This window comes from Schistocerca serialis, chromosome 1, assembly GCF_023864345.2.
Source record: "Schistocerca serialis cubense isolate TAMUIC-IGC-003099 chromosome 1, iqSchSeri2.2, whole genome shotgun sequence".
NCBI classification, from domain to species: domain Eukaryota; kingdom Metazoa; phylum Arthropoda; class Insecta; order Orthoptera; family Acrididae; genus Schistocerca; species Schistocerca serialis.
Window position 1 is genome coordinate 737,058,330 of NC_064638.1, and position 115,638 is coordinate 737,173,967.

Consider the following 115,638-nt stretch of genomic DNA (forward strand, 5'->3'; position numbering starts at 1 on the left):
ATCAAAATGACAGCTGTGTATTGTGTGAAGGTTACAGCAGACCACCTAAATCCCTTCAAGCTGTGTAACTGTCCATGTCACAAGGCCAGAATTGTGCTACAGCCATTTGAGGAGCAAGATAGTGAACTCACATAGACACCTCTGTCATTAAATTTGTTCGAGCTTAATCTAATGTAACACATCTGGGACATTGGTCCATAATTTACAGGAATTTCATGACCTTCGTATAGGCATTTGGTGCAGCATACCTCCAGAAGGCTACCCCACCAAAACCACACCACATACTATCATTGCTATATTGCACAAACACTTAAGTTTTTGGTCCTGATGTTTTGGCCCCTCAGTGCATCAGTATTTCAAATTTTCGAACAATTTAATGAACAGGTATCATTCATGTAACTACGTGCCTGACAAGCCAATTCACTACCTCTTGGCAACTGCATCAGACGTACCTTACAAGAAAGCACAAAATTTAAGTCAACAGATTATTAACCTTCTGCATCCATTGCAAGATTCAAATACTGGAATACTCTGATGGTGCTACTTTAATGCAGTCATCTCTACAACTCTTGTGTTCATCAGTGAAGTTTCTGCTTGGTGAAGTAATTTTTTTTGCTAACATACAGAAACAAAGAAGGGCTGACAAAACAATCATGTCAAATTGGTTTAAGTGCATTATACTATATACACAGGAACAAATACTGATCTGCCAACCCTGTTACCATGACTTAAGTGTCAGCATTTCTACAGCAAAGGCTACCAGGAAAGTGAACTGAATTGTTCCATGTGACAGTGTGGCTCAACAGCCTGAAAATTTAGTGAAGGCTAACAGAATGAACATTCACATGAACTTGAAAAGCTCAATTTTTAAATGACTGATGGGGAGAGGAAAACAAAATCTTACTCTACACTTAACTTGCAATAAAGGTGTTGAAAATGCCGTAAGTGTTAACCTCTGTTCCAATTATTACCACACACAGAAATAATTTCAATCACACTGAAGAATGCTCTTGTCTCAAAACCTCAGTTACTTTAAAACTTAAGAGATATTTTTTAAAGTTTAGTTTTTCACACTGAGCTGGGTAAGATCCACCATACAGTGGATATGAGTAGCCTCTTAAGGTTCATGGAGAGGGGGGGGGGTGGGGGGGGGGGGGGGTGATGACCCTTTTCTGTCAATACAGAAAGAGTTCAAACATTTTCAGTTAACAACCACTACATACTTACGGTACAACTCACTGTTGTAAAGTCAACAGGAACAAGGTTGCAAGCATGTTAAATAGCTTTAACATGCCTTACTATACAATGCTCTGAATGGAAAGCACATTTTCCACACCTTTCTTAGGAATTACCAACCCTAAGTGTCTTAGTTTTCTTAGACAACTTTCTACAAATACACAAGCTATCAATATACCTGTTACTTGTCCGAATTTTCAACATCTCTCACTTTTTTCGTTTTGAACCATGCTAGTGCCGGAGACTACAGATTTTACAAAAGCTATTTAGATTGTAAAACAAATTTCAATATTATAAACAAAAAGTATTTGACAACACTTCAAAACTAATTGCCTTCATTTCCCATAACATGCAATTGTGAACAACAAAATTTTCTTAATGGTTCATCAGCCTGCACTTCAGACTCAAGGAGGAGACCTGGTGGGAATCAAATTAGTTAAACAAACAGGTAATAAATTAATTTTCCATTTTAATTCTGTTGTGTATATTACAATTAAATACTCAAGTCAGCCTGAAAAATTACATAACAAATGCATCTGTTGGAATGTTTCCTTAGTTTCACATCACATTTCTAGCTGTAGTGATTTACTATAGTGTCTCTTCTGGGAATGCCATGAGCAATGGAATGAACAATGGAATGTTCAACTTGAGTGAATACTACCAAACTCTTCACACAATTTAAAGGAGTGCCTTGATTTCATCATAAAGCACAAGGACGAGAGCACCACCAGTGCCTCTGAGAATATTTGAAAAGGCACCCTTGAAGAAAGCACCACCACCCTCAGTTCTGTAGATCTTGCCCCAACAGTCCACAGTGTTCTTGTACATCATGTCAGCCTTTGCACGTCCAGACTGCATCATCATACGTCGACGAACAGTGTCAAATGGATATGACATAATACCCGCAAATGTGGTTACAGCCTGTAAAGTAGAAAGTAAAGAAAGCACATCTTCAGAACAGCTTTACTTAAAACTTTAACATATTTAACACAGTTTATAACATGCTCCAAAGGGTCTTTCAAAACTATTTGCACAAGGATAATCTAGTGACTTCACCTGTCCACTAACTTTAAAACTGTTTCATACCCACTACACATCTGATGGGTGGTTACTTATTGCATTGCCCCTGAAATTGGACTGTTCCTAATACAATTTTATGGAACATCCATTTTTTAAATGAGTAGATTATGCTTCATAGCTAACATATCAATGAAAACATATGTAACAGGGTGGGCTTTTCAGCTACAGGTACCTTTCGAATTTCTCACCACTGGACCTTTGGCTCACTGGTATAAAATAAAAGTTCCACAACAAAGAATAGTTGGCAAGGTTCTTTTTCCCCTTTAGTACTCCTACGAGAACTGCTATTCAATGAAGTGTTGTATCTTGTGTTAAGCTCAAGATGACCAACTACAGCTCCTTCTCATAATTAAGTCAAATGAGATGCATTCAATCCATGCATTCCATATCCATACCACACACAGCCTTTTCTGGAAGTAATTCTGTTTTAACATTTAGGGTTGCAGAAACAGCAGAATCAAATGTTTGAAATGTACTCAGATTAAATACAGCTTCTGCAATAATATATTGCATGGAATGAAGTGTGATATTTCATTTAAGAATTGGGTAATGTGATGAAATTCCAATGAGTGTCCAAAACAAAGTGGACGTGCGTGGAAGGAGTAAAAGATGACATGTCTCAAAATGTTTGTAGATGTTTAGGGGGAAAAGAAAAAAAATTTGGTATCAAGTTACCCCAAAATGCAAAAGTTTTATCACAAAATGAATTTTTGCTCAGTGTCATTTCATGAAACATGAAAAATGTTACCTACAGAACAATTTACAAACACGAGTTTGCATAGAAATATGCAGAACACTCCGGCTTAAGTATGAAAAGTAAGAAACATAAAATAGCTTTAACTGAGAGCTCAATTATTTCACCAGCCAGTAGCAACAGCTCACTTCACAGAAGTAAAATTGAAGCACACCACCTTTAAAGGTAATGTCACATTCTGCTACATAAAAGTTCGTTCAGACCTCACAAGGGCCAAAATAAACAATTTGGAAGTATCCACAGAACTGAGCATGAATCTAATAAACTAGAGACACCTTACCTTGCCTTCCTTCCACCCCCCCCCCCCCACAACTAATAGCATAAGGCAGCAGCAGAGAGTGAAACAAAGAGCAGGGTAGAGATGAAGATACAAAGATGGGAAACCGTATCCTATTAAGACTCGAGGGAAAGAAGTAAGATTCAACTAGATATGTACAGTACTGAAAAGTGGTAATGTGAGTCTTATGAGATAGTATATAACCTACTAAATAAAATGGTTCATGCATTAGTGATAACTTATGTTGAAGTGCAGGAACATAAAATCTGTAGAAGAGGCAAAAAACTATTCTTTGCTCTCTCTCTCTCTCTCCTCCCCCCCCCCCCCCCCACCTTTTCGTTCACATATGGGGCACCAGGGCAGAACTGTCTGAACCACATGTAACTGCTTAACATCTCCACCCTTTACAGGCGATTTTACTGTAAAAATTTCTGCAATAATTACAAACAAGCAAGGAACAGTTGCGAAAAAACCTAACATTTGTAAAAAAAAAAAAAAAAAAAAAAAAAAAAAAAAAAAAAAAAAAAATCCTTTTGTTTTAATGAAGAAGCCTTAACTTACCTACGCCAATGTTATTTACTGCGTCTTTTAACATGTTTGCTACATCTGCAGCTGTACATTTCGTGAAAGTGTTAGGTTCTAATTTGTTAGAGACACACACACACACACACACACACACACACACACACAAATTTACTTACCTGAGCGATTAAGAAGGAAATGATGAAAGGAGTGTTCTTCGGGTCTGGCAACATTCCTTTGGCTGTATCGAAGCAACCGAAGTACGCTGCTCGGTAGATAATGATTCCTTGCACGGAAACACCGAAGCCTCTATACAGACCCACGAGGCCGTCGGACTTAAAGGTTTTCGCTATACAGTTTCCCAATCCAGTAAATTCTCTTTCCGCACCAGCCTTACCAATGTCGGCTGCCAACCTAGAAATTATGCACACCATAATCAATTGTTTCACGTATTGAAACTTCAAGACTAAGGGGAGGACAGTTTTTTTTCCCACTGACGTTGCACAATCTATGCCAAGGCTAATAAAATGAGGTCAGTACGCGAGCTATATTAAAACTTCTAGCAACAACTAATTTGAGTGCTGAAGTTACGGTACCTTGTTCGAGCGAAATCCAGTGGGTAGACAAAGCACAGAGACGTCGCACCGGCTGCTCCACCTGATGCGAGATTCCCGAGAAAGTACCTCCAAAACTGTGTCTTCTTATCAACACCTCCAAGGAAAATTTGCTTATATTTGTCCTTAAATGCAAAGTTCAAGGCTTGAGTGGGAAAATATCTAATAACATTGGCTAGATTTCCTCTCCAGTAGCTGAGGAATCCTTGTTCCTTGGGAATACGGATGAAACAGTCAACCATGCCTAGAAAGAAAAAGAGGGGGGGAAAAAAAATAGAGAATACTTTTAGACATATTGAACGACAACGTACACTAGTCATGTATTAACATAAGTCGTGCAAAATGGCAGTTACATTTGGCAGCACTTACCTTTGTACTGTTTATCCGCTGTAATTTGTTTGGATGCATGTTGCACTTGTAAAAGAAGCTTAACTCTTTCAATAGGAGCTACAGTAGTTTTAGAAATTGCCGCAGCCACACCACCTGCCGCAAAATCTTTCAAAAATGAAATAGGGTCTGCGAGTGACATCTTTCCGTCTTCACTGTGTGGGAGCCAACGAAGGAAGAGAGAGATCAGACACGAGTCAAATCACGAATATGGTCTTTTACGTCAGTGACTACGTTAATCAAGAGAAGTATTGAGACACGAATAAATTCGAAAGGTTATAAATATTCAGTTTCCTAAAAAGCGAGAAATACAGTTAAATTTTATTATTTCATTATTACAAGTACTTTTATTACATGCGAAATCGCGCCTTCGGATTCTGCTAATCAAATCAAGTAATCTCAGAATTATATATGTACGTACTTTTTAACAAATTGCTGTTTGTTTCTTGCGAACACAGCTTACAGTGACGTATATTGTTGCTCATTAATGAATATGTATAAAAATATGTAAAACAAGGTGCATAAAATAAATTTTCTCTTCAGTGTCCTTCGTATATCATATAAATCAATTCTGTTGCGCTGACAGTGTTCAAAGTTTGCTAAGTTTTATGCATTTCTAGTTACCACCTAGCTTGGATGCGCTTTATTATTTTTGATAGTCAATTATCAAAGTGAAGTAATTTCGGAAGCAACAGCTCAGAAGTCCGATGGAATATCTCTGTCAAAGAAGTTAGTGCAAGTGAAGAGCTGGGTAGTGGGTATCATACTCCAGATCGTTTATTACACACTAGTGACACTACACAGAAAGTAGTGGCAATGGCAGCTGTTGGCGAGCAATTAACGCTAGCGAGAGGCAAGTTGCACTTAAGAGCAGTAGATTCTTACTAGACACAAATTCCCCCGAAATCTTGTCCGATAATTGTATATTGAAATCATTTGCCAAAATGCTTTACATCGCTAAACTAGTGCTGAATTTCCTGTCAAGGAAAATAGGCCAACAATACATATTGTTTACAGACGTATACGCTACTAAATGTTAGAACAACCACCGCCAGACCGGATGTTTATGGGATGACAGACTACGAATTGTATTGAAGCATACCGCATACCGTAGTAGAATTCAATTGCATTTGACAAGTGGATGTTTCTGCAGAAAGTTGACAGGTGTCAACGTTGAGAAATAACAACATTGCGTTTCACAGTTTTACAAACACACAACGGAAAACTCACCTGTCTCCCATTTCGGATGGAGTCTGTCACACTGGTTAACCTGCTGAAATTATCACAACTAGAAACTAACAATCAACAGAGACTCGTCGGGATGAAATAATTTCTTTTATTTGGCAAAGATACTTAATGAGTAAACATTTGCCAGAGTTGCGTTTTTCTTTTTTTGTGCAGAGATTACAACTACTGAAACAATAAGTTATTAAAAGTTGTGCCGGTTTCAGTGTAAACACAACATGGATAGAAACTGTTCTGGCACGCAAGTAACTTACCAAAAGTATCGTAAATTACGCGTTGCACGTTAGTGTGATACTTCGGCAAGTGCATTGTTTTGTGATCGAAACTTTTTGGAGTTCCGTGTCATTGTTAGTTGACATCACGTAGTGGTCTATCTTGTAAAGTTCACAGAAACAACAGAGGAAAATAAAAATTACAAGTTCTCATATCTACCGTGTCAAATTTGCACTATTAAAGTTTTCAGGAAATGAGTCTCTGCAAATGTTTGCTTTGTAACATTGCACCCAGACAAGCACCAGGTAAATTCGTAATGAGTTATTTAGACTGCGAGCTAGATTTCGGCTACAGTACAGACAGCCTAAACAAAATGATTCTCGTTATTTTCCATTCATTAACTTATAGACGGATACCAAATTATCTAAATGAGTCTATGTAGCCGCCATCAATATGCAAGCATTTAAAAAAAAAAAAAAAAAATATATATATATATATATATATATATATATATATATGGTCACATTGTGTGTTGCCTTTAAATGAGTTTCCAAACATTTATTTTCCTCACCTTGTACAGTACTCATTACATTCACTGATAGGGCACTGAAGTGTGCATACCCTTGCCCATCTCCAGCCTGAGAACTGACATACTTGTCGTGCATGTACTGCACTGTTAACATAAAATAAGTGCAGAACTGACTAGGTAAAATTCTGGCACTTCAGCTTTGTGTTTGAACACCTCTACTTGGGTTTCATGGTGTCTACTTAAAAATCTAATTGCGTTTTGTGACCTAATAAATATTCTGCTACATTGAAAGGAATTGAATTTTATTCATGGAATCAAAATTGTCTGGAGTTACAAGATGAACATTTATGTTTAGTGTCAGTAGTACAATGAAATCAGTGCCCACTTCCTCCAGTTGTGGAATTTCCATTATCGTAAGAGTCTTAATTGCTTTCAAAGTGTGCTATTGTCAAACCAAAAACATTCGTTACCATGTGTGTTTGGGTGCATACGTATTTCATTTATTTGCTCATAGACCATTTGGTACAATAGTATTGGGCATATCAGAAACATACGGAAATAATACTTACATATAAAACATTTACAGAATAGGGTTTGATAGCATGAGGATATGGCAGGAAATTGGTCATGCCGCAGTCAAAGGAATGATTCCATTATTCACCTTAGAGACAAGGATAAACAGTGGGAAACTCTAGTCAGGATGGCAGGACGGGGAAATAAACTCCAGTCGGTCTGAATGAAAGTCCATTGCATTAAGACTGGGGTATGTAATTGCAAGGAGAATAACAGAATACATTGTCTACATGTGAGTGCAACATGCACAATAAGTAAAAAATGAAAAAGAAATTTTGAAAATAAAAATATTCTTGGAAAAAGTGGAAACGCACAAACAAATTCCAGAACACTGCATAAAAATAAAAAATGCACAGTAAGTCAATCAGTGGTGTAGGTAAAACATAAATCTTTGCTTCAAAACACCCTCAAAAATAAAACAAAACAAAACAGTTACACATCATTCAGTCTGCATGTACGAAATTAATCGCCTAAAACTTGCAGCACAAATATTGTAGAAATGGAAAGTGCTATTAACGTGCAGTTTTCACAGAATGAATTGATAATCAGGGGCTCATATTATTAGCCATTAAACAGATTGTATTAATACTAGAAAGTGTATTTTTTGTGCAAGCATACACTTTTCTAAATGGAACAATGCCTATTCACATTAACAGACTAATAGTAGGGAAAATTAGAATGTCAGGGCAGTGTTTGTAGCAGCTGTGAGTTGTTTACGAGATACCTTAGTTTGAAAAGTTCCCACACTGACACATGTACAATACTTGTGGTAGCACACACTAAAGAACAAGTGTGTGTGCGCCAGGTATGTGGATTGTAACTGGTAACAAGACAATTGATCATTACGGATTGTGTTCAAAATTACCATCGGCAGCAGCAATACATGCTTTGTCTGGTCTGGTATGGAATGACTGCTGCACACATGCTAGCATTTCAGTGGGGATGTTTCAGCATTCTGCAGTAATACATCATTTCATATCATCTGGTGTAGTTAGTATGACCTCATAGCTGTCATCTTTCATATTTCGCCCCAGGAAAAAGTCTACAGGTGTCAAATCAGTGGAACTGGTTGGTAAAGTATAGGTCCTCTGCATCCAATCAAACGATTTAGACACAATTTGTGGAGACATGATGTAGTACTTCATGCACTATAGGCTGACAGCCATCATGTTGGTACCACAGTTCCTGCTAGTCTGCAGAGAAATGTCTTCTAGCAACAGTTTTATGAGCTGATGGTTCACTGCTTCACACCACACATTTACACTCCATGGAGCTGATGTTCCATCTAACGAAGCCGACAGGAATTGTCAACAGACTAATACTGCATATTTCAGCGCTTTACCTTCCCATGATGGGTAAATGTGGTTTCATCACTAAACAAGATACATGATTCATCTGGAATATCCTGTCTCAATACCCGTGTACATAAGTTAAGACGATTCTAATGTGTGGATCAACAACAGCAGCAGCAATAACATTGATTTCTCTCTCTCCTGTTGTCACTTGTTTCCTTGTGTTATGTTGTGCAGGTGTTTACCACTTTCACATAACTAGTTGAAGAGGTTGATAAATAATTGCTGAGATGGTTGAACTCTATTGGAATATCTCGCTGCTTACATGGTACAAGAACAAACTGCATTCTTCCCACACTGTTCATGCACCACGAGCAAAACAAACAAACACACACACACACACACACACACACACACACACACACTAGCAATTTGTCAATTCACAGTGCACTCAAGGAACACACAAGCACACTGTAAGCAAACATAACATCATCATACTTAGCCACCGTGCAGGTTGAATGGCATAAGTATCAGTGTGGTAACTTTTCACAATACAATATCCTGTGAAAGACTTGTGCTAGAATCCTGCTACAAACACTGCTAACATTCCAATTTACCCTAGTTTGTTTGTTAATGTCAACAGGCATTTTTCCATTTAAAAAGTGTGTTTGCACAAAAAATACACTTTCTAAGTATTATTGCAATCTGTCGATTGACTAACAATTCATATCATAGAAATCTGAGACTTGAAAAGATCTCTAACCATATAGTTTCATCTGACATTATATAGCTCCGTTAAAAGATTTAAAGCACAAGCACATGAAAACCTGCTTACATTATAACCATCAAAATTAGGTTAGCGCCAGATCCTTTCTCAGCAGAAGTGTGTCGCAATGCATCTGAAACAGAGGAAACAGAAGACCAACAGCACAAACAATGTTTACAAAGATAAACAGAACACCAATGGTATATCAGTTAAGAGTCATAAGAACCCAACAGTGAATGAGGACTAGTAATCCTATAACATAACATATTCATTTACACTATCGTCTATAATCCACTCTGAACTACCTTTTGACATCAATTGTCTCACAAGGTCGCCACTGAACAGCTTTTGAAACAAGTTTTGTGGACATAGTTTAATGTATTATAGATTGTATTTCTTATCTTTTATCTATATTTTTGTACGTCTTTAGACTGAAATCTGTAGTGAATTAAATTGATTCTGTAAATAAGTAATAAGCATATGTAAATGATTAAGTTACCTTGCAGACAATATTAGTAGTCTTGTCAATACTTTTTGCAAATGATGTAGTTATGTGCAGTGACGAACTATCAGAACAAAACTGTGGAAATGTTCAATTGCATCTTAATAAGATGTCAAAGTTGTATAAAGATTGTCAGCTTACTTTAAATATTCAGAAATGTGCAATTGTGTGTGTCACAGAAAATATACACACACACACACACACACACACACACACACACACACACACACACACACACACACACACCAGATGGTCAGCCGTGGCTTTGACGAAAAGTCCAAACTGTCTCATATTCCATGATTGTGTATAGAACTATTAGTGGAGTACTTAGTAATGCTTTCCTTGATATGCATGACAGATTGGTAGATGAAGTAATTTGGTGCAGTAATTATATCCAATTTTTTAAACAGTTCTTTACAACAAGCCTGTCTCCTGCTTATAGTTATTCTTATGGCCCTTTTCCTTATTTTAAAAATTACATCCATGTTTTATGGCTTCAGTCACCAGAATAGAACCCTGCAGCTAAAGACTAAATGTTATTTATTTATTTACTCATCAAGTCCGTAGGATCAAATTGGGGAGCAAATCTCCGAGCACATGGAACATGTCAGTACATGAAATCACAACATAAACGTAATAACAGATAAAAATAAATGTTCATGAACCTTAAAAAAGTCAGTCCATAAGTTTAAGTAAACGCTATTAGCAATACAATAAAAATCAGCTTCATTTTTCAAGGAACTCCTCGACAGAATAGGAGGAGTGTCCCATGTGGAAACTCTTCAGTTTCGATTTGAAGCGTGTGGATTACTGCTAAGATTTTTGAATTCGAGTGGCAGCTTATTGAAAATGGGTGCAGCAGTATACTGCACACCTTTTTGCACAAGAGTTAAGGAAGTCCGATCCAAATGCAAGTTTGATTTCTGCCGAGTATTAACAGAGTGAAAGCTGCTTATTCGTGGGAATAAACTAATACTGATAACAAGAAACGACAATAAGGAATATACATATTGAGAGGCCAATGTCAAAATACCTCGACTCGTGAACAGAGCTCGACAAGAGGTTCATGAACTTACACCACTTATTGCCCAAACCGCCCGTTTCTGAGCCAAAAATATCCTTTTTAGAATGGGAAGAGTTACCCCAAAATATAATACCATATGATAATAGTGAATGAAAATAAGCAAAGTAGACTAATTTTCGTGTCGAATGATCGCTCACTGTGTAAGAATAGTATTTCGCCACAAGACATTGGCTGTTACAAACAAATTATGTAACCCTAAGAGCAAAACATGTAGCTGACATTCTATTTGCCAGGATCTTTGAGTCTTCATTGTGTGTAAATGGACAATCAATATTCATCCTTAAAAATCTTGTGCTTGTTACACCATCTATAAAGTTATCAGCTGTGCTTAATGTGACAGATTGTGTTCCGTCTTTATGTTGAAGAGCATACTCTTCATTTTCTGTAAGTTCGATGTTGATTTACTACATACTGTCCAGTCAAAAACATCCTTGAGAGTTTCATTTCTGTTAGGAGTTCTGGTGTATTATCAGTGACTATGATATTGCTGTCATCAGCAAAGAGAACTTTTTCTCCCTGACTTATACTGCCTGGAAAGTCATTGATATATGTTAAGAACAGAACTGGACACAACGAACAACTGTGAGGAACACCTGTGTTCTGTGTTTCTTGTCTGACACTTGTTTTACTGAAACTTTATCATCAGCAGGTATGTGACATATATATCGTCTGCACCCTGTTTTCTGGGAAGAGAAACTACTTGTCTGCTGTTCCTCATTCACATTGTACTTCTAACTTGTTTAGCAGCACATATGTACATGTGTTGTTTGTTCTTTTGGACATGTCTAAAAGAACAGGTATCTTTTTTGTAGTTCTGCAGCCATATATTTAGAATCAAGTAGAAATTTACAGATCTCAGCTGCATTGGTGCATTGCATTAAATGCAACAGTGACATGTGAAAATTTGTGCCAGACCAGGAGTCAAACCCATATGCTCCTCTTCTCTAGAAGATTGCCTTAACAGCCTCGGCCATCTGAGCACGCTTCCCATTCACCCCAAATTCCCACAAGCGGCACACTATTTACAGTGTAATGTCCTCCACCCATTATCTCCTATTTCTTTGCACCTACTCAGCTAAGCCCCGTAAGAATCTAAATGATTGAGTGCATTGCTGAAGTCCGGCATTTACAGTTTTTCATGGGATTAGTTCAGTGGTTGACGTTACTAACATAAAAACATTAGCAAAGTAAAATCTAGCAAATTTTCAGGGCTGCCACAGGACTCGTGCATTTTTCGAAGAATGTTCTTGTTATCACCTTCAAACATATTCGTAATTTGAAAATATCAGACCACAGTGGGAAAATAGGGGTTTCAATCTTCAGATGTAAATGTAACTATAGAATGTGCAAGATATCGTGTAAAGAACAGACTGTCACGATATTTATTGGTTTCACCATTTCACAACCAGACTGTCATTCTTCAACCTAACTTAGGTCTTGGGGCTATGCTGAAGTGCAGTCGGGTCAGCTGTACATACTGATAATGGATGGTGGCTTCATCCCATAATGTGGTGGTGGTGATGCATGTGTTACCATATATGCTCAGACAGAGAGGGGGGCCAGTGACAGTTTATTTTGCATATATATTAGCGTTTGGAACATAGGTTGTGGTGACAGACCGATATGTGATGTAGTCCAAAACATACATTAGTTCACAGTTTGCCTGTGAATTGGTCATGCTATAATATTATAAAATAATGGACTAGATGATAATAAAATGCGTGGATTTTTAATATGTATTGAATTAATGAGATTAATTTTTCGGTATGAATGACAAGCACAATAAGCTGAGCTATGCCTGCAAATAAGTTCGTATTAGTTCATATTATTTTGCAGGGCGAAGTAGTTTCTTTCTCTGCTGTAGATTTGTGCTTACCATTCTTTATAATGCTACGTTTGGTCACCGTGTTCACCTTTGAAGTCTTGACCGTGTTCCCATTAAGCTTATCGGATCTTCGTAATTTTCCAAAGTACACAGGTGGGCTTCAGTACTTGTAATTATTGTTCTATTTGAAATAACAACTCACACGACCTTTCTGTTAATAAAACAATACTGTATTTTTCTAAACGGTGCACGTATGAAATACATACTCCTAACTTATTCATAGCGACCCCAAAATGGCGGTCTATAATTACTCGCTAAAAATGGCGTGCTTCTCACTCGTTCACTAGCTGAGCGCGAATCCTTCCTTCCTCCCACTGGTACCAGAAAAAATCTTCTGTTTTTTAACAACTGAAAGTCAAAAAAATACATGACGGTAGGCATAGGCTCTATGATGAGCTACCGCTTCATCTTCTCTCTTTGCCTTTAAAGAAGACGAAAACATAAAGGAAATGCAAAAGGTTTATCACAATGCCAGCAAATGTGAATATGAAAGCCCAAATCTGGTGACATACTGATCTGTAGAACACCCCAAGGTCTGGGTTATGTTGTAAGAATGGTGAAGAGGTATCATATGCTTCAGTTAATCTTTTAAGTCTGCCACAGCAACCTCAGAAACAAAAAAAAATAAAAAAAAAAGAAACAAAAAAAAAAAGGAAAAACTATACAGCACAATCCAGAACATGGTTCCTCTCAATGGATCGCCATCTCCACTAGAGCTGTGTAGGTATAGCAAACAACACAATCAGAGCCTTCACTGGAAGAAATAGATGATGTACTGTTGTTGTTGTGGTCTCCATGCTGCCCTCCAGTACTAAATTGGTGATCCCTTGATGCCTCAAAACATGTCCTACCAACCGGTCCCTTCTTCTAGTCAAGTTGTGCCACGAACTCCTCTTCTCCCCAATTCTATTCAATACCTCCTCATTAGTTATGTGATCTACCCATCTAATCTTCAGCATTCGTCTGTAGCACCACATTTCGAAAGCTTCTATTCTCTTCTTGTCTAAACTATTTATCGTCCATGTTTCACTTCCATACATGGCTACACTCCATACAAATACTTTCAGAAACAACTTCCTGACACTTAAATCAGTACTCGATGTTAACAAATTTCTCTTGTTCAGAAACACTTTCCTTGCCGTAGCCAGTCTACATTTTATATCCTCTCTACTTCGACCATCATCAGTTTGCTCCCCAAATAGCAAAACTCCTTTACTACTTTAAGTGTCTCATTTCCTAATCTTATTCCCGCAGCATCACCCGACTTAATACGACTACATTCCATTATCCTCGTTTTGCTTTTGTTGATGTTCATCTTATTCCCTCCTTTCAAGACTCTGTCCATACCGTTCAATTGCTCTTCCAAGTCCTTTGCTGTCTCTGACAGAATTACAATGTCATCGGCGAACCTCAAAGTTTTTATTTCTTCTCCATGGATTTTAATACCTACTCCGAACTTTTCTTTTGTTTCCTTTACTGCTTGCTCAATATACAGATTGAATAGCATTGGGGAGAGGCTACAACCCTGTCTCACTCCCTTCCCAACCACTGCTTCCCTTTAATGTCCCTTGACTCTTATAACTGCCATCTGCTTTCTGTACAAATTGTAAATAGCCTTTCGCTCCCTGTATTTTACCCCTACCACCTTCAGAATTTGAAAGAGAGTATTCCAGTCAACATTGTCAAAAGCTTTCTCTAAGTCTACAAATGCTAGAAACGTAGGTTTGCCTTTCCTTAATCTTTCTTCTAAGATAAGTCTTAGGGTCAGTATTGCCTCACGTGTTCCAACATTTCTACAGAATCCAAACTGATCTTCCGCAGTTGGCTTCTACCAGTTTTTCCATTCGTCTGTAAAGAATTCGTGTTAGTATTTTGCGGCTGTGACTTATTAAACTGATAGGTCAGTAATTTTCAGATCTGTCAACACCTGCTTTCTTTGGGATTGGAATTGTTGTATTCTTCTTGAAGTCTGATGGTATTTCGCCTGTCTCATACATCTTGCTCACCAGCTGGTAGAGTTTTGTCAGGACTGGCTCTCCCAAGGCTGTCAGTAGTTCTAATGGAACGTTGTCTACTCCCGGGGCCTTGTTTCGACTTAGGTCTTTCAGTGTTCTGTCAAACTCTTCACGCAGTATCATATCTCTCATTTCATCTTCATCTACCTCCTCTTCCATTTCCATAATATAGACCCTCTATATACTCCTTCCACCTTTCTGCTTTCTTTGCTTAGAACTGGGTTTCCATCTGAGCTCTTGATATTCATACAAGTGGTTCTCTTTTCTCCAAGGGTCTCTTTAATTTTCCCGTAGGCAGTATCTATCTTACCCCTCATGAGATAAGCCTCTACATCCTTACATTTGTCCTCTAGCCATCCCTGCTTAGCCATTTTGCACTTCCTGTCGATCTTATTTTTGAGACGTTTGTATTCCTTTTTGCCTGCTTCATTTGCTGCATTTTTGTATTTTCTCCTTTCATCAATTAAATTCATTATCTCTTCTGTTACCCAAGGATTTCTACTAGCCCTCGTCTTTTTACCTACTTGATCCTCTGCTGCCTTCACTATTTCATTCCTCAAAGCTACCCATTCTTCTTCTACTGTATTTCTTTCCCCCGTTCCTGTCAATTGTTCCCTTATGCTCTCCATGAAACTCTCTACAACCTCTGGTTCTTTCAGTTAACCAGGTCCCATCTCCTTAAATTCCCACATTTTTGCATTTTCTTCAGTTTTAATCTACAGTTCATAACCATTAGATTGTGGTCAGAGTCCACATCTGCCCCTGGAAATGTCTTACAATTTAAAATCTGGTTTCTATATCTCTGTCTTACCATTATATAATCTATCTGAAACCTTTTATTATCTCCAGGATTCTTCCATGTATACAACCTTCTTTCATGATTCTTGAACCAAGTGTTAGCTATGATTAAGTTATGCTCTGTGCAAAATTCTACCAGGCGGCTTCCTCTTTCATTTCTTAGCCCCAATCCATATTCACCTATTACGTTTCCTTCTCTTCCTTTTCCTACTGTCGAATTCCAGTCACCCATGACTATTAAATTTTCGTCTCTCTTCACTACCTGAATAATTTCTTTTATCTCGTCATACATTTCATCAATTTCATCATCATCTGCAGAGCTAGTTGGCATATAAACTTGTACTACTATAGTAGGCGTGGGCTTCATGTCAATCTTGGCCACAATAATGCGTTCACTATGCTATTTGTAGTAGCTTACCCGCACTCCTATTTTTTTATTCATTATTAAACCTACTCCTGCATTACCCCTATTTGATTTTGAATTTATAACCCTGTATTCACCTGACCAAAAGTCTTGTTCCTCCTGCCACAGAACTTCACTAATTCCCACTATATCTAACTTTAACCTATCCATTTCCCTTTTTAAATTTTCTAACCTACCTGCCCGATTAAGGGATCTGACATTCCACACTCCGATCCGTAGAACGCCAGTTTTCTTTCTCCTGATAACAATGTCCTCTTGAGTAGTCCCTGCCCGGAGATCCGAATGGGGGACTATTTTACCTCCGGAATATTTTACCCAAGAGGACGCTATCATCATTTAATCATACAGTGAAGCTGCATGCCCTCGGGAAAAATTATGGCTGTAGTTTCCTCTTGCTTTCAGCCGTTCGCAGTACCAAAACAGCAAGGCCTTTTTGGTTAGTGTCACAGGGCCAGATCAGTCAATCATCCAGACTGTTGTCCCTGCAACTATTGAAAAGCCTGCTGCCGTTCTTCAGGAACCACACGTTTGTCTTTACGTATTGTAAGCAAAACATATGACTATACTCTGACTGAAACATGCAAACAAAACATCCCAGACACTAATCTGTGTAAAATAAGATGACAGCATGTCTGTGCACATAAATACAGGCACAGGAATGGGTCACTCTGTTAAATACATCATTACCAGCCATTATACATTTGCACCAGAATAACGGTTGTTTCTGGACTTCTTTAAAAATTGCAGCCTACAGTAGCATATTTATTCTGCATGTTTTTTTAATGTTATTTATCTATCTTTTATTACATTATCTTTGTAAAGTTTTCTTATTTATTGGGATCCAGTAAATAATTTCCTTAGCTCACTTGCCATCAGTTGCCTGTCTACATGTCCCACCCACCTTAACTTCTTAATCATTACACTCATGTTAACATCTACTGCTCTATTCTGTTATAGTGAAGCAATGCCTCACTGCTGTATCCGCAAACTGGTGATATGTGTATAGTAAACTTACTTTTTTTAATATGTTAGAAGCTAGGTTGTGGAAACCGTATTTGGCTTTCCAGATTCATTCTAGGTCATTTTTACTCTTACGTATTTCTTTCTTTTGCTGTCCCTCTCTCACTGTCATAAATACATAAAACTAATTAACTGTTTCTAAGATTGAACAGCCAAGTTGATTTTTTTGGTGATGTGTTAACGCCATTTTAGGTCATATTCTAATTTTCTGGCTTGCTTTAATACTTGCTCCCATAAGTTCTTCCATTAGGTATTTAAGTGTACCTTCACTAGCGACAAGCAATACAATGTCAGTCTCTTGCAGTGTCAGGCACTGAAGTTCGATGAGCATCTTCGTAATGCTCTCTTGCTTATCAAATGAACCTGTGATGTGATGCACAATTATTTGTGGGTTGTCTCCCTATCGCCTGTGTTAATCTCATCTGGTAATATTTCCAGACTTACCAATATGCCATGGGTTTTGTAGGCCATTTCTTTCATGATGATTTACATTTCAATACAATTCTTCCAATAAATTTCCATATGACATCCAATTTTCTTGTAAAGAGTTATGTGTGAACATTTAATACAAAGTCTGTTCAAAAAATTCTGGAACTTTGTCCACAAATCTTTCTTGTGCTTACCTTTTACTTATTGTGCATGGTCTCCTTTGAAATACTCTACTCCACAATTGATACACCACTCCTAATGCCGTTTTCACTTCCAGAAGCAGTCTTGGTATGCTTCTTGCTGGACCATGTGAAATGCCATCTGTGAATTTTCTTTTATCTTGTCTGTTGTTGCAAATCTTCATCCTTTCAACAGGGTTTTCAACTCTGGAAATTAAAGAAGTCCACAGGGGCCAGGTCTGTCTCATTATGCAAGAACCTTGAATTGTCTCGGCACTTGTCAGGATGTTGGTTTCTCACAGGCGTCGCAATACATTCCTGTAATACTATCAATTTAAAGAGTGTCTGTGTGACACAAATTTTCAAAATCAAAGAAAACTATCAGCATGGCTTTCTTTGGTCTTTGAGAACCTTTTCTGACCCACTGTGAAGATTAAACCTTGGTCTCAACATCATAACCATACACCCTTGTCTCATCACTAGTTAAGATTCTCTTAAGGAACATCTCATTATCATTTGCTCTATCCAAATCTCTTCACTGATTGTGAGACTAAGGTCTCTCTGGTGTTGCCTCATGAGCCGTGGGACAAACTCGGTGGCACTACGATGCATTCTAAGATGCTGTGTCAGGATTTTGTGATATCATTCAATTAAAATGTTACATTCTTCTGAAATATCTCGGACAGTCAATCTCCGATTGGCATGCACAATTTCATTAGCGTTCCTGACAATAGTATTGTTGGTAGACGTGGAAGGGCATCCTCAATGAGGGCCATCTTTAACTTCTGTCTGGCCATTTTTAAACTGTATGATCCATTTGTAATACCGAGTACGGCATAAGCACTCATCACTATAGGCTTCCTGTATCATTTGGTGTGTGCCTGTGAGCGTTTTCTTGGGTTTCATGCAAAATTTAATGCAGACACTTTGCTCCTGTAACTCTGCCATCTCTAAATTCGCAAACTGTGTGACAAAACGTTTTACTCAATACAGCACCGACCGGTAACTAACAGGCATACAACAATGAAACTTCCAGCAGTTACACATTAAACAAAGGCACATGCAGGGATGCCAACCACATTTCGCTCTTAACACTCCATTGGCGCGAAGCTGCAAATGTTCTGGAATTTTTTCAACAGACCTCGTATTAAGTTGCTTTGTGTCTCTACCTGTGGATATTTTGCTTTTATTGTCTCCAGTAATTCATAACCAATAGTGTAATCAAACAGTAATTTATCTCTCCATCCATGAATGTGCAGTGTGTTACATTTATTTACATTGAGGGTCAAATGCTAGTGTCTGCTCCGATTGCCAGTCCTGTACCGGTATTTATGACTTTCGTGTATGTAACAACAAAATAGCCTCACAGACCTTCTGACACTGTACCCTAAATAATTTGGAATAGCCTAGAACACTGTCTGAGGGTCCTGAAGTTATTTTATGTCTAATAATTTTGCCTCATTAAGAATGACATGTTACATTTTCTTTGCTTAGGATGTCCTGTTTCCAGTCACTAATATGGTCCATTACTCTGTAAGCTCATATTTTGTCAACTAAACAACAATGCATAACTGTATTGAATGCTTTCCAGAAGTCGATGAACACAGCCTTCACCTAGGCACTCATTCATTGCCCAAGGTTCTCTGGATCTCACAGACAGAGTGAGCCAAGTTTCACATGATATATTTTCTGTGGAATCCATCTTGATACCTATTGTTCTCTGAAAAGTCGTAATTTGTGAGCATAAAATGTTTCATAATCGTACAGTGCAAATGGAGAGTTGCAGTCATTTAAACGAAACAGAATGCAACAGCTCTTTGCACATACTTATATAATGTGACCACTGTGGCCTTCGATACCAGACTACTGCAATACAGACACACTGAAAATTAAAAATGATGTAACATGCCCTCGCCATGTGTTCATATTGTTGCATTCCACTCCGTGTAGTCACTTCTTAAAAACTCCGCTGTTGCAATGTGATGATGAATAAGGGATAACATATAATAAACAGCAACTTCTGTTATAGGAAATATGACTCTGTAAGTACTGTGTGTGTTAACATACATGGTTTCAACAAATGCATAGCTTTTTACCAAGTAACAACTCATTAATGATTCTTATGGATCAGCTGGTCATAATTGCCTGTTACATGGTATTGTTTCTTTGTCGTCTTGCAGTTCTGTAGTCTTTAGATTTGTTAGGTTTCAAACATTGATTGTACACAAATGCAGTGTTTTACAAATAAATTACCCTGATGGTGGTACGACAGACTGTTAAATCTTCAAATTTAACACATATTTCGGACAACACAACAACACATATAAGTCACTGAGTAAGTTGACCTGTGTACAAGTCGGCATTCGATTAAACACTGAGTCTCAGTCTAGCGGCCGCTGCTCGGCTGCCCGCTTAGGTGGCGCAGCTGCTGCATGGCTGGCAGACAGCGCCGCGCGTAGAGGACGTGCGTAATTGCGCGGCGGCACTTTGAATAATCGGCTAGTCACAACACAGACATGTCTCCATATATCAAAATCATTTTCATTTGGTTTTTGCTGTTCAGACTGGGGTGCTCCCCTTGTAAGATGTGACAGTTCTTGGTAGAGCTACCTTTAGTAGCCACATTGTGAAATAAATCGTACATACTCTTGAGATTAATAATGGCTGTGTACTAGTAAAATGACATTTTATTATTATTATTATTATTATTAGTAGTAGTAGTAGTAGTAGTATATTTAATGAGCTCAATACTTAAAATCAGGCTTATAAGTATTACCGTATATTACTTCTAACACTTAGATAAAACTATTCAAGAAAGAGAAGGAAGAGTGGAAGGCAAATATACTTAATTTAGAACAAGGGCTGCAAGATATTAACACAAATTCTTTACAGGGTAATGGAAAAACTGTTAGAAGCTGACCTCGAGGAGGATCAGTTTGGATTCTGTAGAAATGGTGGAACACATGAGGCAATACTGACCCTACGACTTACCTTAGAAGATAGATTAAGGAAAGGCAAAAGTACATTTCTAGCATTTGTAGACTTAGAGAAAGCTTTTGACAATGTTGACTGGAATACTCTCTTTCAAATTCTGAAGGTGGCAGGGGTAAAATACAGGGAGCGAAAGGCTATTTACAATTTGTACAGAAACCAGATGGCAGTTATAAGAGTCGAGGGACATGAAAGGGAAGCAGTGGTTGGGAAGGGAGTGAGACAGGGTTGTAGCCTCTCCCCGATGTTATTCAATCTGTATATTGAGCAAGCAGTGAAGGAAACAAAAGAAATATTTTGTGTTGGAATTAAAATCCATGGAGAAGAAATAAAAACTTGGAGGTTTGTCAGTGACATTGTAATTCTGTCAGAGACAGAAAAGGACCTGGAAGACCAGTTGAACGGAATGGACAGTGTCGTGAAAGGAGGATATAGTACAGATTTAAGTGTCAGAATGTCATTTCTGAAAGTATTTGTATGAGTGAAGCCATGTATGGAAGTGAAACATGGACAATAACTAGTTTAGATAAGAAGAGAATAGAAGCTTTCGAAATATGATGTTACAGAAGAATGCTGAAGATTAGATGGGAGATGACGTAACTAATGTGGAGGTACTTAATAGAATTGGGAAGAAGAGGAAATTGTGGTCCAGCTTGACTAGAAGAAGGGATCGGTTGGTAGGACATGTTCTGAGGCATCAAGGGCTCACCAATTTAGTATTGGAGGGCAGCAGGGAGGGTAAAAATCGTAGAGGGAGACCAAGACATGAATACGCTAAGCAGATTCAGAAGGATGTAGGTTGCAGTAGTTACTTGGAGACGAAGAAGTTTGCGCAGGATGGAGTAGCATGGAGGGCCGCATCAAACCAAGTCTCTGGACTGAAGACCACATCAACAACAACAGAACAAGGGGGAGGGGGGAGGGGAAGTATGTAACAAATTATTTTTTTTTTGTGAAACACCAGTAATAATTATGTCATACATAACTGTTGAACAATCAGTTATGTTATTTTATGTGGTGTCTGCAAAAGATAAGTGGTAAATCATCATGACTCCATACTTCCAGCAATGCAGCATTCCCAGCAATCGGACTCAGTCACTGCTACATGTTCATGTGCACTAGAATAAAAAACATTGTAGATATTGTGGTGTACCTTTGAAATATCATCCCTAATCTCAGCTTTTGCTGATAGCAGACATACCCAATAGAAATTGTGGAGAATGAAGTTTTATATTTAGTCATCATAGTTTTTGGCCTATGTTTCAATACAATAATACCCATAAATTCAGACATCACGGTCTATGGAGAACAGTGACCTGATGCTATATTTAAGTTAGAATGAACAGTCAAGATCACAAAAATATTTGTTTATTTACCAATTTTGGCTTATGTAAAAGCCATCTTCAGAATTTTTGGCCCCCTATGGCTGGTGCTGGCAGCTCCTCGGTTGTCTCGTGATACGACAATCGTGTAGTTATGTGTTTTTGTGATCAGCCGAGAGATACATAAATTTCGTATGTATATAATTGGTTATTTCAAGTCATTGCATTATTTTTGTGTAAGTATCACCACAACCTTCAGGACAACATTAGTTATAATGTCCAATGATGTTTGCCTGCATTTTGAAATCCTATTGACTTGGAAGGAAGTAAATCACAATGCCATTCAGTGGTAAGTTCAGTATAACAAAGACATGACAACAGTCATGAATCACTGCAGGAATTAGGACTGTTGAGATCTTTAAAAATATTGGGAATCCAATATATCAGTATTTTAAAAAATATCTTTGTTGGCCCTCGATATCGTGAAAAAACGTACTGATATATCGACAGAAAAAATATCAATGTACTGTTACAGTATATTTATAATTTTTACTTATGGACCATCTGACAGCAACTGAATACAACACAGTTTTAGTGCCATATGCGTTTCGCCTTTATTTTCTGCAAGGCATCATCAGTGGCCTGGAATATGTACATATGTTTGCTATTTAATTTACAGTTTTTTCACTGTACCTATAGGTTATAAACAGTTCTGGTGGTTGGTATTTCCTATTAATGTAAATTAAATAGCAAACATATGTACATATTCCAGGCCACTGATGATGCCTTGCAGAAAATAAAGGCGAAACACATATGGCACTAAAATTGTGTTTTATTCAGTTGCTGTCAGAGGGTCCATAAGTAAAAATTATCAATATACTGTAATATTACACGCAATTGAGGAAGGCAGGGCTACAAAAGTTGAAGATATCAATGTACTGACCTATGAAAAATCAGCTGCACATTGTAAATACAGGCTGAAGCAAAATTCGCACTCTCGGGCTTTGCGGCATGACTCCTCACGTGTCAGCAATAAAAAAAATGTCGGTCCCAAAATCTTGTCCAGCGAGTACATCCAGCAGAAAAGTACATTAAAGAGTGGCAATCTGGCAACACTGTAACGACATGTATGGTAACTGCCTCTGTAAGCACACCTAAGATGTGCTGCATAGTTGGTGCAGTGGATAGAATTTTGGGTTAGCATGCAGGAGGTCGAAGGTCCAATCCTGCAGGTTGGGTTGCATCTTTTTATTTGCTAATTTCATTCTGACATTTCGTACTGTAATATACACAGTTTATTAGGTCATATGTATCCTAAATATACAACATTTTGTAATGCTGAACACAACAAATACGTGGTTAGATGAATAAGAAACAGACAGTGCAAACAAATGACCTGTCATAGGACAAAATAACTACAAAAACAATATCAGTTTTGAGACAGTACATTAACACATCATCTACTTGTAATTTACACTAAATGTAACATGAGTGCTTAGATGTCACACATTAGTAACCAGTGACAATAATAATGTCCATATTAATGACCACAAGACCTTAACAACAAAATATGTTGTACTCAGAACAACAGATGCTCAAAGCAACCTCCCTGCACGTCCAAACATTCCGCAACCTGCCTGATCATACAGCTCTGGGCCCTTTGCCGAAAAGTTGCATCAACAGTAACAAGAGCTGCATGAATATGCGCTACCAATTCTTCCACATTCATTGGCAGAGTAGAGTACACGTGCCCCTTCAGGTGTCCCCACAGGAAGACATCCAGGGGATTTAGGTCACATGAATGTGATGGCCATCCAAGTGGACCTCCACATCCAAGCCGTTTCCCTGAAAATGTTCTGTCCAAATACGGATGGCGGTCTGCAGAATGCAGGTGTTGCTGGAAAGCATGACGATAGGGGTGCAGCCCATGCTCGTGCAGCATGTTAACGACCGTGCATTGTGAGACACACAGCTGCCTTGCTATGTTCTGTGTACTTCACTGAAGGTTCTTGGTGTATGACCTCCAGAATAGCTTCCTCAGTTGCTGTAGTACGGTGAGTCCGTGGATGACTTCTGTCACGCAATGGTGGAAGGAGAGAACCTGACTCCCGAAGGTGCAGCTCCAGACAACAAAGCACATTTTTATATGGATGGCATCAATGAGGATGTCTAGCAGCGTATTCATGAGCGGCAACACCAGCCCGTTTATCAGATGCACCAAGGACCAAAGCATATCTACATATTCATTGTTTGTGTATGCCATACATGTGCCACACTGGTTTAGAGGTTTGCAATGAGAAAATTCGATACGTGTATGCATGTATATTGGAGTCTGTCACAGCCGCTTTACTCTACTTGCAACTAGTTCCTGTTTGGTGGACAGTGCATAAAGTACTAAAACGCCGTCGGTCCTGCGCCCTGTTCCACCTAACACGCATTACCCCTCTGACAGATATTGTTCTGCATGATTCATCCCGACACCGCTAATTGTGAAATGTTCGGTTTCAAATTACACTGTTTCCCTAATGGTAACATACATGATGTTTCCAAAATCCCATCGATAGAATAATAATAATAATAATAATAATAATAATAATAATAATGCATTGAGATATGTACTGAACAGCATGTTGTTACCAGACTCAGTGTTGAAAGACATAGTTAGTGGGACCATGGTGATATCACATACAAATAGTAACCAAGTTTTGACATTATTCACAAAGCACGTTGCTAGTCCTACTGGTAACATAAGGCCGTAATGAAATGTAATGCACCTGAATGAGGCAAAAATAATAGTTGGTACTAGTCCTTGGGGCCGTTGGAGGAGGATACAGAGAAAACGGGTTCGCATGTAGTAGATGAAGTGGTGCGATAAATTCATGCCCATGGCATGGAAAGGCCTCTTTCAATGGTGACCAATCTTCCATTTCTACGATTGTATTATGTAAGTGCAAAATTTGGAAAATTGAGGTAAGGTCTTATGGGACCAAACTACTGAGGCCATTGAACCCTAAGCTATGGACAAAACACACACACACACACACACACACACACACACACACACACACACACACACACACACACACACACACACACACACCTTGCCTGAGGGAGGACTCGAACCTCCGACGGGGGAGGAGCTGCACGGACCGTGACAAGGTGCCTCAGACCATGTGGCTATGCAAGTGAAAATGGTTTCTAGATGACCCACTGCAATCGCTATTGATGAATAAAATGCCAGATACAGTACCACCTGGACTACATTTACCTAACAAAAAACATATGCTTCAACCCAGGATCGAACGATTGACCTCCTGCTCACTAACCCTTAACTCTACCCCCTGCACCAACTGTACAGCACAACTGTTGTGTACTGACAGAGGTAGTTACCATACATGTAGTTACAGTGGTATCAGATTGCCACTCTGTAACATCCTTTTTGCCGGGTATACTCGCCGGACAAAATTTTTTACCGCTGGAATGTGAGTCGTCGCACTGTGAGGCTCGAGTGCGTGAATTTCGCTTCACCCTGTATACTGCCAGTTTCAGAGGTGTGTATTTAAGTGTTGATTTATTATTAGACATTCTGTACATCAACAAGTTAGCAGCCTGCTTATCCCCCTTAGAGCAAGAATTGAAAGGAAAATGATGCATGTTCACACTTGGTGATAACCACTTTGCTAACTATGGTAACTGTAAGTAAGTGGCACAGTAAAAGGTGTCCAATGGGTCCATCATTCGGTTTTATCACATATTGGATTTGTCCAGAACATCTCCTGTCGGCTTCCCGGTTTTTTCATTTCTGTAAACACTAGCGACCTAGTACTTGTGTCAGAATTGCATGGTGAAGTTAGACGTTGCAGTTTTTGTTAGTAGTACTGATTGCGTCAGCATTTCCACTCTTATGTCTTTGCCCACTGCAAAGACCAGTCTTGTCATTTAGATTTTTGTTCATCGTTTTCAGCAACTGTTTTTGAAGAATCATTTTTTAATGCAACTGGTGTGGTATTTCTTCATGTCAGGAATCTTGTAATCCCACCAACGTCCCCACCCCCACCCCAGTGCAGCCGGACTTCTTCTTCGTGCCATTTCTACTTGCTTCACACTGTTGGAGAAAGACTGGATGTAATGAAAGCTTAGAAAGTAGTAAGACTCCTTCAGACAGTGAAAGTAAAATTCTGTTGTATTGCAGTTTCAAAAGAACAATATTTACTGAACATTGCGAGAAAAATAGAATATAAAATAAAATAACAGCGCTCGCTATTGCTACTTCGGTATTGATATATCAGGAAAAGAAATATTGCAAATATGTATCAATATTTTTTGAGAAAAATATCGAGATGTTAATATTTTTTAAAGAGCTGTAGCAGGAATGCGTGTATGATGATTAAAAACAGACTGTATAATGTGTGGAAACATCAGGGGATATCTGGAGTTTGTGTAGGAATACGATATGCTAATGAAATCAGTTAATACATGTGAAAATATCAATATGACACACTGATTTTTGAAACGTGGATAGGAAATCAAGAAATAGTATTATGAAACTTAGTGCTTGGAAAAATGGAAAGTAGTTTGTAGACATTAGAGAAGCATGATGCACTGAAATTCAGTTATACAGAAAAAATACTTAAAATGACAACATTGATGAAATTGAAGTACAAGGTTGGAGCAGGAAATGCAAGCTACATTCAGAAACTTCTTGTAGTCAAAGGATGTCATGACACATCTAAAACTAGCTTTATAGTTGTAGATATAGAAAGTACATTTTGTGAGATGTTGTGAGTACTGGAATATGCTACACAAATCATTGAAGTCTGTGATTTTTACATTTGTGGACTAGAATGAAAGGAATTTTAGTGGTACCAGTTGCACATTTTAATGAACTCTTGCTGTCTCACTGTCAGAAAATAGAATCTTATTTGTGCAATTCTTTTTTTGTTCCAGATGTGAAGAGAGCTATTGAGCTTCTTGAAAAACTGGAAAAGAGTAAGTATATTCAATATTAACGTCTCCAGCATAGTTATAAATAAGAAAATAATGTGTGCTTGGTTTGATTTGAATATGCAGCGAGACGAAAGCAACTGATCTCTCAACTCACTGGAGCCCACCCACCAAAAACTGGAGTTTATTGTGCTGTTTCACTCTGTGTAATTCTAGTAAAGCCAACCAGAACCCTTAATAAGTAGTACCAGGCCCGTTCCTTGCCCTTATTAGACACGACTTCTTCATGTTCTATTGGCTTGAATAGCCTATGTTTTTTGTACGCTAGAGCTTCACATTGGAAGATTAGGTGTGGTGCAGTTTTATCATCCTAACCACATAGTCTACACTTAAGGATTTCTTCCTGTATACCCATTGTGTGTAAAAATTAAAGTTCCAGTCATGAGTCCTTTGATGAGTTTAATATATTATTCCTTTTCAGCTAAAGGGTTATTGTGAAACACAACTTCAACATCATTAGCTTGCCATGTTTTTGTTTTTGGGCCAAAGTCCCATGTTATGCATGATACCTTCTGATCCAGCTAGCAGTTTTGATTTTACTACTGCCTTAGTGATGCATTGCACCTGTCCTTGCCAGTCTTATCAGCTTGTTCAGTGCCACTAATCCCTGAGTGACCAGGGACCACAGCAGGTTTACCCTGTTGCTTTCCCCCAGTCTCCCAAGGGTTTCACAGCATTCTGCAATGATCTTATCTCATTGCAGAGGAGATTTCAGAGTTGTTTGGCTTTCTGAATAAATGTAGGTGCCATAATCCTTGTAGCACCTACTCAAGTTCTCCTCCACATGCACTCAGTTAATGGATATTTCCAAATGGAATACTGTGGCCAGTTTCCTAAAGAGACTGCTGTGCCCAGTCTAGGCTGTACCCCATATATTTTGGCTGCAGTCCCTTCATCTGTTTTCAACCCCTCAGTAAACGAGACTGTATTTCCTTAATAATGTTGTGGTTCATTCTTTCACTGCTCTCCTCTTCCGGTTGTTACACTGAAGGGTTTATAGAAGCAGCTGTAAGTTATTGCATGGTCAGCCGATATTTCCCTGACCCTTCCTGTATTTACCACACTTGCTATAATGGTATGAGATTCTGGATATCCTAAAAGAATCAACAGTTAGTTCTAATTTTTAACCTGTACACCCCTTCCTCCACTGTAAGCCAAAGGTGTAACAAGGGCATGTCCAAGATGATATCCATCCCAACAGTGGGTGTACTACTTATTCCACCTGTTTATGGCTATACAGGCCAGTCCCTGCACCTTGCCAAGCTCCTTGATTCTACCTTACTGTAGCCCCATAAATTATCATAAGTCTTATTACAGAGGTGTATGTCCAGTACATACTCCTTGTGTCTTTAGACCCCAATATTTACTACATTCCTTTCTAGTGCTCATAAGAGAACCTTCTGCCTTGGAATATATGTTCTTTATATGAGGGGATAATGATAGTTTTGCATCCATAGTTATACCTGGGTACTTCATTACCCCTCTCTGCTGGTACTGTTTCATTAAGGAGCTCAAGATTCCAGTATATGTGCTGGGTTTGCTTCCTCATAAATGGTACAAAAATAGGTTTTTTGGGACTAACTGTAGATCCTTTTTTCTGCACTAGTTTTCTGCAATGTCTAGTTTATATCATTACTAGCAAATTTGCCAAGTATTAGTACAATTAAATCATCTGTGTACTCTTGGCAAAAGTAGCCTCTAGCATTTAGTTCTTCAATGAGTTCATTACCATTCAGTTCCACAATAGTGGGGACAAAACTCCTCCTTGTGGACACCACAAGCTGCTGTTGATAACCATTTTCTCATTCACCACGGTGGCTTCTATCCTTCTTCTACTTAGCATGTTCTTAATCCACCTGCATATGGTGGTCTCAGCACCAAGCTCTTCTGCAGCTCTAACCATGGATTCAAAGGTTGTGTTGGTAAAAGCTCCTTTGATATCCAGGAAGCTGCAGAGAGCTATTTCCTGAAAGAGCAGAGCTTTTTCCACCTTCCCAAGAAGATGGTAAAGTACTCTTTGACATTATTTACCTGTTTGATATGTGTGTTCGTTTACATGTAGAGGAACCTCAATTAATCTCGATAATGTGCACATTAACCACTTTTTCTAATGACTTAGAAGAAAGGTTGACAGACTGATCGGTCTCATATCCCTGGCCTTGGTAGGATCAGTTCTCCCTAGCTTCAGAATGAAAACAACCCTCAGTGTCCTCCAAGCATTAGGAATGATTTGTGCTGTTAGGCTGTCCCCAAAGAGTCCACATAGGAATCTAATAAAATTTTCTTGTGTTTGTTGCAGTAGAGCTGGGAAGATACCTTCTGGTCCTGGTGACTTGAATGGTTGAAACATTCCCACTGCCTACTGGATTTTTTAAAAAATCAGCTTATTCTGTGGCAGATTCCCAGTTTTTCCTATGATTACCTGTAAACCAGTGTCCCTCAGGGACTTATTCCTGCTCTGTGTTATCTGCCAATGTGCCTTGAGGAAGGTGAGTCTTGTGGAGTGCATCCAGCACCTCACTTGCTGTCCTTGTATACTCACTATCTTCCTTCCTTAAAATACCACCTGGATTAGTTGATATTCTAGTAAGGATTTTATAGAGAATACCTTCCAAGAATATAGCTTTACTTGTTTGATACCAAGGTATGAGACGAGGGCCTCCACATATTTTGCCGATTGTTTTTTCTTCCATGCAAGGTTGAACGGTCTTCTTACCTGCTTTCTTTGCATTTCGAGACTGTCGTTCCACCAAGGTACAGTCCTGTTTGAACAGTTCTTTGTGATTGGGCAGTTTTCTAAATATGTAGTCGTAATGGTAGTATTTCAATCTCCACCTCATTAAAGTCATCCCACTGTCCCATCTCCTCACAGACAAAGATAAGGGTGCTTTTGTTCAGATAGACCCTCCTGAATTTGGATCCTGCACTTTTATCTCCCCCCCCCCCCCCCCTTTCCTGTCCCTCTCCCCAGTCTTCTCGAAGAGATCCATCTGAACAAACTCTATTTGATGTAAGATGATATTTACCAGTGGATATCCTGTTGGATAACTGCCATCTTGAAAACTGAGATTGCAATTCAGTAGGTCTGTTTCCCTATTTCCTGCGTCAGCTTAGTCTGGATCCATATATTGTGAGAATTTGGGGTGTTAGACTGCTCCGTTGTTCTCTCGTTTCCTGTCTTAGATTTAGACGGGGGTCTGATTAACTGCGAGGCAGTCTTTGTTTGTAGGTCTTTTGAGGAGTTTCCTTATCTATTTTCCAGACAAGGATTTACTCTTGACCTTCTCAGTAACAGTTTCCATTTCTTGGACTGGTCTATTGCCCAGTCCAATTGCGGAAACCGCTTTCATCAGTTCCAGCGCCAAAGCTTGGATGTTTGAGGTCACGTCAAGTCCCTCAGTTTTTATTTTGTTTTCTGTGTTCTCCATTTTAGTCCAACAAGAATTCAGGATGTATTCAGTTGACACCACAAAACCCCATGCGGCGCAAGGAAATTTACTTGTGGAGGTCTCTTGGTATCCCTAAGGCTCCGTTAATGACACGTCTGCCCATGTACCACGCATCCCTCAGCATGGATCGCATTACGCCTCAGATTGGGTATCTGGGTGACTAGGGGAAGACTGTGGGAATAGGTAGGGGAGAGATAGGGAGTTGTGGGACACTTTTTGTCTCCTTCATCCACTACCAGTAGCAGTGCTACCATTAGCATAGCCCTCAGCTTCTTGCGAACATACAAGCCTCTCCACCTGTATTGACAATGCTTCTACGAGGTGGTGTTGTCCTGAGAGGAATATGTACTTAATTGCATTCAATATTGTTTAGCTGAATGGCTAGTAGTAGCTCCCTTACACATTTTTACTATGTCTGTTAGACATAGTGCATTATATTTCAGATACTGTACACAGAATGTGTAAGGATTTTATTATTTTGTGTTATACCAAGATCAGTAGGACACAATAATTGAAGACTGTGCAAGGAAGCAGTTGTAGTATATGTAGTCAGAACACAATACAGTGGTCAGCCTACAATGCAAGGTGGTTCAGTGTTAAACACTGGATTCTCATTTACTTGTACAGCAGTTCAAAACCACATCCAGCCACCGAGATTTATATTTTTGGTGGTTTCTGTAAATCACTTACACCAACTGCTAGGATGGTTGCTTAGAAATGACATGGCGAACTTCCTCCTGTAACCTTCTATAACCCAAGCTTACATTTCATCTTTAATGACCTTGTCATAAACAGTACATTAAAACCTAATCATTCTTCCTTCCATTACCAGGCTTGAAAGCTGGAAATCTACATTAAGAAGGTTAAAAATTCCATGCTTATAAGAACAGAAATAATAGTGGATAAAAGAAAACAATTAGCTACTGTCATAGTTGTGTGCTCCAGCAGTCTGTTCCCTGATACATATTTGTATTCTTGTTCCTCCCTCCCACCCTCCCTCCCACCGTCCCTCCCTCCCTCCCATTACATGGGTTTCAGTTCTGGGACCACCACTGTGTTTACCATATATAAATGTATGCTAACAAGGCAGAAATAGTACTCGTCGCTGATGATTTGAGCATCATAATAGAGCTCAACTGAGCTGCTGCAACCCAAGATGAAATAGATGAACTATTTAAAAGTAATGTTGATTGCTTCTTATTAAATATTCCCTCACTTAATGTAGCAAAAGCACATTTCATTCATTTCTGTACGAAACAACATATCTCACCATCAGTAACAACACCACATGACATCTCTGTAAATAAACTTCTAAAGAAACAGAGATTACTGTATAATAGGTGTGAAACAAAGCATAGGGCTATAGATAGAAAGGTTCTGAATGAAATGCATTTGGCTGTCAAGAGAACAATGTGTGATGCCTTCAATGACTACTGTAGCAGAATATTTTCAAATGGTATTTCAGAAATAAACAAAGAAATTGTGGTCGTGTGTAAAGGCTGTCAGTGGCACCAAAGTTAGTGTTCAGTCCTTAGCGAATGACAGGAAATGAAACTGAGGGCTAGTTCTTGGAGGGGGGGGGGGGGGGGGGGGGGGGGGGGGAAACACGGGTCACAAATGTTTAAAAGAAGGGTAGTAGAAGTGATCCACAGAACTACTGTCCAATATCCTTGACACCAATTTGTTGCAGAATCTTATGACACATTAGGAGCTGAAATATAATGAGATATCTTAAATAGAATGACCTCAATGCCAGCCAGCTTAGATTCCAAAAACAATGATCATGTAGAACCCAACTTGCACTTTTCTTGCATGACACTACTGAAAGCTTTGGATCAGGGAGTCAGTCAGATGCAGTATTTCTTGATTTCTAAAGAGCATTTTACTCAGTACCACATCTATGCCTTATTGTCAAATGTGTGATCATATGGGGTATAAAGTGAAATTTATGAATGAATTGAGGACTTTTTGATAGGGAGGACACAGCATGTTATCTTGGATGGAGAGTTACCACAGATGTAAAAGTAAGTTCAGGTGTGCCCCAGAGAAGTGCCTTGGGACCCTTGCTGTTCACGTTCTATATCAGTTGCCTTACAGAGAGTGTTAATAGTAACCTCAAACTTTTTGCAGATGATGCTTTTATCTATGATGAAGTACAGTCTGAAAGAAGCTGCATAAATGTTCAGTCAGATCTTAATAAGATTTCAAAGTGGTCCAAAGATCAGCAACTTTGTTTAAATGTTCAAAAATGTAAAATTTTACGCTTCACAAAATGAAAACACGTACTGCCCTTTGACTATATATCAGTGAGTCACTGTTGGGAATCAGTCAACACATACAAATACCTGGGTGTAACAATTTGTAAGGATATGAAAGGGAATGATCACATAAGCTCGGTTGTGGATAAGGCAGGTGGTAGACTTTAGTTTATTGGTAGAATACTGGGGAAGTTCAATCAGTCTACAAAGGAGATTGCTTACAAATCACTTGTGCGACCAGTTCTAGAATATTGCCCGAGAGTGTGGGTTCTGTATCAGATAAGACTAACAGGGGATATTGAATATATACAGAGAAGGGCAGCAGGATTGGCCATAGGCTTGTTTGATCTGTGTGAGAGAGTTGCAGAGATGCTGAACGAACGTAACTGGAAGACTCTTGAAAATAGATGTAAACTATCCCGAGAAAGTCTATTAACTAAGTTTCGAGAACTTGCTTCAAACGACCCTAGCAATATACTACAAACCCCTATGTATTGCTCACATAGATATCTTGGGGGATAAAATTATAATTATTACTGCATGCATTGAAGCATTCAATCAATCAGTCTTCCCTCACTCCATACATGAATGGAAAGGGAAGAAAACCTAATAACTGATACAATGACATGTACCCTCTGCCGTGCACCTCATGGTGGTTTGCAGAGAATACATGCAGATTTAGATGGAGAAATAAAAAAAAAGTGATGGTTCAAAATTCACAGATGTAGGTATTGATAAGAACTTGATTTTGAAATCACAGTCATATGTTACAGATATTTCCTAATGCCTAAGTTCAGCAACATAATCTGTATGTGTAATTGATGATGAAAATATTCGAAAAATTAGCTTCCATTGCATACTTCCATTCATTGATGTCATATGGAATAATTTTCTGTCTTAATTCCACACACAGACACAAAGTGGCAGGTAAACAGAAATGGGTTAAATGTGGTGTAAAGGTGTTATCTGAAGGCCACTCTCAAATGTCATGTAGGAACTGTTAAAAAAATTAGGCATCCTAACAATAATGTTACGATAGATTTACTCTCTTATTAGATTTGTTGTGAAGAATGAGGCACAATTTGAAAATAATAGTAATATTCTTACCTATAACACTAGGAACAAAAATAGACCCCACTACCCACAATTTAACCTTACTCTTTGATTGAAAGGAACAAATTATGCAGCCATAAACATATTTTACTGTCTCAACTGTGAATTAAAAGTGCTGGCAGATAATGAAAGGTAAAAAATTTAAATCATTTATGCGTGGTAATGTCTTCTGCTCCATAAATAAGATTCTTAGTAGATAATATGTATGTGGTTTAGTAACTCTCATCTTTTTTGTGGATTAAGATTTAAAAAGAAAAAAAAAAAACAGTTATGAAAATAGCCAGCTTGTCGTGTTGTCATAGAGAAAACTAGTGTTATTTGTAAACCCATCGATGCATTCTGCATCATTCCATATTTCATGATCCAGGAACATACAAAAAACTAAACTAACTAACCCTTCTCCTTTCTTGTTAAGTAGAACATTTCTACCATTGTGGAGGAATTCGTGTACTAACATTCTGCAATTAATTCACCATTTTCATTCTTGTCAGTTAATACACCATCTACGGGAACTTTTCCATACTTCATACCGTGAATGGCTTCACACATCTTATGTGGCATTGTGCCCTTTCTGATCCACTTGTGAATGCTCCAGGGGAAGGACAATGTCCTGTACATCTCAGTAGGAGTCTGAATGTCTGTGATTTGACTATTGCCATTACTTGATATGTATCTAAGAGATAGTAATGTGTTCTATGAATCCTTTGAGAAGTTGGCTTCTTAAAATTCTTCCCTCAGGAGACTCATCCCACAATAGACGTATATTGATATTTGGGCTATCATTAGAGGGTGATGTCTGCCTACTAACACCATAGACCTTGTGCTAACTTCAAGAACTATTGCATATTTTGACAATGGGACATTTTGTGTATGAAGGATTGGAAATCATGTGAATGTTGGTTTAACTGTACAGAAACAACATCTTAAAACTGTCACAAGCTGTTATATTATTAATTTTTATTATTTCCATCTAGCTTCAATTTTAAATCATCATATCTACGAATATCACAAACATAACAAGAGAGGTCTGTTTGGTAATATAAGTAGTACAGGCAGAACACAGAGGTGCACTGTATGAAGCATCTCTGTTTTACAGTGCAGTTTAGTTTTTTTGCATCAGATGAACATAGTATGGGTGCCCATTGTATAGTGCAAAAATAGCTCTGTACAAATACATGAAAGCTGTTAAACACCATAAATCCATAAATACATTCACATAGCTAAGGAGACTCTGTATACTGTTGTTGTCTTTTGCTGTGATCTTCAGCTTGAAGACTGGTTTGGTGCACATCTCCATACTATTCGATCATGTGCAGGTCTCATCCCAATAACTACTTCCCTTGGCCTTCTTCTCTAATTTTTACCTGGTAAACCTCAAAGTTTTTATTTCATATCACTGAACTTCAGTTCCTTTTCCAAATTTTGTTTTCATTTCCTGTGCTGCTTCCTGAATGCCTTTCTTTAACTTGTCCCCTAAGAAAAGTCATAGGGTCAGGACAGTCTCACATGTTCCTATATTTCTTGTGAACCCAAACCAATTATCCCCGAGGTCAGCTTCTGACCACCGCTTCTGACTTATGACATTTCTCCTGTATTAAAATTTCAGTTGAAAATATTCTTGAAGAAGACAGAGAGATTTGAAAAAATATAAACTGGACTACTTTATGCGTAGCCATAGAAGTGCGACTCAGATACTAAACAGTACAGAATTTCCAGATGTTGCTATGGATTTTGCAATAATAGTAATGAATAGTACACTGCTTTCTTTTTTTTTTTTTTTATAGAAAGGAGGTGTACGGTAAATATTTGAGGCTTATAAGTGAAAGTATTGAAGGTCATTCAATAGAAGAGAAGTGATAGTAATACTAAAAGTAGTAAGTAGTGTAAGCTGCCTTATATGTAGGATGTTGAGTTTACCAAAGGCTGAAGGAAGAAAACTTTGAACAAAAATTACCTGGTCCTCTTTGTAGGGGTTGGGACAATGGACCTGCACCCCATTGCCTGGAAAAACACTAAACCTGCAAAAGAACCTCAAAGTAAGGCTTGTAACTGGACCAGAAACATAAAACAAACCAATTAATGAAAATGGACTTTGAATATAAGACCTTGGAATATACAAGGCTTACATACTAAGACAGAAGAGGTCTTCAAACAATTAGGTAAGGATAAGAGGGACATAATTGCCCTTACTGAGGGTGAGGAGCCAGACATGATGTGAACAAATTGCAGTGGCACTGATAAATGAAGAGCAAAAGCAGTAGTACTGCTTGCTGTAAACAAAAAGTGAAAAAGAGCATAAAAAATTGATTGGAAATAAACAAATGAATTATTAAAATAGAAACTGATTTGTGGTGTCACTCTGGTTTCAATAGCAGTATATGCAACAACACATGATACAGAAATGATGAATATTAGCAAAAAGAAATAATACTGCCTAAATGTAAGGGTTGGCAGTGCCCATGAGGACCAGGTAGTGGGATCTTTTGGAGAGAATATAGCTAGTAAGAATGGTGAAAGACTGATTGATATATGCTGAGAGCATGGACAGAAGGTAATGAATGGATAGTTTCAACATAAATTCATGTGTTTTCAACCGACACGTAAATGTAAGACCATAATAGACTACATTATATTAAGGCAAAGATCCCAACTTCGTACTGTGGATCCAAGGCTATATAGAAGACAGGAATGTAGCATTGATCTTCTGCTGCTAAACGTGAAAATTTTCTTTAAATATAAAAAAAAGAAACAGAGAACACTCAAAATAGCAACAGTGTCCTGAACAAGGTATAACCTAGAATTTCTCCAGACTGAGTCTATACAATTCGTGTACAAGTTAAGTTTGGCAGAAAAAAATATGGAAGATAAAGGAAGGTTCAGCAGAAGTTGTGTATTAATGTGTAAAAAATGTATTACGTGAGCCACCCATGAAGCATTAGTTCAGATTCCTAAATACAGGTACCATAACAACTGGTGGTGTCAGAATATGGAAGAGCAGCTGCAAGATAAACGGAAGGCATGCAGAAAATGTTCAGCTACGAAAGATCAAGATGATTGTTGGAAACTGTATGTTAAGAGTCAGAAGGGAAACGAAAAAAAAGTTAATATAAGCAAAAAACTGAAGTCGTGAGCAATAAATATGAGGAGGTAGAGAGATATGTAGGAGAAACAAATAAAAAAGGGCCTGGGAAATAGTAAAGGACCCAAGAAAAGAGAAGAAGAAAAACTTAAACATACCATTGATGAAGACGAAAGAGTGGATGAAAGAAATACTATGAAAATATGGTAAAAGAAAATCGAGAAGAGTTCCTGCAGCTAGAATCATGTACAATTAAAGAGGAGATAGTGGCTGGTGTTTCCTTAAAAGAACTACAGTAAAAAAAACTGAAAAATAGAATATCTTCAGGTCCAGTGGGAATTCCCATTGAGCTGATAAAAAAAGCAATGGAAGACATCCTGAAACTAATTCAACTTATCTTTAAGAAGTGTTTGATTAAAAAAGAAGACCCCAAAAGGGTGGAAGAAAAGCTTACTTGATACTTGATGAAAGAAATTCCTTACATTTAGCTCCACTCTGGCATTGAGCAAACCCAACAGGAACAAATGATGATTTGTCCACGACCAGGAGTCAAACCCAGATTTCCCGCTTTACATGAGGGGTCGCCTTTATCACCTCGGTTATCTGAACACATCGCCTCTCCGACCAAAATCTCCATATCCCACATGCTAGAGAGTAGTGCCCCCTATCCATTACTCCACTTGGTTGCAGCCTACCTGGATTCCTGCAAGGATTTGGCTACTCTTTTGCGTCCGAACTGAAGTATCATAAATCAACAAAAAGTACACACAACTTATCATAAGGAGTTACTGGTATTTTAGTTCCTGTGTTATTCTTTGGGAATCTGAGATGCCTTTATTTTAGTTAATTGAGCTTAAAACTTTTACAATGTGTAGCAGCTGCTAATTTTTCCTCGACTTACACTAACCACTGTATGTTGTGTCATCTGTGTCATGAAGTGCTATTTGTACAGATATACTCATACAAATTATACATCACCTGCCTATACATATCGGAATGTGTAAGTAAACCCATTATTAATAGACATAAACTCAATTATTAATCTTATTTTAACAAATTAATATTTAACTAAGCTGTCCATAATTCAGTAGCAGATGTAAGTCCTCAAAGATTTACCACGTCATGACCGTAATAATTTTTTCAGGTGGAGAAGTGCCAGCTACAAAACTTGCTGCACTACATAAGGTACTCCAGAGTGATTTTCTCAATGCTGTCAGGGAAGTCTATGAGCATGTTTATGAGACAGTAGATATTCAAGGATCACAGGATATACGGGCCTCTGCAACAGCTAAGGCAACTGTAGCAGCTTTTGCTGCTAGTGAAGGACATGCCCATCCTAGAGTAGTAGAATTACCTAAAACAGAAGAAGGGCTTGGCTTTAATGTTATGGGTGGAAAAGAACAAAACTCTCCTATATACATATCCCGCATAATTCCCGGAGGTGTAGCAGATCGTCATGGAGGCCTGAAGAGAGGAGATCAGCTACTTTCTGTGAATGGTGTTGTAAGTAAAAAGATGCTCACAGTTCAGTCAGACTGTTTCTTTGTCTCTGATTCTTGATTGCATGCTAGTTTGTAAGTGTGTGTGTGTGTGTGTGTGTGTGTGTGTGTGTGTGTGTGTGTGTGTGATGTGAAGGATCATATTTGTAGACAGAGTTTGCCGGCCGCTGTGGCCGAGTGGTTCTAGGCGTTTCAGTCCGGAACCGTGCTGCTGCTACAGTCACAGGTTCGAATCCTGCCTTGGGAATGGCTGTGTGTGATGTCCTTAGGTTAGTTAGGTGTAAGTAGTTCTAAGTCTATGGGACTGATGACGTCAGATGTTAAGTCCCATAGTGCTCAGAGCCATTTGAACCATTTTTGTAGACAGAGTTTGGATAATGGATCGACACATGGTAGAATGAAAGTGCTCATTTTACCAATGTCATTCTCAGTGATAATTTTCTGGACACTGTGTCAAATACATGATGATAACATTTTTTGGATTTCTGTGCATAGTACTTCAAGCAAGATGATGCATAGGTTATGACAGTGATCTTGGATTTGTCAGGAGCAAGGTTAAAATCCTTGTTTAGTCTCAAGATTAAAATTTTCTGTGTTTTTAAGAAAAATCATTTCAGGTGACTAGCAGGGTAATATATTGGGAAGGCCACAAAAGAATCCTTCCCTAAACTCCACCTGATGTAGTGCTCCATCTCTGGTGGCTATAATGTCCCACTCACTGAGACCTTTCCTTTCTTGCTCATATTAAAAGCACCTGTACATAGCACTGTCTTCGTTACTTTACTTCTTGCATGTCATTCACTTCTTCTTTGACTGTTGTTAATTTTCACTACATAATGATCTGTTACGACTCTGTAATGTCCATAACCACAACACCAGTGCTCTCTTCTATTTCCCCTTTCTGCATTTATCCACAAGGATAATACTGACAACATCTGTACAAAGTCTGTTGTGGCAGGCTTCTGAGCATAAACGTTGGATATCCAAGCTGTAGATTAGTCATGCTGCCATTTCTTTGCTATTATAAGAGCTGTACATGCCTCAGCAAAAAGTAAGAATTGGAGCTTACAGATAATGGGGGTCTCATCTTACATGCAGTGTTTGTAACTATACACAATCTTAACTTAAAGGTAAGCAATATGCAGAAGTGGTGAATGAGTATTGAAAGTTTTGTTGCAGTCCGAGCTCTATGGAATCTGCTACAGAACATCAGTATGTAGTCACGCACATTGGACAGTGCTTGTTTTTCAAATGCGTGTATATTGCTTAGATGCAGTTGACTTTTGTATCAGCTTGATGGCAGTGTTGCTGGCAGACCCTCACCTAAATAGGTCATTCACTTTAAACAGAAAAGATGAATTTTCAACTGTTGACAGTTAAATGTCGGTGCTTCAGGCTGTATCTCACCAAATTTTATAATAGTCCCACTCACTCCACCAGTGAGATGAAACGAATGAAGTTAAATGAAACATTTTTTGGGTTTCTATATTTTGAAATATACCACAAACAATGACTCACTTGTATATAATGGGGCTACTGCTTGTAATGTGAGAATATGTAGCTGTTTTTAATGTGTTTAGCCACCTATCTGATAAAAACACATAAATGTAGCTATTGTTAGTAGTTGTCCTGCCTCTCCCAGTGCTGACCAAATCATGAATTTATTGGAATTTCAGGTCAAGCATCTGTGAAATGCAACTTGACTGATTCGTGGAGCTGGTACCATGTACACCCCTAGATATGTTTTTTGTGCATAAATCTGTCCTGTTTGAAGAAGGCAATTTATGCTCATTGTAAAGGAATGTACAGAAAATGGAGTTCACAAACCACATAAGGTATTCTGAGACAACACTCTCTTAAACTGCTGTAGGTTTATAAAGTACATTGTCCACAGTTTGAAGACCTGTGAAGCATTTCCTCTTTGTGGATGGCCTTTTAATTGATTATTCTTCCTCTAGACTTGCAACATTATCTCTTTGTCTGTACATCTACATCTACATCTACATCCATACTCCGCAAGCCACCTGACGGTGTGTCACGGAGGGTACCTTGAGTACCTCTATCGGTTCTCCCTTCTATTCCAGTCTCATATTGTTCGTGGAAAGAAGGACTGTCGGTATGCCTCTGTGTGGGCTCTAATCTCTCTGATTTTATCCTCATGATCTCTTCGCGAGATATACGTGGGAGGGAGCAGTATACTGCTTGACTCCTCGGTGAAGGTATGTTCTCGAAACTTCAACAAAATCCCATACCAAGCTATTGAGCGTCTCTCCTGCAGAGTCTTCCACTGGAGTTTATCTATCATCTCCATAACACTTTCGTGATTACTAAATGATCCTGTAACAAAGCGCGCTGCTCTCCATTGGATCTTCTCTATCTCTTCTATCAACCCTATCTGGTACGGATCCCACACTGCTGAGCAGTATTCAAGCAGTGGGTAAACAAGTCTACTGTAACCTACTTCCTTTGTTTTTTGATTGCATTTCCTTAGGATTCTTCCAATGAATCTCAGTCTGGCATCTGCTTTACCGATGATCAACTTTATATGATCATTCCATTTTAAATCACTCCTAATGCGTACTCCGAGATAATTTATGGAATTAACTGCTTCCAGTTGCTGACCTGCTATATTGTAGCTAAATGACAAGGGATCAAGGGATCTTTCTTTCTATGTATTCGCAGCACATTACACTTGTCTACATTGAGATTCAATTGCCATTCCCTGCGCCATGCGTCAATTCGCTGCAGGTCCTCTTGCATTTCAGTACAATTTTTCGTTGTTACAGCCTCTCAATATACCACAGCATCATCCGCAAAAAGCCTCAGTGAACTTCTGATGTCATCCACAAGGTCATTTATGTATATTGTGAACAGCAATGGTCCTAAGACACTCCCCTGCGGCACACCTGAAATCACTCTTACTTCGGAAGACTTCTCTCCATTGAGAATGACATGCTGTGTTCTGTTATCTAGGAACTCTTCAATCCAATCACACAATTGGTCTGATAGTCCATATGCTCTTACTTTGTTCATTAAACGACTGTGGTGAACTGTATCGAATGCCTTGCGGAAGTCAAGAAACACGGCATCTACCTGGGAAACCGTGTCTATGGCCCTCTGAGTCTCGTGGACGAATAGCGCGAGATGGGTTTCACACGATCGTCTTTTTCGAAACCCATGCTGATTCCTACAGAGTAGACTTCTAGTCTCCAGAAAAGTCATTATACTCGAGCATAATACGTGTTCCAAAATTCTACTACTGATTGATGTTAGAGATATAGGTCTATAGTTCTGCACATCTGTTCAACGTCCCTTCTTGAAAACGGGGATGACCTGTGCCCTTTTCCAATCCTTTGGAATGCTACGCTCTTCTAGAGACCTACGATACACCACTGCAAGAAGGGGGGCAAGTTCCTTCGCGTACTCTGTGTAAAATCGAACTGGTATCCCATCAGGTCCAGTGGCCTTTCCTCTTTTGAGCGATTTTAATTGTTTCTCTATCCCTCTGTCATCTATTTCGATATCTACCATTTTATCATCTGTGTGAAACAACTTTCGGCCTTTAGTCTGTCGTCCTCTGTTTCAGTACCATTTTGGTCACAGAGTGTCTGGACATTTTGTTTTGATCCACCTACCACTTTGACATAAGACCAAAATTTCTTAGGATTTTCTGCGAAGCCAGTACATAGAACTTTACTATTGAATAGTTGTCACTTAAAAGCCAAGAGCAGTATTTGAACAGAACAGGTGTTAGTTTTCTTTCCTTGCAAACCATGTCAGTTTTATTTTAGCCTACCACAGTTACGACTGAGGGACTATGTTTTCGGTTAAAAAACAGTGAAGTTCTTGGAACCTCACATTTGACGCAAAGGGCCATTCCATGCCAAATGGTCTAATTTTGGAAAATGTTTCTGTATGACCATGATGAATTTTGATGAAATTTTATGTGAACATTGTTAAAGTTTTGCATTCATCAATGTAATACTTGTAGGGTTATAGTGATTTGTTTGACCCTATGGTGCAACTTTTAGCAGTGTACACCTGAGTTTTTGGCAACTTTGACACACAATATCTTTGACAGTACTTACCTGAAAGAAACTGATGTAAATCACCTTGTACAACTTTTTGCACTCTCTTATGTGTAACAATAAAAAAGATTTTGTAAGTGATTTTCTTACAGATGACTTGAAGCAAAATCGTTTGAAAAAATAGTCACTTAAAAAATGTAATAAGTTTAGGTTTTATATTTCTAGGAGTAAATGCATGATAAACCTGAAACTTTTCATTTGATAACTTACCATCACAAGGTCTTAGAATATAAAATCTAATGCATGTTTTGGTTTCCAGTAGTCTACAAATTGAGAGCAGACTTGACAATTTTTGTACAGATGCCAAAAATGGGTGTTTTCAGCCCACTTTTACCAAAATATATTTTCTGAAAGTGCTTTTGAACCATTTTCATTAGAAAGACCCTGTTCTGAACCACCTAAAAAACCAGATTTGGTTTTGCAATCCAAGTTTATAAGTCCCTAAAGAATAATAAGTTGAAGGTGCAGTGGAAGCATGCCCACATTTCACTGGTACTTACATTTAATCTGACATTTTTTATTATGTTTTATAATTGTTTAGGCATGCCTGGGGAATATAAACTCTGAAGTCCTAATGGATAAGAAATGAGAAAGGAATCAGAAAAAAACTGTAAAAAAGTAGCTTTTTTGTTTTTTAAGCATCTTTTAAGTGTTCAGCTCTGTAGAATTCTTTTTACAAAAAATGGAAGGGCGTAAAGATTTCAGTAATAAGGACAGAGTTCTATTTTTTCGTGTCTGCAATAGTATGATGTAATCACTTGAATTTCTCTGCATGGCAGTTTGCAGTCTACAGTTTAAAGAATGCACCCTACATTGCTGTGAAAAGTGAAAAGTGTCCTGGAACAGAAGCAATAGCATCTGTTGTTGCTAACTGTTTCATACAGTGTGATCCACAGGAAATTATTGTGTTAACCATTGGATCCTTGCTGATCAAAACACTGAGGACACAAAGCAAATGGCTGCAGATGAACTTATTGAAGAAGTAGGAACAAAAATTTGGAGTCTGTCATTCCATCATTACATTGGCAAGCATCAAAGTTTGCATGTTGAAGCCTTTAAATATGATCTAAAGGAATATGAGCAAATCATCCTAACAGAGTTTGCTGAAAACTATTCATTTATCATTCAGGGTGCAGTGCAAGGTTACCACAAGTAAAATAGTTGAGTGTCAATCCACCAATATGTCATCTCTTTTCCCCAAAATCAGAAGGTATATTCTACGAATTTTTTCATTGTCATTGGCTGACTGCAGCATGATGCAGTTCATGGGAAGTCACCTTGCGATGGAATTTATGGTGGAACAAAGTGATTAGCAGCTAGAGCGAGCTTGCAGCAGCCAGGTAATATGCATGGCCTTACGCCTATAAATCTGTTTCACTTTGGTTCTGAAAGCATGAAATGACACAGTGAAGAAAATTTTAAACAAGATTGTGTTGTAGTAGGAAATGGAGAAAATCTCTTCTTTTTTTTCCAGCTGATGAAATAATCTTTATGCATCTGCATGACCCATCAAATTCATTTTATTGACCATTAAGTGTGAAAAAGCTTCTGCATTTTTCCACCTAAGTGCTATCAACTGTCTTCACACCTTGCTTTTCTGGCTTGCCTCCCATTGTGTGATGGCTGCATTGTATTTCGTAAGGTATGACACACCACCTCTACTCCCTACTTTCCGCATTTCTGACCGAATATAATTGGTGTTCTATATTTGGTTCTGGGTATGTAAATATAAATTACTCATTGTTTTTTCATTATTCCTTGTATTTTTTATTATTTCATGTAATAGTAATTTCATGGCATAGTAGCCATTCCATTGTGTGGGAGGTCATCAAGTACCTGCACAGTGGTAGCCCATTGAACATGCAGAGATCACACTGTTTGTGCCTTCCTATGCAAGCCTAGGAGTATATGCCCATCATGGCTGGTGGAGGACTCTGGACAGAGATTTACTGGCCAGGTAACCGTTGCTGTGGCTGGGTGGCATCTGTGAGGAAAGCCCCCCTTTGGAGTAGCTGATAACATGGCGGAAGATTGTACATGAAGCAAGTTAAACTTTTTTCTGCTGGTGGCTGCACGTCTCCAGCAGTATCTTCAGAAGGGAATCATTATAATAATGCCGCGAGGTACAACCCCACGACATTCCCTTCCCTGTCAACGCTGCAGAAAGAGTGACAAACCAGCCATTTGGGAGCGAAATGCTTCACCCGTTACTTGCAGATACTGTTACTGCAGTGAAATGATTATTTTTTGTCAAAAACATTGCAGAAAATGGGGAAGTTGAATCATTGGGAAAAATGTCAAATGCTCATTATTAATTAAAAGTTACTCTGCTGCCCAATCTACACCTCTTCAGGCAGATGATCATCAAGGTAACATACCTGTGGCTGTTGCCCCACACACAACTTTTAATGTGATCCAGAGAATTATTTTCCACAAAGAAGTTATGCTCCAAAGAGATGAGGAGCTTCAGACTAATCTCCAGTGGCAAAGTGTATATTTTCACAGACGTGTACAAAAAGGGCCCAAGGATAATTGTACGGATCCAGACATCTTAGCCTTTGAAAGGATGTCCTAGAAAAAAACGTCATGGTGTACAGGTGATGGGAAACCATATGTACGACCACCTATTGAGGTACTTCAGACGTTTACACTTCGGGCGAATGTCATGCCACTGCACAACAAACCCAAAATGTGGCAACTGTGTATGATCACTCCATGAAGGACGTCCTTGTGAACGTCCACTTTTGTGTGTCAACTGCACAGAACATCACCCTACATGTTCAGCAGTTTGCCCAGTTTTCAAGAAAGAACAGAAGATCCGAGAATACAAATCTATTGACTGCCTGTCATATACTGATGTTTGGAAGAAATATGAATGCTTACATCCTGCGGATATGGTGCTCAATTTCGCTAACATCACGACCATTGCCCCCCCTCCCCCTCCTTCTCCCCCTCCCCCTCCCCCTCTCCCTCCCCCCCCCCCCATCCCCTACCTCAACCTTCCCCAAACCATATCTCCCGTCACCCTCCACTCCTGTGGTTCCTTAGTACCTTCTTCGGGAACCACTTTCCATACCCAGCCAGACAAGGTTTTCCTTATTCAACATCTACCAGTGACAGGGCTTTCTCTCAGGATCCCTCTCCCCAGTAACTCCCATATCGGAGGCCAGATGCCAAATAATGGCTGAAAGGGCCTGTGGGTTAGCCCCTTGAACCAACCTTGCCCACAAGAAGAATCAGGACAAGGCTTCTGCAGTGCCCATGGAGGCCTGATTCTGAACCAGTGTTTGTGGATGTGATTGTATCTCCACAGGTGACAGGCAGTGATCCTGTGGCATGACTGATCCTCCAGGCTCCTACATGCATATCCTGGCCGCTAGTCATGTGATTATTCAGTGTAATTGCAATGGGTACTGCTGTCACATGCTGGTACTGCAACACCATGTTTCCTCCTCTTCTGCAATTTGCATTGCTCTCCAAGAAACATGCTTAACTGGTGATCATCCTCCAAAACTCCATGGTTGTCATGCATTCTGTTAGAACCATGCTAGTCCCAAGAGGGCATCTTGGAGGGGTCTGTACCTTCATTTGTACAGATGTTGTCAAGGATTAGATTCCTCTTTGTATCTTGTTGCAGTAGCGGTGCAGGTGCAAATGATCTCTGCAGTTGCCATTTGCAAAATTTACCTACCTGTAGGCATCCCACTTATTTATGTTGAACTGATCACATTAATCCAACCTCTCCCCCTCCCACCGCCATCCCCTTCAGTGCACACCATGCCCTGTGGGAAAGTACCACTTCGTCTAATAGGGGCCTTCTAATTGACCAGCTTCTCACAGCCCATAATCTGTCCTTCCCAATGATGGTTCTCCTACCCACTTCAGTGCCACCCAAGTCATCTTTACAGCTATCCATCTAACACTCTCTTTCCCTAATCTTGTGGTTTCACTATGTTGCTCACTACAAAGCAACATTTATGATTGTGATCCTGCTATTTCCTTACCACTGCCAGACAGACTGAGTACCACATTGGGCACTTCATTGAGCCAGCTGGCCTTTGTATGCCTCTGCTGTTACATCCGCCGCCTCTCTGTGAGATTGCATTGACAAAGTTGCGCAAGGTGTCTCAAGTGTGACCATCCATGCCGCTGGAACTGCTCTTTCCTTTTCTACAGCCCCATCCCCCCGCCATCAGCTGGTACCACTGCAGACCAAAGACATTACAGTAGGTTTACTAACTCACCGAGAAGCCCTGCAACAATTCAAGCAACGTCCTTCACAGACCAGCTTTAACACTTTCGAGTAACTTCATGTTAAGGCTCACTCACTGTCTAATCAAGCACGGGAAAGAATGCTTGGGGGGGGGGGGGGGGGGGGGGGTAGAGAGTAACTGAACAGAGTGGCACAGTGGTTAGCATGGTTAGCACACTGGACACACATTTGGGAGGACATGGCTCAAACCCATGTACGGCCATTCTGATGTAGGTTTTCTGTGTTTTCCATAAAATGCTTAAAGCAAATTCCAGATTAGTACCTATCAAAGGGCATGGCAAATTTCCTTCTCCGTCCTTCCCTAATCTGAGCTTGTGCTCTGTCTCTAATGACCTCATTGTCAACAGGACATGAAACATTTCCTCCTCCTCCAAGGAATGCTGGGAGTGATATGCCTCCTCCGTGGGGACAACGCCTCTTCATTTCAGGTGTGGCCCAAGTTTCATGGCCTTATGGGCCGCCAACAATCAATAGCTGTTCGGGTCTTTGTACCAGTTCATTGGCTCATGCAGAACACCTTGTAACATCCTCTTTCTATCCAGTTACCTTTCTACTGCAGAAGCAACAAGTTGAATACTTCCCTTATGTTTCACTCCCCACCAAGATGAATCGTATGATGAATTCTTCATGAGCTAGGAACTATATCACTATCTTGCCTTGTCCCATGACACAGCCCAAGGCCCGGATTCAATTCAGTCAGATGATCCAACAACTGAATGTTCCTCAGGGTCTTCAAGTGCCTTCCCCTCGCTATGGTGAGATAGCATAGGTGTCCCAGTCCTTAAGCCAGAAAAGAAACCTACGTTTCTTGACAGTTACTAGCTGATTAGCATGACTAACATACTCTGCAAGCTGCTTGAAGGGATGGTTGCCCAAAGATTATGCTGTGTTGGGGCTTTTTTCTCTTATCAGTGTGGGTTCAAGGGGGACAATCCACAACCGACCCTTTCCTTAGGTTGGGAACGCCAATCCAACCAGCTTTTTCTGAATGTCAACACCTTGTTGCAGACTTTTTTTACCTGCATAAGGCATATGACACCAATTGGAATTATCACATTTATCTCACCCTTTGGACCTGGGCTTTTCAGGCTTCCTACTAATTTTTGTTAGTTTTTACCCACCAGTTGTTCTGGGTTAGAGTTAGCATTTCACTCACCTTTGTGTAAGTCCAAGAGAACAGCATTCCACAGTGCTCTGTGTTGAGTGTCACACTCTTACTCGTTGCCATCACTGTGCTAATAACCTCTGTTGGGCCACTATTCACCCCTGCAATGTATTACGATGATTTTTGCATTTGGTACAGCTCCCAGCTGGTAACTTCTGCGGGCCACCAGCCCCAGAGTGCCATCTCTTGGGCCTCTGCACAGGCGTTTTCCCATGGTTTCCAATTGTCTCGTACAAAACTATGGGTGATCCATTTCTGCCATTGTAGCATGGTCCATCGTAACCCAGAACTCTTCTTAGGTACTTAGCAACTTGACATCCTAGCAAAGTCTAGTTTCTTAGGCCTATTTTTGTTAAAAAGCTTACTTGGTTGCCCCATATTCTTCACCTGAAGCCTAGCTGCATGCAGAAGCTTAATTCTTTCTGCTTCCTTGCTTACACTTCTTGATATTATAACGGCGACCGGAACAGTCGCAGGATTGAAGTGACGGAACCGCGGCGGGACCCGCGGAGCTTCCCGCGAACAACAACACAACGGGAGAGGATGGACATGACCAACGAAAGACCTTACGACAACAAGAACGGACAACAGAGTCAAGAAAACCAAACAAGTCAACCACGTCCACTCGTAAAGGAAACACGAAAGTAAATACGCTGTCTAATGCGAGGCAATATGTCGTGAGACGTACGCAAGGTTAAACTGGCAGGCTGAGTGACAGGCAGGCGCTTAAGTACTCTATCGGGGATGCCGCTATTGGCCGCTGCAACCACGTGTTCCACTGTGGCACTCTCTCTAAATGCGGCCCAGGAGGCGCGCGCCACCACAGCCTACGGCGCGATGGTGCAGAGACCTCTATGGGTCTTCAACGTCCATGACGTCTGGTGGGGATTCAAATTCCGCGGCGCGCAGTACCAGACTTGAGGTATGGATTGTGCTACTTTTATCTGTATTTACAGGGCCCTGGTTTCATGCTGACTGGACTATGCTTGTCATGTTTATGGCTCATCCACCTTTGTGGTGTGCATCTGGGCACTGGTGCCTTCTGGACTAGGCATTTAAACAGTTTCATTGCCAAAGAGGGGATCCTTCCCTCTTCAAATTCAACACTACCAGTTCTTGCTCTCCAATGCAATTGTCATTTGACAATTCCCAGATCATCTCATATATTCTATTCTTTTTTGCGTATGAGGGATGTTATCGTCCTGATTCCCACCCTCTTTCATTTTGCCAATCCCAGGTGCGGATTTGCAGGTGCAAGTGATATCTCTGCATGCTTGGAAATAGAATTTTATGTGGTGCCCGTGTAATAAACTCTGCACAATAGAGGAGTGTAGTGCAGCATGGTGCACTTCCTTCTGCTCCTCCCAGAAGAAATCCGCAGTCCTATGTCATCTCATCATTGGTTTCATCAGATTCACCCATAGTTTCTCTTTGTGTAACGAGCCACGCCCTCATTATGGCTGTGGAGATTTGAGAGACAGTAGCTCATATCATGGTGGAATACCTCCTCGTTTAGTAGGTTTTTGTCTGCCTCTGGAGCAAGGGCAGGGTGGTTGGGTGTGGAGCGCCTCCCATTGTATGCTGGGTCTGGGGGATCCCTGATCCTTCCTCCTTGACCAAGCTGCTTCTCCATGCCTCTTTTACTCTGTTTTGATCACTTTTGAATTTGGTTTACCTCCTTTTTGCCACATCAGATTTTCTATTCTGTGTGTTGCACTTTGTTGAATAGTGGGTGCTCTTGACTGTAATGCGTCAGGGGTGGGACAGGTTTGGGTGGACATTTCCTGTCGCATGTAGAGCCCTGGGGCTGCCCACCTACTGACTTCCCTATTTTCCTCACCTTGCTTTTGTTATTGATAATAAAAAAGATGTTCATCATGTTTTTAACCTTCTCACTTTTGCTGTTATGAATCTCATGACTAGATAACAAAAAGTTCTTGGTGGACATCTCTAGTTCTGGATGCACCACTCCTTAATAGAGGGACTGAACCTAACTATTTGGTCCATTGCCCCCACCCCCCACTCCCTCCCCAATACCAACCAACCAACATCCACCCACCACCTCCTGCTGCAGTCCAGTCACAGACATTCCTTATCCAATAAAAGACACTGCTGTGTGTGAAAGCAGCCATATTATATAAGGGGCATTCAAAAAGAAATGAGCCAGAGTCTGGAATGCGCAAAACAGTAACAGCGTAATATCGTGGCTCGTGTAACGAGGTGTGGTTCCAACCAGAGCATGGAAGTTCACAGCCCATTGTTAGAGGGCAGGTGTGCACGTCATGTGACTATACAGAGCTAGCAGCAGCAGCAGCATGCATCAATCGTTCAACGCTGCCAGTTGCTTTGCAAACAGTGACATCGAGGCATCAAACAAAGAGCAAAGAGGTGGTGTTCGTTTTCTAACAGTGGAAGGAGTAGGAGTTGGACATTCATTGATAAATGTCACAAGTGTATGGCAAACACTGCATGTCCCTTGTAAGGGTCAAGGCGTCGTACAAGCACTTCAGGTAAGGATGGGTGTCGTTAGCTGATGATACACGGTGTGCAGCACCACACCGCATTACTGATGACATTGTCAAGCTGGTGGATGCACTCATTACCCAGGACCGCCTAGTGACAGTGAAAGCCAAAGCTGCCATGGTCTGATTGAGTGTTGGAAGCATTCATCATGAAGGAACGAGTGCACATGCACAAAGTTTGTGCCAAATGGGTGCCCCACAGTCTTCAACCACACCAGGAAGCATGTTGAATGGCCCACTGTCTTGCTCACCTGCGGCGCTATGTTTGGGAAGGGAAAAATTCCTGGCACGAGTGGTGGCTGGAGATGAGTCATGGTGTCATCACTTCAAACCAGAATCAAAATGACAGTCTCCAGTGGAAGCATCCAGTGTCACCACCACCAAAAAAAAAGCCAAGGCCATCCACACAAGTGCAGGAAAGGTTATGCTGACGTTCTTCGTTGACCAAGATGGCCCCCTTCTGATTCACGTCCTGCAGCTCGGGACAACAGTGAATGCCCAACATTACTCGCAAACCTTGAACACCCTCCGCCAAGCAATCAAATCATAATGACCTGGCAATCTCACCTGTGGGGTCATTCTGCTCCACGTCAGTGCGAAGCCTCATACGGCCAACACAGTCATGGCACTCCTGCAGAAATTCAAATGGGAGGTTCTCGGCCGCCCTCCATACTGTCTGGACCTCTCTCCATGTGAATATGCCAGTTTTGGTCCCCTTAAAAAGGCTCTGAGGGGCAAACGATTCACCTCGGATGACGAGTCCAGCTGTATGTGCAGAACTGGTTAACATTGCAGCCCTGGGAATTTTATGATACAGCCATTCATTGCCTGGTCGCACAGTGGGACAAGTGTCTCAACAGCCAGGGTCAATACTTCTAACATACAGGTACTGGTTTCTGTAATTATGCCTCCAGCTTGTTTTTTGAACTGCCCTTATATATCATCTAAGCCACAGTTACTGCACAGTATTCCATGTGGGCATGAAAAGTAAGCAACAATCCACTTGCATGTACGGCCACCGCCAAACTGTGGCATACTGCATATTGAGCATCCAGTCGTCAAACGTGCTGCATGCCACAATACAAATGACTTGAACAGCTGCTTCACTGTGCAGGCTATTTACAGACTCTGTGTCAGTACAAGTTTTTTTAACTACAGAGGTGGCAATTATATCTACAGCATACTTTATACTCTCACAATCCTCTAAATCTCTGCTAACCTGTTTCTCACTGCCTAACTTTACCTTTTTCCTTCTCTCTTCTTTCCATAGCACTTCTTACCTATCAAGATGGAGTACTGTCATCATTCTCTCTCTCCCTCCCTCTCCCCTCCCCATCCTCTCCCTCCCCCTCCCCATCCTCCTTTCCCTCCCCTCCCTCCTCCCCCTCCCTCCTCCCCCTCCCTCTCCATTTCCCTCTCCCTCTCCCCCCTGTGTGTGTGTGTGTGTGTGTGTGTGTGTGTGTGTGTGTGTGTGTGTCCGTGTGTCCTCTTCATTTCCACCTTCCTCTTCTTTTCTTCCTACCTCCCTTGCCCCCACACCCCTCTCTCACTATATAGCTGTTATATGCTCCACCCTCTGAACTCCCTCCATCTTGTGCAGCCACTGAGTCATTTGTCAAGACATGCCCTACTGTATTCTGCTACCTGTCCTTGCATTGTATATCTATCCCTAGCTCTTCCTGACCTCCAGCAGCCCACACAACTGCTTCCAATAATCAATCTCACTGTGGTCGTAGAAGTGTACATTTCAGTGTTCATGTTGTTATGTGTTTGGAACTACATACCTTTACTAAGAAAAAGAGCAAGAACATGAGCTCTGAAACTATTGTTTTCCGTTATGTGTTTCTATACTCCACAAATCATTCTGCTATAGCTGGATGGTTGCCTTTCCCTTTTTTTAAGTATTGTTCCAGCCAGGAATTTCTGTTATATTTATAAATCTAAAAACTAAAAAGTTATCAGTGTGTCTTTTGGATATGTTTCTGTACTCGTCAGTTTTTGTTAGTAATGGAAACAGTATTATACACATATATATTTGAAATGTAGCAAATAGCACCTATCCGCATAATATTCAAGTTTTTTTTTTATGTTACTCCGCCTTTTCCAGATTTTATTGTTATCATATTACAATTTTTTCCTTGGTTGTCATATAATTCAATTTCTCACTTCACTGTAGTCATAAATGCTTCAGATTTGACCAAATTGTTGTCTTAATTTCTGTTAGTGATGTAATTTATATAATTTATGAACATTACTATGTTACTTTTTGTTGTTCGGTAAAATCCCCTGTCAGATCAGAGTAGTACAGTGGTGGTGTACTGCAATCCTTGTGAGTTTTGCTCTCCTTCTGACAGCTATACGCCTACAGAGTGCTAGTAATATGGTGAAACAGTCTGTTTACCAGTTTCGAGACTCTTTTTTGATGATATTCGATCAAATTTTGTTGAACGAGTAGTTTGTTGATTTCTTATATTGTCTTCGATGAGTGGATGTTTCATTTTAATGTTGTGTGCAGCAAATCACTAATCTATCAATTATTTTATTAATATGTTTTTGCATGTTGCTTTAACATTTGTGGCTGCCTCCACAGCCAAATGATTAGCATTTCTGCAGGAGAATGTGGTTTCAATTCCAGTTACCTCCTGAGATTTTTTCTAAGGTAGGGTGGTCTGGTACGGGGTCCACTCAGTCCTTGTGAGGCCAAATGAGGAGCTGCTTCAATAAAGAAACAGTGGCATCATCAGGATTCATCTACTGGCAATAACAGCTGGAGGGATTGGTGACATGCTGATCACATGTCCCACTTTCATAAATTTCTCCTTGTGGTGTCTTCTAGGCAGCTGTTGGCCAGTCAGACCAGGCCTAAGACCTAATCTGTCAGTGATGTTTGCCTCTTACATCATGCTTTAACATTTGTAACTGACCTTCAGGTCAAATTCACTCACATATTTTAGCTTAAAGTTTAGTTTTTTGGCGTTGATTAACAGTCACATACTTGGAGGGGAGATAGTTTTGAAGAACTTTGACAAAATAATTCCTGTCTACAGATATTTATTGAAATATCCTTTTCACATGCAGTTTTTGGCCTTGGAAACACATCAATTATTAAGTACACTCAAGATATTTTGTAGATGCTTCTAATTACCGCATACCTGAGCAATATTCTAGAATGGGTTGCACGAGTGATTTGTACAGTTTCCTTTGTAGACTGATTGCGTTTCCCCAGTTTTCTACGATTAAACTGAAGTCTACCACCTACTTTACCTGCAACTGAGCCTGTGTAATCATTCCATTTCATATCCCTATGAAGTGTTACATCCAGGTAATTGTCTGTATTGAACTGTGACACATTGGTATTATGGTCATAAGATACTACATTTTCTTTCATTTTGGAAGTGCACAGTTTTACATCTCTGACACTTTGAAATTTTATCAACATCTGACTGAATATTTATGCAGCTCTTTTTGGACAATATTTCATTTTCTCCAAAAGGCTGACGTTATTATTAATATTTTCTACAGGGTCATTAATATATCACACGAACAGCTAAATTGCCAATGTGCTACCCTGGGCCACACCCAAAATTACTTCTACATGTGACAGTGGCTCTCCATCCAAGATAACGTGCTGCATCCTCCCTGTCAAAATATCCCCAATCTAGCCTCACATTTGTGTTGATGCATCACAGGATCATACAACAGACAATAAGCGTATATGTGGTACTGAGTCAAAAGGTTATCAGAAATTAAGAAGTATCGCATCTATCTGACTGCCTTGATCCAAAGTTTTCAGTATGTCATGTGAGAAAGGATATTGGGCACTAGTTTTATGGACTGTTTCTACTACCCTTCTTGTAAACAGCTGTAACCTGTGCTTTCTTACAACTACTGGGCTCAGTTTTTGTTCAAGGGATCTGTGATAGATTATAGTTAGAAGAGACATTAACTAAGCCACAAATTCAGTATAGAATGTGATAGGGATTCTGTCGGGCCCTGGAACTTTGTTCAATTTTAACTATGCCAGCTGTTTCTCAACACCACTGACACTAACATGTATGTCACTCATCTTTTCAGTGTAATGAATGTTAAATCAGAGCAATTCCTCTGGGTTTTCTTTTGTAAAGGAAATTGGAAAACAGAGTAAAGCATTTCAGCTTTTGCATTGCTTCCCTCCATCTCAGTTCCTGTCCCATCCCCCAGTTACTCAACACTAACTTTGGTGCCTTTAACAGCCTTTACATATGACCAGAAGTTCTTTAGGTTTCTTGAAAGATCATTTGAAAATATTCTGTTACAGTAGTCTTTAAAGGCTTCAGACATTGCTCTTGTGACAGCGAAACGGGTTTTATTCAGCATCTCTCTCTGTACCAGTGCTACTCTTTGTTTTACATCTATTATGTAGTAGTCTCTGTTTCTTTAGAAGGCTTTTTTACAGTGACTGTTTACCATGGAGGATCCCTCCCATTATAAATTGTTCTACTGGTTACATATCTATCCAATGCATTGTCAACTATTCTTTTAAACTGGAGCCATAGTTCTCTGCTGTTGTGAAGTGCTCCAAATTCTGGTATTTTGTTGCTAATGTTACTGCACTTGTTAACTACTGGAATTTTAATACTCTCATCGGGGGGAGGGGGGGGGGGGCAGTGCACACTCTTTTGGATCTTACACCTATGCTCCTGGGTCTCTTACAGTTATTGTTATCTGGACTGGATGGAGAGTTGCCTAATCTAAAAAACCCTTGTGTGCACCCCCACACGCTGTCAGCTACATGGACAGCATCCTCTGATGTGTAGTGCACACTTGACCCATTTAGGGGGACCCTACACTTCTCAGCCCTATGGCACAAATCCAGGAAGTATCATGTTAGCTTATTACAGAATGTTCAGAGTGTCTGGTTCTGTCCTTCCACTTGACTCAGAACCACGGGGCCACAATCAGTTCTGAAGAGAATGCTGCAAGTTGTGAACTTTGTTCAAACTCCTTGTACAAGGCTAGTCATCTCAATCTTCTCTGCCAGGCACTGGAATGACCCAAGTATGACCTTGGAGCCCAGACAACAGGCTTCGTTTTTCCAACACACACCACAGTCGGCAGTTGGTTTCACTCTGTTCTCTCAATGCCTACTGGAATAGCCTCTTCAACATGTTGAGTGAGGTCCCCAGACACATGCAGTGCGTTCACCTGGTGTTCTGTCCTGTTCCTTGCTGCAATTTCCCTAAGGGGTACCATTATTCACCATACATTTGAACTGGCCATGTTTAATAGACCCTTACCCTTCTGTATTTGCCTGCTCTTGACATAGAACAAAACTTCTGCTCTCCTTTTTATGTTTGTGGTCAGTGACTTACCTGTTCTGTTTGATTTCAGTTAGAGTCTGAGGCTCTTCAGCTTTTTTACAGTGTCTCAGTTCCCTATTGTGCTTCTGATCTGACGGAGCTTGGTCAAGTTTACTGGTCCTGTAGAGAAGGTAGTAATAGCATCTCTGTCTGTCAAGGTTCCGATGTGCAGCTTGAATCTGTTGTTGAAAGCTCTTGGATTACTGTGTTCTTTATATCCATTGCACTGGTTCCAGCTTTAGTTCATGAAACTGTTTTCTATGTTACTTTCATCATGGTAAATTGCAATTTTATTTTCACTTCATCTTTGCTACTTTCTTCAGATAAGTGATGTCAACCTTTTCAAAAATGACTTTTGAATTCTCCTTTTTTAACTAGTGATAGTTCTTTGATGTGTGTTGTCTGTGCCTTTTGCAATTTCACAGTACTACAACAGCCACCTTGATTTTTGCTGTAAAGTGTTTCACTTCTTCATACTTAGCAAAAATTTGTTTTGAGTGCCAGTCCTCTAATTACAAAGAGAAACTGAACACACACACACACACACACACACACACACACACACACACACACACAAAATTATGACCACAATCCAGTCAGTAAACTCGAAAGACTTTGGCTGAACATTTTCTAGTTGTCAGTATCATTTGATACTGCATTTGGAATTCTTGGGAAACAAATGTGCCCTATCAGCAGTTAATCAGGAATCAAAACCATGTACAAGCAAGACACAAGAATCATAAACAATAATCATTAGCAATCATTTCACTTAGCAGTTTAGAAGAGTCTTCATATGCCCACATGGCACAGTGTCACTTTGGTAATATTTGTGTAGCATTGAAATGCTGTTTAACATGCACTTCTTTTTTTTCTCTATCTTCAGTACACAGTTTTAGGATGGTGTACACTGATCATAACTTTCATGTTTCCTCAGGCCTGGCAATTCTTTTCATTAAATACAAAAATTTTGTTTACCACTGTCGACTATGAAGTCCCTTTTAAGTTAAGATTTGTCAATCAGAGGCAATTCAGAACCTATAATTTGTAAGGTATGTATATTGTATCATAGTTCTATGTTTTGTGTAGGTAACTGATGAGTTTGTGTTGTTGTTGTTGTTGTTGATGTTGATAATTGTGGTAGTGCTGATAATGTACTCCCATGGGTCACTAAATTTTGTCCTTATCTGACAATGGTTGCTTTCACTCCAAGAGATAAGACACTTAACCTGTTTATCAGTTATCCCTCCCTTTTCTGGCTGTATACTAATGCTGAAAACTATTTTTACCATCAGAATTCACCATCTCCAGGTTAGCAGCCATTCCACTAACAGGCTTTAGAGATATCAGCTATGGAGAAGGCTGTCACTTCTGTAAAACGATGTATGGGAAAAAAAAAAATTAGAAACCTCAAAGAGTTCATATTTCGTTATCGTATTTGTACTAACTTACGACCATATCTTATGTTTTTGGTATTGGACTACAAAGTTGTGGGTACACACATAATACTCCATCACTTCCCTGAGATAAAGTACCATTGCAAACTTGAAATTTAATAGTTTTTTGGAGTGCAAACGGCACCTATAATTTAGAATTATTCAGTTTGAGTTTCCTCACTGCATGACTTCCATGTTGAATAATTCCTAGTGCACTAATTCCACATTTATGTAAATATGGGTGTATTCTCAGTAATTAGTTATAGTTTAGGTAACACTTTGAGTTGTACTATTTAATATTATTTTCATGCAGTACATCTGATAGAATTAATTAAAAACTCCAGATTATCACACTCATCTCATCCCTTACTGTCTACTTTCTCAGAGACGTCAGATAGTATTAGAATGCATTTTGTGATCCCTCAGGCATCATGGAAATTTCAGTACAGTTAGTATACACTTCACACTAATATTCCTTGAAGGAAGTTGTATAACAGAGGATAATATAAAAACATCAAAGCCTCTGGATTAAATGATTAAAACAGAGCATCTTGCTCTCTCACAAATTGTTAAAGAATTTAAATTTATGTGCAGCTCATAGCTTTTTTTATACCCTTCTAGAATATAGTTTCAATTAAATGAAGCAAGGCTAACCCGTGTAGAGAAGAGGTATTGAGCAGAGGATGGACAGGTGAAGGTGTTGCTAACTATAGCTCATCAGACTTGCATTTTTCATAGTATATTGTGATGTTGAAATAATAACTGTGTAGTTAAGAAAAAAAATCTGTTTCTAGATTGCTAGGGTATCTGGATCACGTTTCTTTATTTTGTGAATTGGGTCTGTCTAAAAGTGTAGCATTGATAGAAAATAATTAAGGCATCACAAGCAAAACAATACACTGAATGAAGCATTAGATAATGTGAGAGTAACTGTAGTATCAGTATATGGAAAACATGCCACAGTTAAATTGAAATTTGAAAGCCTGAAAATTCATTCCTATTGCATGTAATTAGAAACAAGAGTTCTGTTAATGCAGATTATTTTGTCTGTTGAAACAACAAATTACTGTAACCAATCACATTTATTATGTTTTCCACATGTGTTTTGGAGGATTATATCTCCATCAGGCGCATTTAATTCAGTTGAGAAGGCATGGATGAATAGTACAGTAAGTAAGACCTTTGGATGACTTAGCTGTGTCTTTCAGTGACCACAGACCACTTTTCTAGCTGTTTTTACATCACATGCGCTAACTATGAAATGAACTAAGTGGAGATGGTGTTTAAAGGCTCTTGTGTCATATTTTCTTAGTTCTTTTTGTAAAAAGTGCATGTGATGTAAATATGATAAAAAGCAGTTTATGGCCACAGCAACACAGTACTACAAGTTACACAAAATTCCTTCTTAATTTATATAAATGCATCTGGTGATACAAACATACTCTCCTGAAATTGAGAAAGTATAATAAACGTAACTGGGTTACAGTAATTTGTTGTTTCAATTGACTTTCACAATAGTCTTAGTAAAGACTAACCTAAAATGTTCACGTTTAAAGACAAATTACTTGTGTTACAAGAAGTATAATAGCAAGAACTTCCAGTCATATATTTTGTAATAAAAATAATCTGACTAAATTTGAACATCATTCTAGAACATCAAGTTGTCTCTCAAAACTATAAAATGATGAGTAGCCCCATGTTATTATTACAGTTCATATGTAACCTATCTAGTGAAGATAATTCCTCAGACACACAACAGACAAACAGTTGCTGATCTTAGCAACAAACAAGAAAGAAGAGAGGCAAAAGAGAGAAAAGGATCATCTCTCAAGTTAGCTCTTTTTGGTGTTTGGTGCAAAGTTGTTTTTTCCACCTGTGAATTTTTATTTTATTCAGTAGAAGAAATCAAATGGTAAAATACAGCATTAGCAAACCACTAGACAGTAATTCTGCTGTTGTGCTTCTACTTACTGATGTCTGAATGTAGGATTTTCACACATTGCGTGAGATATATATCGCACCTTTACTAAGTCTATTACTTTTTTTAAATTTCCAGAGTGTGGAGGGTGAGAACCATGAGAAAGCAGTAGAATTGCTTAAGCAAGCACAGGGCTCTGTGAAACTGGTTGTGAGGTACACACCAAAGGTACTGGAAGAGATGGAGATGCGTTTTGATAAGCAGAGAGCAGCACGTCGGCGTCAGTTCCAGTAAATGTACACAATGATTTAAGTATAAGAGAACAAATTAAAATGCATTTTTTGTTTGATATGGCAATCAGTTTTAAGCATTGATAAATTCATACTGAATGTTTCAACCTCTTTCTGGGAACCAGGGTAGCTTCAGTACAACAGCGAATATTAATACTAATTAAATTATAGAAAAAGAAAAATTAGTCCTTGCATGAAGAGACTGTGTTATGTACAAAAGCCTGATACCAAAACGTTTGCCATGAACTTCACATCCTAAACATGTATTATTACTCTTTTTATTTGTGATAATCTCACAGTGGATGAAGATCAAGAGGTCATTTATTAGATGTGACTGAGTGTACATGATGTAAGTGTATACACATGCTTATTAAAAATTTATGGTTTGATTACATGAAGCCACATTAAAAATCACTGTTCAAATTAAGATAATTGTTCCAATATTGGCAGCAGAATGATTAAGTATTTATAAATGTTTAGGTCAATTAACAGAAGACAGTGATAAAAGCTGTAGCCCCAGGTGTAGCCATTATTCAGTTTATACATATTCAAGCTATTTTCTAGGCAGCCATTCCTCAGTATTACTGTTTTGCACAATGAATGCGTGGTAACTTCTTTATGTTAGCTGTGCTTCTGTTGGCACTGTATAGTTATTTAATTTGTAATTGATACTTGCAAACAGAAAGTCATTTAATATTGATGCAAGATCTCATTCTTTGCTGCCTCATATTTTCCAGAAGATAGGTTATGCCACTTACGCTGAAAATGAACCATATCATGATTTCAGTATATATACTAAGATGGTATCTGTTCTTTCGGACATGTCCGAAAGAACAGATACCTTGACGATCTTCTTCTTCTGTGCGAATGCACAAACAGTGCCCAAACTCTTAAGGGAATCGGCAACACGCCGCGAGTAATGAGTATAATGGGCGGGGGCACTACGAATGTAGTGGAGGACAATACGTTGAGAATGTGGGTTTCGCGGGAGGCGTGCCAGAGATAAATCCCTGCAGTCATGCACTATCCTCTGTGTCCTCAGTGCTCAGATGGATAGAGCGTCTGCCATGTAAGCAGGAGATCCCGTGTTCAAGTCCCGGTCGGGGCACACATTTTCATCTGGCCCCGTTGACGTATGTAAGCAGCTAAGGGTGTTCATTGCATTTTAATTTCATGATTTCAGTATTTTTTAAATGTGTTCAGTTATACATTTTCAGTAGGAGCAGATGACGACAACGACGACGACGATGATGATGATGATGATGATGATGATGATGATCCATGGAATGGCTACAAATTCCTGGATATGTTTAATTTCCATTCAGCTATCTGATTCTTATTTTATTTTTAGCAGTCAACCCATTTCATTTCAGACTGTTAAGGTCTTTGTACAATTCAATATTTTGCATTTTTGAATATTCGTTCATAATGATATTTGTTCCATATTTGAGACAGACATACTCACAATTTTGCCAAATCAGTTTCTATGCTTGTTGAACAGCTGGAAGATAATGTAGCTGTAAGTGGACACAGGTCAAGTTGCACACATCTGTGCATAATAGAGTATTACTGTTTTTACAAGATATTAATACTGTTTTTTAAATATGTTTTGTTACCTATAACTGTTAAAATATCTATAAAAATTTTCTTTGTAAACTTTGTGTGTTGTGCCTTCATCTAAAAAAGAATAGTTTCTGTCCGAAAAAAAAAAAAAACCTTTGTCTACAGTATTTAATTTGTCTAAAGGAAGCTTGCCCTTTTTTTACTGCTGAGGCTGTACTTGCCATGTATGTTTCTCATGTAAGTATAGTTGTGTTCTAGTCCTTAAACCATATAAGTAAATGTTTTCTCTTTATAGAAAAACTGGTGTATGTTAATAAAGAGTGGAAATTTATTAATGTGAATACTATACTTAATGTTACAGTTGTCTTCTACAGGTTTTGTTTAATACAAAGAACTTGTAGCAATAGAGAAACCTACAAGAGAATCTCGATCAACCTCCTTGTAATCAGCACTTCCTTTGATTCTCTATGATGGAAGTACTGGATTGTTGCAATGTAGAAATCATCAATGTTAAAATGTTATGAATCTCTCTCTCTCTCTCTCTCTCTCTCTCTCTCTCTCTCTCCCCCCCCCCCCTCTCTCCCCCCCTCTCCCCCCTCTCTCACTCTCTCCCCCCCCTCCCTCCCTCTCTCTCTCTCCCTCTCCCTCCCCCCCCCGTCCTCCATCTCCCCTTCCCCTCCCCACCTCTCTCCCTCCCTCCTCCCCCTCTCCCCCCTCCCTCCACCCCCTCTCCCCCCTCCATCGCGCGCGCACACACACGCGCACACACACACACACACACACACACACACACACACACACACACACACACAGAGAGAGAGAGAGAGAGAGAGAGAGAGAGAGAGAGAGAGAGAGAGAGAGAGAGAGAGAGAGATCGCGCGTTGGTAAGCCTCGTTAATGGTATTCACAGTACTTAACCCATTATTGCCTTTACACCACATATTTTACAATCAGAACTAATTTCAACAATGTTGGGTATTTCTTATAAAATAGAAGTGACATGAGGAATATAATTTCTGGAGAAAATGTGTTCTGTAAGACAAATGCTGTTTCAACGTGTTTTTCTATGGTACATACAATTTTGTATCTGTTCAACTGGCATGTAAGGTTGAATGTGAATGCTCACTATATATAACTGAGAAATGTCTTTAATAAAAAAAAGTAAATAAAAATGTTATTGTATTTTATTGTAAATTACTTTGTTCTGATTTTATGACCTTTTTAAGGTTTATTTTGTTAATGTAGGTAATGTGGAGAAAATAAGATTTGATTTTGTGAAATCGGACTATGTAATCAGTTTGAAGGGCACTTTTTACTAAGGAGTGTCTTGATCACATTTGCTACATCTATGATAGTTAACCAGTTTATACTTTAATGAGTCATCATCAGAACTAAAAAACCCAGGAAATTACAAAAATACAAAATTATTATTAAATACAGTTACAAAATGTTACAAAATGCAATATAAAGAGAGAGAAATAAAAACATACCTTGTGGCTACATATGAAAGTATTCAAAAGCTAGCATCTAGTGCTAATCACACTTAAGTAAATAGCACACTCGTGCTTTCTCGTGCATCATATTTTGAAAGTGGAACAGTTTTATTCACAGACGAGCTCCATTTTTCCTTATGCTGGATTCATTTTCTTTTTCTAATTTACACACTTCTTAATTGCTCTAGTGAAAAATATGTTCATCCTTTTTTATTGAAAAAGTAATAAAGAAGGTCCTTTAGTCAAGTTTCTTCAAGTACTCTACATTCTGGTTTATCATATATGAGAAAAAATGAAAAATCTGCAAGAAGTACAATTTAAAAAATATATAAGCCAAGCATACTCATGCACCCTCTATGAACACAGCTGTTCCATTTCTGACATAAAACTCTTTAACAGGCTTGGCAGTAGATTTTAAGTGAGCAGTATATGCACTAGGTGGTGCCTTGTCACGTAACTTTCATAACAAGATACTGGGTACATTTTTATTTTCTCCTTATCTTGCATTTGGTGGAATAAACCATTCTGGACATCATGATAGATAATTGAAGTGCTGGTTATTTTTAACCCACCAGGGTAGCTGAGAGCGCTAATGCACTGCTTTGATTGGATTTGATTTTAAGAGGGAAGCTAAAACAGCTTAGGTCTAACCCACCACTGCCCATACTGAAACTGAGTTTATTGTGCAGTATCGCTCCCTGTGTATCTAGTAAAGCCAATCGATGCCCTCTACCAGTTTTATGTTACACACAATTTCTTCGGGTCTAGTTGTCCCAAAGATTCTGTATCTTTAACTCTACAATGGCATGCTTTCAAAGATTAGGTGTGATGCAGTTTCTTCAACCTCATCACGGATCCTACATTTGGGGTCTCTTATGTTATAACGTCAAGTTGAACACACGTTTCAAAACAACATAACACATGTAAGTCACTGAGCACGTTGACGAAGCAAGACATGTGAACACGGTAACATTCAAATGAGCACTGCCCAAGTCTAGCGGCCACTGGCTGGCTGGCCACTGAGGTGGCGTGGTTGCTGCATGGCTGGCAGACAGCGCCGCATGTAGAGGGTGCGTGTAATTGCATGGCGGCACTTTGAATGATCGGCGAGTCACAACACTTTTCCCCTTTTGAAATTTTTGCAGTGGTCTTGATGGAGGTGGCCTGTAGCTTGCTAATGTCCACAGGCGTTGTTTGACTGGCCGTAAAGTCTCGAGGAGGAGGCTTCCCGTAAGGACGGAAGTGTCCCCGATGATAACGGGTCGAGATGACAGGAGACGTAGGGGTCGAATCTGCTGGGGCCCCGTGCACCAATCTGCCTGTTGCGGCAAGTCCGGTTGATACAACAGGAGACATGGGCGGTGTGTCGGCATCCGTAGGAGAGGGAGGCGAGTAGAGTTGCTCCGACAGATGATGGTCATCTGGTTCCTGCATGGGCACGTCTCCTGGTGGCGTCCGTTGTTGTACTGGCACCGAGATGACGGTGAGAGGGCTGCTTTGTGAGTAACGAGAGATACCAAGATTCCGAGTGTCAGGTAGAGCCGAAGGTGGTTTAGCGGCATTCGGAACAGGCGTTGCCGGCACACGAGGCCGAAGCTGGTCTGAATGACGCACTGCAACACCCGTGTTCGTCTGGATTTCATACAAGCGTCAGCCACCTCCCATATCCCCGTACTCATAGAAGGTCGTCGGCAGTGAACCGGCCAAGCGAAAGCACCTGAAGCTGTGAGGTGGAAGGCCGCAGAAGTTGAAGTAGTGTGCAGGGCTGTCGGCCATGTAAGAGCTCAGTCGGGCTGTGGTCGCCCATGGGGGCGAAACGGTAAGAAGCCAGAAATTGGAGAAGCGCATCATCAGCAGCAGAAGAAGTCAGGAGTTTCCTCATCTGAGCCTTAAATGTGCGGACCTGTCATTCAGCCTCACCGTTTGATTGTGGATGGAACGGAGGGGTCGTGACATGCATGATGCCGTGACGAGCACAAAAATCCGCAAATTCGGAAGAGGCAAATTGTGGACCATTATCAGTAACAAAAGTAGAGGGAAGGCCTTCCAAAGAAAAAATGCGGGAGAGAGCATTCCTGGTTGCCACGGTGGTAGGCGACATGCAACGGACAATGAAAGGAAAGTTAGAGTAGGTGTCAATTACGAGTAGCCAATAAGTACCTAAAAAAGGTCCTGCGAAGTCAGCATGAATGCACTCCCAGGGCATCTCAGGCAAAGGCCATGGTGACAAAGATGAGTTCGGGGCGGCGGCCTGTGACACACAAGGGCCACAGGAAGCGATCATGTGTGGTATTTCAGAGTCAATGCCAGGCCAGTACACGTGACGGCGCACCAGAGATTTTGTGCGAGAGACACTCCAGTGCCCTTGGTGAAGGAGGCGCAAGACCGAAGCATGCAAAGACGCAGGTACCACAACACGCAGCGAAGCATTTTCGGTGGAAAGGAGGATAACACAATCCCTAGCCATGAGGCGGTAACGCAAAGCGTAGTAGTTCCGCAACGGATCAGAAGTCTTAGGGGACAGACGATCTGGCCAACCCTTCTGAATACAGCGTAAAACCCAGGAGAGGGTAGGGTCGAAACCTGTAGCAGCTGCCAGCCGGTCCCCGGTGATGGGGAACCCGTCCACAACCCGCTGCTCGGCAACATCCAGGTGGAAACACAAAAGTTCGTCCATATCGAATGCCAGATCAGGACCCATGGGAAGGCGAGACAATGCATTAGCATTCACATGTTGAGCCGTCGGCCAGAAATGAATCTCATAATTGAAACGAGACAAGTAAAGATCCCAACGCTGGAGGCGGTGTGCAGCCTTGTCGGGAAGTGACATTGATGAAGGAAACAAGTGGTTTGTGATCCGTAACAAGATGAAATTTGGATCCATAGAGAAAAACACCAAACTTATGAAGAGCATAAATAATGGCCAAAGCTTCTTTTTCAATTTGAGAATACATTTGTTGGGCATCCGTGAGCGTTTTGGAGCCATAAGCAATGGGTTGTTCAGAACCGTCAGAAAAATGGTGCGCAAGGACTACACCGACCCCGTATTGAGAGGTGTCCATGGCAACAACAAGATGTTGGCCAGGTCGATAAATAGCCAGGCACGGGGCCTGTTTCAGCATAGTCTTCAATTTCTGGAAATCTGCATCGCATGATGCGGACCAGTGAAAAGGCACGTTTTTATGCAACAGGCGATGCAACGGCTGAGCCACCGAAGCAGTAGACGGTAAAAACTTGTGATAGTATGCTATTTTCCCCAAGAAGGCCTGCAGTTCCTTAACAGATGTAGGGCGAGGAGGAGCATCGATCGCAGCGACAGTTTGCTGAAGCGGACGAATACCATCCCTAGAGAGTTGAAACCCCAAGTACGTGATAGATGCCTGCAAAAATTGTTATTTGTGAAGATTACACTTAAGACTGGCAGTCTGTAAGACATGAAAAAGTGTTCAGAGGTTCTGAAGATGTTCTTCAGTGGTGGAGCCAGTGACAACAATGTCGTCCATGTAATTGATACACCCAGGGACAGGGAGCAATAATTGTTCCAAGAATCGCTGAAAGGGAACAGGGGCACTGGCAACCCCGAATGGCAATCGTTGGTATTGATAGAGGCCGAAAGGCGTGTTAAGGACCAGAAACTGCTGGTAAGCAGTGTCGAGAGGAAGTTGATGATAAGCTTCTAACAGGTCAATTTTGGAAAAATACTGGCCACCCGCAAGTTTAGTGAACAATTCTTCAGGTCGGGGCATAGGGTAAGTGTCGATGAGGCATTGTGCATTAACAGTGGCTTTAAAATCGCCACAGAGACGAATATTACGATTGGGCTTAGCAACAACAATGACAGGAGAGGACCACTCACTGGAAGTGACAGGAAGCAAGACCCCTGAAGTAGTGAGGCGATCCAGCCCCCGTTTTACCCAATCATGAAGGGCCACAGGAATGGGCCGAGCCCGAAAAAACTTTCGCTGAGCAGTGGGTTTGAGCATGATATGAGCTTCAAAGTCGTTTGCACGGCCTAACCCAGGAGAAAAAGGGACGAAAATGTCGTCGACAAGGAATCCAATTGAGCATAAGGAATAGCATCAGAGACGATATTGACACAGTCATCTATGGAGAACCCAAAAACGCGAAAGGCATCGAAACCAAAAAGATTTTCTGCGTTGCTCTGGTCGACCACAAATATGGGAACAGTGCGAACGGCGGATTTGTAAGATACCTCAGCATTAAATTGTCCCAAGAGAGAAATCTTCTGTTTATTGTACGTCCGTAATTGCCGAGTGACAGGGGACAGGAGTGGAGAACCCAGCGGAAGATCCGTCTGAGAATTAATGATAGTGGCAGCTACGGCCCCGGTTTTTGCCAAAAGCCCTTCTAGTACTCACTAGAGTACTTTTTGCCATGGAGCAGATACTCTTAATGTGAGGGGTCCATGTTAGCTTCTCATCTAAGGTTACCCCTAGATATTTCACTGTCCCCTTCACAGGTGGAGTTTCAACCAAGAGCTTTAGATTCCAACTTGAGTATTGAATATGTCTCTTCGTAAATGGCATCACAACAGTCTTCTTAGGATTAACTCACAGGTCCTGTTTAATGCACCACTTTTGCGCAGTGTCCAATCCTCCTTTTGCCATATTTCTGTGTCAGTAAATATGCCAAGTATTACTATGACAAGGTCATCTGCGTATCCTGGCAGAAGCATTGTCTGGAATTTAATTCCTCAATGAGTTCATTCACCACTAGATTCCACAATAGAGGGGACAAAACTCCTCCTTGTGGGCAGCCTCTAGTGGTCTTAATTACAATCTTTTCATTCATCAAGCTAGCCTCTACTTTCCTTCCACTAAGCATGGCCCTGGTCCACTTGCATATAGTGGTCCCTAGGTCATGCACCTCTGTTGCCCTCACCATGGAATTGAAGTCGTGTTATTGAAGACCCCCTCGATATCCAGGAAGATGCAGAGGGCTATTTCTTGGAAGTGAAGTGCTTTCTCCATGTTCCCAACGAGTTGGTGGAGAGCTGACTCGCATGATTTACCTGGTTGAAATGCGTGTTGGTTTGAATGTAGAGGGGCCCTACTTAGCCTCCTCTCCCCAACATATATGTTAATCGTTTTTTCCAATATTTTGAGAATGAGGGAGGACAGACTGATTGGTTTCATATCCTTAGCTTTGGTATGATCAATTCTCCCTGGCTTTGGAATGAAGACAACCTTCACTGCCCTCCAAGCATTGGGAATGATTCCTACTGCTAGGCTAACCCTAAATAGCCAGCATAGGACTCCTATAAGCTTCTCTCCTGCCTGTTGCAGGAGAGCTGGAAAAATTCCATCTGGGCCAGGTGACCTGGACAGTTGGAATGTTTCCACCGCCCACTGGATTTTATTAAAGTCCACACACTCCAAACCAATTCCCAGCCCTCTCTTCGAGTGCCTGTGAACCCTTGCCTCTCTGGGATCACATTCTGGACTGTGTTGTCTGGCAGAGCATATTGAGGAAAGTGAGTTTTGAGGAGTGGTTCCAGTATCTCATGTGCTGTCTTTATATATTCCCCATCATCCTTCCTCAGCGTACCTCCTGGATTGCTTGGTACTCTAGTGAGAATCTTGTGAAGTCTGGCCTGTGCAGCTGTGCTCTCCACTTCCTCACAGAATGCCTTCCAGGATGCCTTCTTTGCATGTCTGATTGCAAGATTGTAGTTGACAACGGCCTCAAGATATTTCGCCCATTGTCCTTCATGTCTCGCAATTTTAAACAGTCTCTATACCTTCTGGTTGATCATTCTCCAATCTTCTGTCAAGACTTTTGGGTTCTGGGCCCCTATTATCCCAAACAGTGTCTTAGGAGAGACTTCCTTAAGGATCTTTGGTACCCATATTGATATCTTTGCGGTCTTAATAAGCTCCGCTGCCATCTTAACCAGCAGCTTCACATCTTCCCATGGGGATATCATGGGCACCTTGTCCTTGAGCCATTCCACCGTGTGCACCCCCTCACAGACAAAAATGAGGGCACCACGATCTAGATAGACCCTCCTGAAGTTGGGTCCGGGCCAGCCCCCCCCCCCCCCAATCTTTTCAAAGAGGGTCATCTGTACCAATTCCTCCTGCTGCGAGGTGATGGCCACCAGTGGATAGCCTTCCTGGATAATTGCCGTCCTAAAAACCGAGACTGCAGTGCTATAGGTCTGTTTCTCTATTTCTTGCCTCAGTTTTTTCTGGACTCACTTATCCAGTGAGGAGGGAGTCTTTGATTCCTCCCTTATTCGCTTGCTACCTGTCTTTGATGTGGTGGGGTCTGCTTGTCCCTTTCAACCTGAGACAGTTTCTTCTTGGGGGTCTTAGGTTCAAGTCCCTTTAATTCCCTCCACGTGTCTTTGGGAAGCCATTCTTTCCCTTCCTTTTGCCTCTGTTCCCTGGATAGTTGCCTCCTCTGGGCCCCAGACAAGCCTTTGATCTTAATCTGGTCTAGCTTGTCAGTTACATTTCCCACTTATGGCTCAGGTCTAGACCCGGATACAGTAGTGGGACTGCCTTCCATCGGTACTGACCCCAATGTTTGGATATCTGAGGTCTCAGTTTGCCCCTCAGTTTGTTTTTTTATGTTTTCTTTAATTGTGTCCATACTGGTCCCACGAGATTTGAGGATCTACAAGGTCCACACCACGAATACCCCACGCAGTGTAAGGCTACTTACTCAGGGAGATCACCCGGTATCCCTGAGGCTCCAATTGCGACACATTTTCCCATGTGCCACGCACCCCTCGGCACAGATCACATCACCTCTTGAGTTGGGTCAGGGAATTGGTTAGGACTAGGAGTGGGTAGGGAAGATGGGACTTTGTGGGACACTCTTAGTCTGATCGAAGCCTTTCCGGCAGTAGGTCGCACACCTTCAGCATAGCCCTCAGCTTCATGTGGATACGCAACCCTCTCCACCTGCATGGACAGTGCTTCGTCAAGGCGGTGTCCCCCGGAGAGGAATGCACTGCTTCCTATACTCGGGTAGGTGCGCCGGCCCCAGATCAGATCCACCCGGCGGATTAACGACAATGGCCAGTGTGCCAGCCAGCTGGGATGTAGGTTTTAGGCAGTTTTCCACATCCCACTAGGTGAATACTGGGCTGGTCCCCATGTCCTACCTCAGCTACACGACTCGCAGACATTTGAACATGTTCACACTATTCCATGGCTTACACTAGACACAGACAGCTGGGGTATACTAATTCCATCCCTGGGGTGTAGGGGTTGGTGGCAGGAAGGCCATCCGGCCACCTCTTAACATTAAACCTGCCAAATCCGCTCTAACCATGCCGACCTTGCGCAACCGCGGGATTAAGGCACAAGTGAAAGAAGAAAGTTGAAGTGCTGGTTATTTATTTATTTATTTATTCGCATGGCTCATGTGCAACTTAAAATTACAGGTATATGACATTAGTAATGCTATATATAACAGGAATATAAAATATAAAACTAACTAAATGTTAGTATCTCCTAATCCATATAAGAGCTGTATCATCACCTTTCATGAGCTCGCTCCAACTCCCCTAGTGCGAACCCAAGGGGATTCATCTCTAATGTGCTTAATAGTTGATTGTCTGGTTTGGAGCTCCACAGTCACAAACCGGAGACTCTGTAGTACCACATCTGTAAAGAGAGTCTGCCCATCAGCCTGCCCTGTGTGAGCTCTGTTCAGTTTGACCCACAGTTTCCTGTCGAGTTATGTGCCAGTAGTATCACAGTTATAGTTTCGGAACTACTCAAGCTCTTCACGATTTTCAATGAGTAGGTAACTCTGGTCCCACAAGTTTCTCACCCCAGTATTACTGGCATCTAGCTGCTCTGCTTGTACTGGTTGGTTTCTTGAATGGAGTCTATTTCATCGTAAACTTGGTATGTCTTTCTGTATGGGTAATACCAGGTTCTCCTGCAGCTTGCATAATTCCTTAAGCAACGTCACAATTCTGCGGATTGCAGGTGGATGGATGTCACTCAGCAGAGTAAGCCAATAAATCGGTGTTGGTTGGATTGCCCCAGCTAGTAATCGCATATTGTGGTTCAACTGAATGTTGATCAAGTTGGTGTGGCAGCTGTTTAGCCACACTGGGGCACAATACTCAGCTACTGAGAAGACCAGCGCAATGGATCATGTGCGCAAGGTTTCTGCTGTAGATCTGCGTGTCATTCCACACAATTTCTGAATAATATTGTTACGAGTTTTTATCTTGGCAGCAGTATTTTCTAAATGTTTTCTATATGGAAGGATGCGGTCAAGGGTGACACCAAGGTACTTAGGATACTTGTTATGACAAAGAATGTTTCCATTAAGTTTCACTCTGAGCTTCACATTAGCTTGTTTGTTTGTCAGATGGAATGTACATACTTCAGTTTTGCTTGTACTGGGTTTAAGTTGTCACTTTCTAAAATAGATGCTCGTAACAGCTAGATCTTCTGTAAGAATTGTCTCCACTCATTCAAGATCCTTGGTTCTACAAGCAAGAGCACTACTGTCCATATAGCAGAATTTTGTTGACCTGGTACTGGGTAGATCAGAGACATATTGTTTGAATAATAGAGGGGGCTAAGACAGAGCCCTGTGGTAGACCATTTCTTAATTTCCTGTCCTTACTCACATTTCCTTCCAAGTAAACTTAGAAATATCTATTATTTATCATGGTGCTGATGAAAGTTACAGTTTTTTGGCATCAGGCTGTTTTAAATAATTTTTATATCATCCCATCTCTCCAGACTGTATCTTATGCCGTGGTTAGGTCTATGAATGCGGCAGATGTCTTCACAATTTCTTGGAAACTAGCCTGTATTAAAATTGTTAGGGCCAGTTCCTGGTCGCAGCAACTTCTCTGTGGCCTGAAACCTGCTTGCTGAGCTGGGATATGTTCCAGAATGAAGCCTTTAATTTTATTATACATGAGCCTCTCCAAGAGTTTTTAAATACAGCTCAAAAGGGAAATTGGTCTGAAACTTTGAAGGTGGTCAGCTGATTTACCTGGTTTCAAAATTGCCACTATTTTTGTTCTCTTTAGCTCGTTAGGCAGTGATCCACTATCTAGGATGTTGGAGAAGAAACGGACCACCCATTTTTCCCACCATTATCCATGTTTATTAGACTTTCTTGATGTATATTATCCAGACCAGGTACTTCGCCATGTTTAGTTTGTTTCAAGGCCTCATCCAGTGCATTCATTATAAATGGTGAAGAGAAATTGCATTCATTTGGGCATTGAGCTTTTAGAGATGTGAGTTCTTGTTTTATTTTGGAAGTATGTTGTTTGTCACAGGATGATCTAGATGTTTCAACTATATGGTTAGCGATTTAGTTACCTGAAATACCATGTTTCCGCCCGGGTTTATTGGAGGCTCCACCAAGCTTACGCAGAAGACTTACATGTCTTTCTACTTGAATGTCTGAGGTTTACGTTTTCTACCATCTCACACCATCGTACTCGTCTAGCAGCGTCAAGACTTTGGAGGAGGTCGTCTGCAATATCACTGTCACCAGTTTTGCTATTTGTTCATAAAGTTGTTCACATTGTTCATTCCAGTGTGGTATATATTCCTTTGTGTATCCACAAGGGGTAGACTTCTTAGCAGCAGTAAGAACAGCCCTGACGAATCGAGGGTAGTTTTTAGGTTCTGGTGGAATAAAATAGATATATTTATCTAGGTGGTCAGCATAACTCCGCCAATCAGCCTTGCGGAAGTTCCATCTGGCTCACAATACAGATCTCGCTATTGGGGCAGAGAGCCCCATATCATGGATACTGGCCTGTGCTGGTTGTGCGGGAAATTAAGTATGATTTCTCTGGATATAGGTACTGGGTGCCCTCTGCAATCCTGGGCCACAAAACAAAGATTGGGGTTGTAATCTCTTCACCAAGCGGCCGATATGAAAGTTCCCAAAACCTTGGCATCATAAACCAGGTACAGATTTTCATTTTCAGCCCAGTCATTGAGTGCAATACCACACTCATTGTCACGTGCATAGTTCCAGTGACCATGGTGACTATTAAAATCTGCAGCATAAATTGATGGTGGACAGTAACTGACAGAACATCCAGTGGCCATGGCACATTGATGGCTCGTAAATGCTATTTATAATGGTCTCCTCCACTTCCGTAGAGATAAAATGGATCTTGTTTCCTGAGTTCGTTGAAATGAGACATGCATGCTCGATATTGCTCCTTACATACATGGCAACACCATACACACTGTGATATGTAACACCCATAAGATTGTAGCCATGGATCCTACCTCTTTTTACGCAGGTCTTCCATTGTTGGAGCATGTGTTTCCTGGATTAGAAGTATGTCAGCATCATTATCTACAAGGAGTTTAGATAAGTACTCACTTTTAGCTCAGCTAATACCTTCTATGTGTAAATGGCATACTCGGATTGAAGGGCCAAGTCTTACTCAGTTGGTCCTGAAAAGGTCCATTTTGTAAAGCTTTTTGCTTTTGATTTGTCTGCATGTACTGGTGAAGGACATGGTTCAGTTGCTCCAGTCCAGGATGATACCGGGTGATGGGGCCATTCCTTTGCAGCTGGTTCTTATAGATTGCAGGAGGATTAGGAAATGTGAGAATGTGGTGCAGGAAGCTGTTTGCAGACTAGGTTTGGGAGCTTGTACCTTTCTGTGAAGGATTTTATAAGTCGTTCAGTGAACTGGGCAAGGGAATTCTCGTTACTGCAGCTAAGCTGTCCATGGGTGGCCAAGCTAAGTTGGAGCCTCTTGACACCCCAAACCCCTTGTCTAGTTCATTAATGATAAGAAACAGAGCCAGAACACCAAATCCTCATTTATCCACTGTCACACTACCTTAACTCCTACCCATTTCACATAGTCCTCTGCAGCTCAACGTGCCACCTTCCTGGACATTCACTTCCACCCCACTGGGGCTCCATCCATGCCTCTGTCCAGATGAAGCCCACAGACCATTAACGGTACCTGCATTTTGGCAGTTTCATTCCTTCCACACCAAAAATCATTCCCATTGAGCCTGCCCAACTGTGAACAGCATATCTGCAATGATGAAAGTTCCCCTGCCCAATATGGGGAAAGACTCTTGAATGTATTCACTGACTGGCACTATCCACCAAAAAAGTGTTCAAACAATTTTCTGTACTGTATTGTCACAAACTCCTAAGCAATCTTCCACCCTCTCTCTGACCTGTCAGCAGCTACTCTCAAACCCTTCCTCTTGTACACATAAGAAAACGGTTGACATACTTGTCTATTACTTCTCCAACTGGGAACTGTACAGACTGAATTTACCAGAAAAATAAGTGAGGCAACTGATGTTCTCGGACAGAGAGTTTATAATAATAAAAGTGTCTTCTCTCAGAACATGAATTATGTGTCTAATTGCAAGTCAGACCAATTACACTTCCACTGTTAAAAGCAGTTGCATTAGTACAGCTGTCCTGACTCGCAGTGTTGTGTCTGTGACAATTAGGAGTATCTCCTTCCATTCTGGTGCCTTTTGTCCAGCTAGTGCTGCATTGGGACTGGTATGGTACTTTCCAATTTTGCAGAGAGCTGACCATGACCATCTATAGGCTTTTATTATGATGGAATCACCACTCCCAAAGGCTTCTGTTGCATCTAGTGTAATCACATATTCAAATGTGACATTGATTTACGAAATATATGTGCATCATGTATCTGACCGCTATGCCACCCAGACACAGTGGTCACGATGTCGCTCAGTATACCATAGCATACCTTCCATCAGACCCAAATTCTCAACTTGCATAAATTATGATGGAGACAGCCAACGATCACTTCAGTGCAGATGCGCACCAATCTCAAACTCTTATGGGAATCAGTGAGATGCCGCAAGTAATGAGGCTAATGAGCAGAGGCAATACATCAGTAGTGGTTGCTGTAAGTTGAGGAACTGGGTTTGATGGGAGGTGTACAAGGGTAGTCATTTCAGTTGATGTGACCACTGAATGGTGTAGTGGTCAGCATACCTGCCTGGTAAACAGGAGACCCATTCTCAAATTCTGGTCTGGCAAAAATTTTCATCTTGCTCCATTGATATAAATCAGTCCCCATTGGCAATTTAATTCCTTTGTCCAACAGAACAGACTCCACATGAATATTAGAAGACAAACATGGCAAGATTGTCCATTATAAACAGCCAAAACCTTCAGTCATCTGGAAGTTGGCCTCTCTGCACATGACTGAGTGAAGTGGCCCAGCAGTTAGTACACTGGTCTCTTAATCCAGAGAATAAAAGGACGTAGCTATTTCCTTCCTTCATTTTTCCTCATCTGAGCTTGTGTGTGTGTGTGTGTGTGTGTGTGTGTGTGTGTGTGTGTGTGTGTGTGTGTGGGGGGGCGCGCGCGCTTCCCACCGGTCATCATACGAAACTACGGTCGTCTATGCGACTTAAACACGCAATTCATGAAGGCACACAACCCCAAAACCTACCACTCAAAACTTTCTGGAGACCACGCCGCACTGTACATGGCAAACAGAACAGACTACACAAACCTCGTTAGCTTCCTCAAAGCTAACGGAATCGAGCACATCACGTACAGGACCCTAGATGAGAAGACACAACAGTACGTGATAAAATACATTATAACACCAAACGACACTGTCAAAGACGAGCTTTGTGCACTTGGCTGGGACTGCGTGAGCGTCAGCCGAATGCACGGGTTCCGAACATGTCAACCACAGACAAACTGCATGGTTGAGCTGGCCGACACGGCCGCCTCGTGCGACATTCTGAAGCTGAAAGTGCTGCTTCATATGGTCGTGACGGTTGGATTATACGAACCACCGCACGTCCCCCAACAATGCCACCACTGCCAGAGCTTTTCGCACGTGGGTCGACGCTGCAGCATGGCGCCGCACTGCAGAAAATGCGGTGGCAGCCACACAGCACAACACTGCAAACTCAGACCCACAAAAGTGCGGCAACTGCAGCGAAGCCCATGTGGCTAACTACAGGGGTGCACAGCATACCTCTAGGCTCTGTGGCGGAAAAGCAACAGAAACACCACCGCTGTCACCCGCACAGGTGGCAGAAGTAAAGCTGTGAGTACCGGGCGTGAGTCGTGCTTTGGTGGCTCAGACGGTAGAGCACTTGCCCGCGAAAGGCAAAGGTCCCGAGTTCGAGTCTCGGTCGGGCACACAGTTTTAATCTGCCAGGAAGTTTCATATCAGCGCACACTCCGCTGCAGAGTGAAATCTCATTCTGGAAACATCCCCCAGGCTGTGGCTAAGCCATGTCTCCGCTATATCCTTTCTTTCAGGAGTGCTAGTTCTGCAAGGTTCGCAGGAGAGCTTCTGTAAAGTTTGGAAGGTAGGAGACGAGATACTGGCAGAAGTAAAGCTGTGAGTACCGGGCGTGAGTCGTGCTTCGGTAGCTCAGATGGTAGAGCACTTGCCCGCGAAAGGCAAAGGTCCCGAGTTCGAGTCTCGGTCGGGCACACAGTTTTAATCTGCCAGGAAGTTTCATATCAGCGCACACACCGCTGCAGAGTGAAAATCTCATTCTGGAGACATATCACACTACCAGTTCCTTCAGGACCATCGAACTGACAAACCTACAACGACATGGCTATGTTACAGGAGCAGCAGCAGCTGACCCAGGAGACATCGTCAGCCCAGCAGCAGCAGCGCTCAGCTCCTCGACAGGACTGATCATTCCATGACAATCTGGCATTGCTTCTATGGTACTGATGCATGATACCCAACCGCTAACATAACCTCACCTTGCACTATCTGTCACAGATAGCAAGAAACCACTACTGCCCGTACTACCCAACCTGACACTGTCGCTGAGGTTTTTTTTCCCTTGGCACTTTTTTCTCTCTACCCTTCAAACCGCTCTTCTTTCAAGCTTGACTCTGTTGAGCTTTTTCGACCACTTCTATCACCCAGATGTGCCCATACTAATGGGTAACCCTACCCAGACGTACGGCTGACACCTTAAAAAAAAAAGAAAAGGGCCATAAACACTGCTGGACATGGATCTTTAGTACTTCACAAACCTCAAATCACTTCCTGCTCGGGTGCACCATGTAAAGAGTTGAAACAAGTGAGTCACTAAGGCATGGTCTTGACTGAAAGATGCCAAAGCCTTCAAATGAATGGTTGCCAGTATTGTTGCAGTCATGTGATAGGCATTTTTATGGAGAACAGTCACATTCCCAGATAACATTCCAGATCTTTCCATATGACGGTATTCACTAGTAAAACTGGGTGTTATTTAACAATAACTACATGTATTATCAGTGAGCATTTTGTTACAACAATTTAAAATACATGGCCTTTAATAAAATTCTACTTTGTGTCAGCATTTGGCATGCTGTTATCATTATACCCCTAAAAAAATTCTGAATTTAATATTTATATCACAAACAACTTCCAGCAAACCTAATACAGCTACTATGCCAGCTTTGAAATGAAGAGCTGACATAGGCTGTCTGCATATTGCATCTGTTTATAAATATTGCACCTGGATCATGCAACAAACATTAGTATTGCACCCAGGTCAGTTCTGATTGCAGTAAGTACAACTAAGAAAAACTGTCTATAGAAAGCAGTCAATAACTAGATTGCATTTCTTTAATGTAATACCTAGTCATATCTCTGACAAAAAAATAACAATAAAAAAAAAATTCAGTACTTGTTCACTACAATCAAAAGCACAAATTTTCAGTTTTTCCTAATGCTATTGTAATCAGGGACAAAGTTAAATTGGTGGAGTTCTGTTAATATGGAATGAACAATGAAAATCATCAGAACAACACTGCATCAGATTGCTCTTGTAAAATACAGCAGCAGTTTTACTTTCATGTGTACTTCATCAGAATACCACATACAAGAAATTAAATTTAAACTACAAAGTTACGGCAAAAATTATGTGAAAGGAAGTTGGAAAATTTGGTACAGAATGTCAATGGTAGAAAAAGTTTCACAAACCTGCAAAAATTCTGTAGTTGTTCTGCTTCACTCTCTGAAATGTACATTTACTAAAAGACAGGAACATTAAAATTTACTGAAGAAAAATACACAAGCTGTTGTTAAAGAGGGACACAGAAATGTCACTGAAATCAGTGAAAGTATGTTTCTTTCAATTTTGTTTTTTAAAGTCAGTTTTATACACTGAAGCACCAAAGAAAATGGTATAGGCATGCATATTTAAATATAGAGATATGTGAACGGGCAGAATACGGCATGCTGTTGGCAGCACTTAAATAAGACAAGTGACTGGCACAGTTATTAGATTGGTTACTGTTGCTACAATGGCAGGTTATCAAGATTTAAGTGAGTTTGAATGTGGTATAGTTGGCGCACAAGTGATGGGACACTGCATCTCTGAGGTAATGATGAAGTGGGGGATTTCCGTGTATGGCCATTTCACAAGTTTACCATGAATATCAGCAGTCCTGTAGAACATCAAATCTCCAACACCGCTGCAGCCAAAAAAGATCCTGCAGGAATAGGACCTACGATGACTGAAGAGAATCATTCAACTTGACAGGGCAACCCTTCCACAAATCGCTGCAGATTTCAATGCTGGACTGTCGACAAGTGTCAGCATGTGAACCATTCAACGAGGCATCATTGATACGGACATACTGAGCCAAAAGTCCACTTGTGTACCTTTAATGACTGCATGACGCAAAGCCTTTGCCTTGCCTGGGCCCGTCAACACCAACATTGGACTTTTGATGACTGGGGACATGTTGCCTGTTTGGACAAGTATTGTTTCAGATGGATGGACGTGTACGAGTATGGAGACAATGGACCCTGTATGTCCGCAGAGGACTGTTGAAGCTGGTGGAGGCTCTGTAAAGGTGTGGGGCACGTATAGTTGGAGTAATATGGGACCCCTGATACATGTAGATATGATTCTGACAGGTGATACATAAACAAGCATCCTGTCTGATCACCTATATTCATTCATGTGCATTGTGCATTCCGATAGACTTTAGCAATTCCAGTAGGACAATATAACAACCCGCATGTCCAGAATTGCTACAGAGTGGCTCCAGAAACACTCTTCTGAGTTTAAACACTTCCTCTGGCCACCAAACTCTCCAGACATAAGCATTATTGAGCATATCTGGGCTGCCTTGCAACATGCTGTTCAGATAGATCTCCACCGCCTCATACTGTTACAGACTTACGGACAGCCCAGCAGGATCCGTGGTGCCCATTCGCTCCGGCACTACTTCAGACATTAGTCAAGTCCATGCCATGTCATGCTATGCCATTTCTGCGTACTCGTGGGGGTCCTACATGATATTTGGTAGGTGTACTAGTTTCTTTGGCTCTTCATTTTATCATTGTTTTAAAAAAGATATATGTGATGTGAAAAAATGGTTTATGGATGGTAAAGTGATGTTTTATGTGTGAAATAGATTGAAAAATGAGAAAGTTCACTTGAGAAGGTTCAGAATTAGAACTCTGTTACAAAACTTGTGCGCCAGAGGGTGAGTCTTGATCTTTATGTTGGCAAGGTTCTCTAAGTGATGAGAAGTCATTGACAACATGAAGAGATACGACAAATTTCAAGTTAAGTTGGAAATTTCACAGGAGAAAAATGATAAAACAGCATATGAAGCTTTCAGGTTATTGGTTTATGAAACATGCTTCCTCTAGGTGGCTCACATTAGAACAATCAGGAGAAAGACTTTTAGAACAATTGTCAGCTGTTGAAAAATACTTTCTTAGTTCATAGCCCAGCACAGAAACAAGTTGCTGGGTGTCCCGAAATACAAGAATACTGTTAAAAAAATTTTAATTATATTTGCTTGTGCAGAGCTTGCACATGTGGAGACACAAACTCTATGGACTTCTGTCCCCAAGAATACTGCTGCAAAAATAGTATATCTGGATCTTGGGCAGTGTGTTTCGAGATGCCAAGTATAAATAAATATTGTGTATGTGAATCGGTAATATTGACAGTCATTACACATCATGAACTTCATGTTTGTTACACAAATACTACATTTGTGACCCCAAGTTTTTCGACAACCACACTGTGACATTTTCGTGTGACACATTGCTCCACCTCCACCCGATGGTCAGCCAGCTGCAGTCAATGATAGCAAGTGTTGCGACTGTTTATCTAATGACTTTTCACCGCTACAAGATGGAAGTTGCAATTCTTCTGTATTTAATACCTGCACAGCACACAATCATTTTCACATCAGTGCACACATAAGGGCTACAATATTGAACATCCATTGACCACAGTGTCTTTAACAAAAACTGAAAATAGTTCTATGAGGCTTATGTGGACACAAACCTAGTCAGACTGCATAACAATGGCCGTACCCTACAGCCCACGCCATTCTCGAGTGCAATATTCAACCTGATACACATTCAGCTAGTATTAATCCTACCTGTAAGTCTCCCTATTAACTGAGTGACTCTAGTGCTGGGTAACAGTGATTTTGAACATAATGGCATATTTCTGCAAACTGGTTTTGCTCTCACATGTCATGCAGGTGACGTCATGGCAGCTGCACCACATACCACGTTACACCTGGGGTATGATGTCACGAACCTAGTGGCCGCACCACTCCCCACACCCCAGCTCACACATTGATACACTGATGCCGACCACATGCACGACATGACCGCTTTACCACAGCCACACAGCAACAGCTACCTGGATACCACAACAGAGGCATCAACACCACTACGACCACAAGATGGATATCAGAATTGCAACTTGACTGCTAACCACCTGCACTGACAATGAGGGGTGTCAAGTTCGAGCCGGACATCACTGCTACACCTGCAGTGAACTTCATACAACATGGGCCAACAATCTACCACGAATTTATCCAGCTGATGATGATTACATGACACACTGCCGATTCTATGGGCACACCACACGGACCCTATGTGCCATAACAGCCTCCAACTGACCGTGACTTCACCCGACCTACTGCGATGCGCGTTACGACCGAGGGGTGCGACGCCAATAACACAGACTTACTTGCTGCTCCACGCACACCACGCGCTATGTTTCATTACACTGATGCCACCACAACTACTGCAACAGCTGTGACACAACTAACAGAACAGTGTCTGCAGTGGACACACAGACAAACACCGCCATAAAACTGTGATATCCAACAGAAATATATTTCTCTGCAGTCTGCTGATGCCTCTATACATCACATGGCTGACAACACAGATATATCAGCCACACCACGATACCTGCCATTCCATGAGCGTGACATCACCACCCGGCCGCCTGTGCCACACGCTAGACCACAGCTCCAACCAGAATATCACACCACACCATGCTGACAGGTTTAACAAACAGTGGCCATACCTCATCAGGCCACCACAGACAGTCCGAGCAATGCGATGCAAGTACTGCATGGTGACAGCTCAGTGGGACTATCACAAAACAACCAATATGGGTACCGCCCACCGTCTAGCAAGCTCCACCTGCCGCCACAGACTCACCAGATGTGTGGTTTGCTTTATGTGAATGTATGATGACAGCAGGGGTCAAGGACGACTAGAGCAAGCTGTTAACACTTCTCAGCCATCTCGGTGAACAAAAATACTCTGACTGCACACAAGTATGAGATGGTGAAGTCACTAATATTACAATAATTATCACGCACTCTGGAGCAACAAGTGCACCTCGTCATAAATGAGATGACGCTGGGCGACGACACACCATCAGTGTTATGGTGCAAACTGCACCTGAAACTGATAACCTAGTACCAGACCCAGCCCTATGGTCATTATGGTTACACAAACTCCTATAGCAAAAATACAGACAGCACTTCAAGTACATGCAGAAACACCATTGGAAACGCACCTACAACTGGCCGATAGGATGCTGGTGCTCGCACACCATCGGACACTAATCAGTGTGTGTAGGTACATGGTGAAAGATCCCTCGGATATGGTAAAGCCAAAAAAAAGAAGGAAAGAAACAGCAATAGACCATAAGCATTGGCAAAGACATTAATTATGAGTTGAGTTGAGTTGTTTTGGGGGAAGAGACCAGACAGCGAGGTCATCTGTCTCATCGGATTAGGGAAGGAAGTTGGCCATGCCCATTGAAAGGAACCACACCAGCATTTGCCTGGAGCGATCTAGGGAAATCACGGAAAACCTAAATCAGGATGGCCGGACGCGGGATTGAACCGTCGTCCTCCCGAATGCGAGTCCAGTGTGTTACCACTGCGCCACATCGCTCGGTGACATTAATTATGAATGCGCAGTAAGGTGCAGACAAATGAACAAAAAATATCATTCATTTTTCTTTGTACACGATTTTGTACGTGGAATGATGGTTAAGATGTGTAGCTCAAAGTATGAAGTATTACAAGTGTTATTTATTGTATGTCAGTCTGAATAAGAGAAGACTTAACAACAGTATTAAGTATTTTTATTGAAGTGAAGAAGAGCCAAGTAAGGACGATTTCCTTCATTTTTTGACATGCGCTGATGTCCTGGAAGTCATCTGTGTGCATCTACAATTGAAATGTAAGAGATGAAGTCCAAATAGTCTAAATTCATACATGCAGAACATTTCTAATAATGCAATTGTACACACATCAAAAAAATTTTTGCATCGCCTCAGTTCCAAGAGGTCCGGAACCTGTACAGAAACTTGGAATAGATATCAACATAAAAATCTGTTCTGTCCTTTTCATTGCTTATGAAAACCCAACATTGCATGTTGTACCACCATACAGCGAGATCTTCAGAGGTGGTGGTCCAGATTGTTGTACATACTGGTACCTGTAGTACCCAGTAGCACGTCCTCTTGCATTGATACATACCTGTATTCGTCGTGGCATACTACCCACAAGTTCATCACGACATTGTTGGTCCAGATTGTCCCACTCCTCAACGGCGATTCGGCGTAGATCCTTCAGAGTGGTTGGTGGATCATGTCATCCATAAACAGCCCTTTTCAATCTATTCCAGGCATGTTCGATCCATTGTCCTGAAAGAAGTCATTCACAAGATGTGCACGATGGGGATGCGAATTGTCATCCATGAAGACAAGTGCCTTGCCTATATGGTTGCACTATTGGTCGAAGGATGGCACTCACGTGTTGTACAGCCGTTATGGCACCTTCCATGACCACCAGTGGCATACGTTGGCCCCACATAATGCCACCCAAACACAGCAGGGAACCTCCACCCTGCTGCACTTGCTGGACAGTGTGTCTAAGGCATTCTGCCTGACCACATTGCCTCCAAACACGTCTCTGACGATTTTCTGATTGAAGGCATATGCAACAGTCATTGGCGAAGAGAATGTGATGCCAATCCTGAACAGTCCATTCGGCATGTTGTTGGGCCAATCTGTACTGCGCTGTGTGGTGGTGTGGTTGCTAAGATGGATCTTGCCATGGGTATCGGGAGTGAAGTTGTGCATCGTGCAGCCTGTGGCTGCACAAAAACCATTATTCAACACGGTGGTGTTGCTGTCAGGGTTCCTCTGAGCCATAATCCTTAGATAGTGGTCATTCACTGTAGTAGTAGCCCTTGGGCAGCCTGAGCGAGTCGTGTCATCAACAGTTCCTGTCTCTCTGTACCTCTTCCATGTCCAAACAACATTGCTTAGGTTCACTCTGAGACACTTGGACACTTCCCTTGTTGAGAGCCCTTCCTGGCACAAAGTAACAATGCGAATGCGATTGAACCACGGTATTGACCGTCTAGGCATGGTTGAACTGCTGACATGAGATGTGTACCTCCTTCCTGGTGGAATGACTGGAACTGATCATCTGTCGGACTCTCTGTCTAATAGGTACTGCTCAAGTATGTTTGTTTACATCTTTGGGTGGGTTTAGTGACATCTCTGAACAGACAAAGGGACTGTGACGCAAAACTTTTTTTGATGTATGTACTATTACTTTAAATTTCTTTCCAGTCATATCTTTTATTTACTATAATACAACTGGCGACCTGAGTGCCATGACTTCAGGGCACCGGTTGTAAGTAGTGTTTGTTAATTATTGTTGTATTAAGAAATTTCTGTACATTGTTATTGGTCATAAAAAGTAATTATTTGTATTTTCTGTTTGCATGAATCACAACGTGGAGCAAGTAAAGCAAAAAGGACAAATTGAGGATAAAATTTTGGAAAGGAATGAGAATTGGACACAGGATACGTAAAATTTTCCATAGTAAGCTGTTTTGTTTGGCGCAGCAAAGGTAGGACGGCTACGCAAGTTGCTTACATGATTACGCTAGGTAGAGCCTGTTTTGATGTAGATAGCAACCTTTTCCTCATTATTCCCTTCCTCGAATTTTATGGTGGAAAATTTACAGGAATTTTTCAGTGTGATATGCGTGATCAGTAAAACATAAAGAATTGCAACACAATAGTTTGTGTATCATAATAGGCGTAAACAGGCTTTAACATCGTGTAAATTAGTTATCAAGTGTAATAATTAGCATATGAAATTTTAACATTTTTTATAAAGTTTTTATTTTTGCATATCATACAACATGACAGAAAAATATATGTCCATTTTTGATAGCAATAGCGAAAACACAATGGGCCAAGATGGCGTAGAATTGCGAGATCGAACAATTGAAGTTCAGGCGCCATGCACGCCTGTTGCAGAAAGTTTAAGTAGGTGAGAGAGGAGTGTCGCATGTGTGACAAATGATAGCGACGCTCCACAGCAGAATAACCTTCATGACACAATGTTTACAATTGTCGAGACAATGTCACACATCTCCCAGAGCGATGCTATGAGTGTGAATCCTGAATCCTTCCTGGTCATGCTGACAAAGTTTTATGAATTTATTCGTAAAAGTGAAGACAGTGGGAATTAAAATGTCCTGTGGTTTCTCTCCTGCTCCAAGACGGCCCGTTTGACGTCTTACCCCCTTAAAGTATTGCTTGCAAATCCAATGATTTTTACCTGTGCCTCTTCTCCATTCTTAACTAGGCCTACCTGAAATAGGCAACAACCCAAGTCACTGCATGACGAGTCACAAGTCATACAAAAATCTAAATTAAAGTCTGGATGGTCTTAAATGTTTGCATTCACCAATGCGTGCTTAATGTTATCAAAATCTTGCTGGTACTGCTCAGACCAAATCCACACCTGATTCTCCTTAAGTAAGCGTAGGAGATGCTTACTGTTCAATAGTTGTTGTGACAGGAAAAGTCGAAAGAAAGAACAGTCCTAGCAATGACTTCAGTTGTTTTTTAGTGCGAGGACTAGGAAAATTCCTAATAGCGTCCAACTTACCTGGATCAGGGCGTATACCTTGTACATTAATTATGTGTCCAAGATACCTAATCTCACTACAAGCAAATTTTGACTTCTTTAGGTTAGCTGTTTCACCAGCTTGTGCAAATTAATCCAGAATCTTTTCAAGGGTATCAAGATGTTCATCCCAAATCTTAACAGCTATCAAAAGATCATCAACATAATGTGTAACAGTCTCAAGTAACTCGTCATCAAGCACAGTATCCAAAGCAGTAATAAATACGCCTGAACTAACGCTCAATCCGAAAGGAAGAACACAGAATTGATATGTTCGCCCCCAAATATGAAAGCAGTATATCTTCTGGAATTAGGAGTTACTGCGACTTGTCAAAACGAATTTGTTAAGTCGATCGTGGAAAAGTACTTAGCATCTAAAAATTTCTGTAATTGTTCCTCTAAATTTTCTGGTTTAGTGCGTACAGGTCGTATAATTTCATTTAGGGCACGTGCGTCCAACACCACTCTAATATTTACGTTAGGCTTTTTGACAATAAGTAATGGGCTACAGTAGGGAGATGTGGTAGGTTCGATGAGTTTCTACTCTAACATCTGTTTAAGTTCTTACTACACCGCATGTCATTGAGATAGTGGCACATTATAGGTTTTGTGATAGAAAATTTGGTGAAGCTTGACTTCAGTTTTGTAAACATATGTCTTAATGACATCTGGTCGGTTGGTAAAGACCTGTATATACTTAGATAGTACTTGATAAAGCTCATTATGTAGCCATAAGTTGAGTGAATCCATTGTTATTACTGGCGAGTAATAGCAGTGGTTTCACTCAACTTATGGCTAATCAGTGTTTTCAAGTCATCACATTCTTTATCAGGTGCGAGTGCCTGTAAGTTTGTTCCGTCGCTCTCTCGCAAACATTTAATTTTGTACTCTGTACAATACTTGTATATTTGAGAGTCCTGGTATCCAAGTCAGTTGTGATTTTACTGCCCTTATGTCTAAGGAAACATTAACATTTCGAGAAGTCATTTATACTGTCCTTCTCACATAACATATCTAAACCTATAATACAATTAGTAGCTAGATTCTGGACCACGAGGAATGGCCATTGTACTGTTCCATTACCTATCTTGACGGTCACAACTCTACTAGACTTATTAGCTACAGAAGTTAAAAATATTACGGTTTTGAACAGAGAACTTTGGGGTGGGTTGGAACGTGTATCGGAAAGGCAGATTAGCTACCATAGGAGGTGGTGTCTTTATTGCAGTTGACAAAAATATTGTGTCTACTGAGGTCGAAGTAGAGCATGATTGTGAAATTATCTGGACACATTTAACAGGGCTAGGAGAAATCAAGTTAATTGTTGGGTGTTATTACCGGCCACCAGGTTCCACCGTGACAGTTCTAGAATCATTCAAAGGGAGTCTACACTCTGTATCGCAGAAGTACCCGGATAATGCTATATTAGTCAGAGGCGACTTCAACCTACCTAGTATAGACTGGGATGTCTATGGATTCATTACAGGTGGTACAGACAAGCCGTCGTGTGAATTACTTTAGAGCACATTATCCGAAAACTGTCTTGAACAGCTAAATCGGCAGCCAACGCGTAACGGAAATAATTTAGATCTGGAAGCCACGAACAGACCAGATATCATTGACGGTGTCAGTGTTGAGACAGGGATTAGTGATCATGATGTTGCCATTACGACTATGGTTACGAAAGTTAAAAAGTTGGTCAAGAAGGCTAGGAGAGCATTCTTACTAGAAAGAGCAGATAAGCAGGTGTTAGTATCCCACTTAGTAAATTTATTTATTTATTTATCCATCCGTGGAACAATAAATATTGTATGGATGTCGTCAGTTTACAACACATGAGCATACATTTACATTTACAATAAAACAGGTTTCTCATATTTTGTGTAGTTTTTAACTAGTCATACGCACATTTATAATTACATAATATTTTGGTGATAATGTCATATGTTGCTAATAATCTACATCTATGTTAAATATTCTTTTACAGTATAACAACTTTTACTTACTAAAAAGGTTTTAAGCTTTTGTCTGAAAGTGAGGGGCTCATTTATTTCTTTAATTTCTTGTGGTAATTTGTTATACAGTTTTATCCCATTATAAAATATACTTTTTTGCGTCTTTGCCTTGTTCTTTCTATCTAGATGGAGGTGGTAACAAGCTCTTGTTTCATGGTCATGTATTAGGCTGTTTGTGTTGTACATGTTGAGATTTTTCTTAATGAACATTATGTTCTGAAAGATATACTCACAAGAAACAGTTGGAATGCCTAGCTTTCTAAATAATTCTAGACAGTGGGCCCTGTTGTTGCTGTTTGTTATTATCCTTATGGCTCTTTTTTGTACTTTGAACACAGTTTGTATGTTACTGGCACTTGTTCCCCAAAACATGATCCCATAGCTGAGGACTGAGTGTAGATATCCGTAATATGTTATTTTAAGACAGGTATTATTAAATACCGGTGCAAGGATTCTAAGAGCATAGCATGCTGTGGATAATTTCTTTGTCAAAATGTTGACATGGTTTGTCCATTTCAGTTGGCTGTGTACATTCATCCCTAAGAATTTGGTACTTGTTACACATTCTAATTCATTATTATTAACTTTTATTCTAGTGGCATTGTGTTTTTTGTTCAATTGGAAGTTAATATAGTTAGTTTTCTTGACATTTAGGGTTACTTTATTTTTTAATGACCAGTTGTGGACACCATTGAGAGCCTTGTTTGCTCTTTCTGACAGTTGTGTTGGATTTTCACCTGTTATTACTATGTTGCTGTCATCAGCAAAAAGTATTTTTTCTCCATGTCTGATACTTTGTGGGAAGTCGTTAATGTATATAAGAAACAATGTTGGGCCTAGTACACTTCCCTGTGGGACGCCTATATTCACATTTTCTGGGTCAAACAGGTGTTTTATAAGGGAATTGTTTGAAACATGTGATATCTCAACTCGTTGAACTCTGTTTTCCAAGTATGATTTGAACCACTTCTTTGTCACACCTCTTATTCCTATTTGCCCTAATTTGTGAAGTAAGATTTTGTGGTCAACTGTATCAAAGGCCTTGGACAAGTCTAAAAAGATACCACTTACATTTTCACCTTTGTCCAGTGCTTCTAAAATTACTTTAGTGAATCGACTTCATTTACTTCCGGTACGATGGACATGGAAGAATTATGGACAAATTTTAAACACATTGTAAATCACGCATTGGAGAAGTATGTGCCGAAAAAGTGGGTTACGGACGGAAAAGACCCACCGTGGTTTAACAGCGCAATTCGGAGAATGCTCAGGAAGCAAAGACAATTGCACTCGCGGTACAAGAAAGATCGGGAGAATGAGGACAGGCAAAAGTTAGTAGAGATTTGTGCTGCTGTAAAAAGAGCGATGGGCGAAGCATACAACCACTACCACTGTCATACCTTAGCAATAGATCTTGCTGAAAACCCAAGGAAATTCTGGTCTTACCGAAGTGGGTCGAAGGGTTCCATCCAGTCACTCACTGATCAGTCTGACCTGGCAAAGGAAGACAGCAAAACGAAAGCTGAAATTTTAAATTTAGCATTTGAGAAATCTTTCACGCAGGAGGATCGTACAAACATACCGCCGTTTGAGTCTCGTACAGATTACCGTATGGAGGACATAGTGATAGGCATCCCTGGGGCTGTGAAGCAGCTGAATGGGTTGAAAATAAATAAATCGCCAGGTCCTGATGGGATTCCAATTCGGTTTTACAGAGAGTACTCTACTGCATTGGCTCCTTACTTTTGAAGGTATGGAATATACCTGGACCAATCTAACTTGCCATTAATTAGAATGTCCAGGAACTTCACAGATTCAGAAAGTAATATATTTTGGTTATCACTGTTCAAATGCGTTACTTTCATTTTCTTGTCGAGATGCACGAAATTGCATATATAGAGTTTTTTCGATATTTAGATTTAATCGATTCGACATAAACCAAAGTAAGATTTCTACAAGTACACCATTACATCTATTTTCTAGTTCACTGGTTATTTGGCTTTCAAGCAGAATAGTGTCATCAGGGGACAGAGTAAAGTTGCTCTCAGTTTTTGTACAAAGTAGGAGATTGTGGATGAAGATAAGAAACAGTAAAGATCCCAAAACAGAGCCTTGTGACAATCCACATTTTATGTGCCCCAGTCAGATGAAACACGGCAGCCATCAGTACCATCAAGTATCATTTTACGCTTTATATTGTGTAGAAATGATTCAGTCCACCTCCTGATGCCATGATTCAAACCATAAAAATCAGGCTTCCCTAAGAGTGTATTGTGGTCTAGACAGTCAAAGGCCTTTGACAAGTCACAGAAAATTCCAATACGTGATTTTTTTTTTTTTTAATTTATTGGCTCAAGTATTTCATTTGCTACAGAGAAAGTAGCCTACTCTGATATATAAAAAATTGGGTCATATAAGTTGTGGTCATCTTGCATCTTGTTGTAATAAATGAATGGCCATATTTAATGAACCCTAACAGTGCACATGTTCCACTTCAGTTAAAAAGTGATTGTTAAATACATTAGAAATTATTACTGGATTATGTATCAGCTTATCTCTATGGTATTTTCATTTTTATTGTTCTTGGTGCACTCTCTCTTTATATATTCCAAATTGATTTTATTTTGTTCTTAGATTTATCAATTTCAGATATGATATGTAAGCTTCTTGATTCATTTATCACTCTTTTCAAAAGTTTACAGTACAATTGAGATACTATCTTTCAAGGCAATTGTTTGATGCTCTTAATGAGGCATGTAATTTCTCTTAGTCCTGCAAGAAATTTTAATTCTTTCGGTAATCCAGGGTTTCTGGAAGAAACCTTAATGTTCTTCTTCACATTTCTTTTTGGAAAAATCATTTCAAATACAGAGATGAATTCATTTAAGAAAGTATTAAATTTGTCATTTACATTTGTTATCCTATACACTGAATCCCAATCAATCTGTGACAAATGGTGATTGAAGACTGAGTTTCAGTGTTTACACATCTAAAGGACTGATAGATGTAGGAAACTTTTGTTACTCACATTGATGCTGTTGACCTTAAGCAAGCTGGCCATCATGATCAGAAAGACCATTTATGACTTGACTTATATCTACACTGTTTATTCTATTATTGTCAATAAAAATATTGCCTACAAGACTGTAACTCTCATTTGAAAGTTAACCATAACAGCCAAATTGTAAGAATTCATTAAATGTTCGAGGTCATTCTTGCAAGTGTTTTCAGTTAAGAAGTCAACAGCAAACTCCCCTGTATCTATTACATTTCTGTTTCCCCTAGATAAATTGAAGTTTTTTGGTACATGTAGTTCAATGAATATAGTCTGCAGACATAATTCTGACTGGGGAGAAATCATGTATGGGGCTCCTCAAGGCTCAGTCTTAGGTCCACTATTGTTCCTCACATATGTAAACAATCTTTTGTCCAATCCACTGAAAGAAGAATTAGTTCTTTTTGCAGATGACACTAATATAACAATCCATCAAAGAATATATAAAGAAACAGAAGAAATGGCAACACAGAGTTCTTAAAAGTATTATTGACTGGTTTCCTGCAAATGGTCTCACCTTCAATTTTGAAAAGGTACAACATACTTAATTTTGTACTACACCAGTGATAAGTGTAAAAAATGATGAGCAAATAATGAATGCAGTGGAAACTTCATAATTCTTAGGTGTATGTATCAATGAGAATTTAAATTGGACAAAGTACATTGTGGATCTCCCAAAACACCTTAGTTCAGCCAGATTTTCACTTAGAACTATTGCAAATCCTGGGGAGAGACAAAACCAATAAGTTGACATATTTTGCATCTTTTTATTCTATAATGTAATATGTAAAAGTGTTCTGGGCTAACTCGTCTTTGAGAACTAAAGTCTTTGTTACTCAAAAATGTGCTGAAAGAATGAAATGTGATGCTCACCTGTAATCATATTGTAGACCATTGTTTAAGGAGTTAGCATCTGAATATTGCTTCACATTATATTTATTCCTTCGGGGGAAGTTTTTTGTAAATAATCTGCGACAGTCCAAAAGCAATAATGACGTACATAATTACAATATCAGAATGAGGAATGACATTCATTATTCCACATTAAGCTCGTCTTTAGCAAAGAAAGGGGTGCACAATGCTGCAACAAAAAGTTTTGGTCACTTACCCAGCAATATAAAATGTCTGACAGATGACAAACTAAAATTTAAGAACAAACATAAAGTTTCTCCATAACAACTCCTTCTATACTGTACAAGAATTTCTATTATTGTAATGTGTAAAAGATGTTGGGCAAGAACTACTAACTCACAGCCATATATATTTTTTGTTGAAAAGAAAACTTACAAACGTTCAGCATGTAACCATATGTACAAATTAATTTGGGATGTGAATGTAAAATGACTCATTCCATGTCATTACATTTTATTGTGCTAGCTGATCAATGGAACATGAAACTAACTAGTGGATAAACCTTTTGCAACAACTAAACTGACTTACATTACCATGTACATGGCTGACTAATGGCAACACTTGGCTGTTCACAGTCCAGCACTTCTGACTGACTGGTTGCAATAGGGAGAATTTACAGATATCCTGGTACTTATGGTATCACTCATAATCCAAGAAGCCAATACTACTACCCAAGTCCAGTAAGGTGACCAAGTGAGCTAGTGAAGTGGTTAGCATATTGGATTCACATTCAGGACAATGATTCAAATCCCCATCTGGCCATTCAGATTTACTTTTTCTGTGATTTCCCTAAATAGCTCCAGGCAAATGCTGGCACACCTGATTTCCTGTGCATGCTTTCAAAATCTGAGCTTGTGGTCTGTTTCTAATGATTGCACTGCCAATGGAACATTGAACTGTAACATTCTTACCTTTTCAAATAAGTCCATATGGGTGCATGGTTAATGGCTGCACACACAAATGGAAGAGATTGCATGGACACAGCTCTCAGCCTGTTACATCCCATAAGTGGCAACCTCACCATTCGCTCCACATTGGCCAGTGTTTCTGTTGCATCAGCTGTTTCGATATCTCTCATCTCGGATTGGACAATCATGAACAAAACGTGAAGGCTCTCCATACTTTTGGTAAAGGTACCACGATGATCAGCAAACAATATACATGAATGATCTTCAGGTTGTAGTCCCTCCAAAATATTACTGACAGTTCCTACTTCATTGACCTTTAGGCACAATGCTGAGATAGCAGTTCTAATTTGTTCATTATATTGGACAAGTGTCTCACTGTGAGCCTGTACCTGGAGAAGATGTTTCTTAGCAAGCTCATCCCTAATCCTACTGAATAAATTTTCTTGCACAATCTTTTCACATAAACATTTTGGTGTGCCACCATTATACAAAACCTGAGCAAACCCTCTTGAGTTAATGGACTTAATACTTTGAAGAATAACAGAATGAGAAACTTGAAGTATACAGGCATGATGTTCTAATCAAATAGAGAACAAGAGTTTAAAAATTCCTTGGCCTGTTTCAATAGATAAACTACCTATGTGCTGAATCGTGGGCAAAATTGGGTATGGTAATTAATTAAACTGTTTAGACATCTCTACACCACCAATCCGTAAGCTGACTCTTGTGTTATGACTCACCTGGGAAAGATTGACGCTTACTATCAAACCAAAAGTAATGACCTTTTTTTGCAAAATACACAAAATTGAGTTTTTTGTCATTTTTCATTGTAGCAACCATGCTCTGCTACCACTGAAAAGGTTGTGAGTGAGGAGCTGGGAATGGAAATTTCCAATAAAAACCCATTTTCCGTCCCTTCTACCCTGTACCCTCCCCTGCTCTTTACAGAAAATAAAATTTATAGAAGTTTATTGCCATAAAGCTTAAAACAAGTAAACAGAAATTAATTACAATCACATGCTCTACAGCACTAAAATAATTTATAAAATACATATTAATGCACCCACTTTACAATAAGCAGCTAGCATCTGTCACCAAAAGTCTTAACAGATATACCATCTGGTAAGATGATGCAATTTTACAGTTTTTTCAGGATATTAAACTGGCAACTAAAACATTTGAGAAACTATCATAAAACAAGAAAACAGGTAAAACATACACAATAAAATATATGTATATAGAAACAATTCTTAAAACCACTGGCAGTAAACTATGACAGAACCTCAGGTTATAACAGTTTGTCCAAAAGTAATTTTTTAAAATTCTTAAAGGAAACATGTAAGCATCTCAATGGAAAACACAACCAGAGCCAGGCAGCACTGTAATGCCACTGAAAGAGCAAATGATTGCCAAGGTCAGTCCATGGGAACACATAAGTCACTCCCCAATCCTTTTGTTTTGAAACATTTCTCATAAGATTAAACTTCATTTGGAGTTCTGACTGTGGTGTAGTGAATGAGGTAGACAACTACTAGCACTTCCAACTATAGCAATTCACACCAAGGTCTCTGCAGGTGCTGTATACTGAATGCTTCTCCTGTAAAAAACATGAAGGTAGGAGCACAGAACCTGTCAGCCTGAAACTGTCAGAAAGAAGCAATGAATATCAGGCTTCACACACAACACAGAGAAAAACATTGCTATGACCCCACTGAAGCACCTACATCACAGTTACTAACAGTTTTGCAGTTAATCATACTTAAAGCAACTAAGTGAGGAACACACACTGACAGCAAGAGCGAGCTAGCAGTGCTCTTAAATCAGACAGGAAGGGAATGTGCACTTTCTAGTGGAACATAACAACAATTGTTGCTAAGTGCAAAGATATAATAGAGGAAAGACCTCTCTTAATAGTCTACATTCTCACTTTGAAGCCTGTGTGTGGAATGGAAATTACTGCAAATAATAAGTCAGTTATAACTTTGGCAGTTTACAGGGCCCCTGCAGGGAAAATATGTATCTTTCGAAACCATATAGTACAAATTATGAACCAAATACATTCAAAACACAAGGATTTAATTATTATGGGTGATTTTAATATTAACTTCTGAACTACAAATAATAGCAGAATAGAACTAGTGCACCTGATGGAATCATTTAACCTAATTTCAATAGTTAATTTTCCCACTAGAGTAATTAGTACTTGTAAGAGCCTAATTGACAATATATTACTGGACAGATACTGAAGCAGCAGTATTATTGTAAGATAAATTCTCAATGCTCTGTTCATTTATTTGAATCCATAAGACTAGCCCATCAAAAAGGATGACTATAGATTGTACTGCAATATTTTAAAAAGCATAATAAAAAAATAACGGCTGAAAGCAAGGGGAAACTACCACCGTAATTTTTCCCAAGGGCATGCTGCTTTACTGTATGATTAATTGATGATGGCGTCCTCTTGGGTAAAATATTCCGGAGGTAAAATAGTCCCCCATTCGGATCTCCGGGCGGGGTCTAGTCAAGAGGACGTCGTTATCAGGACAAAGAAAACTGGCATTCTACGGATTGGAGCGTGGAATGTCAGATCCCTTAATCGGGCAGGTAGGTTAGAAAATTTTAAAAGGGAAATGAATAGCTTAAAGTTAGATATAGTGGGAATTAGTGAAGTTCGGTGGCAGCAGACTTTTGGTCAGGTGAATACAGGATTATAAATACAAAATCATATAGAGGTAATGCAGGAGTTGGTTTAATAATGAGTAAAAAAATAGTAGTGCGGGTAAGCTACTACAAACAGTATAGTGAACGCATTATTGTGGCCAAGATAGACACGAAACCCACGCCTACTACAGTAGCACAAGTTTATATGCCAACTAGCTCTGCACTTGATGAACAAATTGATGAAATGTATGATGAAATAAAAGAACTTGGTTCAAGAATCATGAAAGAAGGTTGTATGCACGGAAGATACTAAAAGGTTTCAGATAGATTATATAATGGTAAGACAGAGATTTAGTAACCAGGTTTTAAATTGTAAGACATTTCCAGGGGCAGATGTGGACTCTGACCACAATCTATTGGTTATGAACTGTAGATTAAAACTGAAGAAACTGCAAAAAGGTGGGAATTTAAGGAGATGGGACCTGGATAAACTGAAAGAACCAGCAGGGAGAGTGTAAGGGAACAATTGACAGGAATTGGGGAAAGAAATACAGTAGAAGTAGAATGGGTAGCTTTGGGGGATGAAATAGTGAAGGCAGCAGAGGATCAAGTAGGTAAAAAGATGAGGTCTAGTAGAAATCCTTGGGTAACAGAAGAGATACTGAATTTAATTGATGAAAGGAGAAAATATAAAAATGCAGTAAACAAAGCAGGCAAAAAGCAATACAAACGTCTCAAAATTGAGATCGACAGGAAGTGCAAAATGGCTAAGCAGGGATGGCTAGAGGATAAATTTAAGGACTTAGAGGCTTATCTCATGAGGGGTAAGATAGATACTGCCTACAGGAAAATTAAAGAGACCTTTGGAGAATAGAGAACCACTTGCATGAATATCAAGAGCTCAGATGGAACCCAGTTCTAAGCAAAGAGGGGAAAGCAGAGAGGTGGAAGGAGTATATAGAGGGTCTATACAAGGGTGATGTTCTTGAGGACAATATTATAGAAATGGAAGAGGATGTAGATGAAGATGAAATGGGAGATATGATACTGTGTGAAGAGTTTGACAGGCACTGAAAGGGCTGAGTCGAAACAAGGCCCCAGGAATAGACAACATTCCACCAGAACTACTGGCACCCTTGGGAGAGCCATTCCTGACAAAACTCTACCGTCTGGTGAGCAAGATGTATGAGACAGGCGAAATTTCCCAGACTTCAAGAAGAATATAATAATTCCGATCCCAAAGAAAGCAGGTGTTGACAGATGTGAAAATTACCGAACTATCAGTTTAAGAAGTCACAGCTGCAAACTACTAACCCGCATTCTTTACAGACGAATGGAAAAACTGGTAGAAGCTGACCTCGGGGAAGATCAGTTTGGATTACGCAGAAATGTTGGAACACGTGAGGCAATACTGACTCTATGACTTATCTTAGAAGAAAGATTATGGAAAGGCAAACCCACGCTTCTAGCATTTGTAGACTTAGAGAAAGCTTTTGACAATGTTGACTGGAATACTCTCTTTCAAATTCTGAAGGTGGCAGAGGTAAAATACAGGGAGCGAAAAGCTATTTACAATTTGTACAGAAAGCAGATGGCAGTTATAAGAGTCGAGGGGTATTGTAATTCTGTCAGAGACAGCAAAGGACTTGGAAGAGCAGTTGAACAGAATGGATAGTGTCTTGAAAGGAGAGTATAAGATGAACATCAACAAAAGCAAAACGAGGATAATGGAATGTAGTCGAATTAAGTCGGGTGATGCCGAGGGAATTAGATTAGGAAATGAGATACTTAAAGTAGTGAAGGAGTTCTGCTATTAGGGGAAGCAAAATAACTGTTGATGGTCAAAGCAGAGAGGATATAAAATGTAGACTGGTAATGGCAAGGAAAGTGTTTCTGAAGAAGAGAAATTTGTTAACATCGAGTATTGATTTAAGTGTCAGGAAGTCATTTCCGAAAGTATTTTTATGGAGTGTAGCCATGTATGGAAATGAAACATGGACAATAAATAGTTTAGACAAGAAGAGAATAGAAGCTTTTGAAATGTGGTGCTACAGAAGAATGCTGAAGATTAGATGGGTAGATCACATAACTAATGAGGAGGTATTGAATAGAATTGGGGAGAAGAGGAGTTTGTGGCACAACTTGACTAGAAGAAGGGATCAGTTGGTAGGGCATGTTCTGAGGCATTAAGGGATCACCAATTTAGTACTGGAGGGCAGCGTGGAGGATAAAAATCGTAGAGGGAGACCAAGAGATGAATACACTAAGCAGATTCAGAAGGATGTACGCTGCAGTAGGTACTGAGAGATGAAGAAGATTGCACAGGATAGAGTAGCATGGAGAGCTGCATCAAACCAGTCTCAGGACTGAAGACCACCACAACAACAACAAAAACAATTAAAAAATTCAAAACTATGTACATAACACCTGAAATTGATAACTCAAATAACAAATCAAAGACATCTGACAAGTTACAGAAAGGGAGAGTGGTAAAAAAGTAGAGTACATGACTGACATAGAATTAATTCAGGAGGGAAATATTGTAAAAAATAGTGAGGAAATTGCTAATATCTTCAATAAACCTTTTTTAACAGCTCTTGAAAAAAAATGGCTGTGAAGGCTCAGTAGGTGATGTGACAGCCCTCCTGCACACAATGCCAGAGTTTGCCAGTGGCAGATAACCCCCATAACAATTAGTGAGATCAATAAGACAATCAGAGAGATGAAGTCAAAAAACTCTTGTGGGGTTGATTATATTTCAACAAAGATACTTAAGTGCTGTCATGACTATATAAATGCAGTCTTGTGTCACAATTTCTAATGAATCCCTAAAAGAAGGTATTGTTCCTCTTAGATTAAAATATGCCTGTGTGAAACCACTTCTCAAGAAAAGAGAAAAAACTGATGTAACAAACTACCAACCAATATCCCTGCTAACAAGTTTTTCAAAGGTCCTTGAGGAAATGGTAAACAGGAAAATTGTTGATCACCTGAACAGCCATAACATTGACAGTCAATGACAGTTTGGTTTCTAGCAATGCCTATCAATTGATGATGCTGTTTTCTCTTTCACCGATCAAATTCTCGAAGCTCTTAACAGAAAACTGTTACCAACTGGAATCCTACGTGACCTATCCAAAGCTTTTGACTATGTCAACCATGAAATGTTGCTAAATAAAGTAGACTACTATGGGTCCAGTGGAATAATGGGGACATGAATTAAACCCTACCTTACAGACAGGAAACAAAGGGTAATAATTACTGACAGTAATGGACTCCTAGCTTTATACAAGTGGGGCAAAGTCAACATAGGCATGCCTCAAAGCTCAGTATTGGGACTGTTACTGTTTCTTAAGTTTATAAATGACCTGCCACCCTACACCATTCAGTGAACAAGTTCACTCTATTCGATGACAATACTTCTCTTCTAGTTGATAAAGCAATAGGGAACAATCAGCAAACATCTGCGAACAATCCATTTGATGATATTCTGAAATGGTTTAACTGTAATGGACTCTCTCTGAATATAAAAAAACTCATTATGTACAGTTTCATATGGCACATAAAGAACTGGGGGATATACATATAGAATGTAGTGGGCAACAAATAAAGCAAGTTGACTCAGCTAAGTTCCTGGGTGTGTACATAGACTGCAAACTAAATTGGTCCAACTACATCCTAGATCTAAAAAAAGGTTGCATTCTGCAGCATTTGCCTTGTGCATAATTGCATCAACCACACATAAGGAGGTCATAAGAGCTGCTTACTTCAGATATTTCCATGCACTATTGTCTTACAGATTCATCTCTTGGGGCAACCAGTCCTTGGTAAAAAGAGTTTTTATTGCTCAGAAGAGAGCTATATGCATCATGAGTGGTGTGCAACCAAGGCACTCATACAGGAATCTGTTTAGGAAACTACAGGTATTTACAATGATATCTCAGTACATATACTGCTGTGTATGTTTCATTAATAAAAACCACTCTCTCTTCAAAACCATGGTCACAACACAAGGTCAAATGATGACTTTTGTAGTAACCAATCAAACTATACCCTTGTACAGAAAGGAGTAAAGTATACAAGCATCTACCCAGTGTCATCAAAAGTCTTGCTCCTGAAACACCAAAGTTCAAGAGCAAACTGAAGGAATACCTAATACAAAAGTCATTCTATTCTATTAGTGAATTTTTTAGTGCATAGGAGCAAGTTTTTATTATACAACTGAGTTAGCCATTCAATGTAAGCATAAATGTAAACTATTTGTTGCTGGAGTGTTGTTATATTTTTGCTCAAATACTTGACATTGCTAATTTGAATGTGTACACCTAAGTGTTAATTCTGATGTATGTAATATGTTTTTATTTCTTCTAGTGTTCCATGTTGTTACTATTAGTTATGTCATGAATTAACCATATTGTGTACTGGTGTATTGTTAACACTGTAAAAATACTGACTCGTTCCGTACCATTGCAACTCCATTGCTATCTAGATCAATGGAATCCACAATAAAATAAAATAAAAACAAAATAAGTAGGTTCTAAAGCTACCCTGTTCTGCCATATAATTTAAATATTGTTGAATAACTGTAATAATTAAAAACAATCACAGTTCTGTCTGTGTACACAAGACACAAAACTGATTTAAAGAAATTACAGGACACAGGTGCTAGGTTATTGTGTTAACACTGTATGATGTGAAAGCCAACTGTTGAAAATAATACTCTTCAAATGCTCTTCTTATGTTTGATGCTATTATTATTGTTGTTGTTGTTATTGTTGCTGCTCATTGTTCTGAAATAAAACAGGGTATGATTTTGCTAAGGGTGTGCCTGGACCTAGAGATGACAATATTTTAATCTTCTTCTTGGTCTCAGTATTCGGCTGTAGTTCCTTCACCCAACAAAATTGTCAATAATATAATTTATCATGTTCTCAAAATAATGTAACCAGGTATAAATGAAATTCTTTCAAATGGAACATCAATTAGAATTACTATAGGATATATGCTTTCATTCTTAAATAACGTCACTTCAGTTTTTCACATTTCTTCATACATTAACAATATATTTCATATGAGTGCAAAGCTGAGTCTTACTTCCCCACATCTGATCATTATCACAGATACATTACAATTTCTGTCTTCCAGTAAAGTTAGTTGCAGCATGGTTCCTATTCAAATGCAGATAGTGAATTACCACATGATTTTCCACTTCATCAATGGGCTGCACTTCATTTTGTTTGGGCTTCTTTAATGGCATACTGTGGCACAAGGACTTTCATGTACACCAGAACTACAGACATGTACTTACAAACAACAAAATATTAATTATATAATTTCATTTTTTTCAGGTGATAATTAAAACTTTATGATTACCTCTAACAAGATGTTTCTTTGCCCATATTTATAAAGGTTCTTCTCTAGTGTGTATTATTGTTTATTTATTTATTTATTTATTATTTGTCCCATAGATCAAATCAGTACAATGGCTTGTACAACTGATATGGGATAAGTCAATACAAATATACAGTTTACAGGAGTCTAAAATAGTAAACAAGAGTATAGAAGAAAGATTATTTTACATTACCTACCAAATTATGTTACTTAAAGTTACAGCTTTACAGAGAATTGTTACATGATGTGACAAGACTGACTTAACAACATTCAGCTTTGATACATTATCATGCACTAAGACAATTTTGATTCCAAATATTCCTGGATGGTATAAAAGCATTCTTTTATTAAAAGAGATTTCACTGCCTGTTTGAATTTATTTATTTCTTGGATTTCTTGTATAAAAGTTGGAAGATGATTATATAATTTTATTCCCATGCACTTGACACCACCACTGTACAGTTTTGCTGAGTGGGGAAGTATTCTTCGAGAGGTTTTTGATCTTGTGTCATAATCGTGGTAGTCCATATTTTTGCTAATTTTGTTGATACTTCTTTTGGTAAAGAATAATAATTCTAGTATATATTGGCATGGGAGGGGCAAAATATTTAGTTTCTTAAATAATGGTTTACTAGTGTCTCTCTGTTTTTTGAACATAATTGTTCTGACTATCTTCTTTTGCAGTTTGAATATCTTAATTGATTCAGAATTTTGGCCCCAGAAGATGATTCCGTAGTTAAGTACAGAGTGAAAGAGTGCATGGTACACTGTGGTTAGGGTACTTGTGTTAGTGACGTTCCTTATTGATCTAATCATGAAGCATCCTCTACTAAGTTTTGTGCTGGTAACGTCAATGTGCCTTTTCCATGTGAGCGTATCAGTAATAGTGACCCCCAAAAATTTTATTTCATTTACAAGTTTAACATTATTTTTTTCCAGTGATATAGTTGGTAGTAATGGATTTCTGTTTTGGGCAGTGTGAAAGGTTATTCCAATTGTCTTTTTTGCATTAATCAGCAGCCTGTTACTTTGAAGCCATCGACTTATTTGATCTGTGGTTCTGTCTATATTAGATTGGAGAATTTGTTCGGGCGCAGATATGAGTATAGAGGTGTCGTCAGCAAATAAAAGGGTTTTTGTGTTTGGTAGGCTGTGAGGAAGGTCATTTATGTAAAGTAAGAACAGCAAAGGGCCCAGGACGGAGCTTTGGGGAACGCCTTGCTTTATGGTACGTATGGAGGAGTGTACAGTGCTAGCTGTACCGGAGAGCTTAGTTTCATTTAATTCGACATACTGCTGTCGATCTTCCAGATAGCTTTTAAACCAGTCATAGGCATTTCCTCTTACTCCATAGGAATGCATCTTTTGCAGAAGTATACTATGATTAACCATGTCGAATGCCTTTGTTAGATCTAGGAAGATACCTATGGCTGGGAGTTTTTTGTCCACAAGCTCCAGTGCATGATCTAGAAATTCTTGTATTGCATCTGTTGTAGCTTTCTTACTTTGGAAGCCGAACTGAGCAGGTGACAGGATATTTTCTTTGTCTAGAAAGGACATGATTCTGGTGGCCATTATATATTCAAATACTTTACTAAAAGTTGAAAGTAGTGCAATGGGTCGATAATTACTGGGATCCTCTTTGCTTCCTTTTTTGTGGACAGGTATAATTTTTGCAATTTTGAGCATACCAGGAAATGTACCATTCAGGAATGAGAAGTTTATTATGTGAGCTAGGGGTTTACTGATAAAGTTACTGCAATTATGAAGGAGGAAGCATGGGATTTGATCTTGTCCAGCAGATGATTTTTTTTTTAAATTTTGCTATGAAGTGCCTTTTCAATTTCAATTTCAGATGTAGGCCTTAAAAATAGAGTATCAGAGCATAAGTTTGGTTCTAGTTGTAGGAGATTCCATATGTATCTAAAATAATATAATTACCATTTTCATCTGTAATAAAATGAAGCATCAAATTTGCAACCCATTTGGATGCGTCAAGCCTGTAAATGTACCATGATGTTGTGTGTAGGACACAGAATTTGTGGCAAATGCAGAGTAGCTAGACATGAAATTATAATGTTTTCTTCATTGTCACAAATTTTTTCAAAATATTTTAGCATTGTACAGGGTGATGCAGAACTCCACCAACATAATTCAGAGGTTATTCAGGGATATTACCTGAATATTTTTGTATAAGGACATGTGGTCACCAGTGGTTCTGTGCACAATAATTGCATTTCATTTGATTTATTGAGCCAAGTGATCTTTGTAACTCTATTCCGCAACAGCACAGATGTCAACAATATGTGTGTCGTGTTTGGAAAAAAATGTGTCCTATTCACTCTCTATTCTTGCTGTTGACAACTGTAATGCCTACTTTAATCTTTGCCCTCAAGCTTGTATTCATTACTGCTTGGTCTCTGTCAGGTTTAGTTTTCTGGCAGTGTAAGGTGTATGTTAAAAATGATGCATAGCATTGTGGATAGATCTGCTGATGAAGAGATGGCCTGTATGCTCCACATGAACATGATTCACTGAATGCAGTGGAAGAGCGACATGACAGTGTCATACTGAACTGTACCCACAGCAACGGCATCCATATCACAGTACTTTTGCATCTGAGGATTGTTACATTACTCTCTTTTTAGTGTTGTACATTTGGGTGATTGCACATTAAGGATTTTTCACTGTTGTGAAGGTGTTTTCACAGAAACAAAGGTAATTGGGGTAACAGTCTAAATAAATCAGAATTAGATTGTTATTCTGTAGTCAACCAAGGGAGACCATGAGTCCCTTATGTGAAAATACACTGAAAATATCCTTGAGCAACTGCCAAAATTTTGTCAGTGGTGTTTGGGCTCATCCTACATATAGGAGAAGAGAGAAACAAGGAAAAGAGCAATGGAGTGGATGTACCAAACCAATGACTCAGAAACCACTTTGTTTGTTTCAGTATCCACTAATGTATTGAAGAAGGCTGGTTATGAGAGGAGTCATTACCTTGAAGAAAACAGTCTATTGACACACAGTCAACAAGGGTTTAGAAAACATCATTCCTGTGAAACACAACTAGCTCTTTATTCACACGAAGTATTGAGTGCTATTGACAAGGGGATTCAGATCAGTTCTGTATTTCTGGAAGGCTTTTGACACTGTACCACACAAGCGGCTCATAGTGAAATTGTCTGCTTATCGAATGTCGTCTGGCTTATGTAACTTGATATGTGATTTCCTGTTAGAGAGGTCACAGTTTGTAGTAATTGATGGAAAGTCATCGAGTAAAACAGAAGTGATTTCTGGCATTCCTCAAGGTAGTGTTATAGGCCCTTTGCTGTTCCTTATCTACATAAACAATTTGGGAGACAATCTGAGCAGCCGCCTTTGGTTGTTTGCCAATGATGCTGTCGTTTATCAACTAACAAAGTCATCAGAAGATCAGAACAAACTGCAAAACGATTTAGAAAAGATACCTGAATGGTGTGAAAAGTGGCAGTTGACCCTAAAAAACGAAAAGTGTGAGGTCATCCACATGAGTGCTAAAAGGAACTTGTTAAACTTCGGTTACACGATCAGTCAGTCTAATCTAAAAGCCATAAATTCAACTAAATATCTAGGTATTACAATTACAAACAACTTAAACTGGAAGGAACACATAGAAAATGTTGTGGGGAAGGCTAACCAAAGACTGTGTTTTATTGGCAGGACACTTAGAAAATGTAACAGACCTACTAAGGAGACTGCCTACACTACAATTGTCAGCCCTCTTTTAGAATACTGCTGTGTGGTGAGGGATCCTTACCAGATAGGACTGACGGAGTACATCGAAAAAGTTCAAAGAAAGGCAGCATGTTTTGTATTACCGCAAAATATGGGAGGGAGTGTCACAGAAATGATAGAGGATTTGGGCTGGACATTATTAAAAGAAAGGCATTTTTCGTTGCGACAGAATCTTCTCACAAAATTCCAATCGCCAATTTTCTCTTCTGAATGCAAAAATATTTTGTTGACACTGACCTACATAGGGAGGAACGATCACCGTGATAAAATAAGGGAAATCTGAGCTCATATGGAAAGATATAGGTGTTCATTCTTTCCACACGCTATGCAAGATTGGAATAATAGAGAATTGTGAAACCCTCTGCCAGGCACTTAAATGTGATTTGCAGAGTATCCATGTAGATGTAGATGTCATCCCTGAACTGCTGTAAAATGAACCTCACACCAGTATTTATGCCTAAAATCACTTTCAACCTTCTGTATCTTACTACCATGTATCAATATAATGGAAGGAAACATTCCACGTGGGAAAAATTATATATAAAAACAAAGATGAGGTGACTTACCGAACAAAAGCGTTGGCAGGTCGATAGACACACAAACAAACACAAACATATACACAAAATTCAAGCTTTCGCAACAAACTGTTGCCTCATCAGGAAAGAGGGAAGGAGAGGGGAAGACGAAAGGAAGTGGGTTTTAAAGGAGAGGGTAAGGAGTCATTCCAATCCCGGGAGCGGAAAGACTTACCTTAGGGGGAAAAAAGGACAGGTATACACTCGCACACACGCACATATCCATCCACACATACAGACACAAGCAGACATATTTCATATGTATGCTTGTGTCTGTATGTGTGGATGGATATGTGCGTGTGTGCGAGTGTATACCTGTCCTTTTTTCCCCCTAAGGTAAGTCTTTCCGCTCCCGGGATTGGAATGACTCCTTACCCTCTCCTTTAAAACCCACTTCCTTTCGCCTTCCCCTCTCCTTCCCTCTTTCCTGATGAGGCAACAGTTTGTTGCGAAAGCTTGAATTTTGTGTGTATGTTTGTGTTTGTTTGTGTGTCTATCGACCTGCCAGCGCTTTTGTTCGGTAAGTCACCTCATCTTTGTTTTTATATATAATTTTTACTACCATGTATTATAGATGAGTTGAGCTACTCCACTTCATATACAAGATAAAGGAAGCACTGTCATTGGACATTGTCAAACAATTAAAGTAATGTTGTTGGTTGCTTGAGAAACATGATGGAATTCATGATCAGCTTAAAATGTAACATTCATTAGTGGCTACAAAAGTGGATACTCAACTTAATGTGCCTTGAAGTTCATAATTCGAGATATGTATTTCTTCACTACAAGTTGGCTCCTTGAAAGACTGTCTGGGGTCTTTGTGTGTCAGGAGCAAATCATTAAATTGATCAAATAAAAAGGATGTGGCTGAAACAGTTACCTGCTTCAAATAAAATTGTTTACTTGCATCACAAAGATGATGTAACATTGACCCTACAAAATCCAAGACAATACTGGCCATACCATTGTTGTTGCAACTGGTCCTTATATGTACATATTTTAACAATCAAAACATGAAAGTGTCATTGTTTCAAACAGTAATTGTGAAGTTTTCAATTAAAAGCTGATTGGTTTTCTAAGACAAGTTACAGAATTTACATTTACAATTTATTACAGTCTTCCCAGAATCATTAATGTGCCAAAATACTACACTTATCTTCATGAAATTACATGAAACACCAATCCAAATAATGTTTGAATTAGAAAATTTAATAACTTTTCAAATACACATTTGATTATGATACTAACATTAACCCTGCATCTTTACAGTTAGCTGAACAATAATTACAATCAGGTTTGTGCATATGAATTTGTAAGTACAGGTTTTAACATTTGTTGCCCATATTTTCATACAAACAGTTTTTGATGTTTCTGAGTAACAGCCATTTTTAAATGAACACACCACCATTTCACTGTATTGTTGTTTATTTAATTATGACCCAGGTTTTTGGCCTTTTATGCCATTTTCAAGTGACTGAGTTTATGTCAGTAACATATATTGCAGAACATCAAGCTCAAAATTGGCCCTAAATATTCACTCCCCATGAAGCACCTGCAAAATCATCATCTCGTAAAAAGATCAGGAAATAATAGTGGGAGCATGTCTCTGGCATTTTGTGGGAAGTGGATATTTTTCTTAAATTATGGCCAATTTTGAGATTGACATCCTGCAATACATGTTAATGACATAAACTCAATCACTTAAAAATGGCATAAAAGGCCAAAACCTGCATCCTAATTAAATAAATAACAATAATGTCAAATGGCAGTGTGTTCATTTAAAAAATGTTTTCAGATAGTTCCAATATTTTGTCGCATTTTTATTATATTGCATCATAATTATGTACCAAGTTTTCTAATCACAGAAATATATTGCAGTTATAGTATTACAATGAATGCTCATGTGTTTGTGCTACTTTGCATAATCATTGTAACATAGTATCAGATATTTTGATATAATCTGAATTGCAGTTTCGTTAAGAGTCATCTTACTCCGATACTTTACAAGCTATCTAAGGGAAAATGAAAAGTCGTATCCAGATGATGTAAAATTAGGTTATGTATAAAGCACTTTATCTCAGAAACCATGAAAGCAAAAGTTTTGAAATTTTTAGGGATTGCAGGTACTTTCATTGTGTAACTGCTGAAGTTATAGGAATTTAATATTATCTTTCACAAGGGAAGATACATTTTTCTTTAAGCTTGATTTTTCCTTTTAAATTTCAGTCCTATGTTCACAATAAAATATTAAAAACATATCTATACATATCAGAAATAACTTCAAATGGTGCAGAATATATGTCTGATATATCCTGAAAATTTCAGCTTTCTATATTGAGGAGAAACTTAGAAATAGTACCTTTTATATTGAAAAAACAAACTTATGCAAAACAGAGTACAAAGTTGAGACATAAAACCAGTCTACTGCATAGCTTGGGTCCTCTTCATCTTCCAGTTGTATTTATTTATTTATTTATTCATCTGTAGACAACTTGTGTTGTATGGATGTCGTTAACTGTATAGATGGAATGAGTATATACATAATAGTACTTCTGGTAGTACATATTTCTATGGTGCAACTTAATCGTTTGTATACAAAACAAATACACACCAATCTTAGTTACAAATAAATATAAATTTATAAATGTATTCTTGCATGGATTACACAAAACAAATACACACCAATCTTAATTACAGATAAATATAAATTTACAAAGGTACTCTTGCATGAATTGAGGTGAACACATGTCATTTACAGTATTCTTTGACAGTATAGTAACATTTATCTCCTAAATAACTTTTTGCAGCTTTTCTAAAGGCATGTATTCCAGTTTCAGCTTTGATCTCCTCTGGAAGTCTATTATACATTTTTATTCCATTAAATAATAAACTATTTTGGGTTTTTGTTTTGTTTTTTCGTATGAGATGCAAATGGTGGCAGGATCTAGTCCAGTGTTGGTGTATAGATCTGTTTTGTGTGTACTGGTCAATGTGTTTCTTTATATATATCACAGTCTGAAAGATGTATTCACATGGTACTGTCAAGATTCCCATGGTTTTGAATAAATCAGTACAGTGAGCTCTCTTGCTGCTTTTTGTTATTATTCGTACAGCCCTCTGTTGCAGCTTGAAAATTGCTTGTATGTTCTGCACATTTGTACCCCAGAAGGTTATGCCGTAACTAATTATTGAATGCACATATGCAAAGTATGTAGTCTTAGCACATGAACTTTTACATACTGACATAATTATCCAGAGTGCATAGCAAGCAGTAGCAATTTTCTTTTGTAGTGCTGCAATATGGTCAGTCCAGTTAAGCTGTGAGTCAACATGCATTCCTAGGAATTTTGTGTTTGTGACACAATCTATAAGTTTATCTTTAACTTTTAGGCCTATGCTATTATGTTTTTTATTTATGTGGAAATTAATACTGTTTGTTTTTTTAATATTGAGGGTTAATTTGTTGCTTACTACTCACTTGCATACATGATCGAGAGTTTCTTCAGCTTTGTCTCTCAATTTGTTTGGTGACTCATCACTGATAAGGATGCTGCTATCATCTGCAAATAGTATTGCTTCCCCGTATTTGACACTCTGGGAAAATCATTGATATATATTAGGAAGAGTATTGCCCCTGAGGGACTCCTATGTTAATATGTTCTGGTTTGGAAATGTGTTTTGTCAATCTGCTGAACTTCATTTGTGAGATCTCTACACACTGTACCCTATTTTCCAAGTACGATTGAAACCAATTATTTACTGTTCCCCTTATTCCTAGTGCCTCTATTTTGTTTAGTAGTATTTTGTGGTCTACCATGTCAAATGCTTTGCTAAGGTCAAGGAATATGCCTGTTACATGTTCACCTTCGTCAAGTGCTTCTAAGACAAAATTTGTGAAGTGAGCTACTGCTGAACCTGTGCTTCTTCCTGGCCTGAAACCAAACTGTTCTTTACACAGTAGGTTGTACTTGTTTAGGAAATCCATTAGTCTCTTTTTCATTATATTTTCTATTACCTTGGAAAAGGATGAGAGTAATGAGATGGGCCTATAGTTTTCTATATTTTCTGGATCGCCTTTCTTAAATAGAGGCAGGACTTTTGCACATTTTAAGTATTCTGGGAAGCAGCCTGCAGTGAAAGATTCATTTATGATGTGTGCCAAAGGATGTTGTATGCTGTCAATGCAGTCCTTCAGTAAGCACACTGGCACTTCATCTAAACCTGCTGATGTTTTATTCTTTAGATTCTTCACAACCATCCTTACTTCTTCTGTAGAAGTCAGTAACAGTAACATTGAGTTAGCCATATAGTTCAATTTTTGTTCAGGCTGTTTTTTGCCAAACTTTTGCTGTAGCTTGGTAGCAACACTGCTGAAGTATTCATTTACAGTATTTACTAGTGTATTTGGGTTATGTATAATAGCATCATTATGTTTAATTTGAATGTTTACTGTTTTTAATTTATTACTGTTTGTTTCCTGTTTGGTAACAGTCCAGGCTGCTTTAATTTTATTTTCTGCCTTTTCTATAATACTGTCATTGTGGGCTTTTTTTCCATCTCATAATACTCTTCTGTATATTCTTTTGTATGTGTGGTAGTAGTTTAGGAAACCAGGAACACTATGGTAGTTTTTTAACCTGTTCAGTTATTTGAGTGTTGCAGAGGGTTTCCTTATTCCTTTGGTCACCCAGGTATTTCTTTTGTGTGAGTGTACTGCAGTTTGCACCTTTGGGAATGCTTCATCAAATCTGAGTTTAAATAGTGACATGAATTTAGAAAATTTCTTATTTACACTAGTTTCAGCATACACTTCTTCCCAAGTTATACTGTTTATTTGCTTGGCAAATTCTGATCTGTTTGGTTTGGAGAAAACCCTTCTGTATGTGTATGTTTTAGTTGTATTGTCTATATTTATGTTTAATTTTAGGATTTGACAGGAGTGATCAGAAAGTCCAAGGTTATCTACAATAATTTCACAACTTTCTTTATCTATGTCTGTGATGATGTGATCAATTGTTCATGATGAGTTTTTGGCTATCCTCGTGGCTCTGTTAACTAATGGTGATAACTTATAACAGCGCAATATATTCAAGAATGAGTTACAGAATCAGTCTGGGTTTTGTGTGTCTATATTTAAGTCTCCACAAATGAGAACCTTCCCTTTAGGATTCGAAGCCATGTCTAGAATCTGGATTAGTTTTGCAGTGAAAGTATCTATATCACCACTGGGTGAACGGTGAATACATATTATAGTTAACCTTTGTGCCTCATCTGTCTTGCTTATCTCTATGGCTGATATTTCTATGTGTTTTTCCTCACTTACAGAATTAATATCATTTCTAATTTTATAGGCAATTCCTTGCTTAACATATATACATGATCCACCACCTCTAATGGTGGTTCTACTATAATGACATGCTAGTATATATGAGTTTTACTAGAGAGCTAATACTAGAGAGTGCAGAATACTGTGATTGAAAGTAACAGTGGCATCATACACCCCAAAGTGTAGAGTGTATATGCCTACAAACACATTTTTGGGTGAATGAGTCCAAACGACATTGTTCATAGACTCGTTTGTATTCTGTGTCCTACTATACAAACACTTTCAAAGTAGATCAGTGTTGACAAATCATTGAATACTGGTTTTACTGCCTCCTTAACTTTAATAGAGAGGCTGTTTTGATGATTACATTTCCCATGAGTTACTAAACCCTTATTGTGTTAACACCTGCTAGGTGCAGACCATGCTGGGATTCATCATTGTTGAACAGTGTTTGAAAATACACTGCCTGTATAGATTTCTTCATTGCTTCCACACAATGAGTATATTATCTAATTGTTTAACCATAATAATCTTGGAGTCTCTTTATAGCTTGCATTGGCAGTCTATCCTTGCCACCAATCAGTTTCCCATCACTAATGCAAGTTTTCCCTAGTGATAACTTCAGTTTTTTAAGATGATTGTCTTCTGCACATGCCCCACACACTCAAGTTTGTTTACTTCTACCCCATCTCCATATGCTTTGGATGCCCCAGCTTCATTATAGGGTTTGCAGTTTCCATCACTTAAGTAACAGATGTCCCATACATCGTAACATAGTTAAGACCATTGAAAAAGTTTCTTCTCTCCTGCCACCTCCATAGCTCCACCTGTACCACTGAAATTTGCTGTACAACTGTCTAAATGAAGTTGCTCTTGTCTTTCTAGACACCTACAAAATTTGGACATAACGGCAACATCAATCACTTCACCTGTGTCCACATTTCTGGCAGTGGTAACACCATTTTTTGAACTGTGGCCCCATTTTCTCCAAGAGCTATCAAATGCTGCACTTATATCCTATTCAATGTCAGAGTTTATATTTTTAACACTACTTCCTCTACTGCAGTTTTCATACATTTATTGGCAACACCTTCAGCTACAGACCCTAATGTATAAGTGCTAAATTTTGATGGGGTAGGAGGCAGGTTTATTACCTCACATAACATGCCACTGGGTGCTATTCTCTCCCCAATGGAGAGTAGGTAATATACCAATCTAATATTGGAACTGTACTTTTTGTTGTTATTGTCAGTTGTAATATGACATGAAGAAGAATACTAAAACTATATTTACAATATTTAAAGTTAAATCTAACTCTGCATCTATTCCGAAATGTTTGGTTATTTCTAAGTTTAAGCCTTTAAACTTAAATTGTTTGCACAATACCTTGTTCTCCAAAACACTGGATAAAATAGAAATATTGCTTATTTCAAATTCTTCACTGCCATTATATATATATATATATATATGTGTGTGTGTGTGTGTTCAGTTTCTGTTGGGAAAATCTTTCCTTGGGTGTAGCAGTAGACCTATTGAGGTTAGGAGCCACTGGTAAACAATAGATGACATATTTGTTTCTTTGGTGTTTTACACTTTTTCTTCCAATCAACATGGTGTTTGAATATTCTGTTATATTTCCTAGGCATTTTATGATTACAATTCTATTAGTAAGTAATCTGACTGCTGGAGATAACAGTATAAAAAGCTTTTCGATTCAGATAACAGCTCCTCCAAAAAGAAAAGTGGGCTTCTGGAAATAGCTCCTTTGTAATTTACAAATGTCTGCTTGTGTCTGTGTATGTGCGGATGGATATGTGTGTGTGTGTGCACGAGTGTATACCTGTCCTTGTTTCCCCCTAAGGTAAGTCTTTCCACTCCCGGGATTGGAATGACTCCTTACCCTCTCCCTTAAAACCCACATCCATTCATCTTTCCCTCTCCTTCCCTCTTTCCTGATGAAGCAACCATTGGTTGTGAAAGCTTGAAATTTTGTGTGTGTGTTTGTGTGTTTTGTTACCAGCACTTTACGAAAGCGCTGGCACGTCGATAGACACATAAACAAACACAAACATACACACAAAATTCTAGCTTTCGCAACCAACGGTTGCTTCGTCAGGAAAGAGGGAAGGAGAGGGAAAGACAAAAGGATGTGGGTTTTAAGGGAGAGGGTAAGGAGTCATTCCAATCCTGGGAGCGGAAAGACTTACCTTAGGGGGAAAAAAGGACAGGTATACACTCACACACACACACACATATCCATCCACACATATACAGACACAAGCAGACATATACAGAGGCAAAGAGTTTGGGCAGAGATGTCAGTCGAGGCGGAAGTGCAGAGGCAAAGATGTTGTTGAATGACAGGTGAGGTATGAGTGGCGGCAACTTGAAATTAGTGGAGATTGAGGCCTGGTGGATAACGGGAAGAGAGGATATATTGAAGAGCAAGTTCCCATCTCCAGAGTTCGGATAGGTTGGTGTTAGTGGGAAGTATCTAGATAACCCGGATGGTGTAACACTGTGCCAAGATGTGCTGGCCGTGCACCAAGGCATGTTTAGCCACAGGGTGATCCTCATTACCAACAAACACTGTCTGCCTGTGTCCATTCATGTGAATGGACAGTTTGTTGCTGGTCATTCCCACATAGAATGCGTCACAGTGTAGGCAGGTCAGTTGGTAAATCACGTGGGTGCTTTCACACGTGGCTCTGCCTTTATTCGTGTACACCTTCCGGGTTACAGGACTGGAGTAGGTGGTGGTGGGATGGTGCATGGGACAGGTTTTACACCGGGGGCGGTTACAAGGGTAGGAGCCAGAGGGTAGGGAAGGTGGTTTGGGGATTTCATAGGGGTGAGCTAAGAGGTTACGAAGGTTAGGTGGACGGCGGAAAGACACTCTTGGTGGAGTGGGGAGGATTTCATGAAGGATGGATCTCATTTCAGGGCAGGATTTGAGGAAGTTGTATCCCTGCTGGAGAGCCACGTTCAGAGTCTGATCCAGTCCCGGAAAGTATCCTGTCACAAGTGGGGCACTTTTGTGGTTCTTCTGTGGGAGGTTCTGGGTTTGAGAGGATGAGGAAGTGGCTCTGGTTATTTGCTTCTGTACCAGGTCGGGAGGGTAGTTGCGGGATGCGAAAGCTGTTGTCAGGTTGTTGGTGTAATGGTTCAGGGATTCCGGACTGGAGCAGATTCGTTTGCCACGAAGACCTAGGCTGTAGGGAAGGGACCATTTGATGTGGAATGGGTGGCAGCTGTCATAATGGAGGTACTGTTGCTTGTTGGTGGGTTTTGCCTCTGCACTTCCGCCTCGACTGACATCTCTGCCCAAACTCTTTGCCTCTGTATATGTCTGCTTGTGTCTGTATATGTGTGGATGGATATGTGTGTGTGTGTGTGTGTGTGAGTGTATACCCGTCCTTTTTTCCCCCTAAGGTAAGTCTTTCCACTCTCGGGATTGGAATGACTCCTTACCCTCTCCCATAAAACCCAAATCCTTTCGTCTTTCCCTCTCCTTCCCTCTTTCCTGACGAAGCAACCGTTGGTTGCGAAAGCTAGAATTTTGTGTGTATGTTTGTGTTTGTTTGTGTGTCTATCGACGTGCCAGTGCTTTCGTTTGGTAAGTCACATCATCTTTGTTTTTTATATATATATAGTAAAAATTAGAAATCTTTTCAATAGTTGGTAAGGTAAACTGCTGTACATATGCACTATTTTAATTTACACCGTACAGTAAACATGTTGTTGTTGTTGTTGTGGTCTTCAGTCCTAAGACTGGTTTGGTGCAGCTGTCCATGCTACCCTATCCTGTGCAAGCTTCCTCATCTACTGCAACCTACATCCTTCTGAATCTGCTTAGTGCATTCATCTCTTGGTCTCCCTCTACGATTTTTACCATCCACGCTGCCCTCCAATACTAAATTGGTGATCCCTTGATGCCTCAGAACATGTCCTACCAACCGATCCCTTCTTCTAGTCAAGTTGTGCCACAAATTTCTCTTCTCCCCAATCCTATTCAGTACCTCCTCATTAGTTATGTAATCTACCCATCTAATTTTCAGCATTCTTCTGTAGCACCACATTTCAAAAGCTTCTATTCTCTTCTTGTCCAAACTATTTATCGTCCATGTTTCACTTCCATACATGGCTACACTCCATACAAATACTTTCAGAAACGACTTCCTGACACTTAAATCTATACTCGATGTTAACCAATTTCTCTTCTTCAGAAACCCTTTCTTTGCCATTGCCAGTCTACATTTTATATCCTCTCTACCCAGTCTACATTTTATATCCTCTCTACTCCGACATTCATCAGTTATCTTGCTCCCCAAATAGCAAAACTCCTTTACTACTTTAAGTGTCTCTTTTCCTAATCTAATTCCCTCAGCACCACCCGACTTAATTCGACTACATTCCATGATGTAGTAGAAAAACATGTAGTAGAAAAAATGGCAAGAAAAGATTAGGTTTAAACAATGCATAACAATGAAAGAAAAGCTGTCAAACTTACTAAAATACAGCAGACATTTATCCCTACTTTTTAGATGACAAAATCTCAGTCATTGTTTTTTGGCATAATGAAGACAGTCTGTTTCACCATTGTCTCGTAAACATCAAATCAGTAGGTGTAGCAGTGGGCTGTTGCTCCAAATAAGATAGCGCGAGGTCAAGGGCTTCTGTTGTGTCACTGTGTGGCATCAGCTCTCCTTTGTCACTTTCAGGCTCATTGTCACTTCCCTCACAGCAGTCCACTTCTTCCTGGTCTTGAGTCACAGCAGCAACTAAATCAGCGTCAGTAAGGTTCTCCACACATGCCCCATCCACTGCCATCCACTCATCTATGTCTCCTTCACTAGCTTCTTCACATCCTGGAATTGTCTGTATCATTTGTAGTAAATTTTCCTCTTCATTTTCAGCTAGGTTGTCCTGAAATTCGAGAGATGTCCACAGTTTTCTCCACAATTTTCTCAGAGTATTTTCTGAAATATTCTGCCATGCCTCAGCAGCCCAATAAACAACATCCTTCACATTGGTCTTTTTCATTTTGTCACTAAAGGAATGCTATCATCTTGGATCAGCATTCTTAAAAATTGTTTTCTGTAAATCAGTTTTAATGTTTGCAGTATGCCATGGTCCATTGGCTGTAAAAGTGGTGTAACATTCAGCGCCAAAAACTTCACCACAATTTATCCATCACATAATTCCTCAGTGCTGGGGTGAGATGGTGCATTATCAATCAAAAGGATTGCATGGGGAGACAAATGATTTTCCTTAGAAAACTGTCAAACAGAGGGAACAGCTTACCATCCATCCATGCTATTTCTGGCTGTGGTAATATACGGGCAGGGACTTCATGTTGCAGTTTTTAAAAACTCTGGGCCTATCAAATTTGCCAATCGGCATTAAAGGCAGCTTGTGATTACCAGCAGTGTTGCTGCATTTTCTAAAGTCTTTGAAAAATTAATATACGTCAGGATTGTCAGTCACCTTGAAAAATTTGCACTAATTAGTAAACAAGAATTTGGTTTCAGATCAGGTATATCTACAACTGAAGCAATTTACGCACTTACAAATAATGTTTTAGAATGCCTTGACAAGAAAAAATTACCCGTTGGCATATTCTGTGACCTGACTAAGGCTTTCGACTGCGTCGATCACACAATACTTTTAGGAAAAGCAGCCCAATATGGAATCCGTGGACAAATGGGTAACTGGCTCAGATCATACCTAGAAGACAGACAACAAAAAATAGTAATAGTGTTAACAATCTACAAGTAGGAGAGGTAGAGTCTGACTGGGGAACAGTACATCATGGAGTTCCACAAGGGTCAGTCCTTGGTCCCCTCCTATTTATTATATATATTAATGACCTACCCCTGTCCTCAAATAGTGCTAGCAGCATCACAATGTTTGCCGATGACACATGTATAGTGACGGCCAGCAAAACTTCCACTGACATAGAGTTAAATGCCAACCAAGCACTTGCAAATGCTCTAAACTGGTTCACAGCAAATTCACTAGCAATAAACCTCAGGAAACAAATTACATGCAGTTCCAATCCAGTTACATAAGCCCAGAAGAGATTAACATTGCACACGAGAGCCAACAGTTGCAGAGCGTTCAGTGCACAAA

The 115,638-nt window shown here is 39.7% G+C and overlaps 2 protein-coding genes across 2 annotated transcripts; one reads left to right on the forward strand and one right to left on the reverse strand.

Annotated features, from left to right (window-relative positions):
• Positions 1-1,685: 1,685 nt before the first annotated feature.
• Positions 1,686-5,061, reverse strand: LOC126481683 (ADP,ATP carrier protein-like). The gene is made up of 4 exons (XM_050105628.1): positions 4,853-5,061; positions 4,466-4,727; positions 4,049-4,283; positions 1,686-2,157 (listed from the first exon to the last, which is right to left on the reverse strand). The coding sequence occupies exons 1-4, from the start codon at positions 5,010-5,012 to the stop codon at positions 1,915-1,917; spliced, it is 900 nt and encodes a 299-aa protein (XP_049961585.1). The 5' UTR covers positions 5,013-5,061; the 3' UTR covers positions 1,686-1,914.
• A 539-nt stretch (positions 5,062-5,600) lies between these two features.
• Positions 5,601-61,233, forward strand: LOC126481693 (protein lin-7 homolog C). The gene is made up of 4 exons (XM_050105641.1): positions 5,601-5,723; positions 27,085-27,126; positions 38,185-38,543; positions 59,416-61,233. Exons 1-4 carry the CDS (start codon positions 5,687-5,689, stop codon positions 59,569-59,571), a joined length of 594 nt encoding a protein of 197 aa, XP_049961598.1. The 5' UTR covers positions 5,601-5,686; the 3' UTR covers positions 59,572-61,233.
• Positions 61,234-115,638: the final 54,405 nt, after the last annotated feature.

What these genes read in the sequence shown, in the direction of transcription:
- LOC126481693 (XM_050105641.1), top strand. Translation starts at nt 5,687, where the DNA reads ATGGCAGCTGTTGGCGAGCAATTAACGCTAGCGAGAG. An exon ending in TCTTGAAAAACTGGAAAAGA is followed by an intron (nt 27,127 to 38,184) that starts GTAAGTATATTC and finishes TAATTTTTTCAG; the next exon opens with GTGGAGAAGTGCCAGCTACA. An exon ending in TACTTTCTGTGAATGGTGTT is followed by an intron (nt 38,544 to 59,415) that starts GTAAGTAAAAAG and finishes TTAAATTTCCAG; the next exon opens with AGTGTGGAGGGTGAGAACCA.
- LOC126481683 (XM_050105628.1), bottom strand. Translation starts at nt 5,012, where the DNA reads ATGTCACTCGCAGACCCTATTTCATTTTTGAAAGATTTTGCGGCAGGT. An exon ending in AGCGGATAAACAGTACAAAG is followed by an intron (nt 4,728 to 4,852) that starts GTAAGTGCTGCC and finishes TTTTCTTTCTAG; the next exon opens with GCATGGTTGACTGTTTCATC. An exon ending in TTTCCTTCTTAATCGCTCAG is followed by an intron (nt 2,158 to 4,048) that starts GTAAGTAAATTT and finishes TCTACTTTACAG; the next exon opens with GCTGTAACCACATTTGCGGG.